Source organism: Gorilla gorilla, chromosome 1, assembly GCF_029281585.2.
Source record: "Gorilla gorilla gorilla isolate KB3781 chromosome 1, NHGRI_mGorGor1-v2.1_pri, whole genome shotgun sequence".
Lineage (NCBI taxonomy): Eukaryota > Metazoa > Chordata > Mammalia > Primates > Hominidae > Gorilla > Gorilla gorilla.
This window is the reverse complement of record NC_073224.2, coordinates 96,900,980-97,004,450: the sequence shown is the minus strand read 5'-3', so window position 1 is coordinate 97,004,450 and position 103,471 is coordinate 96,900,980. Positions and strand designations below refer to the sequence as shown.

At 49.3% G+C, this 103,471-nt stretch overlaps 4 protein-coding genes, 1 long non-coding RNA gene and 1 other non-coding gene across 13 annotated transcripts; 2 read left to right on the top strand and 4 right to left on the bottom strand.

Annotated features, from left to right (window-relative positions):
* Positions 1-4,027: 4,027 nt before the first annotated feature.
* Positions 4,028-14,807, top strand: SLAMF8 (SLAM family member 8). 2 transcript variants are annotated; one of them, XM_055363348.2, is made up of 5 exons: positions 4,028-4,245; positions 7,175-7,501; positions 10,202-10,507; positions 10,588-10,695; positions 14,401-14,807. In XM_055363348.2, exons 1-5 carry the CDS (start codon positions 4,206-4,208, stop codon positions 14,586-14,588), a joined length of 969 nt encoding a protein of 322 aa, XP_055219323.1. In that variant the 5' UTR covers positions 4,028-4,205; the 3' UTR covers positions 14,589-14,807. The 2 variants fall into 2 exon arrangements, with proteins under 2 accessions (XP_055219323.1, XP_018875690.3); XM_019020145.4 differs by having other exon boundaries at positions 12,500-14,807.
* A 13,481-nt stretch (positions 14,808-28,288) lies between these two features.
* VSIG8 (V-set and immunoglobulin domain containing 8) lies at positions 28,289-39,897 on the bottom strand. Its single transcript, XM_031011334.3, has 7 exons — positions 39,818-39,897; positions 36,060-36,238; positions 35,416-35,617; positions 35,071-35,292; positions 33,855-33,974; positions 33,215-33,413; positions 28,289-32,338 (listed from the first exon to the last, which is right to left on the bottom strand). Exons 1-7 carry the CDS (start codon positions 39,864-39,866, stop codon positions 32,065-32,067), a joined length of 1,245 nt encoding a protein of 414 aa, XP_030867194.1. The 5' UTR covers positions 39,867-39,897; the 3' UTR covers positions 28,289-32,064.
* Positions 29,226-29,292, bottom strand: LOC115932378 (small nucleolar RNA SNORD64). Its single transcript, XR_004068661.1, has one exon. It is a non-coding gene; the product is annotated as a small nucleolar RNA SNORD64 (small nucleolar RNA).
* On the top strand, positions 33,326-45,027 carry LOC129527090 (uncharacterized). Its single transcript, XR_008671992.2, has 3 exons — positions 33,326-33,435; positions 37,990-38,188; positions 38,423-45,027. It is a non-coding gene; the product is annotated as an uncharacterized lncRNA (long non-coding RNA).
* Positions 45,028-49,705: 4,678 nt separating this feature from the next.
* Positions 49,706-77,194, bottom strand: CFAP45 (cilia and flagella associated protein 45). 3 transcript variants are annotated; one of them, XM_019020181.3, is made up of 12 exons: positions 77,095-77,194; positions 70,496-70,621; positions 67,788-67,930; positions 65,661-65,805; positions 65,150-65,320; positions 63,819-63,997; positions 61,742-61,871; positions 57,874-58,020; positions 54,681-54,794; positions 53,888-54,081; positions 50,285-50,509; positions 49,706-49,905 (listed from the first exon to the last, which is right to left on the bottom strand). In XM_019020181.3, exons 1-12 carry the CDS (start codon positions 77,095-77,097, stop codon positions 49,827-49,829), a joined length of 1,656 nt encoding a protein of 551 aa, XP_018875726.3. In that variant the 5' UTR covers positions 77,098-77,194; the 3' UTR covers positions 49,706-49,826. The 3 variants fall into 3 exon arrangements, with proteins under 3 accessions (XP_018875726.3, XP_055219316.2, XP_055219309.2); XM_055363341.2 differs by lacking the exon at positions 67,788-67,930 and having other exon boundaries at positions 77,095-77,176; XM_055363334.2 differs by lacking the exons at positions 67,788-67,930; positions 77,095-77,194 and adding an exon at positions 75,382-75,463.
* Positions 77,195-95,199: 18,005 nt separating this feature from the next.
* Positions 95,200-102,715, bottom strand: TAGLN2 (transgelin 2). 5 transcript variants are annotated; one of them, XM_031011349.3, is made up of 5 exons: positions 102,536-102,715; positions 97,419-97,626; positions 96,750-96,924; positions 96,363-96,465; positions 95,200-96,030 (listed from the first exon to the last, which is right to left on the bottom strand). In XM_031011349.3, the coding sequence occupies exons 2-5, from the start codon at positions 97,596-97,598 to the stop codon at positions 95,889-95,891; spliced, it is 600 nt and encodes a 199-aa protein (XP_030867209.1). In that variant the 5' UTR covers positions 97,599-97,626; positions 102,536-102,715; the 3' UTR covers positions 95,200-95,888. The 5 variants fall into 5 exon arrangements, with proteins under 5 accessions (XP_030867209.1, XP_063549802.1, XP_063549801.1 ...); XM_063693732.1 differs by lacking the exon at positions 102,536-102,715 and adding an exon at positions 101,569-101,702; XM_063693731.1 differs by lacking the exon at positions 102,536-102,715 and adding an exon at positions 101,580-101,697.
* Positions 102,716-103,471: the final 756 nt, after the last annotated feature.

Below are 103,471 nucleotides of genomic sequence, written 5' to 3'. Positions count from 1 at the left end.
CACCGCCAGGACCAGGGTGAGACTAGAGAGGCACCTCAGGCACAAAAGTTAAGGAGGCACTCAGGCTCACAGCGGTGCCAGTGTCATCTCATGAGAAGTAAGGCCATTTCGCATCCATTTCCCATCTGCAGAGGCTAAGCAACAGTGGGCGTTTCTAAGAAATGACAGAGACAGGCTCCTTCCAGGGTCTTCTCCCTCTAGGCCAGTCTTCCTGCCATGTCATGGCACTGCTGCCTAAGCTGACTAGCCAGGGAGGGGTGCACACCGGCTTCCCTGCCCCAGGCAGCCTCTTGGTCTGTGGCTCCTCGTGGCATGGTGCCTGCTGACAGATTAAATGAAAGCAGACACAAAGACAGGGCTTAGGTGGGGTCCTACCTTCCCCTTTCAGTCCCCATCCCACACCACGCCCTCAAAGCAGTGCCCAGAGGCCTCCCCACTCCCTAGTAACACCTTCCTCTTTGGCTCCCACCTTTGGCTCCCGAAAAGCCTGCTGAATGCCCGCTCCTTCTGCCGGTTGCTTTGCCTCTGCCTCCTTTCCTGCCTGGCTCCCCTTCTCTCCCAGCTCCTCAGGCACCCCACCTTTCTTTCCCTTCTCCATCTCTCCTCCTGGGAGAAGTGTGGCCCCATTCTGCCCCCAGGCACAAAGCTTCACCCAAATTCCACCCCACCCTGGATCTCCACACCAAGCGGCTCAGGGTTAATGGTCGAGTTCAGGAAGCTTATGTGGCCTTGGTCAACACCTGCTCCCTCACCCCCAGCCCGAAGTGAAGGTGGGCTAATGGTGAGTGCAGGCTGTTCCACATGGCAGATGGAGCTACTATGCCTGCCTCGGTGACCAACGCAGCAGATGCAGCCGAGAAGGGCCCCAGGGAGTGGAGTCGCAGCACCGGCTGCCAGCTGCTCTCTTAATTAAGGAATGTGGGGAGTGGCCCCTTTGAACTCACCAGCTAATTTACTTCTGTGCACTCCCCTCTGTGGCTGGGTAATTAATATGGTGTGAACCAGTGATTAGCAAGTAGAGAGAACCTGCCTGCCGCAGACTTAACCCTTCCCTGCATCTGGGAAGAATCGCTGCCTTCTTAGTTCGTCTTTCTCCAGTGGTCACATGGGCAGAGAGTTTTTCCCTTTGGGGAGGTGGGATATTTTTCAGTCTCCACTCAACCTCCTCCTACCCCCTTTCTCAGCTTCCCCAAAACTCCCCTCGAGGAAAAGGGCTTCGGGTGGGGGAAGGGCTGCAATTCATTCCTTTGCTTGGATGGACCACTGTGGGTGACCAGCTCTGAGGAGTGGGAATGTAACTGCCCGCTGTCTTCTCCAAAGGAATTCAGGATCTGGTTCCACGTTGACCCCATACCTGCATCCCACAGCCCTCCCACTCCTAGGCTTTGACATTTTAGAATCATTCAATTCAATCCAACAGATGCGTGGAGGGCTTTGCCTCATCGAAAGCCTGTCCTTGGCAATATACAGGGTGCAGAAATGAAGGAGATCCCTCCCCTCATGGAGCTCCCAGTCTGGGAGCAGAGAGTCAGAACAGGGGACTGCCCAGCCTGAAACATGCCTTTATCTGATTTACCCAGGTTTCCCCACTTCCCTCTCCCTGGCCATTTAGTAGCAATAGTTAGTATTTGAGTGCTAACTGCACCCGACCCCAAGTTAAACCTTCACATGTGTTCATTGGCAGTACTAAGAGGTAGGTATTGTTATTGATCCCCATTTCACAGATGAGGATACTGAAGCACAGGGAAGTTACTTGGCTCAAGGTTTCACAGCCAAGATTTGAACTCAAGAAGTCCGAATCATGCTTGAGTTCTGAACTCCTACCTTCATCTGATTGTATTCTTAAGTCTCACCTCAAACACCACCCCCTCCACAGAGCCCTCCCCAGACCCCCACCTGCCCTGGCAGGGTCAAAGGTGTCCTCCGGCTCTCACAGCCTCCAGGGCACACATCTGACATTGTTCTTGCTACACTGGTTATAATTATTGGTTTATATATCCCATCTTCTGTGAACTCCTTAAGGTCAGGGGCTAAGCCTTTCATCTCTGTGTCCCTAGGTCCTGGCACCTAAGTAGATGCTCAATAAATGCCTGATGAATGAATGACGGAATTGGCAATGGAGTCGTAAATGAGTTCCCTCCCTTGCCCTCTCCACCCCCATGACAGGCAGCTTCCCAGTTCTGCCCTTTTCTCGGTACTCTAGACATTTCCTTCATATGCAGTCCCTTCTCCTTCTCACAGGACCATCACAACAGACAACAGCTGTTGTTCAGTTCCCTGGCCCCTTTGTTCTCTCCAACCTGCCCTTCCTGCTGTCCTCCCACTCCTACTTAAAACATGCAACAGCCCCTCTCTTCAAGCAACACTTCCGGAGCGGTCCCCCCGTCCACCAGCCACAGACTCACGCTGAGTGGGGTGCTTGTTACAACCACAGATTCCTGGGCCCTAGCTCACCCTGATGGCATCCTGAGAATCCAAGTGCTGAACACAGTTGAGAGCCACTAGTCTCCAGAAGAACTTAACCCAGTTTTCAAGGCCTCCACAATCTGCCCCCAACCTCCTTTTCCATTCTTCCCACCCAGCCCTAAAGAACTCCTGTCTGCTGTCCCTTGTCCTCTGTGGAGCCTACTTCGTATTTTCCCACAGCCACATCCCTGCATGCTCTGCTCTCCCCTCCTGCCCAGAGCCCACCCCCAACCTCTGGCTCTCTCCTTTCCTCATATTATCTAAACCATGCCCATCTTCAAGGCACAGCTCAAATTCCACCTTCTCAAGAAGCATCCCCTGCCCAGATCCATGAAACCCTCTTTCCCACCCACTTCTGAGGGCTGACTACCTGTTTGCACAAAGTGGTGTCTGTCTGCAGATAAGCCTTCACTTTCCTTGGTGTACCTATCTCTACATTTTGGTTGTGAGTACCTGGAGGGCAAACACCTTATCCCAAAATCCTCCTGCTCACCACCCACCCCCACCCCATCCTGTATGCCTAGTTCTTGGCTGAGTCCAAAGCTCAGTGTCCAGTTTGATTGACAGGTGAGAGGCTGTGAAGGACCAGATACGATGAGCCACACTCCAGACTAGCAGGAATTTTCCTCAGGGGCAACACGTCCTCTAAAAACCTTCACTGGCAAGAAACCAAGAAACTTGAAGTGAGAAGAGAAACAGGATGAGGAGGGGGTAACTGTGGCAAAATAGACCAGACTTCAAAGGTTGAGGTTCAAGTTCCAGCTCTGCCTCTCTGTGAGCTCTGCAAGGGGCCTAACCTCACTCTGCTTTTCACATTTTCCCATTTCTAACCAGGTAACAAGATGATCCTCTCAGAGGAGAGTTGCAAGGCTTACATAAAGCCAGATGTGTAGCCATGTCTAGAATGTACTCACTCACTTAACAAATACTCATGAAACATCTGTAATGTGCCAAGCACTGAGGGCAACACAGAAAGGAACAAAAGACGGGCTAAACAGCCTGTGAAGACCAGAAAACTGTCATCAACAACACAGCAAGAGTAAAGAGGGAGGAGTGGGCATCCACAGGGCACAAGGAGAGGGCCTCTCACCTGCCTGTGGTCAGGAAGCCTGGAAGGATGTCCTCGCCGACTGCACAGCCATGTTCTGTTTGCAAGGATAGAGGGAGCAGCATGCCTAGTCGGGGTGGTGGGGAAAGTACAACACAGGCAAGTGTGAAATCAGTAGTTCTGAGAAGGAGGCCTTCTGGTTTGGGATGGCTGGAGGGCAGAATGACTGTGGGCGACCAGCCTGGAGAAGAAGGCCTGACTCAGGAGGGCCTGAATGCAGAGCAGATTTAGTCCTCATCCTCAGGTCCACGGGAGGCCACAGAAGGATTTTAAGCTAGAATGAGGAGGACAGATAGCAGTGAGGCAGGCTGAGATGCAGGAAGGCCAGCGAGATCCAGCAAGGAGGATGTGGCTTGTGTGGGGGCTGTTGTCGCCATGTGTTAGCCAACCATGTGCATGTGAAAGAGGCTGACTTACAGGAATCTGCTCCTGTAAGCCCAGAGAGGCCCAGGGACAACTTCCACTTTATTCTGGATGTTTTCACTTTTGGGACATCCTGTTCTGAGTCAAGATTCCTCCTTCTGAACATGGGACTTTCCAGAAGGACCACAGCTCCTCCTGTGCATCCACTCGGCCTGGGAGGTTCTGGATTTTGGTTGTCGAGGGAGTTTGCCTGCCTCTCCAGAGAAAGATGGTCATGAGGCCCCTGTGGAGTCTGCTTCTCTGGGAAGGTAAGTGGGGCAGGCAGATAGCCTGTCCTCGGAGAGCTGAAGGCCCCTCCCCAGCTGCCTATGCCAGACGTCTGGGCAGGGCTCCCTCGACCCGGGTGAGAACCCAGAAGCTGAGGGTGGGTAGGAAAGACTAGAACAAGCTCTTGGGCAACATTTTAAGCTAGGCAGATATAAAGAGATGCAGGGTCCTGGGAGGGAGGAGGCAGCTTGAGGGGTATTCTTATCTGTGAGACATGAGCTGTTTTGTGGCCCAGGGCAGTAAAAACGGAGCAAGTGGGTGATACTGCTGGTTTGGAGAGAAAGTCGGCTGTGAGAATGGTGAGGACCCGGCAGTGTTAGCACGCAGAAACTCTACAGAGTTTGAGGAGAGTAGCAGAGGGCAGGGTAGAGCAGGGTTCCCCACAATCAGCAGAGTGTGTTTTCAACAGCCTGTGGGGGAGCTGAGGTCCCTCCCTACAGGCCTTTATAAGGGGAGGCAAGTACTAAGTAGGGATGAGAGAGGCTAAATATGGCCCACGTGGACTTGGGGGTGGCCGATGGTGGTGTGATGTTGGGATGGCTGATACACGGGGTCTCCTCCACACCGGGCGATCCCTCTATCCATCTGATGCCTGAGTTCCCTTCCTTGGTCAACAAGCAGCCAACATGACATGGGTCAGCACTGCCGGGCCATGGATGAGGGTTTATGGGGTGCAGCAAAGATTAAGATGACATTGTTTACATCAGAGGCTCATAGGGACTTTAGGTTGCTTTGTCTCATCTCCTTGCCTGGGTTCCTGGCCCTGAGAGCTCCAAAGCCTGCAGATTTCTTCAACATTTCTAAACATGTGCAGGAAATCACACCTTAACCTCAAAAAAGGCCTTGGTCTGTTTGGTGAGACAAAAATAATTTGCTTTTTTTTTTTTTTTTTTTTTTTTTTTGAGACGGAGTCTTGCTCTGTCACCCAGGCTGGAATGTAATGGCGCATCTCAGCTCACTGTAACCTCTGCCTCCTGGGTTCAAGCGATTCTCCTGTCTCAGCCTCCCGAGTAGCTGGGATTACAGGTCCCTGCCACTAAACCCGGCTAATGTTTGTATTTTTAGTAGAGACAGGGTTTCATCATGTTGACCAGGCTGGTCTCAAACTCCTGACCTCAAGTGATCCGCCCTCCTCAGCCTCCCAAAGTGCTGGAATTACAGGCGTGAGCCACCACACCCAGCCCAAAAATAATTTTTCAAACAGCCCTTAATGATAAAAGATCTGTGTGACTGACCTGGTACAGACCCCTTATTTTTCAGTGGTACTGAAGCCTGGGCGGGGTGATGTGTGGAAGGGCACACAGCTGATCTGTGGCAGCACCAGGAGGAGCAGGTAGAAGCTAGGTCTTGGCTGACATCCAGTGCAATTCTCTTTGTGTGTTACATTCCTGTTCTGCATTAACACTGAAGTCATCTCCAGTGTGAGAGGAGGCTGTTGGGCCTGGAGGACAGTGAGGCAGAGGAGGGACTGGAATTATCATGGCCGACTGAGCAACTATCCAGATCATGTCTCATTGAACAAACCTTCATCACCTCTTATTCTTCCCTACACCCTGTGCCAATGACAGGCACAGGGTCAGTCCTCAGCAGGGTAGGTCGTTTATTCAATACCATTTACTAGGCTTCTCCCACAGTCTGTTCCTAAACAGTGGTGGGCACTGGAAGCAAACGATGGGGAGAAAGAGCTCACGGTCTAGTGGGAGATGCTGACTCATAAACAGGCAATAATAATAGAGGGATAAGGGTAGTCAGCATGGTGACCCCAGGCCACTGTGAGAACACAAGAGAGAATATGTAACCTCTCTTGGTTACATTACCTATGAGGCATAGGGGAGGTCAGAGGAGGCAGTGATGCTACAAGAGTGGGCAGAAATTAGTCAGCAAAGGAGTCAGGGGGGCACTTCAAGGAGAAGTGTCTCCCATACATGTCTGACTCAAATACAGTCCCCCAAAACAGCATCTTGCTTTCTCACCTCCTGTCTGTTTCTCCTCCTGTTCTGGATCACAGAGAATAACATCCAGTGGATCCCAAGGACCTGGGAGCCGTCCTCGACTCCTTTTTCTCCTTCACTCCCCAGAGTTAATCTGTTACCAAATCCTACTGATTACACACCATCTTCATGTTTCTCAATTCCTCCCACTTCTTCCCATCCCGGTTGCTCCCTTCCTCAATTCAAGTTGCCATCGCTTCTCCACTGGACTAACGTGAACAGCCTAAGTCCTGCCCACCTCCAGTGCATTCTCCACATCCCTGCTGGAGTGATCTTTCCAACCATGCATCTAATCCTGTTATGCTCCTGCTTAAAACCTACCTGAGACCCCCCATTGCTCTACAGATAAAGCCCAAACTCCAGTATTGCTTTCAGGTCTCTGCATGATCTGACTCCCACCAACTCTGCAGTGTAATTTCCTACTCCTCACACAGAGAACTACTCTCAGTTCCCCTGGGCACCAACTCTCCCCCTCCAGGCCTTTGTCAGTACTGTGCCCTCTGCCGGTGACACTTCCCTATCCTGCTCCAGGCCGCCCTCGGCTTGGCCTGGCTGATTCCCATTCCTCTTCAAGGCTAAGCTTAACAATTTGTTTTCTGAGCCCGTCAAGGCTGGGTGAGGTCCCTTGTCACCCTACCTGTGTTCTCCCAGGGCATCTCATTTTTCCCTTCATGGTACTTAACAGAATTCATTTTTGATTTCTTGAATGTCTGGCTTCCTCTGTAAGCTCCATGAATGCAGAGACTGGGGTTATCTTCTATATGTTTTATCCCCGGTGCCTGGCACAGTGCACCCTCAACTTGAGTGGAGGGAATGTCAGTGGAGGGGCCCCAATTCACCCCATAGCAGCTCAGATGCATGCAAAAGAAGGATGAGGAGTGTGGGGCAGGCAGAGTGACCAGGGGCTCTGTTCTTTCAGCCCTACTTCCAATTACAGTTACTGGTGCCCAAGTGCTGAGCAAAGTCGGGGGCTCGGTGCTGCTGGTGGCAGCGCGTCCCCCTGGCTTCCAAGTCCGTGAGGCTATCTGGCGATCTCTCTGGCCTTCAGAAGAGCTCCTGGCCACGTTTTTCCGAGGCTCCCTGGAGACTCTGTACCACTCCCGCTTCCTGGGCCGAGCCCAGCTACACAGCAACCTCAGCCTGGAGCTCGGGCCACTGGAGTCTGGAGACAGCGGCAACTTCTCCGTGTTGATGGTGGACACAAGGGGCCAGCCCTGGACCCAGACCCTCCAGCTCAAGGTGTACGGTGAGTGTGTCTGACACTGGCTGCCTGGCCCTCTTCCCCCGCAAAGCACCAGACGAGCATCCTGAGTCATAGCAGCCAGGGAGAGCTGGGTTCCAGAAAGCTCTGGTCTCTGACCATGTTGCTGACTCAGGGAACAGCTGCTCCCTGGCAGTCACGTCTAAGAAAATTCCTCCTGGCTGCAGCAGCCAGGCTTTGCCATTTCACAGTGCTTGCCTGAACTCTAGCTCAGTCTTTTCTTGGCTCAGTGGCCTTGGACACAATGCTTAGCCTCCCTGGCCTTCACCTTTCTCCTTTGTAAATGGGCATTGTAATATTACCATGTAGAGTACCCACAGGATGAAATGCAGTGGCATTTGCAGTGGCATCCAGGACAGAGCCTGGCCTGTGCTTCCTCAGTTCTAAAGGATCATCATAGACTATAAGATGTGCCACTAGTCTATGTGGTCTATGTAGTCTATGTAGACACATAGTCTATGTAGACTATGTGCCATTAGTCTAAAGGGAAAAAAATGATGTACCATACTAAACTATGACATAATGGGTTTATTTAAAAATCAAATTATAATGAAACTGTAATTAAAAGTATAGAATTTACACATTTCTTAAAAGGGCTTCTTAGATCTTAACTATATATGATTCATGGGTTCTCTCAGTCATTCATCATTGCAAAACAAACCATCCCAAAACTTACTGACTGAAAACAACAACGATGTTTACTTCTCATAATTCCGTGGGTTGGCAGGCCCAGCTGGGTGCGACTTCTGCTTCACATGGGTCTGCAGAGCCATTCGCACAGCTACATTCAGCACCTCAGTTGGCTGCATGGACTGGGGGCTGCGTGGGCCTTGTTTCCCAACAACTCCACCTCCACCTCCACCACAGCCACCTCCACCACCTTCATCATTTGTCTTCTGGTCAAGAAAGAGTGGCTTTCAGCTCTCATTTATCTACCTAATGGGTTAGAAAAGCGGCATGGGTGACCCTAAATCACTGCTTCAGTAAAACCTTAGAAATTTAGATACAGTGGAAGAGGGGGGAGTCCAGATTTAAGAATGGAAAGCAGAGGTAGCAGCTGGGAAGAGGGTAGCCATGAGGGAGATAAAGGTTGTAAGCAAATTGGGGAGATGTCTTGAATCCCCCCGAGACAGCTAACTGGCTGTCCTTGGGCGAGCCACTCAGGGTGCCGATGCAATTGCAAGGTGCCTTTCTGGATGCATGCAGCCCTGAGCCTCGTCTTGGCAAGCAGAGTGCTGGCTGGATTTCAGCACTCCCCACCCCCTGCCACCTGTTACCCTGTGACCCCCTTAGCCCAATGTCCTTGTGTAGTGAATAACCTACCCCACCATACAGGCAGCCCTGGAGCCCCTCCTCTGATCTGAGTCTCAGCTGCCGCACATGTGAAATGAGGACATTGAATGTGATAATACATGCAGCACCCACACCACTAAGCTCTAAAATGCCTTGTTCTCAGCAGCTGAATTACAGATTTTAAGGAAATTGCTGTTTTATTGCTTCCAAATACATAGCGTGATTAGAACTAATTGCACGAAGCTGCCAAGCAGCCATCCTTAGGAGTTCTGCTTTGACAATAGATAAGAACAATTTGAATTAGCAGATCAGTTACTAGAAATGTCAATGGGTGTTTCTACTGTGCTTGATCGTGTTTGGAAGCAGCTTGTCCTCTTAAGTGATGTAAATATCCCCCCTGTAATCTTTGTTTATACTATTAGTGTGCCCAGCAAATCATTTCTCTTTCATATCACAAATCCCACCAGACTGAACTGGCATTAACGAGGTTTTTCTCTGCTTGACTTTGGAATGCTGTCAGAGACTGAGCCCTCCTGTTGTCACCAGAATGCTCTCCCACTGGCCTCATTTCCACTGAGACTCAGGATTTACTCATCAACCTGTATGGAAAGGGGAATCCGTGGAATAGGACACCAGGATATCAGTTTGTTCAGTGACCAGATATCGAGCACCCACTATTTGCCAGCACTAGAGAGCTAAGGTTACTAAGCTAACAAGACAGAGCCCCCACCTCTGGGCCCCTCCTTCACAGCATTTTGCACCCTCATAATTATTTAATTAATTATTCATAATCATTTTGTCAGTATTTGTCTTTCTCACCAAACTGTAAGCTCCAGAAGGCTAGGAATGTGTTTGTTTTCTTGCCTGACTTAATAAATGCTTGTCATCTCTTGTTGACTGACTGACATATTGTGAGAGAAATACTACAAAAAGAGATAGAGTGCTTGGAGAGCTCAGAGCCATGCCTGGGAAGGCTTCACAGTCAAGGCATTAAGCAATGTGTTCAAGCTGGGCCTTGAAGGATGGGTAGAAGTTTTCCAGGAGGACAAGAAGGGAAAGGCATCTGTGTGCGCAGATGAATTATGTGAAAGCATGAAAGATATTCAAGAGCATGACATGTTTGGGAAAACTGCAAATTAATTAGGATGAGCAGGGAGAAGCAACAGGAGGTACAGCTGGAGAGATGGGCATGAATCATTTCCTGAAAGGTTTTGAATATCAAGCTAAGGAATTCAGCTTCTGTCCTGTGGGCAGTGGAAAGGCAGACAAGATTTTGGAACAAGAGAGGCCTAGTCAGAGGTGGCATCTAACCCTGGGTAGATCCCAGAGCCAGAGATGTGGGCCCTGCCCAGCATCCCTGAGACCCATACCAACTGTACTTTTCTTTCCCAGATGCAGTGCCCAGGCCCGTGGTACAAGTGTTCATTGCTGTAGGAGGGGATTCTCAGCCCTCCAAGACCTGCCAGGTTTTCTTGTCCTGTTGGGCCCCCAACGTCAGCGAAATAACCTATAGCTGGCGACGGGAGACAACCATGGACTTTGGTATGGAACTACACAGCCTCTTCACAGACGGACAGGTGCTGAGCATTTCCCTGGGACCAGGAGACAGAGATGTGGCCTATTCCTGCATTGTCTCCAACCCTGTCAGCTGGGACTTGGCCACAGTCACGCCCTGGGATAGCTGTCATCATGAGGCAGGTATGCTAAGGGCCAGCAGTCAATGGTTGAGAGCTTATGAAACATCAAGTCCACCTCTAACCCCACCCCTCCATGTTCAGCACCAGGGAAGGCCTCCTACAAAGATGTGCTGCTGGTGGTGGTGCCTGTCTCGCTGCTCCTGATGCTGGTTACTTTCTTCTCTGCCTGGCACTGGTGCCCCTGCTCAGGTAGGAGTCCTGTAGGTGCAGGAGGTAGGTGGAGGAGGTGGAGTTCCTGGGGAGAAGGGGGTCTTGGACCTCCTCCTATTTAGGCTTCAGATGGTCTGCCCCTTCTTACCTCTCCCACCTCATCTCTTGGCCTTCTCTAGCTCATATCTTGGTTTACAACCAGACTCAACTACTTGAAGTTTCTTATGTGGTTCTCCAAATGAACTGTTCTCTCACATCCATCTGCAGACCTTTGTACATTGTATTCCCTCTGCCTGGAACACACTTTCCATGATTTCCCACCCAGCCTCCCCCCTTCATGTGGCTATCTCATACTCAGTCGTCAAGGTGTGCTTGCTCCAGAAAGCCTTCCCTGATCGCCCCAGTACTCAGGCTGATTAACGTCATTTCTTCAATCTCCATTGCTTACCCCAATCAGAGAACTACTTACATTTACTTCCCCACTGAATTCTGAGCCCTTAAAAGGAGGATGCTGGGTCAACACTGGGCATGTCAGTGGTTCCCAGAACACAACTGTTCCTGAAACATAGCTGGTATCGACAAACATTGTTGAGTGGGAGTCTAAATGACTCCCAACCCCTTCTTGCCTGAGATTTCTACAAAATGGCTCCCTAAGATAAGCTACTCCCTGGCCAGTGGCTGATAGGGTTGCCTTCTTGAGAAGAGGAAGGAAGGGGAAACTCCGAGATCAGACCAGGTTCTAAGCTCTACATACAGCTCAGTCCCTTCCTCTGCCGCAGGATGCCCTGCCCCTGAAAGAACTACCCGACTGACCAGGGCTCCGTGGTCATTTCCATGCCAGGCTGTCGGAGCTGGCTTGTCCCAAGGTGGAGAAAGGGAGTCAGCAAGGAGGAGGCACGGAGCCCTCATTATGGTGGGTGTGTCCCAGAAGGCAGGGTCTGGGTCCAGCCTCTAAGCATGGGGACAGGCAGTGCTGATTCCTGTTCATTCTCTCCAGAAGAGAGAAGGGCAAGAGGGATCAGCTGAGGCTGTACTCCACCTGAAGGCCCCATCTGCTGTGGGAGGGTATGGCCCTGGCCCCTGGCCCCTGCCCCAAGAGTCCCCAGGATTTGTGATAAGAAAGTGGAAGTCAGGAAAAGAGCAGGGAAAAAATAGCTTTGAGATATAATTCACATAGCATACAATTCACCTATTTAAAATATACAATCCAATGCCTTTTAGTGTATTCGCAGAGTTGTGCATCCACCTCCACAACCAATTTTAAAACATTTCCATTACCTCCCCCAAAACCCCATAACCCCTTAGCCATCACCTCCCAAATCCCCCATTCCTCCCACAGCACTAGTCTGCTTTCTGCCTCTATGCTTTTGTCTTTCCTGGACATTTCATATAAATAGAACTATACACTATGTGGCCCTTTGGCCAGGCTTTTTTCACTTAGTGTCATGTCCTCAAGGCTCATAAAATGGCATCTTTGGCCACTGAGAAGGGACCCAACAACCTGGGATAGTAGAAAGCTCCACGCAGGGAGTCCAGAAGCTGGTTCTGGCTCTGCCTCATGGCTTCTGTCCAGTGATTTAACTGGGTCCACCACAGTCCTAACTTTCCATACCTTCTACAATTAAATGTATGGCATAGTTGCAGGCCAAGGTTAGATACTAGGAAGAATTTCCTATTCTTGAAGAGCCTCCCTTTCCAGGGTATTGGAAGACCAGGAGAAATGTTCCTTTACCTAAGGCGACCTTGGGCTAACACACTGAGGATTCAGAGGCCTGCGGGCAGGCCAAGGATTCCAAGACTCCAAACACTGGAGGGGTAACTTTCTTTCTGATGTCCTTACCAGGGAAAAAGAAAAAGGATGTCCGTGCTGACAGAGTGGGTCCAGAGACAGAGAACCCCCTTGTGCAGGATCTGCCATAAAGGACAATATGAACTGATGCCTGGACTATCAGTAACCCCACTGCACAGGCACACGATGCTCTGGGACATAACTGGTGCCTGGAAATCACCATGGTCCTCATATCTCCCATGGGAATCCTGTCCTGCCTCGAAGGAGCAGCCTGGGCAGCCATCACACCACGAGGACAGGAAGCACCAGCACGTTTCACACCTCCCCCTTCCCTCTCCCATCTTCTCATATCCTGGCTCTTCTCTGGGCAAGATGAGCCAAGCAGAACATTCCATCCAGGACACTGGAAGTTCTCCAGGATCCAGATCCATGGGGACATTAATAGTCCAAGGCATTCCCTCCCCCACCACTATTCATAAAGTATTAACCAACTGGCACCAAGGAATTGCCTCCAGCCTGAGTCCTAGGCTCTAAAAGATATTACATATTTGAACTAATAGAGGAACTCTGAGTCACCCATGCCAGCATCAGCTTCAGCCCCAGACCCTGCAGTTTGAGATCTGATGCTTCCTGAGGGCCAAGGCATTGCTGTAAGAAAAGGTCTAGAAATAGGTGAAAGTGAGAGGTGGGGGACAGGGGTTTCTCTTTCTGGCTTAAGGACTTTCAGGTAATCAGAGTGCATGGGCCCTCAAAGGTAAATTGCAGTTGTAGATACCGAGGATGGTTGACAACCCATGGTTGAGATGGGCACCGTTTTGCAGGAAACACCATATTAATAGACATCCTCACCATCTCCATCCGCTCTCACGCCTCCTGCAGGATCTGGGAGTGAGGGTGGAGAGTCTTTCCTCATGCTCCAGCACAGTGGCTGGGAAAAGAAATACTGAATTTGCCCCAGCCAACAGGACGTTCTTGCACAACTTCAAGAAAAGCAGCTCAGCTCAGGATGAGTCTTCCTGCCTGAAACTGAGAGAGTGAAGAACCATAAAACGCTATGCAGAAGGAACATTATGGAGAGAAAGGGTACTGAGGCACTCTAGAATCTGCCACATTCATTTTCAAATGCAAATGCAGAAGACTTACCTTAGTTCAAGGGGAGGGGACAAAGACCCCACAGCCCAACAGCAGGACTGTAGAGGTCACTCTGACTCCGTCAAACTTTTTATTGTGGCCATCTTAGGAAAATACATCCTGCCCCTGAATGATTCTGTCTAGAAAAGCTCTGGAGTATTGATCACTACTGGAAAAACACTTAAGGAGCTAAACTTACCTTCGGGGATTATTAGCTGATAAGGTTCACAGTTTCTCTCACCCAAGTGTAACTGGATTTTTTCTGGGGCCTCACTCCAGTCTTGATAACAGCGAGGAAAGAGGTATTGAAGAAACAGCGGTGGGTTTGAAGTACTATTTTCCCAGGGTGGCTTCAATCTCCCCACCTAGGATGTCAGCCCTGTCCAAGGACCTTCCCTCTTCTCCCCAGTTCCTGGGCAATCACTTCACCTTGGACAAAGGATCAGCACAGCTGGCCTCCAGATCCACATCACCACTCTTCCACTCGATTGTTCCCAGATCCTCCCTGCCTGGCCTGCTCAGAGGTTCCCTGTTGGTAACCTGGCTTTATCAAATTCTCATCTCTTTCCCACACCCACTTCTCTCCTATCACCTTCCCCCAAGATTACCTGAACAGGGTCCATGGCTACTCAACCTGTCAGCTTGCACCATCCCCACCTGCCACCTACAGTCAGGCCACATGCCTGGTCACTGAATCATGCAAAACTGGCCTCAGTCCCTAAAAATGATGTGGAAAGGAAAGCCCAGGATCTGGCAATGAGCCCTGGTGGGTTTGTGGGGAAAAAATACACAGCACTCCCCACCTTTCTTCTGTTCATCTCCAGGGCCCCACCTCAGATCAAAGCAGCTCTGGATGAGATGGGACCTGCAGCTCTCCCTCCACAAGGTGACTCTTAGCAACCTCATTTCGACAGTGGTTTGTAGTGTGGTGCACCAGGGCCTTGTTGAACAGATCCACACTGCTCTAATAAAGTTCCCATCCTTAACGACTCACTGTCAACTAGTGGACTAATTAACCCTCCACCAAAAAAACACAAAGTGCTTCTGTGAGACCAATTTTGTGCTAATAAGCATTGAGACTGATGCTTTATAAGTCACACCACAACAAATATTGATTGAGGGCGCTGCATGTGCTGGGTACATTTCTTGGCACTTGGGAATCAGTAGTCAAGTAAAACCCTTGCCTTTGAGAGTTTATGGTCTGGATAATATAAATAAACAAGTAAGCATATGTCAGATGTTGTTAGTTTCTGTTAAAGATAAGGCAGAGTAAAGGGCTAGAGAACAATCTGTTGGGGAGACAGGGTGTGTCTTAGATAAAGCAATCAGATGACACCCTCAATGGGGTGACATTTGAACAGAGGCCCAGTGAAGTGGAGGAGTGAGCGTGCAGTGACAGAGTGTTCCAGACAAAGAGACCAGAAAATGCAACGGCCCTAAAATGGCAGCATGGTTGGTGTTTGCAAAGAAGAGAGTGGAGGCCAGAGGGGCTGGATCCAAACAGGGGAGAGAGAGGGGAAGGACAAGAGTACAGAGAGAAGGCCTGGGGCCACATCATATGGGACTTCGTCGGAATGCCCCTTTGTTGGAGTTACAATGACAGAAAGAACCCCTCGAGAGTCCAGATATCAGACTCCTCCCAGAACACCCTCTACCTCATTGCTCCAGGATGCTTGTGGTCAGGTGAGAGCCCTCTCCAGATCTTCTTTTGCTTTTCCTCGTTTTCACTTTATTTTCCTTGAGCAATAGTTTTTGCATCTGTTCTCCTGTACAAAAGACAAATACAAGAGCTGCTAGGGCAAAGGGCTCATGAAACATGATATCAGAGAGAATAGGAAAGGGGAATAGCAAAAGAAAAGGGTTAGAGGGGACATTTTTCTCATCAATGGAGACATGAACATTCAGTGCCTCATTTTTTAAAAAACTGCTGCATGAGCTGAGATTGTGCCACTGCACTTCAGCCTGGGCAACAGAGCGAGACTCCGTCTCAATTAAAAAAAAAAAAACTGCTGCAAACGTTAATGACACCTGTAGCAAATCTTTCTTCCATGTGTATTAAGAACTAGCACCTGTTCAGTTAATCACTCTTGGTTACTTACTGATCTTCAGAGGAAGCATCATCTCCTTCCAGATTTGGCTTCATGGCTACCTGCATCTGTTCTGCATGCAGCCTGAAGGAAGGGCCTCTAAAATGACAAAAAAATAACTATCCCTAGATCTAGGAAAGTTGTAGTGGCTGCCTCCCCTTGGGCTGTGCCTTAGTCAACATTATCTGCCAGGAGAGGCAGGCTGAGCACACGGGTAAGTAGTGGGGAGACTCCCACAGCATGACTAGTCCAGGTCCAGGTCTCGAAGCCACACTTCCAGGAAGACACTGAAAAACTGGAGTGTCTGGAAGAGAATGACCAGAATGGTGAAAAGTCTAAAAACCTTACCATATGAGAAATGATTACAGAAACTGGTTATGTTGGGCCTAGAACAAAACACTCGCAGGAGCATAGGTTCTCAAATATTTGAAGGGTTATCACATAAGCCCAGACCGTGTAACTGGGGCCAATGGAGCATATCACTAAAAGGCAGATATTGACTCATATGAATAATAGGATCTTAAAGCTGGAAGGAAATCTGTGGTTACTCAGTTCAAGTTTTTTTATTTCTCATGTGGAAACTGAAATCCAAAGAGAATGTTACTCCTCTGAAATTACATAATTAGTGGCACAGTCAGAATTACCTTTAGATTATCTAAATCAGTCCAGTCCCTTCTACTGCACCACACTACCAAGGAAGAATGTTCTGACAAATGGAAAAATCCAAATATGAAGTAAACTGTTTCAATGAATCTGCTTAAGCAGAAACCATCTCAGAGCACTACTTTAGAAGATTTAAAAATAACAGGAAAACACTTATATCAGTCAGGGTTCTTTGGAGGCAAGCAACAGAAACCAACTCTGGTTTTAACTAAAGTAAAAGAGGAAATGTATTAGAAAGATGTGAGTAACTCAGAGAACCAAGGAAAATGTTGACCGAGCCTCAGAAAAGACAAAGCCAGGTAGCCTTGAGGATGCAGGTCTCGGGGCCTCCGAGAATAGTTCTGTTCTGTTTTCTCTTCCCCAGTTGCTCACTGAAGATTCAACTCCCCACCAACAGAGCCTGATTGGCCTATTTGAGGCCAAGGGCCCTCCTCTTTGATGGGGTGGGGAGGAGCTGTAGAACATCTTGTCAGAAGCATTAACTGGGTTAACAAAATAAAGTACAAAGCAAAGTTTGAACAGGTATCTGTAGAACAGGAAATGCACCCATCCATTCATTCAGTAAGCACTTACTATGCACCTACTACGTGTCAGCACCAACTGGGATACAGGAATTACTAAATAGTAGCATCACAAGCCCTGCCCTCAAAGAGCTCACAGACTGGTAAGAAAGCAGTGTGTCAACAAAGGATTCCAGTGAGTTCACAGGCACACAGCCCCTAGCATGAGCTCAAAGGCACCTCCTGGCCTGTAAGACCTCGGTCCCCAAAGACAGCCAGTCAGGTCCCCACGGGAAATGGTAAAAGGAGAAAGCATTGCCTGGAAATAAAACTTCAGCTGGCAGGAACTGAAGACAGCATGGTATGGTGGTGTCCTGGGGCAGGCTTTCCCACAGCAGCATCACACTTTTGTTTAACTGTGTTCCCTGAACACCGGGACATCTCATGCTGGTAGCTTGTCTTCAGGTTTCCCTTGAGATGGTACAGAAAAGGGAGAGCCACTCACAAGGGCTAGGGACTGGTTCCATCCTCCTGGTGGTGGTTAGGGTGGTCCTGGCTGGGACGCCTGGACTGAGATGCTGATACTGTCTCATCTGCCAGCCCACCCTGTTGGTCTTCAAGCCTGTACCCACTGGCTGGACCTGCTTAGACTCCTCAGGAGTCTTCCAAAGTCAGGTAAAGCCATTTAAACTCTGTCTAACCAGAGAGAAAATGAAGAGGTCGGAGCTCTGTCTGCTGGCTGACCCACTCAACCATATGCCCACCTGCAGTTAACCACTCAACCATATGCCCACCTTCAGTTGGCTTAACTGCAGGAGCTCAGAGCTCCAGCATACTCACTGCAGTCCTGCTCCCAGACCAGGGAGCCACTACCCCCGCTCCCACCCCCCAGCAAAGCAGACACAACCAGTTGGTAGCCTGGACCTCTCTCTTCCCTGCTCAGAAATACCCTGGGATCCCTCCTGCCCCTCATTGATAACAACCTGACAGCCTAACAGTCCCAGAAAATCCCTAACAATCCACAGACACCCAGGGTGCTGGATGCCTCCTGAGCACTGAGCACAGATCCCCACACATAGGGATGCCTCCGCATGAGGACATGAGAGAGGCAGATGGCGGAAGGACTGACCACAGGCCTGGCCACTCCCAGCAGAAGGACAAGAAGTGCAGGGGAAGGCCTGAGCCTCTTGGCTTACCTGTTGTCCTGAGGCCTGGGCATTCAGGAGAAGGTAGAGCTCTCATCCATGCACTTACCTGAGGGAAGTCTACACCAGAGGCCAGAGTCACCAGCCAGAGCCTCAGCCAGCTCCAGCCAGCTGCTAATGGAGCATTTATTCTTCTGGAGGCTGCGTCTAGAAAGGACAAGCCTAACAGGATGCCTGTCGGTCTATTCCCTACCTGATTACCCCAGGAAGCCACGAGCACAGACAATATCACCCCTACACCAAGGCAAGAAGGTTGCTGCCCTGGTCTGTACTACAGAAAGGCAGCTCTGGCTCTCCTCCATAGGCAAGGAGACAATGGTGCATTCACCTGTAGCTCCCTCTCCCCCTTTTAGATCACACTTCAGAAATACAGATGGGAATTCTGAAGACGGACTAAAATGCCTACCTGTACCCTGGGTCTGAAGATAGCTGAGGGGCAGTTTATGGACAAGGTGTGGAGGAAGCCCAGGATGTGCACAGCTGTGGGCACAAGGCTCTTCACAGTGTGGGCTGGAGCTGCAGGTGAGAAGAGAAAGGATCTGATTTAAGGCCTGGGCAAGGGAGCCAGTTCTTCCTATTCTGGGAGTTCTGGTATGAAACCCCAAAGAGTCCAAGATTTCTGAATCCAAACCTGGCCTTCCAGGTCATTGTGAAGGTATATTTGTCAAGCTAGGAGAATAGAACATATTTTACGAAATAATGTGTTAGCTCAACTTATAATTACAAATGTTATGGGTGGGCCTCAATATGCGGACCCCTCCCCCTGGACTTTTTCCATCATAATTCCCTCCCACCCCCTGAAACTGACACCTCCCCCATGACTAAGAGCAAACCCCCAGCTCTCGCTGCAGCTCAGAAGGAGCACAGCAGTGTGGGTCTGGAGTCACACTCAGGACAGCGGGCTCTGATTTCCTGGAGAACTGATTCGCAGGTCCACAGCACTCATTCTCTCAGCACGTCTTTAGTGAGTACCCACTCCATGCCAGACACACTAGGAATAGAGCTGTGGGCATGACAGGCGAGTCTCTGCATTCATGAATCTTGCAGACTTGTCAGGCAGAGACAGACACTGTACAAGTATACACAAATGTTTAATTAAAACTGTGCTAATCTCTATAGAAGAAAATAGCTGAAAACCAAGAGCCAGAATAACAAGGGATCAAAATATAGCTGGCGGGAGTACAGAGGGAAGGGCCTCCCTGAGGAAGGAGAGTCAAGCTGAGGCCAGTAGGGAGAGGAGGAGTCAGCAAAGCAGAGTGGAGGAGCTGCCATGCTGGGAATGAGCATCCATGAAAGCCCTTCCAGAAAGATCTCTGCCTGTGTAAGCATCTGAGGGAAGGTCCCCAGGGCCAGAGGGCAATGAGCAGGAGGGACTCTGGGAGGAGAGGACGGCAGAGGTCAGATCATGCAGGGTCTGATAGGACATGGAGAAATTTAAAAGTTAATTATAAATGTAAAAGCAGACCACTGAAGAGCTTTAAGACAGGAAATGACATGATCAGACTCACATTTTAAAAGATCACGCTGGCAGCTGCGTGGAGAATGGATTGAAGGTGCCGAGATTGAAGGCAGGAAAATGAAGTTATTGCAGGAATCCTAGGAAAAAACCATCATAGCTTGGAATGAAGGTGGGGAGAGAGACGGAGAGAAGTGGATGGCTTCAGTGCATATTTAGGAGCTAGAAGAGAATAGACAAGACTTAGTATCCTTGGTTGAGGGAGGGGTCAAGGATGACACCGAGGTCTCTGACATGAGTAACCAGGCAGATGGAGGTACCATTTACCAAACCTGGAAATACAGAAAGAGTTAGTTTTGGATGGGCGTGGTGGCTCACACCTGTAACCCCAGCACTTTGGGAGGCCGAGGCGGGTGGATAACCTGAGGTCAGGAGTTCAAGACCAGCCTGACCAACCTGGAGAAACCCCATCTCTACTAAAAATACAAAATTAGCCATGCATGGTGGCACACGCCTGTAATCCCAGCTACTTGGGAGGTTGAGGCAGGAGAATCACTTGAACCCAGGAGGCAGAGGTTGTGTTGAGCCAAGATCACGCCATTGCACTCCAGCCTGGGCAACAAGAGTGAAACTCCATCTCAAAAAAAAAAGAAAGAATTAGTTTTAGGGTGAAGTCAGAAGTTAATTGGTCCTTAATTATCAGGGAAGAGGGGCTTTAAAAGGAACAAATTCTTGGAGGCTGAGCAATATATTGGGTTGAATCATATGAAAATTTCATTTTTTAAGTGTAAAAATAGTCAAATACAGGTAATTTCATATGATTCAATCTAACAATTTAAATGTAAGATGACTTGAGGAAGAAAAGTCATCTCTTCTGCTGCCCTGACTCCACCTCCTATAAGGACAACTGGGACATGCCTGTAACCTAGTAAATGTCGGCAGAGCTCCTTCAACATGAACCTGGGCATGGAGGGACTGCAAGACAAGAGGGCCTCCCACAGCACTCTCAGCCCACACTGGTCGGGGGCCGTGGTGTCCTGGTCAGCTTCTCTACCACCTGGACTGAATCCTGCCTGCCCAGCTCCAGAAAGTCCTGAAACATTCAGGAGCCAAGGTTCAGAATGGCAGGGAGTGATGGAACTGCCTCAGCAACCATGGAGAACTGTCCTTGACCCCAACCCCTCTGAATCCAACCCACCTCATGCCTAGTCCTGCAGCATTCAGAGCCCCATATAGATTGTGGAGGTGAGGCCCCTGATGCTGTCTGAGGAGCCTTTCCAAGCAACAGGGGCAGTGACTTGGCCAGGCAGGCATGGTCAGACACAGAAGGGCAGTGCATCAGTCATTCCAAAGTTGCTGGCTTCATAGATACCGTGATTGTCCCTATGCCCACCCCTGCAGGGGAGCATAGCAGCTAGAAGACTTCTTTCCCTCTCAGCCAACCTGGGCCCTCAGAGGCCTTAAGATGGAGATGACTCAGCTATTGGCAGCCCCAGCTCAGCACCCTCGATTCCAGACAGACTCGGCTCTTCTCTGTCCCTTGCACCTGACATATTCATGTAATCTGCCCCTTTAACCAGGCTTCCCCCTCTGCCTCCCAGCTGTGAATATCCTTCTTTATCCATCTTGGTCTCCAGCCAACACTTCCAGGCTCAGCCCCAGGCACTCCTCCTCTCAGAAGCCTTTCCCTCAAGTGGTCTCATAGCATCAACTCTCCCAGCTTTTCATGAGCCTGAATCAACAGTTGTGTGCATTGTTCTTTAATTTTTCTAAATGAGATTAATCATCTCACTTGGAAGGCTCCATGTTCCTAGAAGGATCAGGTTTAACACACAGTCCTACTGGTGACACTCAGTAAGCACATCGCCAAAACACACTTTTTAACGAAGTGGTTAACTCAGAGGGTGGGGAACATGCAGCTAGACAAAATGGGCATTCTCTAGATATCTCCTCCACTGAGGAAGGCAAAACTCTCAGGCCAAGAGATTCCACGTCTGCATCTCCTCTTCCAGGCAGTATAATCAGTCGGCTGGGTTCAGACAAACTTCTGCACCTCTTAGGGACCTCTTAGCCACCCGGGAGGAGATAGGCAGCTCCTTACTAAAGTCTCACCTCCTGGAGATGGGGGTTAGCTCTTCCTGCTGCAGTTTGCCTGTCTCCTCCATCCCCTTTCTTTCTTGGAAACAATATTTATTGAGTGTGTGCCATATGCCTGGCACTTTTTAGGAGCTTAAGTACATTAGTGAATAAAGCAGACAAAGACCCTTGCCTTGTGCCCCTCCTTGTGGAGCTTGCAGTGTGGGGAAAGGCAAGGACAAGTCAATTAGCAATCGTCGTAACAAATAAATGTTATAGCATGTTGGAAGAGGATAAGTGCTACAGATTAAAGGGAAAAAAGCAGTGTAGGAGGGGGGGATAAGGGCGATGAGGAGCGCAGGCAGGTGGGTGCTGCAATCTTAAACGAGGTGGTCATGGTAGACATCACTAAGAGGGAGAAAACTGAGCAAAGATTTGAAGGACGTGAGAATTAAGTCATTGGGAAATCCAGAGGAGAGCCATTCTGGGCAAAGAGAACAGCCAGAACAAGAACCCTAAGGTGTTCAAGAAACAATGAAGAGCCAGTGATGCTCAGGGGAGACAGCCAGGAAGAAGAGTGATCAATTAGGTCAGAGAGGTGACATGGATGGCCTGGGGCACTAGTGTAAGGAACTCGATCTTGGGAAGCCATTTCAGGGGTTTGAGCAGAAGAATGATTTAACTATTCCTCTGGCTTCTCTGCTGAGAATGAACTGAAGGTGGGAGAGAGGAAGCAGGGAAATCAGTCAGGACACTGCTGCCGTAACCCAGGCAAGAGATGAAGGTGGCTGTGAGCTGGAAGGTAACAGGAAAGAAGGGTTTGCTTCTGGATTTGCACTGAAGACAAAGCCAACAGATACAATCACGGTATCTATGAAGCCAGCAACTTTGGAATGACTGATGCACTGCCCTTCTATGTCTGACCATGCCTGCCTGGCCAAGTCACTGCCCCTGTTGCTTGGAAAGGCTCCTCAGACAGCATCAGGGGCCTCACCTCCACAATCTATATGGGGCTCTGAATGCTGCAGGACTAGGCATGAGGTGGGTTGGATTCAGAGGGGTTGGGGTCAAGGACAGTTCTCCATGGTTGCTGAGGCAGTTCCATCACTCCCTGCCATTCTGAACCTTGGCTCCTGAATGTTTCAGGACTTTCTGGAGCTGGGCAGGCAGGATTCAGTCCAGGTGGTAGAGAAGCTGACCAGGACACCACGGCCCCCGACCAGTGTGGGCTGAGAGTGCTGTGGGAGGCCCTCTTGTCTTGCAGTCCCTCCATGCCCAGGTTCATGTTGAAGGAGCTCTGCCGACATTTACTAGGTTACAGGCATGTCCCAGTTGTCCTTATAGGAGGTGGAGTCAGGGCAGCAGAAGAGATGACTTTTCTTCCTCAAGTCATCTTACATTTAAATTGTTAGATTGAATCATATGAAATTACCTGTATTTGACTATTTTTACACTTAAAAAATGAAATGTTCATATGATTCAACCCAATATATTGCTCAGCCTCGTGACCCAGTGGATGTGGTGGGGGAGTGGTGAGAGAGAAAAAGGAGTTAAACAAGGACGGAGTCTCCATCAGCTGAGACAGGGAAGACAATAGGTGGGGTAGAGGCAGTATGTGGGACATGCTACATTTGAGACATCTGTTAAACATCTAAGCAGGTATGTGAGTGTGGAATGCAGCAGAGAGGGCTGGCCTGGCTGTATAAATTTTGGGTATTATTGGCATGCAGGTCTTAGGTGAACAGGTAGAGAGGTGGTGGGGGACTGGGGAGGAGATTATTCCCATCCTCATTCCTCACTTTCTCAGACTGTGTGCTACAGTCTCGGAACGGCTAATGTTTATTGAAAAGACAGAAGCAGATTTCCCCACAGGAACAACGTTGTAATAGCAGGTTAGGCTCCTGACCGAGGATCTGTTGCTCAATGTTTTCATGGCAGTGATCACAAACATGGCCTACCTTTAAGTCCTTAGTAAACTGTGAGTGAGAAGCCTGCATGCAGGAAAGGAAAGAGATTTCAACAGAGTCTGTTAAACCGTGACCTATCCTGCAGAGCTGAGCCTGACATGGCCCACGCCCTATGCCTGGGAGGCCCAGAGCACCTGTGAGGCTGTTCCCCAGGCCCTGGCTGACTCCGCTCACCAGGTGATGAGCGCGCTTGGGGAGGGCAATGTTCACATGCACCTCTGAGAAGGATCTGGGAGAACACACGTGGCATTTTCCACCTCATGTCCTGGAGGTAACCACAGGCATTAGCTGTTGTCATTAGACTCCTCCCTAAGCTGAGGGAGCAGTCTCTAATACAAACTTTGTCCGCCACATTAATTTTAAGACAGGTCAGCGCAGAGAGGCATTCTGAGTTCTCAAGAAAGTAGATGTCGAGAAGGGAAGAGACACAGCCCCGGCCCTCAGGGGAAACCTAGTCTGATGGAGATGGGAGGATAACAGGATACTCCCAAGTCAGGGTGAGGATAACAAACACTGTCTGGGAGCAGGCAAGAGACTGGGATAAGAGGACAGGGTAAGGCCAGTCTGCCTTTCTGAAGAAAGAGGACAAGGAGAGAGAGGTAGGGGAGTTTCACAGACCAGCCTTGGCAAAGGGCTGAGGTGAGGTGGGGACGGGGCTGGGACAGGGACTTGGAGCCACAACCCCAGCGTTTGGGGAGGCACAGGAGCCAGTTCAGGTGAATGACTGCAGGGAAGAGCCACAAGGCTGCAGATGGCATCTGGGCAGAAGAAGGGGGCAGACCAGGGGGCATCTGAAGGGACTGACAGGAGGACGCTTCCCAGGCCATAGGCAAGCCAGATGTGGGGCCTGGATTGGGCTAAAGGAGTTCACTTCCAAGGCTGAATGAATTCTCCCAAAAATGGTGAAGAAAATCTATGTGCCCTCCCACCCACACACCTGCCAGGAAGGTCCCTCCTCAGCTCTGGGAAAGCTGTGTGGCAACCCTTCAGGAGGGACCCTCCACCTGGGAGGGATTGTCAAAGTCAGGGCTACAGAGGGCACCACAGTGAGCCCTGGGCCCAGAGGGAGACCATCAGGGGCCTGAGTGCCAGGAACTGAGGTCAGGCAGATGGGAAAGGGCACGGGAGAGCACACCCTGGCCCAGGTGGGCCACCCTGAGGATTCTGGCAGCTTATCCCCAGACTGACTCTGGGACCCTGTCGAGCTTGTGTTTCAGGTGCTTCCTGTTATCATTAGGATTATTATTACTAGTGAGGATTCTTGTCAATATTCACACCTGCATGTGGATTCCAGGACTCAGAGGCAAGTCCTGGTTCTCCTCCTTCTCTACTGGTGGCTTTCTGGACTCCTTGCCTCTTCCCCCAGACAGTGAGCCATCTCCAAATTCAATCCCAAGGCTTCATTCTTTGTACTCCGTCCCCCTCCCTGTGGACCTCCCACTCCCCCAGCCTCTGCCGTTGACCTCTGTGTGGTTAGATCCGTGCCTCCAGGCCTGTCCTCTTGTGAGAGATGAAATTACTTTCTAGGGGTGTGGAGGGTTGAGGATCAACCATTTGCTGAGCCGTATGTTCCAGGCTCTGTAATATACCTGTCACACAAAACAGCCCTATTACTATTCCATTTTACAGACAAAGAAATTGAGGCTTTAGAAGCTTATTAAATAACTATAAACCCACATCTGTCTGGCTCCAAAACTGAAGCTTTTTTTCTTTGCAGATGGGAACATGGTTAACTCACAAACATGTATTACAAGTTTTCTTCCTCTTCCCTTCTTTAATTCCTCAAGAAACCTACACAGGAGTCCACTATCACCTCAAACTCAGCCTCTGTGACAATGTGATCAGCAGTTTCACCCCATCCTTCTCTGCTCAATTTCCTGCCTTTGTCAAGGCTTCAGTCTCCTCCTTGGTGCTCAGTGTCCCATCCTGCCCATCCTGCTGAAATGCATCTAAGAAGACTGGGGAGGGCAATGGCCACAGAGGGGTGGCAGAAGGCCATCCATCCACTCCCCACCGGCAGGCATAATGACCACACCCAGCTCCTCCAGATTCCCCAAAGTAGCCACTATCCCCACCTTGTCTGCAAGTTCCCATGTCCTCCACACACCCCTCTGCTGCACATTCTTCCCAACCTAACTACAAAGAACTGAATGGAATCAGTTTTTGTTTCCATACACCAGGAATAAATAAAATGGTTACTCCAGATGGGCTGAATGAACGTTGAGTTAACTCCAGAATGTTAACTGTTAACTCCAGAGCAGGGGTTTCCCAGGTTCCCACCAAATCAGGGAAACGAGCCATGAGGAGACTCCCTGGGCAGCTTAGTCGACAGGGCTACAGATTCAGTCCCCTGCCTCCAGGCAGGCCCCAACCTAAACCCATAGGAATGAAGTAGTTTTTGTAACTCTGGAAGGATCATGATTGGGTAATTCCCAAAACTTCCTTGTTCCCAGAGAGGCAAAATAATAATAATTATTATTATTAACCCCTCCCCAGAGTCACCACAGTCTGACTGGGCCTTGAGTAGCTGAAATGTAATTGAGCAGCATACATGGTAATAGTTACTCAAAGAGGAGCACACAGGCCGGGTGCGGTGCCTCACACCTGTAATCCCAGCACTTTGGGAGGCCGAGGCGGGCAGATCACAAGGTCAGGAGATCGAGACCACCCTGGCTAACACGGTGAAACCCTGTCTCTACTAAAAATACTAAAAATTAGCCGGGTGTGGTGGCGGGCGCCTGTAGCCCCAGCTACTCGGAAGGCTGAGGCAGGAGAATGGCGTGAACCCAGAAGGCGGAGCTTGCAGTGAGTCGAGATTGCGCCACTGCACTCCAGCCTGGGCGACAGAGCGAGACTCCGTCTCAAAAAAAAGAAAAAAAAAGAGGAGCACACAGAAGAAAATTCCTTGGGACTCCATATGACTCATGGTCTTGGGAATTAGGGGCTTAAGAGAAGATGACTAGAGGATGACTTCCTAGAGCCTGGGGAGAGAGTCAGAGAAGGAACTGAAACAATGAGGACTCACAGGCATCTCTTGAATAGATTTCCCATGGCTAGATGCCCTGGGAGACAAATGTATGCAAATTCTGTGGACGCCAACGCAGGTTTCTGATGGCTATCGAAAGAGTAACCTGGAACCAAGGGGATATAAATTCTCTCAATAATTCTTCGGTGACCTGAGGAACCAGAATTCAGCTCCAGCAAGGCGGGGGAGAGATGGAAAAGGTGGAACTAGGAAGTAGGATGAAGACAGTTTATGTAGTATTTAATAGAAGTAGCATAACTTTGTGCTGTTTGCATCTCTCTAGAAAAATAGAGAAAAATCAAGATGTACTTGAGATTTCCATTCTTGAGGCAACACTTGTGTGCCCAGCGTTCTGCTTGCCTGGGGTGACATGGTCCACCTAACTTTCCCAAGCCAGTTGTTAAATGCAGCCATTATTAAAAAGTAAATTACATACATTTATAATTAAATGATATTAAAACAAAGGTGATAAGTACTCAAAACTCACCACTTCCTGATGACTGTACTACAGTTCACTATTACCTAAGCTCTTAAAGTTATTTACTTCCTCCATGGTATCTGTATCATGGAAATACTATACAATCATGTGCTACTAAACATTTCTCCCAATTCCATGCCAGTCACATCATGTTGGTAGCTTGAATTCAGCCATAGTGAAAGCATTGACATCACGGAAATCAGCAAAGGCTACAAATCAGGGCTTCCCAGTCCCTACCCCACCCTACACCTTACTCCCAAAGCCACTGTTGAACATATGTCACCACAAGTGTTCTCCTCCAGCACTGAAAAAGGTTTCATGCAGGAGAAATGAACAAAAAACACCAAGGCATCCCTGAAGCAAAATTGTTCAAACAGAAACTTCCTTCCCTCGTTCTCCTGGGGTGGTAAGTACAGTGACGACTGTGATCTCAGCATTGGATTTAGGAAATCTCTACCTTCCCTGTTGACTCACCCTAACAGGAAGCTGTTCTCAGAGTCTCTCTAAAATCTCTCTTGCTGCTTTTTAGTGAGCCTTTCTTGCCAGAGCCTCACTGGTCCCACCCCCCAAATAGAGGCCAAGTCTGATCATGGCTCCCTTGTTCCTAGAATAGGGAAGATTATATCATTCAACAACCTGCACAGCCAACTGGCTGCCTCTGTCCCTCAGCACCTTTCAGGAAGCTAAGCTGGAGGCTCCTCAGACAGGGAGCACCCTCCCCAAGTCATCCTATACCATCCCCTGCCTTAGGGGATATTTTGCCTTAGGGCAAAAATATGCCAGGCACAGTGCCCTGCTGAAGATCTCCTCATCTATGATAAGTCGTCTTATAGGTGCTCATAAATATGACCAAATAAATGAAGGGATGGATGGTTCCTGGAGTTCTCTGCTCTTCTCCTTATTTAACGTCCTTTCCCTATACCCCTTCCCATTCCCAAGAACTCCCCACCTTCCCACCTCCAAGACAGTGGTCTCTGGTTCCTTTTGCCTCATTACTATCTCTCATGTCTCTCAGCACGCTCTATAAAAGCAGAGCTGGCAATGCCATCACCCCTTTGCAAATACCCAAGTCATCTTGAGGGTTTCCTAGTTATGTGTTACTAAGAAGTGTTTAGGGGCTTCCTAAGACACTTTGAGGCCCATGCACACCCCACACCTCCTGTGGCCCTAGAATAGGAGCAGGAAAAATGAGGAAGACTAGCTTCTCCTCAAGAGAAAAGAGACAAAGAGAGAAGAAAGAGGCTGGGCTCTCAACAAGCAGGCAGCTGGGGAAAGGAAAGTAGAACGAAGTGACCTTGAAGTACTGTGCTCTTCTGAACACCTCCTACCAACTAGACCAGACAAGTGTCCAGTTGTGTCCCTGTTACAGCCATCCTGTATGGCGTGCAACCACTTTGTCCACTAGAGGCAGCTGAATTAGAAATACAATGCTCTGGGGTCCCTAAGAGTAGAACTTGGATCAAGGGATAAAAGCTATATGGGGACAAAAACCGGGTTCAGAGAAATGTTCTGTTGAATATTGACAGTCAGAGGCCAAGTGGCCTGCCTTGGAAGGTAGTGAGCTGCCATTGGAGGTTGTCAAGAAGACGTTACATACCCATTGTCGGGAATGCTATAGAAGGAATTCAAATGCCAGAGAAACAGCCTGCTGTCCTGGAATCAAACATGCCTAGATCAAATCCTGAATTATCTTTATTATCTTTGTTGCCTTGGTCAAGATACCTAATCCCTCTGAGCCTCAGTTTATTCATCTGTATAATGGGGATAATACACAACCTCATAGGACTAAAGTAAGGAATAAATAAGACAAAAAATCAAAAAGCACCTAACACTTAATAGGTGCTCAATAAATGCCAATCCCCTTCCCACCAAAAGGGGGAGCTGGGTTAGTTGGCCTTGAAGGTGTTTCTACACCAGAGAGTATGACTCTGAAACACTTCCTGGCTATTAAGAAAGAAGGCATACATCTGAAAGAGATAAAAGAATTCAGGATTAGGTCAATGAGGGGAAGAGAAAGAAGGATGCTAAGAATGGTCAGGGATCATTTAGAGGTCATCCATGACAGAGCCGTGTTTCCTCTCATCTGACCTTCTAGAATAAAATGGAAAAGTAGGATTGGGGATTTAAAGTCCAGCCTGAGGGGCCTCAGTTTCCCTATCTGTATAGTGAAGGAGTAGGATTTTTTTTAGGTCAGACTTCAGAGTAATCATATTGAACTTTACTTCATAATGCTCAGTAAACACAGCTCATTATAAATCCAGCCAAGGCCTTTCCCAGCAACTCATGCAGCTACATAAAATCACTAATACCTGCAGAGTGCACATCCCTTCCCAAGGACAGGGGGCCTGGGAGAATGAGATGACTACTTTTATGTGACAATGGATGTGAAACAGCAACAGTACTGACTGACACCGAATTAAGGGGAAAATAGGAAGGAAAAAAATCAAAGACAGACAGACACACACACACACACACACACACACACACACACACACACAGAGCAACCTGCCAAAAGAATAATATTGAGATCCTGGTTTTGATAGAACTAAATATAACATCTTATATTTCCACAAGCAAATTGCCCAACAAATTGAAATGGAAATATTCTAATGTTACTACAGACAGATATAATGTCAACAACTTGCTATTCTCCTCAATAATTCATTATAAACCAATTCAAAGACCTACAGTACATTGAAAACAACCACCAAAATATTCCAGAGTTAAGTGTAAACAAATAGTATGAAAGAATCAAGAAGGATGACCAAATAAAATCAAGGCAGGCCAAACAAATGAAACACAAAGTCCAAAAGGATTCTGAGGAAGGTCTAAGCTAAGTTCTAACATCCCTGAAACAAGGGACCAAAGTGGTAAGGTAACACCATCCAAGTTGTAGCATGGAAATAATAGAACCCACACTACTTTTCCTGATACATGTCTCCTAGCAGACATGAAACTGCTGATTTCAGGAACTTACCCTTTCAAATATATTTTTGCTACCAAAGCACAAATAATCTAACATAAAATGAACTCTTTAAATACAAATAAATTACGTATAAAATGAGAAACAGACAGCCCAAACAATTCAGATGTACAAGCACCTACCCTCTGCATCACTATGTTGTCCTCATCAGCTCATCAAATACAAAATCATTCACATTCATCAAATACCCAGTTGAACTATGAGGTTCCTTCTTAAATCTTGGGCATTTAGGATGGACCTAACTGTTTTTTTTTTAAGTTTAATCTTGCTCAGCACAGGAAATTAATCCAGCCAAGCTTCTCCTATTAATCATTTCTATTCCATATTAGAAATTCTTAAATTATAGGCAAGCAGGCATTGCATTAGCAAAGTAGATTCCAATGCCCAACAGAGATGATGTCGAACAAAGAAGGATTAGTAGAGCTTGTCTACTTGTCTGCATCCCCCTCCTTGCTGTGTGACCAACTGGTCCCTTTATCAACAAAGGAACATCTATAACACTGCCCACTTTACTTACTGTTTGCTTAGCAAATATATCCTTGGAACTTTATCTCAAACATTACTCTTCAATTAAGCATTCCCCATCTCACTAAACAAGAGAGGACGTCTTGCACCTATTAACAAAAACAGTGCTTATTGATTTCCACTTTTGAACCAAAAATGACTAAAACATCCCCCAAAATACATTGTAAATATCATGACAAGGTGTTTAACAAAACAAGTGCTGGTAAATACTAAATAGCTCAATTAATCCCTATCTAGGAGTGGCTGACTACTTCAGGGTGTAAGAACGTGGAGCTGGATCTCAGAAAGGCCTAGATTCTCACCACAGAATATTCCATCATAAGGCAGTAACTGTAAAATATCTAAAAACTGTTTTTTCTAGCATAAAGTAATGCTGCCACACTCATTCACTTGGTATTTCTCAAACATCTCCTGCCGAATGGGCTCTGCACAAGTTGACAAATGAAGACAAATGAAAAAAAAAGAATCACAAAAATAATTGATCTAAAACACCAGCAGCATCTAGGTGAAGGGATTTACCATACTCTCCGAGTTCCATAATATATGCTACATAAATATTATTCCCCCTCCTTCCTGCACTTCACCCAGCACCCTAGAACTGTGGCACTTAGTTTTTTAATATAAGAGGTGGTAGTCTTATTTTCACATGTCCTTGTTTCTGTCTCACCGGATGCCTGTGCCTTCTGTGCTCCAAGGATTAGTTTCCTTTTAGCTTTCAACAACATACAAAGACTCCCTAGACCTTCAGAGCACATTATTCTCAATAGAAAATCTTGACATGTGAAAACTTTGAATATTTAGAAATGGCAAGTGTATTGCACTTTGTCGGTTCCTCAGTTTATTTTACGGTCGTAGATATTCTGAGCTAATTCTTTTTGTCTTTGTTTTCGTTTTATCTGCACTTTGTATGTTGTTCAAAGGAGTTGCCCTGGATGGCCCCTTCCAGCTCTGACTGCCAGGGATCTAAGCAGGAGGGAGGAGAGGGGGCGTGGTCGAGGCGAGCGACAGAAGCAACCCTCCCCGGCCCTGGCCAGGGCTCGCCACCCCGTGCCCAACCTCCGTGGAATGCGGACAGCCACTTCGGACTCACGTCTCAATGTTTCTTTATTGTGCTAACACTGCTGCCTCAGAGCTCAGACCTCACACACAGAACAATTCGTCCAGACAGACCCCCACCCACCCGGCCCCCGGGGCCCTCTGCTTAGGCTGGGGACACCAGGCCTCCGGCCTCAGCCGCTCTAAGACACTCAGCCTCCTCCTCCCTCCCTCTCCCCCAAGCCTTCGGTCCCGGGGGTGCGGAGAAGGCTCAGGATCGCCTTCCTCCGCCCTCGCCCGCCCCTTCCCACTTTTGGGGAGGAGGCTCTGCCTCCCTACGCATTTCCTTAGGGAAATGCCTTCACCCCCAGCCGCCTGGCAGCCTGGGGCGAGCGAGGTCGTCCCCAGCCCCGACGTGTCCCCAGCTGCGGACAGAGAGCCCCGCGCCCTCCTCCTGGCTGGGGCGCAGCCCGGCCCGGCGCGCGCGCTCACACCAACAGGCCGTTCTTGCACTGCACCGGCCCCTCGGCGCAGTCAGCCGGCTCCGCGCTCTTGACCTTGACGTAGACCGGCGAGGGGCCCGCTTCGCAGGCGGCGGCGGCGGTGCAGGGCGCCAGGGCCACGTCCTCGGGGCCGCCGCAGGGGGGAGGCGCGTACTTGCGGCGCAGGGAGCGGCTGACGTTCTGCGTCGGGTACCCCAGGAGGTGGGTGACGCGGCTGCCGCGCCCGCTGGCCTTGCACCCGGGCGCCACGGCGTCCTCTCTGTGGAAAACAACAGGCGGGCGGGTGAGCGGGCTGCTCCGCAGCGCGGCGTGGGCACGGCCTGGGCAGAGCCGGGGGCTCTTGGCAACCTCTTGTCTCCCGCGCCTCCCTCCACCTGCCCTCGTCTCTCTCCCTCGGCCTCGACCTACTCTCCTTTGTGACCCTTCCTGGGCCGGCGACCCTGCAGCGGTCCTGGAGCCAGCATCCCCATCCTCCAGACAGGGCTTGTCCACGCGTATCTGGACAGCCCTGCAGGCAGCCCCCTCCAGGCCCCTGCAATCCTTTTCTGATGTTTCGCAGGCCGACCGCCTCTAATAGAGATCCAGAAGAAGGTGCTTTTCCTCTTCTTCTTTCCTTAGCTAACCCTGACCTTGCTCGAGCAATCTCTCTCTTTCTCACCTCCTGCCCCTCAGTCTTCTCCATCTTTCCCTCCATCCCCGAGGCATTGCAATCATTAGCACTACTAGACTTGTTCTATTTTTATTTCTAGTTTGCTTCTAATATAAGTTATTAGCACTATTCTTATTATTAGCTCTTCTTAAATAATAATGTCAGAGTTCTCACCGGCGCAGTACAGGGGAAACGTGAAAAAACATAGGCCCTGCCCTCCAGGAGCTTACAGTCTAGACAAGAAAGACAGGTGCGTAGGCAGGAGGGAAATGGAAGGCAGGGAGCAGAGGTGAAGACTGGGGTGGCAGGGGGAGGGGAAAGCCATGCGTTGGGTGGCAGGTCGACATGCCGCAGTCCCAGCACTCCGTGGCGATGGCGGGCAGGGTTGGGGTGGGGGGCCCAGCCGGCCGGTGGCAGGCAGGAGTGAGGTGGGCAGGGCGCCGGTTCCCTGCCGCACAGCAGCATGCAGCATGCATCAGGTTTTACCTGATCTCACTAGCCAAGTCGCCGCATGCCCCTCCGCCGACCCCGCCGCCGTTGCCGTAGCCGAAGGCACCGCGGGCGCCGCCAGCCCCGGAGCCCCCGCAGCAGCAGCAGACGAGCCCCCAGATGCCTACGGCCAGGCAGCCCAGCGCGAGCAGAAAGCCCAGGACGATGCCGATGATCACGCCTATACGCCGGGAGTCTGTGGAGAGAAGTGGAGGCAGGTCAGGCTTTCTCACAGCTTGGCAGGTGCCTGAGGGAACAGCACCAGGAGGTGCCAGGTCAGGGGTTAATGGGAAAGAGGGAGAGGGACCCAGGGTCTCTTAGCCCTGGAACACCCAGTGGGGAAGATATGGGGAGATGCAAGTTAATCCCTTGTGTCAGCATGCTTCTCCCAGGGCTTCCAGCTGCTCTGGGCTCTAGAGCTCAGAGTGGAAGCTGTGCTGGGCGAGGTAAGACCCAGCTCAATAGGGTCAAGATCGTACCCACTGATCTTGGCCCACTTGTAGGAAAGGGGCTGGGAGCCCCCACTGGCAAATGGATGGCAGTGGAAAGGCAGAAGCAGCTGAGGCTCCAAACCAGAGCCCAGCCTCCTCCAGTTCAACCCTCCCAATTACCCAGCCCTCAAGACTGCTGCACCTACCTGAGACCTTCACCTCCACCACACAAACACTGTAGCCCACGTTGTTGGCCACTGTGCACTGATACAGGCCATCATCTGCTCTGGAGATATCCTTCAACACCAGGTCCCCATTGTTCAGGCCTGAAAGTGAAGTGGAGAGAGGCCTGGTCTCTGAGAGCTCCCACCCCAACCTCAGTCCCTGTGGGGTGGGGGATGGGACACCCACTCTAGAAGAAGGGAAGGCTTATGCATGTGTGTACACCCACCCACACACACACACACACACACACACTCCACTCTCCAGGTGAGTCACCTTCCCCCTGCTGTGAAAGAGATGCAAGAAAGGACCTCTCTCCCAGCAGCAAGACAGAGACACCATTAATTCACTCTGACCTTAGGGAAATATGTACACTCTCTGAGCCTTGGTCTCCTCCTTTGTACAGTGAGGACAGGAGAAGCCAGGGGAAGAGGAACTCTAAGGTCCCTCCTAGCTCTATTATTCTTTGTTTGACTGAATATTTTCAGCTTCTCTATGTACTAGGAGCTTTACACACCTCCCCCATTTAATCCTCGCATGCCCATGAAAGGTATGTTAGTATTCCCTTTCCATATATGAAGAAATTAAGGCACAGGGAGGGTAAGCCACTTGCCTTAAACTTGGAGCCAGTCAGTGTCCCAGCCAGGATTCAAGCCCAGCTCTGTCTGAGACCAGGCTCCCTCCAGATTCGCCATAGTACTTTTGACTGACTCTCCACATTTGCCTTATCATCTGCTCTCAATAGCAGCTGCTGGGCCAGGCACGGTGGCTCACGCCTGTAATCCTAGCGCTTTGGGAGGCCAAGGTGGGTGGATCGCCTGAGGTCAGGAGTTTGAGACCAGCCTGGCTAACACGGTGAAACCCCGTTTCTACTAAAAATACAAAAAATTAGCTGGGTGTGGTGCTGCATGCCTGTAATCCCAGCTACTCGGGAGGCAGAGGCAGGAGAATCGCTTGAACCCGGGAGGCAGAGGTTGCAGTGAGCCGAGATCATGCCATTGCCCTCCAGCTTGGGCAACAAGAGCAAAACTCTGTCTCAAAAAAAAAAAAAAAAATAGCAGCTGCTGGGGCAGGGGAGGGTCTCCCACAGGGATTCCAGGTTTGATTTGATGGCACTGATAACCCAAGGAAACCCCAACAGGTACCAGAGTCCCTGATCTTCCACTCACCCCCCACTGCCCTCACCCAGGGCCCTCTCACCTTGGTTTATGGCGCTGTGGAAGGACTCCTGGTAGGACAGCTCTGAGTGGTAGCTGTGCTGGGAGGTGTAAGACCCAGCTCGATAGGGGTAATGGTGCCCACTGATCTTGGCCCACTTGTAGGAGAGGGGCTGGGAGCCCCCACTGGCATAGCACTTCAGCACCACATCGTTGCCAGATGTCATGTGGCCCTCTGTCCAGCACATGGGCACTGCAGGTCGTGCTGCAAGGAGGCAGACAGTTGTAAGCCAGGGCCCAGCCAAGAGACAGAGCCAGGCTCAAAGTGGCCAAGCTGCCCTTGGCTCTTAAGCCAGGGGGAGAGGAGCTTAGAGGAGTCTGGCCATACCTTGGACAGTGACAATGACCTTCCGGGTGGCCATGGTGGTCTTCTTCACTCGGCACTCATAAGTGGCTGTATCAGATACCTGCAGGTTCATGAGGTTGATGGAGGCATCGTACTGGCTTGGGTCTGAGGCTGCAAAGCGGACCCTCTGCTGCAGATGGGGAAGGTTGCCATGGTTGATCCTCTTGTCCTGGTAACTAAGGAACTGTGAAGAGGAGAGGAAAACAGGTGCTGAAACAGGCAGAGCCAAGGAGGGCCATGTGGATTGGCTGCTTTGGGCAATTCACTGAACTTCTCTGAGACTCTTTTCTCAGCTAAAAAAATGAGAATAATGATGCCTGAGCCACTGACCTCTTACAGAACTGGTGAGATCAGGTGAGATCAAGCACTTGGAAAAATATATGGTCAGACTGGGAACTTTTTGAAGGCAAAGACTACAACTTATCTTCCTTTTAGAATGGGATGGGAGGAGGTAGACTGACTGGCTAGCTTAATTCACCATTGCAGAGCTCTCATCCCCATTGCCTCATTCCCTGAAAGGCCTTGCGGGAGGTTCAAGGTCAGTCTTCTCCCTTTGGGATGTTGGCTGTCCAACAGGTAGACATCATGAAGCCTAGAGGAAGGAGACCCCTGTGCCCAGCACTCACCACGTTCTCTCGGTGGTGGGCGGGGTCTGAGTTGACCTGCATCCACTCGATGTCCAGCCCATTGGGACCATAGTCCTCAGGGTCCAGGACGTAGGGGCAGCCCAGCCTCACATTATCACCTTCTGCCAGGTACAGGACCTCCTGTCCATCCCCGTTGATCCGCACAGCAGACAGCAGTGCTAGGGGGAGGGCAGAGAAGATGGGGTGGTAGGAGCAGAAGCAGGGCTTCAGGAGGAGTCAGTGTCAGCCCTTCCCTTCATATTCTCTGTCCACGGCACCCAGAGGTCAGCAGTGCTTTCATAAAAAGGAGGGCTGCTCTTAGTGGGTGTGTATGTGTGTGTGCATGAATTGTCACAGGCATATAACAGCTATACATATAGCTGTTATATATGTAGCTGTTATGTATGCTTGTATGTATATATGATTATGTGTATGCATGTATGAATATGTACACGTATGTACATTGTATGCTTATGAGTATTTGTGGCTGCTTATGTGTATTGTGAGGATATTCATGTACATCACCATGTAGCGTGTCTGCTTATATATTTATATGATAGTGTGGATGTGTTTGTGTGTGTGTGTGTGTCTGTGTGTGTGAAGGCATGTGGTACACACAGAGTTGTTCAATGCTCTGATAGAAGAGCCTGGCTGATTAAATGTCACCTATCTGGGCTCTGTCTGGGCTGAGTGAAGTCCTCCTGTCCAGAGGCAGCAGGGTGGTTACAATGGCTTCTGGGACTCCTCTCCAGCCTGAGAAGCCGAAGACTAAGTGTGTCTATGTGTGTCTGTGTATGACAGTGTGTGTCTGTGCCTGTATGCCTCTGTGTGGTTTTGTATAGTGATGTGTGACCATGTGAGCTATGTAAGTGCTTAAAAGTGACAGTGTGTGCTTGTGCATGACAGTGGACAGCTGTGACCAGGAGCCTGGCTGTGTTTGTGTGTGATAGTGAGTGATGGTGTGTGCCTGGGACTATGGCCACAGGTATCTGTAGGACATTGTGAGTCTTTCTTGACTACACAGCATTGTGTACTGTGTGTGCTTCCTCTTATGTGATTGTGTGGCTCGCATGCAGCTGCCCCCACAAGCTGGCTTCCAGTGAGGCCCCTCCTGCCACTGAGTCAGTGGCAGGCAATCCTGGGTGAGGAGCCAGGATCCCAGGACCCAGGAGCTCAGGACTGAGCTCTTGTCCCTCCCTACCCTGAAGCCCCAGGCAGGCCTATCCCCAACCGGTTGGACCTAGAGAGGGATAAGACCGGGGGGTGTAGCCAGGGCCCCACCCTGGACACTCTGCCCTCCACCTCCCAGTCTCCAGCAACCCTGCCTCTGCAGGCCCCTCACCAGGCCTCACACACTCTCCGTCTGCATTCTTTTTTGAGTCAACATGTCTTCCGGAGTCACAGCCCCAGGTCTCAGCAATCATTCTGTTCTATCATGTGGCTCAGGACCATGTTTACACGTAGAGATCTCACACATGCACACACACAATTACACCATCACAGGCAAACAAATCGGCACGTGGCCCACTCTTACAAGGCTTCAAAATGCAGATACATACCTATGTAACCCCACCTTCCTACAAACACAGACACTATATAGATTCATTCAGACACAGACACAATCTGCACACAAACACAAAGCATACTAATTCAAAAGACACACCCACCGTGTGTTCATATAGTCCCTGTGTGTGTTCATTCAAGACCAGACATATCTATGGAAGCCCTGCCAGGAAGGCTTAGCCTGGCTCCAGAGAGGCCAGCAAGGGCCCTTTCAACACCCTCAACAGCTCAGGGATCCCTGAACATCCCCCCTAGGAACGCTGGCTGGGCCATGAGCTCTGTCATAACCCAGCTAGACTCCAAGGTGACCCAGAGCAGGCAGGCTGACTGCTGGGGCTCTAACGGGACCTAGTGATGCCTCTTCCAGCTCCAGGCCAAGAGAACAACAGCTCATTCCTGAGATAAGGATCCTGCTGCCATCTGCCACATCCTGAGGCTGCTCAAGGCAAGCCAGGGATGAGCCAGAACTCGGCTGAGAGCAGAGGCTCCACCCTGGGGAAGCACCGCTGGAAGCACCCACACAGGAAGGACTCTCTCCATGCCATAGGAGCCTGCCAGGCAGGACGGTAAGCATTCAGGGAGAGGGGCTTGGGAAGGAGCGACAGGCTGGAAGAAAAGCACCTCCACCCTGCACCAGGCTGAGAGATTCTTCAATTGTCCCAGACCAGGGAGCCTCACCCAGCTTTTCTATCTCCTTAGAAGTCTTCTCAACCTCCTCCCAAGGGTTCCAGCCTTTCCGCACCCCTCCCTCTCCTTGGGAAGTTGTTCCTAATGTCTCACCTTGATTCCTCTTGCTGTAGCACTAAGGAAGTACTACAGGGAATGCGAGAGGAGAGGCTGGAGAGAGGGAAGAAAGGCAAAGTGGAAGAGAGAGCTGGATGGGAGACTTGAGGAGAGACAGGAATGGAGGAATCACATGGGCTCTCCAAGGAAGAGGACAGTGGTGATTCTTTGCCCCCCAAAAGCACCAGAAACTGGCCATGCTTTACGGGGTGTCATCTCAATAGTGGTGCCTACTCTCTGCTTGCAAATTCTTTCTGAATCTTCACGGTGCTTCCAGAACTCCTGATCTTCCCTCTGGAGGTAAGGGAGGGGATAAAAGGCGGCTCCAGCTGAGGGTATTGATGCGTTAATGCAGCCAGTGCTGAGTTGTCCTCACACACCCATTGACACACCACACAGGGGGAAGTCCAGGTCCCCACAGCACAGGTGGAGCCTCCCGAGTGGACTCTGCCAGCCCTGTTCTCATCAGACAGAGAGGGGCTGCAGCTATCCTGCCGGAAATGTCATCCTTCCCACGCAGGCGCACGCACCCACACACTCACATACACATTCACGCTCACACAAAGGCTGAAAATGTCACCCCGCCTTCCCAAATTCCTCCTTCATGCCCCTTCATCCCAAATCCAGACTGCAAGAGGGACTCGGAGCCCTTTCCAGTGATGTTGGCATAGAATGCCCCTTGGTGGAACTTGCCCCAACCTGGGCAGGAAGCCACAATGTCCAAACTTGAGCCCTGCCCTGTGGACCTGTCCTGGTGGGGTGAGAAGTCTCTGGAGTTGCCATCCCCACCACCCTCAGGCCTCATCCTAGAGTGGAGCACTGCCCTGTCATAGCACAGGGGGCCCAAGGCTGAGGTCTCAGGCCTGAGCTGTCACTGGCCATGATGGAAGAAACCACTCAGACTTACACCAGACTTAGTCTCTTGCCCTTTCAAGGCAAGTGACTTCCCTGCCCCTTGGCCCTGGCCTTGGGAGAGAAGGAGTAGCGTTGGGAATAGCGCACAGTCTGATGAAAATTGATCCTTCCCAAGCTCCTCCTGAGCCCTCACCCAATGCCCGTGTTTACCTCTCTCCTACCCCACCTCCAGCTCCTGCAGAGCAATCAATCCCTCTCCTCCTAGTCACAGCATGAGCTTGCAGGGCACCTGCACACATGTGTGAGCCCGACAGGGGACATATAAAGATCCACTCAAAGACCTCTGCACTACAGACACACACCCTGAACATCAGGCACAGGGTCTCCTGGGGAAAGGTCCCCTAGTAATACCCACACCCGGCTGCAGCAGGGCAAGGGTGGGCAGCACCCTGCCAGGCAACTCAGGCAGCCCCAGGCTCCGCTGTGAGCCCTTGCTGCCCCTTTCCTTCCCACCTAGCCTCATGCTGGCTATCCCTGCCCCCTGCCCAGCCCCGTACCTGGGCTCAGGCACACGAGTAGAAGGTGGAATGCTCCTCCAACTCTCATGTCTCTAGGCTCGGTGTTTCCTCCGTCTGGGCTGGGTATCCCGTGGGGTCGTAGTGGTGGGTGTGAGGGGGTGGGTGGAGGGAGGGGGAGCTGAGGGCCCAGACACTGCCTGGGGTGGCAGGAAGGTGCAATGAGTGCCCAGCTGGGGAGCAGCTGGAGTTATTTCTATGGGAGGGAGGGGGCCTGGTCCCCGCCTTGGGGAGGAGTCCCAGGAACCCTAATTAGCAGGGTGACAGGGTGGCCTACCTGGGCATTACCCAGCCCTCACCCAAGCTCTTCCCTGTCCTAAGAGTGGCACAGGACAGCCAGCGGGACTTGTAATTAGGCACCTGTTAAACTTCACTTCCTCCTGGCCACATCCTCAGGGTGACAACAGTCACCTCATTTACAGCTTCCAAGGGCTCCCCCCACCACTCATTTGCTGCCTCCTTCCCTGGGGGAAGTGGGGAAGAGGAAGGAGAAGCCAGGCTTGGGAGAAAGAGTGGCCAGGCCCTGAAGAGTTAATCCTGATCCCAGGGCATAGGGTTCCCCAGGAGTGTCCAGCCCACCTTCCCCCAGGCTTCAGGCCTTTCAAAGGGACTCAGACCTCCTGAGCTGAAAGAGGAGAGAAGGGGTGTGTGCAGGAACAGAGTCTCCTCCTGGCTGTCCCCTCTGGAACAGTCCTCCACACCCATACCTGACTCAAGGCCATCCCTAAGTGTAGGGGACCCCTGGGAGCAGGGGTGCTATGGGGGGTCCAGGGTGTGTGCTAGGAGTAAGGTGACTGATGGGCTGGTGAGGGAATGTTGGAGAGAACAGCGCCAAGAGGACCAGGGAAGGGGGTGCCTGTGTAAGCGTGTGCACCCCTCAGCAATGTCTGTGGGAGGGAGGCAGGATGTCTGTGTCAGGGTGTCTGTGAGGATGGCTAAGCCCCTCTGAGTGAACTTCTTGAGGGATCGCTTGGTGTCCTGGCTTCTCTGCCCAGAAAGAGTAGCCAGGTCTTGAGGGTTAATGCAGTCCCAGTATTAACTGGGTCCTTGAGACCAAGGACCCTCATAACCTGGACTGGTCATCGGGCTGACTAAACTAGCACAGTTCTGGGTAAGTTGGTGCTGGGGTGGGGAGGGTCCTGGTAGGCATGGGGAGCAAGTGAAGGGCCCCCCCTTGTTGGCTTGTCTAAGGGGGACAGAATGGGCATGTGCCTCGTTGGACTCCATGGTGGGAGTCAGGACATGAGTGACCCCATTCAATAGCTCGACTCCCTCAAAGGAGTCAGGGACTGCCCCCATCCCTACCATGGGGCACAGAAAGGGCAGAGGAGGAAGAGTGTTAGGGAGAGTTATGGGACTCAGGGATGCTGCCAGGGCCCACCCCTCTGGGGAAAAATAAGTCAGAACATTAAGGAAACACAAGGAGTCCACGCATCTCTGCATTCCAAGCCGTTGCACCTGAACTCCCAACAATAACAGGGCGCTCTGAGACCTACCAGATGTACACAATGAATATCTTTATTTCCTTATTTATTTTTAGGTTTATGGGATTGTCCTGCTCCCTTTGAAGAGCAGGGATCATTATCCCCATTTTACAGATGGGGAAACAGAGACCTGGAGAAACATGGGGATTCAGCCAATGCAGCTGGTACCTAAGCTGGGATACCCAGGTACCCAGGGTGTCAGTCCAGAGAGGTCCAAAAAATGGTCTTGGTGAGCCTGTGGATTACTAGACCCACTCATGAACAAGAACCATGGAAGGTCAGGGTGAGTGCGAGGGAAAACAGGTCAGACCACGAACAGAGAGATTGAGGAGAAAGCAGTAACGTTGTGGTTCCACTAAACTACAGTGCAGGCTTCAGATTTAATTGGGTTCTGGATGTGGGCTAATGTTAGAGCTGGGGTTAAGTTTGGGGTTAGTTGAATTATGAATGAGGTTGAGGTCAATTTGAGGTTGGGATTAGAGTTAAGGTTGGGATTAGGGTTAGAAATACAGCTAGAATTGAGGCTCAGGTTTATGGCTGGGATTTGTGTTACGATAAGGAATAGAGTTTTAGTTTCATTTACAGCTCTGCCTGGGAATACAGTTAGGGCTAAATCAAAGGCTGGGTTTAGATTGATTTAGCATTGGGTTAGAACTAAGTTTGAGATTCACGTTGAAATAGGCTGTGGTTAGGGTTGGAACATGGCTTAAAGACACGTAAGCAGCGGGAGTTGATGGGGATCAAAGATGAGGTTTTATTTCTAATATAGAAAGACTTCAGCCTCCATCTGCTAAATCCAGGTTTGGCTAGAATTTTCAATCCTTAGTGTGGGGAGACTACTAATGGCACATGCTGATTGGGGTCCCAAGACTTGGAGGAGGAAGCCAAATGTACACGAGCCCATCTAAGGGGTATGAGGCAACTAAATCCCATAGAGAATGGACCCTCTGAAGTCCTGCTCCACTACTAAAGCTCACCACCTGGCCAAGCTCCAGGAAAAACATCTGGGGAGGAGACGCAGGAAGCTACTGACAATGAGTTGGGCTCTGACACCAAACCGAACTAGAAGATGGGGTCCATCAGAGGGAGTCTTACTGAGTGGGGAGGAGGGGTGGTCTGGATTTAGAGTCCTTAGGAGATGGGAGTTGGGAGAAACTGAGGGCCTACATGCTCCTAGAACAGCCGCTTTATGGGGCACCACATGGGGGTCTTTCAAAGCCTGAAAGGGCAGAGTGCCATTGTTGTTTCCCCTTGACCCTCTGAGGCTTAATTGCTACCTTCTTGCAATTTGAGTCCTATAAAAGAAGCTGTCAGCCTTCCAGCCCTATACCCTGAGCCCTGCAGGGTTTTCGGGGAGGGCAGCAGTGGGGAGGCTGTGGATGGGGTGAAGGCACTGGGGCGTCAGCATAGTTTCCAAAGCATATGTCACAGTCCTACAGTCCCCTCCCTCTGGGCCCAGCTCACAGTCCGTGTAAGTCTCTGGGCCTTATCCTCAGCGGTGGAAGAGGGCCCTACTCCTAGGAAGACCCCTGTCCCAATTCCTCCCTCTCATTTTTCCCCAACCAGTCTCCAGCCCAAACATCTCATTTCCCCACCCACTTCCTTTTCAGGTTTTATAAAGGTCTGGTCCAGGAGACTACCGGGGTTCCCCCTGTGACCCCAGAGAGAGAGAAGAAAGAGATTGGGAGAGATAGTGATGAGTTAAGGGGCAAAGACAGAGACAGGGACAGAGGCAGACAGAAAGACACATGGTCTAAATGGCCCCTCCAGAGACTCAGAGGGATACAGAGGAGGCAGAGGGCCCAGGCCACGAGCTGGGAACCAATACAAATTTCCGAAAGGGCCCCTTGCTTTTTCCTAAGAAATCCATGACTCTCCAGGGAAGAATGGCCCTGGTTTGACTGGTATTTGTTTCTATTCTAAGACAGTAACAGAAAATCAAAGACAGGCTTAGAAAGGAGTAAACAGGGAGATACAGGAGGTAGGAAGAGGCTGGACAAAAACTCAGAGAAGGCCACAGATTGCTTACCAGATGAAGTGCAGCCCAGCCCCAGAACCTTTCTGGGAAGGACAGACAGAGGGCTTGGGCTGCCTACTCTTCCTCCAAAGCCTATTCTTCCTCCAAAGTCCCTTTCATGGCAACTCCACCCCACTCCTCTAAGCCCTGCCCTCCCCTGCCTGTACTTGCCCACCCCAACCCCTCTCAGTGGCCTCCAGACTCCCTGGGCTCAGGCTCAATCAAGCTCCCCACAACCCCTGCCTTGGCTGGCACTGCAATTTGACTCATTCTAAACTCCTCCCCACACAGTCAGCAAGCTCCTCAGCCCCCTCTCCCAAGTCCCCATGTAGCCCAGGTCTCACCCTGCAGCACCCAGGGAGGAGCTGTCCTGCAGAGGAAACCTCTGAGGTAAGACTCTGGGAGCAGAAGCTGTGAGTGACAATGGATAGGCAAAGAGTCACAGAGAAGCCAAGGAGCCTTGCAGCTGCTGTCTGTCCACCCAGCTTTCAGTGATGATTTGGAGGTGGAGGTCAGCCAGGTGAGGCCATGGTTGCATGAGAAGGGCAGGGGGCTCAGAGGTTGCATGGGTGGTGATGGGACAACATCGGGTTCTGGTTACAGAGAGGGATGAGATCGACATGTGGGGCTAAGTTTGAGGGTGTGGGTTGGGTTCGAAACTAAGGCTCAAATCAAAGCTGGCAGGGAAGAGCCGTGAACACAGGTGACACAGGGACTCCCCAAGCCCCTGCTTAGGTTTCCCAAACCTCAGTGGTTCTGACTGGTACACTTCAGAAGAAGTGGGATTCTAGGAGGAGCCTGGATATGCCCACATCTCTCCCATCAAGCAATGTCCTGAAGCTGACAGACTCAGAAGAGCAAGCAGCACACACATAGTCCCCATCAATTAAAGGAGTGGCTGGAGTTGTCACTACATCAACAAAGCACAAGAGCAAAGGGAGGCGATTGAATGCCACCAACTGAATTGTTAGCAAGAGAATGAGTGGAGGCGAGAAGAAATCGCTTGTAAAGGGTATGTGATTCCCTGATGACAGATCTGAGGAAGAATGAAGAGGCTTTGAAGATAAAGGTATCTTCACCTCGCCAAGATCAACCACATCCTGCAGAACCTTCATTCATTCAGCAAACAGCCGGGCTTTATGCTAGGCCCTGGGGAAATGGCAATTAAGGAGACTCAGTCCCTATCCTTACAGAACACCCCATCTGACATGGAAATAGCTCCTGGCCCGCAATGTGGTAAGCTGCAGTAATACATGCAAGGCCCCTGACTTAGTGGCAATGATGTTTAAGCCGAGATCTGAAGGACAACTAACAACGGCGTGCCAGAGAAAAGAGTAGGGGGTGGAGAGAGGGGGCCAGGGGAATATTTCTGGGCTTGGTAAGTAAGCCAGGTCCCTGCCAGACATGGACTGAGAAGAGCAAAGCCAGGAGTGACAGCTGATGATTATTTTTAACTGAGGAAGGAAGATCCTTGAGAATGGAACCTCTTGGGACCTTCTACCCAGAACACCAGAGCACCTCACTGGGATCAGAGCCAGGCCATCGGGTGGATTAAGCAACTAAAATTGATCGTCCTAAACCATGAGTCTGTCTGTTTATGGGGAGAGAAACTTTGAGATGAATTAATCCAGAGGTCCAATGGGACTTTGACATTTTAATTTGTAGAAATAAAACTTGCCTTTGATTTTGCCATCTGGATTCCTCAAACATGTATCTACAGAGTGGAACTGTGGTGCCCCTTGACCTGCAGGGTGGCCCCAGGCCTGCCTTGCCCCGCTGCCAGTTGCCCAGGAAGGTGTGTAGGAGCTGGCAGGCGTCAGTACGAAGCTGCAGCTGGTGTGTGTCTCGTTCAGAGCCTTTCTCACTAAGCCCGTCCTGATCAATCCTTGCTCTGCCCTCTGTATTTGTTTCCTGTTGCCTGCACACTGGGATAGAAGGAGTCAAGGGGAAGGTGGTGCCACAGGGGTGGGGCTCAGAGGCAACAGAGCGCTGCTAGGGCTGCAGCAACAGCAGAAGTATTACCTGGCAGGAGAGCAGCAGGCCCAGCCCAAGGGATAAAGTTGAAGATTCTCCACTTCTCCCACTTTCCTTCCCTCCCTGAAATGCTCAGGAGAGCCCTGTGTTTCTAGAATGACAGGCACTTCCCCTCAGAGTCAGGCTGCACAGCAGCCAGGGTAGGAGATATCTGAAGAAATATCATGTAAAAGGAGCCTGGCCCTGCCTTGTGTGGTCACAAAGAGCAGAACTCGGTCCACACATTGGATACACAGGAAGACATATTGACTCAATATTAAGAAAATTCTGGGCATCAGGGCGAATCTGAGATGGTTTGGGTTGCCTTTTGAGGAAGTGAGCGCCCTGTCTCTCAGGATGTACAAGCTCAGATTGTCCAACCATTTGACTAGAGTTTAGAAAGGATATTCAAGCATCAGAGGGTCTTTGGGGTCCCTCTCTGCTTTGAGATTCTAAGATTTGGTGTCCATCCCCACTACCCAGGGAAGTCTTTCCCAGGGACCATGCAGAAAATTCATTGGCTCTGGACAGGTTCTTCCAGGCCCAGCCCTTCTGCTCCTCACTTCCATTCACCCACTTCTGACTCTTCTTTCTGGGAGTCTTCTGAGAAAGCCCTCTAAAATCTCAACCCTACTCCTGTCCAGCCTCAAAGTTGTCAAAAGGTATTGAGATGATGACTAGCCCTTTCTTAAGAGGACATGGGTGAGAATGCAAAAAGAAACACGGAGCTTGCGCCTCAAGGAGAATGTCCCAACTGGGAGGGATGTGAGGTTTGGGGCCAGGACAGAGGGAAGGTCTGAGCTATTTAAAGCCAGACAAATCAAGAATAACTCAGGAATAACTCAGCAGTGTCGGAAATGAGGACCTTCCAGGTAACCTGGGCATGATTTCCCCTGACATATCTCAGAGTCTGGTAGGGGAGGCAGGTTGCCATAGGCAGCAGCCCAGGAGGGGAAGAGACCTATGGTCTGCAGTGAGCCATCTGCTTCTTTCACAGTTCTCTGCCAGGCTCCCACTCTTTGCAGAAGCAGCAGTTAGGAGGAGAGAGAGTGAGAGATAGAGTGAGGAGCTCACTGTCCCTGAGTCTCCACAGCCCACAAATCCAGACTTCTTGTCTGAGGTTCCAGCGTCTCCTTCCACCATCACCTAAACCACGGCCACTTGTCCTCACCCTGAAAGCCCTGTCTGTCTTTGAACTCTCTCAGCCCCTTTCATCTGAGCCTAATCCAAATGCTTTTACTGAGACCAAGTAATGTCCAGCTGTGACTCGAGTCACAGGTGGGGGTGCTGAGGCTTTCAGGGGTAGTAAAGGACATCCCAGCACCCCACTGAGTCAGGGACAGCATGGCTTAGCTACCAGGGCAGCTGCTGAGTCACATCCAGCTGGAGCTGCTTCTGCCGCAGATGCAAAAGTACCGAGACCGCCTCCAACCCACAATAGGCACATGTGGGCAGGTAGGACATAGGGCCCAGCCAGGAGCCAGGAGGCCCATGCCTGGGAGGCAACTGCCTGCTGATCTGACTCAGTGCCCCGGCAGGGAGCCCAACCCCTGGATTCCCTAGAGTGGACTAGTTCAGTCTGATATTATAAGGGCTGGAAGACCCCCAAGGCAGAAGACAGGGGGCTGGGAAGTCCACGGGAAGCTAATATGTACCTTTATACATAAAATAATGTAAAAAGTAGATATGAAAAGATCAGATACCCATATAACAATGTCAATAATAGTGTTGGCAATTAAGAAAAAAGGCTTTATATTAACAAAGATGATGCAGCAAACTGCACTTCCTACTTATCTCTTACAGCCTCTCACACAGCCCTGTGTTGATTCAGTGGCTTAGAGGAGTACACAGAGCTCACCATCTCTGCCTTTGAGCATGAGAAGGGGAAAGCTTAAACCTCCTCAGCAGAAAGCACCTCCACTAAAGGTCCAACCTCTAGCAGCAAGACTGAGCCTAGGAACCCACTGGAGTCCTCAGAAGAATGCCCATTTTCTCTTTGTCTCCAGGCCCTAGCCTTACTCTGCAGGCTCAGCTCACACAGTGTCCTGCTGAGTCTGCCACTACTATCATGCAGCCTAACCCCACCAATCCCCACTTAACACTAGGAGATTTCTCTGTAATTATCCCCACTGCCATTTCTGAGTGAGATTGGTAGAGGGTTTACAAAAGGTTGCCGAGATGTAGTTGACTGGCCTCAGATCCCAACTGCCTGCCTGGCTCTCAAGAGTGTCAGGCATCTTAGAACTAGATTCTTACTGGTTCAGACTAGTTCTGGAGCCCATGAAAGCCTGGGTGTGACTTCTTAGGAATCCCAAGAGAAGAAATTGAAACTCTCTTCCACTTCATGGGCCAATTCCAAGATGGAGAACTCCTGATGAGAGTAAAAGGGTCAACCCTGAGGCAGAGCCCTGAGATTCTCTCCCAAACCATCTTCACTTGCTCAGAAGTGGCTATATTCTCTCTTCTCCAAAGCCAGACCTTTATTCATGTAACCTATAACTGCCCCTGTGTCCAGGCCCAGTCAACAGTCTCACTCACTTTTAGTAAGGCTTTGGGATCTTCCTGGACCCAAAGACCTACATTTTCACCAGCAGCAGCTCTGGTCAAATGCTGGCCTTACTTTCAACCTGTGATGTTGGCCCATTTTTGTCTAAGTGGGCTCAGAAGTTAGCAGTGGGTGTGGAACCCCCTTTCTCCTCAATCCTTTCTCCATAGTGGCCCATTTTTTCCAGCCCTGAGATGGATGACTTAGGTGTGAGCCTAGGCAAACTCTTAAGCACCCAGGCTCTTTCTAGCTTTCCTGGGAAAGAGTGTCTCCTGAACTAGGCAAAGCCTTGTTCCCTGGTCCCTGCAGGCATCAGCTAAGCAACAGGTGATGCTCAGAGAGAACCTTTGCCAGTGCCCCAACTGCAGATGAGTCCCAGAATCCTCAGCGGCATTGCCATGTCTTCTCTCCCATCCGAGGCTGGGTACCACATCTTCCCAAGACCCCTAGGGAGGAAGGCATCAGCTTCCCTAGGAAGGAGGGTTGCAGTTAAAGGTGCTGAGCAGGGACGGTGAGAAAGCCTCTTTCCCAAACAGTTGGTCGGGCGGGGCAACAATCTTTCCTGGTGGAAAAGGTGGAGAAGGCACCTGGGGAAGCTGTGGCTGTCCTGAGGAAAAGGAAGCACAGGAAACAGCTTACTGACTCTCCCTGGGCCCTGTGAAAAGAGGACTCTTGCCTGAGGCCCTTGTAACCTGGAGTTGTAAACATCCAGGACATACCCAGCAGATTCCTCACCTCCTCTAGTGCAGGGCCCATCAGGGAAGGCAAGACTGGGCTCTGGATTTGAGAGATGAATCCATCCCCAGGGGTAGAGAGGGACCTCATTGTCACAGCAGCTGGAGGAAAGCCCTTTCCCCTAGGCATACAAAAACAGGGTACATGGCTCCATCCCTAGAAGCTAGCAGTCCAGCCCCAAAGGGGCACCTGACAACCAGGTGAGAGGCCAAAAAGGCAGAGATGATTCCAAAGGTACAAGAAATTTGGTGGCAGCAGCTCAGGGGAGAAAACAGGAGCAGACTGGCATAAATGAGCAGCTTCTGAGGGGGCAGCAAGGTCTGTTGTGCTCAATGAGTGCCTGAAATGTACCTGGCATGTGGTAGGCACTCAGTCAGTATCTGAATAAGTGAATGAATGATTAAAGTATAGTTTGGGGCAAAGTGAGACAAGTTAAAAACAGATGAAAATGGTTTGGGAGCCCCACCTATGGGAGTGAGGTGGACTGAGGAGACCCCAGCCACAGGAGGGGCTGAGTTCAGGTGAGGGGACTGGACTGGCAGGGTGGGGAGTGCAGGGCTCTTGGTGTGCCCTAGTGGGGCATGGGCCTGTGTCTGTGTTGCAGCATTGCCTGGAATTGAAAGGGTTCTGGTGGGAGAGAGCTGAGATAGGCAGAGTGAGCCCAGGTTCAAACTTCACTCCCTCCACAGATGTGATCTGAGTCATGGGTGTGATCCCAGTAAGAGCCTTGCCTCACCTGGCCCTGGTGCCTCCTTCACCAGCTCCGCCTGACCAAGCCTTGCCCCAGCCCCCACTGAGAGGCAACTGTAGCTCTGCCTCAATGCCCTGAAATGCTTCTGAACTGGGCGTCAGGGTGGAGCTGAGACAAGATTGTGATCCCAGGGAATCACAAAAAGGCCAGGAGACACCAGGACAAAGGGACCTCCTGGCTTAGGAGAAACCATCATAAAAGAGCATCTTCCCATTCCCTTACCCTCAGCACCACACCACCCACACTCGGGTCCCCCACAACCTATTTTACTCCACCTTCAGTACCCTGTAGCAGCCACATTCCCACAAGAAAGCCAAGCTGTTCCTTAAAGTCAAGTAGATTTAATCTGTAACTATGAAATGTCTAGGTTAGCAGCAATTATGGACACCCAGAGACTGGGCAGAATCTGTCCCCCGAAGGCATCCTGAGGGCCACGAAGGCTCCCCTCAGTTCACAGAGGTAGCTGGCAGGATGTTAGCTTTGCGCTCAGCTTCAATGCAGTACTTCTCAGGAAGGCCAGTGGCTCTGCCGGGGAAACGCAGGCAGGTATAAGGAAAGGTATTGGACCAGACAGGAGGTGGGAGGAAGCAGGCTCTGGGTGGGGTTTACAGAACCTGGGGGCCTGCACCCCCCAACCCTGCTCTCACAATCCACCCCCCAAACACACATTCATGCCAAGGCTCCAGCATCCTGCCAAGGAGCTCCCAGAGAGCCAGCAAGACCCCATCCCAGGACTTTCTGCTGGAGCCCCCTTCGGAGGGATGAGCCCTGGGTGGGGAGAAGAGCCTCTCCCTGAGCATCTCTGCCATGGCCCTTCACCCCAAATCCCCATGCTTTCCAGCCTGTGGTGCCATCTCTTTGGGGGAGGGAAGAGGATTTGGGAAAGGAGGAGATTCCAGTGCACCTCAGCTCTTCAAGCTTTTTCCTCTTGATCTCATCGATGCGCTCACGGCGTTTCTGGGCCTCCTCTTTGAGGCGCCGGCCCTCCTCAAAGGTGGCAATCCGGTTCTGCACTTCCTTCTGCTGGTTCTCGCGCACCTGGCGCCGGAGCTCATTGGCATGCTGTAAGCGCCCTGTGGCCTTTTTCTCCTCCTCCAGCCGCTCCTTCTCAATCTGTTCTCTCTGAGCCCTGGGGGAGGGAAACAGGAATGGAATGAACTCAGCTGAGCTGGCCCAGGCCAGGAAAGGTGGTGGGGGAGCCTCCTGGGTGGGCTCCTTCAGTAGACATGCCTCAGAGACCACAGCCCTCTGGGCTCCAGCCCCATTTTGTAACTCAAGGATCAGCCCCAAAAGCTGCTGCCCATGCATGCCCCCTTCTCCTACCCAGCCAGGACTAGCTCCAGGGTCGCATGACTGTATGTCATGGGCATGCTTAGAAGGGCCCCCAGCTTGGTTTGATGCTCTGCTTTCACTGTTTTGAAATTCTTAATAATTTTTGAACAAGGGAGTCCACACTCTCTTGCTCTGTCACCCAGGCTGGAATGCAGTGGTGCTATCATAGCTCACCGCAGCCTCAACCACCTGGGCTCAAGTGATTCTCCCACCTCAGCCTCCCGAGTAGCTGGGACCACAAGAGAGTGCCACCACACCCAGCTAATTTTTTGTTTATTATTTGTAGAGATGAAGTCTCATTATGTTGCCCAAGCTACACATTCTCAATTTTCACTGGGCCCTGAAAATTACGCAACCAGTCTTACACCCAGGGTTTCACCCACTGGGAACTATTGTTCCTACTTCTCCCTGATAACAATGTATAACTCCTCTCCTGCTTATCCTGAGATTTCTTCTCCTTCCTTCCTTCCTTCCTTCTTCCCTGCTTCCTTCCTTCCTTTCCTGCTTCCCTCCCTCCCTCCCTCGATGCTTGGAAATGTAAAAGATGCGGTAAAGTGTCGTGCTAGCTCCACCCTGGTTACTGGAAGAAGGAAGGAGCTCAGCCTGATATCGCTCAGTTCTCTTCCTGATCCACCTCTCCAAATTTCCCTTAGAAACCTCTTCCACAAAAATACCTGATGGACCCTGACATCAGGGAGAAAATCACTAATGGCAACAGGAAAGGCTCAGAAAACACTCAAATGAAATGCATTCGCATCTCAGAAAAAAATGCATTTATAGGCCTTCTTAAGCTAACATCTAATTTTGTTCTCAACATAATTTAAAAAATGAGATGTAAAATCATCTTAGGCAGGAATTTCTCACCTGCTCTCCTCCCCTAGAGCCACTGATACCCCAACAAAAGGTACCTACAACACTGCTTCATTTCCTCATTTCCCTCTAGCTTTCTTCCAAGATCCACCATACATGCGGCATCCTCCCCACTCCCAGAAACTCTTTCCATCATGCAAACATCTCCTAAAATTATGTGCCTTCTACAGAGACTTCCCAGTTTACCCGAAGAATACTGTTGGCTTCCTCAGCCCTCTGTATTTAGACACCAAATCCTGACTTCCCAGACACATCTCTGATAGCAGGGGGACTCTCCTCTTTGCCTTGCCATTGTTTTCCTATATTTAGAACAGTTTTCTATTGTTTCACCCTCTTCTGAGTGAAGGGGTAAGTGTGGAAAAGGGGGACTTGTATGTGTCACTAGAGAGCCCCGGTGGTGCCAGGCAGTTGAAAATCCAAATGAGGATGAACCTGGTCGTTCCATCGGGTTAGGGCAGTGATCACAGAGCCTAGCTACATTTTAGAATCACCTGGGAGCTTTTGAAACAGACTCACGCATGGGCCTAATCCCAGACCATTTAAATCACAATCCAGGAAGTAAAGCCTGGTCATCGTATTTTTCAAAAGCTCCAAGACATTTCTAAAAACCACTTGGTAGAAGAAGACAGCTATCTCTGCTTAGTCAACAGGCTGAGAAGTATGGACATCCCTCTGTCCAGAAACAAAAGTCCACATATAGGCCATACAGGAGGCTGTGCTTTTGAGGCAGAGAAAGTTGGATTTGGGCGGTGGCAGAGATGCTTCTGAGTAAAGACACCAACCATGGTGGTCACATGCCCCTGGAGACACTAGGCCTAGATACTAACCTACAACAATAGGTGAAGTTGAACTTCTCCAAAAAGGCTGGTCTAGCTTTAATAACTGGCTAGTGCATATGCTTCAGGCAAATGATGCAAAGGAAAGACAAATGGGTCGGCAGCAAAAGTAGGACTTAAATTTCATTTCATTAATATTTATTAGTGCCTGTTAACAGCAACACAGATGTCCAAGGGCATAGAGGCCAGGGAGGAGAGAGGAGACATCTGGAAGGCAGTCTGTAGCCCAAGGGCAGAATCTTGGGGGGCATTTAGGAAGCTACTTTCTTCACTAGGTGTCCAGTGACCATGGCACTACCCTGGGGGCAGAGAAAGTTACAGAGCCAAAGGGTATCATGGCAGGGGGGACATGCTGGGGCCTGCAGTCCAATAAAAGGCCAAAAATCTGGCTCTGGTAAGGACAGAGGCTCCCGAAGACCTGCTCTGCCTCTAACTAGGGGTCTGGGTAGCCTGGTCTGGCATGCCACTAACTACCCATTGCCAAGAGGAAGGACTTAGAGCATATGAACCAAGAAAGTGATGCTATAGTGTTTAATCTCTACTTATCTGAGCATAATGTCTATAATTTCGTATCCCTTCAATTCAAATTTTGCTTGGCTTGTTTCCTTTTGAAAAATTCTAATGTTGTAGGGTCTGAACCAGAGCAAAAAGAGAGTCATTCCCAGTTAGACCAGGAGAACACCCCCAGGGACCAGGTCTGACTGGTGGAAAATAGAGCAGAGAGGGAAACCAATGGGAGCTGTGACTGTTGACTGCTTTTGGGGAGGGAGCAGAACAGTGAGAGATGTGAACATTTAGCTTCCACTTATGTGTTGAAATTATCATTGAGCCAAAAGGGAAAACAAAAGTAAAAGGATAAAGAGCTACCAAGGAAGAAAGATGGATTGATGTAGGTGCAGTCCATCCAAACACAAATCTCTAATACCTTTCCTGTGGAATGGGCAAGAGCAGTGTTTTGTTAATTGCTAATGTCCTCCATGGCATCCAGCACAGAGCCCTGCATTTCTGTGCTTAATATATATTTGTCAAATGAACGGCAAACAGCTCCCTTAAAGTCCTGCTCCAGTGACTCACAACCCTTAGTGTCTGAAGTTCTTTTCTCTACCTTTCCTAAACCACTCCTCTTGCAGTTTCATCCCCAATTTGCAGGGGCACATGGGTCAGAGGGCAGCAGAATGGACCAGATTTTTACCTTTATTTATACTTTTACTGCTCCAGGGTAAATAATCCCAGTCATCACCAATTCCTTAAGCAATTCCAGGTGCTATCTCCCAATTCTCTAATGACAAAATTCTTGGCTCAAGTGATTTTTAAAAGTTTCAATCATCCATCTAGTTATAATGATCCCACCAACCCAGACAAGATCGACGAGCATCTGTTAACACGCCAGAAAACTTCTCTCTATCCAATATGGACCATCCCTGCTACAGTACAAGGAAAGGAATCCAAGGTTCCCAGTCCCCTCCTACCGAAGAATCCTCTCGAACTCATCCCGGTCCCGTTGCACCTGAACAGCCAGAGCGTGCTCCTTGAAAGCCACCTGTTCGAGCCGACTTTTTCGCAGCTCAGCCTCTGTTTCCATCTTCTTCCGCGCATTTTCCTTTTCCTTTCTGCGCCACTCTCTGTCTGCAACCTCCTGGTTGCGCTTGGCCCGCAAGGCATCCTGGGAATGTTGGCAGGGGACCAGTGAGGGCACAAAATAGCTGGAAGTACAGACCAAGTGGCTTTAAGAAGATACCTACTTACAGACTCTGACAGTCTGCTTTGAAAAGCATCATGAATTTCTCTGGCAGCTAGTTATTCTAGGAAAGGATAAATGGAATCCTGTCATCAAACCTTTGGGTTAGAAGATAACCTGAGGGGTCATCTTGTCCTTCCAACCCACTCATCCCAGTTCTTTCCCTGTACCTCAGACATCTCCAGGCAGTCTTGAAATTGCTTCTAATTTTAAAAACTGCTAATGATGGAGATACCACAGTTTCCCCTGGTGACACATTTCATTGGTTGGTTAAGGTTGAAAGTTCTTCTTTATGGAGCAGCGAAAAACTTTCTCTTGAACCTTAAGCACAGGCTGCACTGCCCAATCCCTGCTGACACACGCCCTGGGAGCAGGCCACCCCTTCCTTCTCAGACTACTGAAGTCTAGGTAACTTGCATCCTTTCCTCCGCATCTCCACCCTCAAGGCCATTCTACAGGCTGTCAAAGGGATGGATAGGCAAGGGAGTGGGAAAAGTAGAGGGAAGTCGAGACTAAGCAGGTACCTGTTCTGCCTGGTAATCCTGGGCCTTCTCCTGCATGGCCCTCAAGCGTGCGATCTCCTTCTCTTTCTCCCTCCGGATTCTCTCCTGCTCAGCCTCAAACTCTGCTTCTCGAGCCTGCCGGAAGGAAAGGCCTTGTAGAATAGTTGCCATTGCCCCAGCCTTGCAGAGAGAAACAAAACCCCTACAACAGACTTTCCAATATCTCCCCTACCACTTCCTGACTCCTTTTAAAATAGGACAAAATAAGGCCAGGTGCCGTGGCTCATGCCTATAATCCTAGCACTTTGGGAGGTTGAGGCAGGAGGACCGCTTGAGCCCAGGAGTTCATGACCAGCCTAGGCCACAGAGAAAGACTCTGTCTCTACTAGAAATCTAAAAATTAGCCAGGCATGGTGGCATGTGCCTATAGTCCCAGCTACTCGGGAAGCTGAGCTAGGAGGACTGCTTGAACCTGGGAAGTCGAGGATGCAGTGAATCATGATTGCATTACTGCATTCCCCTGGGCAACAGAGTAAGACCTTGTCTCAAAATAAATAAATAAATAAATAAATAAGGTAAAATGAATTTAGCAATGCATGAATATAAAACAATTAGCATTTATAAAATGCTTTATTGTTTACAAAACACTTTCCTATGTGTTATCCTGGAGAGCCCTCACAACATTTCCTGAGACAGATATTATAGATGAGGAAACGGATGGTCAGAAAGATCAAGGGTCTTGCCCAAGATTGCACAGGAAGTAAACTACCTAACAGGATTTGAACACAGGTACCCTGACCCTGGCTTTCACACTCTTTCCACTATGTCATAGACAATTTTCAAGTTGCAAGGCTACTGGGCCAAGAAACAACTGGTCCTGTGCCTGTCTTGTAAAGTACAGCAGGTGGAGGTTATCTCATTAGTCCCTGGGCAAAGAGCCAACCATGCTTTGGGCAGTCCCACAGTGGTTACCAGATACTTAAAGAATGAACCACCAAAATTAGCTCCCTTTCCACCTCTCTGAAAAAACAGGTATATCCTTAAAAGCTTCCCAAGCCCAGCTTCCCAACGCCATTCTTGAGCAATCGTAAGATGAATGGTGCAGGTTGGAGGCAAATGTGACATTTATAAAGAATCTTCCTGGCCAGGCATGGTGGCTCATGCCTGTAATCCCAGCACTTTGGGAGGCTGAGGCAGGCAGATCATGACGTAAAGAGATCAAACCAATCCAGGCCAACATGGTGAAACAGCGTCTCTACTAAAAATACAAAAATTAGCTGAGCATGGTGGCGCATGCCTGTAGTCCCAGCTACTCGGGAGGCTGAGGCAGGAGAATCTCTTGAACCCGGGAGGCAGAGGTTGCTGCAGTGAGCTGAGATCGCGCCACTGCACTCCAGCCTAGTGACAGAGCAAGACTACATCTAAAAAAAAAAAAAACAAAAAAACTTCCTTGCCCTCATTCTACCTGCCCAGACTTCTGTGAAGCCCGGTGAGTTGTCCCTGTAAGTTGTACAGGGCTGTTGTCAAGCTGCTTCCTTTGTCCACCCCGCCCTAGATAGCAGGACAGGGAACTCTGGGTGTTTCTACAACCAATTTCTGCTTTTAGCTCTGCAGGGGCAGCCCTGGCTGCAAGAATAGATACCACCGTGAGGTTGGTAAGGGCTTGTGATATACGTAGATACTTACGGTGGACTGTGGACATGCCCAAGTGCCTGATTTCGTGGCCAGTCTCCAGCCTCTCTCAGCTACACCTTGACAATGTCCTTTCCATGATAAAGACAAGATATACTCCTCTCTTGCTTAGAAATTCATGGCGACTCCTTATCATTCCACTCTTCCAGCTCACTCAATGTCCAAGACACCCCAACAACTGCTCTTAGCTCTCTGTCATCTCACCACCCTCATTTCTTATTATATCCACTACCAACCCTCTGCTGCAGCCAGAAAATATGTGCACTAACTCCTACACAGAATTAGCTCATCATCCCCACCTTCATTCACTTGGGAAAATAGTGGTTGAGTTCCAATGGTACAGCATTATCCTAGGTGTTTTCAGGCTAGTCTGACTGGACACATATTGAAGCATCCAGTATATTTTGAATCATCAGTGACCATTTCACAGGATTATTGTAAAGATTAAAAGAGATAACACGTGTAAAACACTTAGCACGGAGCCTATGCACAGACTAGGTGCTCACTAAATGATAGTTATGTGATTGTTATTATGTAGGAATCATCTATGTCCCCAAACCTGCATTCTCACTCTATTGCTTGCATAGAGTGTCCCCAGCATCCAATAAGAATACTAAAGCCAATAAGTGAGCTTCGCTGAGCTTCATTTTCTGTGGTTTGTATTCAGAACATATAGGTGTACCAAATATGCCATTCAAATTATACTCACACCCTCCCCCTGGCCTTCTTTAAAAATCACTACTATAGAGGAGCATAGAGAAGTACAATGTGTTTCTGTCATCATGGAATTTCAAAACTAGCAGGGCAGACAAGATCAACACATGAAGAATTTAATAACTTTCCTGCCACCTTGAGTACTTCCTCCTCTTTTTACATAAATCCATGTTCACTTTATCTATACCACTCTTAAAAGCCTTCTTCTACTCTCCAATCCCCATAGATCCCAATCATTTTATTACTCAATTTTGCCCCAGAATGAGCTGACACATTCATGAGCTACATCCATCTGCAACTGTCTGCAGGTATGGCTCTCTCCTCCACTGTGCATTTGCTCTGTCATATAGGTTCTTTGGTGGGAGATGGGGGAAGACTATTTTCTGAGTCTAGCACCCAATACAGGATGTCCAATATAGGCATCTGCACAAGAAATTTATGTAACTGCTGACTCATGATTACCGGGGGTATAATTACGCAAGTCATGACAAATCCACAAAAAAACTCACTTTCACCAATAGTTTCAGTTTTCTTTTCTGCCTGCATATGGCCCTCATCCCAACTTCTAATCAAAGGTGTTAATGAGGTTAAAGCTAATTTGGTTGTCCTTTCTAGGCTATCTCTGTTAATGAACAAGTGGACTGGCTAAGATGAAGAGACAAAGAAGCCAGGCCCTTGAACTAAGGATGTGCATCTTAGAATGAAGGTGCAGCTGCCTTCCACTGGAGTTCCCTTAGTTCTCAGGCCCTCCTCTCCCTGTGACAGACATTCCATTCCTAACCAAAGGTCCCAGAAACCAAGTCCCTACCATCTTCTTCTTGGTAAACTCCATCACCATCTGGTCTGCCAGCTTCTCCTGAGCCAGCAGTTCTGCTTTCTGTTTCTGGTTTTCATCATTGAGGCGCTTAATCTCAGCTTGCATCTTCAGTTTTTGTTGCTGCCTTCGTTCCATGTCCTGCCAGCAAAAGAAAGAGAGCCTCAGAGTACAAAGAGGTAAGACAAGAAGCCACTGGCATCCAGGGATAGAGAGATGCAGACAGAGGAGGGGGCAAATGCATTGCCTGCAGTCTAGTGTCCACAACTATCCTTTGTTAAAGCTGTTTTTTCAAGGGTCATAAATACCCTCTTCAACCAAATGGCCTCTTTACAGTCTTCATCCAACTTGACTTTGTGGCAGCCCCTGATGCTATTGATCTCTATATTTTCAGGAAGCAGAAGCTCTTAAAGTTCCACACAATTGCCTCTCACATGTTTTGCTAAATCCTACCCCTGTGGCTTTGCTCGTGGTGCTTCTCCTGCCTTCAATGTTCCTCTCCCATTTAAACCCAACTTTCACTCTCCAGTCAATAGTGACGACTGAAATAATACATATTGCCTTAACTGAGTGCTTTCTATTTCTTGAGCACTGTACACAGACTATCTCTAATACCTAAATATGTCCAAAAATCCTAAAAGGTAGGTAGGCCTCGTTATCTCTCTTGCTCCAATAAAGAAACTAAGGCCCAGCATTGAAGTGACTTCCCCACCGGCCACACAGCTTATAATCTCCAGAGCTAAACTTTTGAAACCTGTTCTGTCTAAATTAAAGTATCAACCTTCTCTGGAAATCTTGCTTGATTGCCTCAACTTTCAGTTCTCGCTCCATTTCTAAATTCTCTCTGCACTTAAGGTGGCGACACACCTCTTGCAAGGTGATCATACACTGCCTTGCAGGTCCCCACTCATTTCATATGTGTTCGCTCTGCCCCAGTTACAGGACAAGGGACCTTGTGTCACACATCCTCTCTTCCCCAACAACATGTAGCCCAATGCAAGGAAAATAGCAAATATTCGATAAACCATTGATAAATGAGGCAGGAAAGGTAGGACCAAAGTGAGAGGCATGTGAGAAAGGAAAGAAAAAAAGTTCTTAGACACAGAGAAACATTTGACGGAGATCAGAGTACCAATGTGAACAAGGTCGTTTTTAAGGAAGGATCCCCCTGCCTTTCCCAGACCTGAGCCTTCAACAGCTGTCGATGATCAGACCACTTCTGAGCCAAGCACATTCTCAGGTGCAGAGGGGCATCGGAATTAGGGGAACAGCTGGCCCCCCAATCACCTCCAATCAATCTCAGACTCCTTAAGTTCTTCTATTGATTAACTCACCCCACCTCCCACACTGTTTCCAGCTCCCTCCATTTCTCCAAAGACTAAATCCCTCCCTGGCCTTCCAGCTCTTCCTCTGCCCAGCTGCTGCCCTGATTCATCTAACCAAGGTAACTCTCCCTGTGTGTCTTCCTGTAGTGCTGGCTCTCTGCCAGCTTGGCTCACTGCCCAGTTCAAGGCTTCTTCCTTCAGGAAGGCTTCTGAACCAGAGCGTTATGGCAACTCTCTGCCTCTGAGGTCCATGTGGTGCGTGAGTCACAGACATTCCCTCTCTCTCACCATACTCATTTCTTTGCTCACTCCACTTTTCCCTTTCTGTCCCTCCAACTCTCTCGCTCCTTTTCCCCCTTCTCCCTTTCTTCATTTCCTTCCTAACTGCTTCTCACTGATTTTAGGCCTGCCATTTGTATCCCAGACATCATTTAATCTCACTGGCCCTCAAAGCTAAAGATGCTGTTGATTTCTGATATATGACATACATACAATCATGTATTTATTTACTTCTTTCCCTATTTATTTACTTTTTGGATTGTTGTTTTTGTTGGTTCATTTCATTTCCAAGACACCAAAGGACTTTCCCTGTTTCTTTTGAAGCCCTTCCAAAGCAACCCCAGATAAATTCCCTTCACTCTTTTCCCCTTTGTTAGCAAGGTGGGAAACGCTGCCCTTCGTACCACCATGAGATGATACAGTAGGTCTAAAGCTGGGAAGGCCCAGGTTTCCTTGCTAAAATTGCCCAATAATACTTCCTGGAGACTCAGGGAGTGCCTGTTAGAAGGACATTAAAAGGATAATGACACAACATCAACATAATGGTGCTGACTCATGGACTCCTAGAACTTCCTCAGTGAGCCCACTAATTCCCACTCCCCACATCTAGTTGGATTTTCCCGCCCTCACTTCTCACCCACTACCCTGCATATTTGCCCCATAACTTTCCTTCTTGGCCCTTTCCCACTGTCTCTCCCCTGAGCCAGGAAATGGAGTAACTTGGCCAGGTCTCTCATTGCCTTCACCCTGCTATTCTCCTTCTCATGCAGTTCACAGAGCTGTGTGCCCCTTCAGTTTCCCACCTACACAGGTGATCTTCATTGCACTTCTCTAGCAGCTCCTCACACTGCAGATGTGATGAGAAGGCTTCATAATTACAAGTCTGCCCACCTGCAGCACTCTTCACGTCCCCCTGTCACTCACCACCATCAAATGCACTAGCTGATGACAACTTGACAATTCATAAACACAGGGGAGGGAGAGAATCGTAAAAGAATACGTGTTCCACAAGTTAAATGGCACCATGAGGAGGCAATCATACAAATTCAGAATGTGAGATATTCTTAAAGGCAACTGGCCTAGATGCTTCAGAATATCAGTGTTGTAAAAATGAATGAAGAACTGAATGAATGAACGAATGAATGAATGAGGGAACTCTTCTAGATCAAAACAAATTAAAGAGACTCAACGGAATGCAATGTGCAAACCTTGATTAACGTCTAGCTTGGAAACAAGAGAGCCAGAAATACATATTTGGAACAATTGGGGAATGTGAATGTGGATTAACTATTAGATGATATTATGGAATCACTGAATCAAAGTTTTTGATGGAGGAGGTGATAATGGTATTGTTGACATGTAAGAGAGTGTCCATGTTCTTCAGAGCTGCAGGCTGAAGCATTTAGTGGCAGAGTGTCAAGATATCTGCAACTTACTTTCAAATAGTTTAACAATAAAAAAATATATATATATATATATACACACACCTAGAAAGAAACAAACAACTAAGGTAAATGATTAACAATCATTAAATCTAGGTGAAGAGTTTATGGGTGTGATACAATTTTTTCAACTTTTCTGTGTGTGCAAAATTTTTCAAAATAAAAAATTGAGGAAAAAAATAAATTATCCAAGTCCCTGCCATGTCCCTCACTGTGCTAAAGGGTTTTATACATTGTTACAGCCCAGAGAAGGCACACAGAAGATGACTTTTTAAGTCTTCTTAGTTTGGGCAGGTATGTCGTCATTTCTTTTGCAATAAATATGCTTACTAATTTTATTTGGACTAACAGGAAGAAAAGGTTTGGCTTCACAACACAGTCAATGACAATGGGATGCTAGTACTTTGAGTGAAGTAACAGCAGGGAGTCTGGAACTAAGATATTGCTACTGTTCATCTACAAAGTATATAGTATCCCTAGGTGATTGAGGGAAGACTATAAAACATCCCTATGTTTACTTGTGCAAAGCATGCAGCCATATATTTCCTTTATGTGTCTATTCACAGTGATATGTCAGTCTTGGACCTCAAGTCCTTGGAAGGAAGGGACAATATCTATCCAAATCACTGCTCATCCCCCAGCGTGATACCATGGTGAAATAAATATTTAACATGGCAATAAAAAGTTGACAGTGATGATGTTGTGAAATGAGCATGTGCCTGGCAGAAAATCAGTCAACACCCTGAAACCCCAGAGTCTTGAAGGGTTTTGATGCTGCTGGTGGTGAAACGTGGCATTGTCTGTCTGGCCTGTTACCTTTAGATCTTCCTCTTGGAGCTGTTCCATATATTCCAGCATCTGCTCCTTCTCCTGCTCCCGCTGCTCAGCAAGGAGCGATCGCTCCTCCTGGTTCTTTTCCATCTGTTCCACAATTTGCCGCCTTCCTCTTGGAGAGAACAGTGCCACAGTGTCTTAGAAACCCAGGGTCCACATCTCCCAGAGTCCAACCTCCACCTAAACAACCCCCAAGATGGGTGGTGTCACCAAAACAATTTGACAAGTGCCCCCTAAACATGAATATGCTTCACGAGCCCAGACCAAAGTCCCTCCCCCAGGAAGGACCTCAAGCGTTGGCCTCCTTTCTCCTGAGCTCCTGGTTCCAGGGCTCACTCTTCCTGAGATTCTCCTTCTTTATTTGTTTGTCCAAGAGGGGTACCCCACTTGATAAAACACCTTCTACCTTCCAGTATATAAAGAGTTTCTGAAATCCTACCACCTCCCAATTCTTCCCAGAGTAATCATAGGAAGCTAGCTGAATAGTAAAAAGCCAAAAAAACAAACAAACAAACCCAGGGTGTACAAGCAATGTTGTCAGTGATTCCCTATGTGTTAGTGGGATGTCAATAAACTTGGAAGCATAGACCCCATGACATATGAGTAAAGGCTGGAAGAACGGGAGAAGACACATATTAGGATCAGAATTGAGGGGAAAGAGTATGAGAGCCACATTCAGACGGAGTGCTCGAATGGCTTCATGACTCCGGATGAAGTAAACAGGAGTAAAGAGTAAAAGGGTTACATGAAAACAAGTTTGGGCTCAATATAAGGACCAGCTCAAATCATTACAGTTGCCTAACAAGACACACAGTTTTCCTTTGCTGGAGCTGTTTATGCAGAAGATGGACAGCCAGTTAGCCACTCAGTAACCTTTCACTGGGAACCTACTATAGTATACCAGGTACCTACCAGAAGTACAGAGGTGAATGTACCAGGTATAGTATACGAGGCACAGAGATGAATGGTTCCAGAGAACAGGATACAGTTGGGGAGATAAAACTGCCATTCAGTGTGGTATAAAGATTATTTATAAAGGTAATTCATGTATTGTATGGTTGGCGTTCTAAATCTAGGACACTATTATTCTATAATTTACTTGCTCTGGGACTTGTCCTTTTCTGCACAAAATGAAGGGGAGACTGAATTTATTCATCCCAACATGAATTAAGCACCTATTACAGGCCAAACACTCTGCTAGGCTCAGAAGCTACAGAACTGGATACGAAAGGACCTGTCCGCAATGAGCGTAGCATCTAGGAGGGTCAGAAAGCCACAGCACAAGAGTGGGATGCTGGAGCATAAACACAGAGTGATGGGTGCAGAGAAGGGAGCCACTAAGTCTGCCTAGTGACATGAGGGAGGTGACAGCAAAGCTATATATAAAGGGAAGGAGACAGCATTTTCCAGGAGGAAAAGGAAAGAAAAGGGTATTCAAAAAAGAGAAAACAAAAAAAAATTAAGAACTTGTCACAAGGCCTGGCATGTTGGGGGCCTGGGAAAAAGCACAGGGTAGATGGCAGGTAGGGGTGAGAAACGAGATTGATTGCAGCCAGACTGTGAAGTGCCTCCTAGGATTTGGGAAATAAGCTTCTAAAAGTTCTGTGATTCTGGCCGGGCTCACGCCTGTAATCCCAGCACCTTGGGAGGCTGAGGCCCGGGGATCACTTGAGGTCAGGAGTTTGAGACCAGCCTGGCCAACATGGTGAAACCCCATCTCTTCTAAATACAAAAATTAGCCGGGTGTGTATGTGCATGCCTGTAATCCCAGTTACTTGGGAGGCTGAAGCAGGAGAATCACTTGAACCCGGGAGGTGGAGGTTACAGTGAGCCGAGATTATGCCACTGCACTCCAGAGCCTGGGAGACAGAGTGAGACTCCCTCTAAAAAAAAAAAAAAAAAAGTTCTGTGATTCTATGTATCACTTCGTAAAGTTTTGAGATAATAAGTAGATGACAGTAATGACCATTTCTCATCTCTTCCCTCTTTGCTAGGCTACATGGACCTAAAGATACATGGAAATAGCTTAGAGAGGGAGATGCCAAAACCACATCTTTACCTAATTCTTTCCTCCCTCCTCTTCCTCTCCAGTTCCTCCTGCCTTTGAATGGATTTCTGCCGCTCCACTTCCATCATCTGATCCAACCGCTTCTCCTCTGTGTCCAGTTCTTTTAGGATCTGCTGCTTCTCCAGGATTTGGGCATCCCGGATGGCATGGCACTTAGCATTGAGGATAATCTGGAGAGTGGAGATTAAACTGTAGCACTAGGCCTAGGGATGTGTAAGTTTAAGGGGAAGAAATGGAAACAGAATGCTATACTGCTGAGCATGCTGGAGGTGTGCATGACTGCTCACAAGTCCGGGGAAATAAGAATGTTCTTATATTTACCTTCCCCCTTAATATAGTTTAGCTCAAAGATTTACTGGTCTCCTGCTAGGTGCCAGGGTCTGTGCAAGGAGGGGCCTGGAATAGCATCTTTCAGGGAGCTACATCTTAGGGTTTTGGTGGTAATGGGTCACCCTTTGGAAATATGATGAAAGCAACAGGCCCTCTCCTCCATAAAACTCACTTATACATGTACACACAAAATTTCTATAAAACTTCAGAGGTCCATTGTTCCACTTAGAGACCCATGAACTCCAGGTTGGACCCCTTGTTCTCCTCAGGGGAGCTAAGACACTCTTGTAGAGGCCAGGCCACAAGATTTTTAAGCTGGAAGAGCCCAACATGACACAAAAGGGATGAAAAACCACAGGCCCATCAATAAGAACCCAAAAGTAAAACCTTTAGAAAATTAAAGGAGGCATACATAGAGAAGATCTACCTGAGAGACAGAAATCAGAGGTGCAGGGATTGGGGAATCAGCACTTTTCATTTGGTGAGGAAGTGAACCACATGCAAATGAGTTACAAGAGAATTCAAATGAGCCTCTGGTCTTTAGGCTCTCAGCCAAAGGAAAAGCTTTGGGTACTCCAAAAGCATCCAATTGCCTCGACCACCATACGTGGCCAGAACTGAACTAACAGGATGAAAATAAAAGTAACACTTCACATTTAATTTACCAATCCTCAGCCCACAAAGCCTCTCCCGTCTACTACCTTATTTCATCCTGCCAATGATTCCACAAGGTAGTTTAACCACCCTCAAGTTACAAATGAAGAAAGTGAGGCTCAGGGAGGGCAAGTGACTTGCCCATGGTCACACAGTGAACAGGTGGCAGAGCCAGTCCTCACTGTGATCACTGCAACTACCACAGCAGGTGCAGCTCTCCCCCGCCCCGCCCCTGCCCACACCCCCACCAGTCCCTGGCCTTGTCCAGTGCGGGAATAAGGGGAGGGCAGAGGGATGGCAGTGAATGCTCAGAGGGAAGGGAGAGACGAAGAGCCCACCTTGCTCATGTCCTTGAGCTCCTCCTCCTGCTCCATCCGCAGCTTGTTGGCTCTCTGCAGGAGGTTCTGGGCCCGTTCCTTGGCCACCTCCTCCAGGTCACTGAGCTTCTTGTTGTTGTTCCACACCATCTCCTTCTGTTTCATGATCTTCTTTCGTGTCATCACTGCATCCTAAGGGAGACCAGTCTGGCTCAGTGGGAGATTATTTCATGCGCTCTGTGCCCTGGGCGCTAGCCTGGCTACCACAGGTGACCCAGTACAATTTTGCCTTGGCCAGTGATGATGTCAGAACCAAGAAGTTCCACAGCCTGGCTTCATTCTCAGCCCTCCCCTTGGCCCCGGCTGCTCCCACCTCTCATCTCAGGTATTGCTCTTTGGTCTCCTTTCTGTAATATTTCTTCAGTAAGTACATAATTTGTGCCTCATTTCAGGGTCCCCTAATGAGAGTTCCCCAGTGCATTTTGATTCTGCCACCCATCTGCAGAGGTGAAGGCTTAGGGAGGTTAACTACCATGGTGGCTTCCTTCTCCTTCTTGAAGGCCTGGTCCCTGGCCTCAAGTTCTTCTCTGGTCAGGACATGGGATGCCCATTTGATTCTCTCAAACTCCTCAGGGCTGATGATTAGGGACTCCCCGGAGGGATCCTCTGTGGGAACACTGACACAAGAATAAACAGAGTTAGGGAGGGGAGAGGGAAAGCTCTCAGCACCACACTTCAGGCTTCTCTGCTCTCTTCCCCTCTTCCCATCATGCCAGTGGACTCCCCCAATGGCAGAAGAGACGGCAAGTGTGCCATGGGTCCACTGGGGAGTAGACGTTCCAAGTGGGGGGTCAGGTAGCATTGAAGGCTAAAAAGAGACATTTTAAGTCCTTTTTCTATTAGGTCCTGCTCATATGTTACCTTCTCTGTGCAGCTGAGACCCCCCATCATGTCCACATGTGCCCACTCTGCCCCCCCACCAAGGACCAATAGATCACCTCCTCCTCTGAGCCCCCACTGCACTCTGTTCTTACTGCCTGTATCACAGCCAATTGGGCAGCTCTGTTTCCTTTATGAGCTCCTTCGGGACACAAACCCTGTCTTAACCACATTGGTAGCCTAGTCTCTGGCATAGCGCTTGGTACAGAGTGAAAATTCAAAACAAAGCTGTTGAATTAAATTTTAAAAACAGATTATTCCTCAAGGATGACATAAAAAAGGCAAGGGGACGCCAGACAAGATTGATACAGATGCTAGTTAGAAACCTAAGCTTCCCTGCCCATCCAGCCTAGAGAGAAGCTTTGAACTGTAAATATTAATTAAAATCTATGATCAACAATAGCCAGAGACATGTCTATAGACCTCTCCTTTCTAGCTATCCAACGCATTCAACAAACCAATCGCTAATTATAATGATTACAACAAATGACATATATTAAAGATGGGGGAGGGAGTAGTTAGGGGGGTGGGAAGAAAGCTGCTTCTGGGTGAGGCAGGTACATGCCAATTTGACAGGTACATGCCAATAAGACACAGACATCTGAGACAGGAAGTGAAACCTCATCTAATAAAACTAATGTGTGTGTGTTGGGGGAGGGTGGTCCAGGAGATGGACAGAATGAGTGAGTAGATTTGCAGCTTAGCCAAGATATTGTGTTTCACAAAGCAGCGCGGCCCTAAACAGCCTAGGATCTGGAGTGACCAGCAGTGATCCGAATCTAAGACAGCAGTTTATACTACTTTCAGCATCCCTGAAAAATAATCAGCCACTTGTCCTCCAATGTGTTTTCAGGACTAGATGGCTCCAAGAAGGAACCCTTCCTCCCTTCCTCTGGCTCCAGGAGTGGCTGCAGGGCTCTAGCCACATCTGGCCACTTGATGTCAGGGCTGACCAGACATGCTCAGTAAGGGGCCGCAGTCCGACACAGCTCCCGGGGTGTGTGCCAGATGTGCCTCTCCAGCTTGTGACACAGGTAGGATTTTCTGGGAATTAGGGTTTTTAGTGGGTGGAGCCAGGGCAGGGAGAACGGTTGTAGAGGGTGAAGCACTAACACAAGAGCTAAACCACTGAGCACAGTGTTGGCTCATGGCACATGGTTGAGCTAGGCCTAAGTCCCACAGGATGGGCTCAAGCCTGGGGGCAGCTCTAGTCAGGAAGTGGGGTTGAGCTAATCCCAAAGGAACCCAGGGAGCCCCTGTGAATTTCTTCCTATGGCCTTAGAGTCTGGGAGGAAGCCATGGGGCTAATTAGGCATCTGGTCAGTTTCCCTTTGCTTCAGATTCTTAATGCAGCCGAAAGGAAGTGACTCATCTGGATCACTTCCCTTTAGGGAGGGTACTAATGGGGACTTAGAGAGGACTCACTAAGCACCTCCTCTCTACCAGTCCCTTAGCTCACACAGCCAGCTAGAAGTTTGGAAGGACAATGAAGCTGAGAATAAAGGACAGTGGCAATAATAGATACAACAATGGGAGAAACAAGAGAGGCCAGGATGGAGAAGAAAGAAAGAACTATCAAACAAAAAGGGGAAAATGCATAGGAAAGAAGTGGGGATTGGGCTGACAGAATGAAACCAGGTGGGTTTACCCATCTCCCTGCAAAGGTCCTTAGCAAAAGGATGAGGACTGGACAAAGAAGGGCAGGGGACGGTGTACTCACATGAGTTCTCGGACCATGTCCCGGGTGATGAGCTGGATGGTCTCTGGCTTGCGATCCAAGCCCAAAGCAGTGAGAGTTTTTTGAAGGGTATGCTTATCTCGGAGCAGCACAATGGGGCTGTCGCTCTGGCCCTGGGCTGGGGACTATGAGTTCAGAAAGAATAGCTTAGAAGCTTGTCACCCCCACTTCCTGCTGGTCAGTCCTAACTTCAAGGATAGAGCAGCGTGATGCCCTGTATCTGAGCATGGGTGGATGTGTACTGACCAGCTTTTCTTTTCTTTTTTTTTTCTTTTTTTTTTTTTTTTTGAGACAGAGTCTTGCTCTGTCACCCAGGCTGGAGTGCAGTGGCACGATCTTGGCTCACTACAACCGCCACCTCCCGGGTTCAAGCAATTCTCCTCCCTCAGCCTCCTGAGTAGCTGGGATTACAGGCGACCACCACCATGCCTGGCTAATTTTTGTATTTTTAGTAGAGTCGGGGTTTCTCCATGTTGGCCAGGCTGGTCTCAATCTCCCGACCTCAGGTGATCCGCCCGCCTGGGCCTCCCAAAGTGCTGGGATTACAGGCGTGAGCCACCATGCCCGGCCCTGACCAGCTTTTCTGAAAACAAGTCTCTTGTTCTTATACAGATATTCCTCGCAGAATGGTAGGGATAGCAAGGAGTGGGGGTCACTAGTGTGTGTCTATACTTAGTCTAAAATCATCAGGAATTAAAGTAAATTTCTGTTCTCTAGGTTTTCCTCTCTCCATGAAAGATTTTCCTTTATGAAAGAAGAAATAATTATCTCTCTAGGACCACACAGTGGGTTTGAAGCAATATAATTTGTTACAGACTCTTACAATCTTTGATATTGGTAATTTTAAATTCTTTCTTACGATTAAATTACTTAACCCCCACAAAAAGCCATATTGAGGGAGTTAGAAATCGCTAAATGACCTGCAGAGGCCTACCCTTAAGATCTAAGGGTAGCTCTCTGCCAGCTCATTGAGCTGGTGGTGAGGAGGTCAGTGAGTTAGAATTCAGCAAGAACACAGACTAACTGTGTGATTTTTTCTTTTTTTCAAAATTCTCCGACCCTGAAGGAGTTAGATAACAAGAAAATGAAATCACCTGTTTCAGAAAATGTCTAAACACAGGAAAGGATATGTCATTAATGCAGCCACTGTGCTCCTGACCAGAGGCAGGGGGATGGCCCCGCTTGTCCTACCTCACTTTGCACCCACAGTCCCCTGTGTGCTGCTGCCACCTGGTGCCCATCTCTGCTTTCACGTGGGCACAACTCAGTCGTGCCACAGGCCACTTCTGCCCTCTACTGCCCATTGAGAGACTTCCTGAACTCTTACCCATCAATGAGGCCAAAGAAACTGGACAAGAGACAAGCATTTTTCTGATAGCCCCCTTTTGCCAGCCAGCATGACTACTCCTGGAGAACTCAGCCAATTCCAAATCTCTCTTTGCTTTGACTAGAAAACTCCACATGTACCCAAAACAACAACAACAATACAAATGTCTGTAAGTGAAATTGCATTTTGGCCAGGTGGGGAGACTTACACCTGTAATCCCAGCATTTTAGGAGGTCGAGGTGGGCAGATTGCTTGAGCTTAGGAGTTCAAGACCAGCGTGGGGAACATGATGAAACCCTGTCTTTACAAAAAATACAAAAATTAGCCAGGTGCAGTGGTGTGCACCTGTAGTCCCAGCTACTTGGGAGGCTGAGGCAGGAGAATCACTTGAGCCTGGGAATTGGAGGTGGCAGTGAGCCGAGATTGTACCATTGCACTCCAGCTCCAGCCTGGGTGACAGGAGTGAAACCCTGTCTTTAAAAAAATAATAAAAAATAAATGCATCTGTTGATCCTTTCCCTTACCAACAGGAAAACTGCTGCAGAGTGAGAGTCTTCTAAATGGATTAAGAAGCCTATCTCAATCCCTCTGGAGAGTCCTCTTCAATTCACAATGAAGATGTTGAAGAGCAGGGACAGACATCAACACTCCTCTCCCCACCTTCCCCACTGGCAGAGGGATTCAGGTCACTACTAGTGTCTCTCTTTCTCTTTTCCCCTTCTCTTAATCTCTCACTGCCCTTCTCTCCATGTCTCACTCTCTTTTTCTCCTTCCCTCTCTTCCTTCTTACCTACTAAACTCCATATGTACCAAAATCAGTCAAAGCTCTATTATCTAGCTCTCTTTATCTAGACTAAAGGAGTTGTCCACCTCTTGGTCTAGATAACACTTGCAAATAAAGACCTGCTCGTTTCCCAAAGCTAAGTAATTGTTTTAGTTGAGCAACTGGGAAAGGAGGATGGTTTTGTGTTGTACTCTGATGCTATTATCCTTGGATGGAGCGGGGAAGATGTTGCTATTGTCTGCAAGCTTAGCCCATCAGCCCTGCAATGTTTCCATCATGGAGCTCAACTGAGCAACTATTGCACTCTCTGCAGCTGAGCCTCCCTTTTGACATTATAACAGATTTTAAACACTGTGAAGACATGAGAGATTCTAGGGTAGAAGAAGCTAGGTGTCCCTGTTTACATAGGCCCCACTAGATCCCAAAGCTCTGCAGCTCAGGTCTCAGAATTCCTCTTTGTCTTCAGTCTGAGAGTTACCTACGAGAGCAAGGTTACTCAGCAGAAGCTTTGCCCTGAGCTACATTTCTGGGCCTCTGCCTGCAGGTGGCATCAACTTGAAAGGACTTGTTGAGGATTACCTTGATATCTCCAAAGAGGCTCTCATCCACCTCAGAGCTCACGGCTTTGGTCCGATAGCGAGCCTTATTCCTTGACCTGTTGGAAGCAGCAGAAGAGGAGCTCAGGATGCCAGCTGTGCTTAGTGGCTGCAGGAAGAGGCAGAAAGTTTGGGTCATCAGTACTGAGTGGCATCCAGACCCTGGGAAGTCAACAATTCACCAGCCCATGCTGGGGGAGTGGGTGGGCATGTGAAAAAGAAACAGTTAGGGAAAGCGGCTCTGTAAACTCTGAACCACAGGGGACAAGGAGCAACAGATGGAGGGCATCCCCACAGAGCAGGGAAGGGTCTCTGCAAAAAAAAGAGCTCTGCACAAAGGAGCATTTCTGTAAAACAGTTGATCTCATAGAAGTACAGAGTAGAATGGTGGTTACCAGAGGCTGAAGAGAGGAAGGGGAGGGGCATGGGGAGAGGTTGGTCAGTGAGTGCGCAGTTACAGTTAGATAGGAGGAATAAGTTCTGGTGCTATATTGCACAGAAAGGCCACTATAGTTGATAGTAATGTACTGTATATCTCAAAAGAGATACACAATATCTAGAAGAGAGGATTTTGAGAAATATAAATGTTATAAGATTAAATGAGATGGCAAGGTCTAGTATTTGATAGTGCAATAGAATGACTAGAGTTAACAATAATGTATATTACTATATATAAATGTATATTAATATACATGTATACAATAATATATATAAATATACATGTATACAATGTATATTAATTTATATTGTATATTTCAAACTAGCTAGAAGAGAGAATTTTGAATGTTCTCACTGCAAAGAAATGACAAGTGTTTGAGGTAATGGATATGCTAATTACCCTGATTCGGTCATTACACAATGTATATACATGTATCAAAACATCACACTATACCCCATAAATGTGTACAATCATTATGTGTCAATTAAAAACAAAACTGTTTTGTTTTTTGTGGGGTTTTTTTAAGAGCATTTCTGTAGTCCCTGAAGCTGAAGGCCAAGTCGGCCACATAGTATGGAAGTAAGGATAAAGGAAGCAGGAATGGCAGGAGGAGAGAAGCAACAGTTTCTCATTATCTGCCTAGTACCAGTTTCCCAAGAGGACAACCTCTTGTGGGGCAATTTGGGCTTGCCCCCTGAGACACGCACAGTGTCCCCTTTGCCTCCAATCTTTTCAGCTTGTGCTTCAAGTCTTTCTCACAAATGACGCTACTGTTTGACCTCCTTCGTGTCTCCACAATCTTACAAGGTTATGGTGGGACCACAGGATATAAAGGATGGAAAAGTGCCTCACCCACTGCTTGGCATGTGGTTGATGCCCAATAAACTTGAGGCAGTGGGTGAATGATAAATGATTACTAGCTATAATCAAGCAAACCAATTCATAATACCCACTATTTGGCTGTTTCTCTCCCAAGACCCTTTTAGTGTGCCTTAGTCATTTTTTAACCCCCTACTAACTTCCTATTTTGGCAAATTCCCCATCTAATGAGTTGTGGGAGATAGTGCTCTTCTCCAACTACAGAAGCTGAAAACATCAAATATTCACCTCAGCCTGGCCAAGGGACCTAGGCTTAGCCAATGAGATGGCCCTGGACTGACAATGACTACGGAACTAGTGGACCAAAAGGCAGAACAAGGAAAACCTTTCTGACCCAAACAGAACTGGCAGCCAGACCCAGTGTCTGGGCAACACTGATAACGATACCAGCAGCGGCACCCTATGTAAGGAGTTGGCAGTTTTGGGGGTGCAACAGTGCATCAGGGTCCTTGCCAGACCAGTTCTAGGTTTTGATTTTGGTCTTGGTTCCAGCTGCAGAACCTTCTTTTGTTCCTATTTGTGAGCTCTCCAAAACCCTCTTAACACATTCTCTTTTACTTAAATTGGAATTCTGGCTCTGTTGCTTGTAACTAAGAATCTGATGAACACAACCTCCATTCCCAAAGGACAGGCAGCTTCATCTCAGTCCCAAGAGTAGACGTCTATCTCTAAAAGGTAGTGTCTACAAGGACTACTGGATGACTCCAGGTTTATGATAAAGCTGATTCAAACCTCACTTTGGAGGAGCCCACATGCCCCACACCTCTCTAAACTGGGCTGCCTTGAAGGAATAGGCCAGGCACATTGGGTCTCCCCAAGCCTGGGAATCAGCAGCTGATAAAGGAACAGGGTAGACAGGGAAATATGCCATGCTTTCCAGGTCCCTAAGCCCTGGACAGTGTTCTGAAAGCTCTCTCTGATCTGCCATTACCAACCAGACACCCCAGCACCTGTTACACCTGTATCAGGTTTTCACACTCGATTGGACAATTATTTTCCAGCTGTCTCTGTGCTGTACATTGAACAATGCTATATGTGCATTTCCCTCACTGCCCGGCACAGCCAGCAAAAGGCTTACACAGGGAGTCTCCCTCTACAGCCTCAGCCAGCCCCAATACTGTAGAGCAGAAAAGCTTGGATTTATTAAAAGGTAAATATAGCAGCCCCAAGGATGCCTAATAACAGCCTCTGAAGGGTTATTATATGGTAAGTGGTGAGCTACGGCTCCCCTTTCCACCAAAAATAGAATAAGAGGAAATGAATAGAAACTTCAGTAGGTGGGATTGAGGCTAAGCATTGGGAATAACTGGAAAAGGTGGATTGGCTTTGGATCATGAGTTTTGTATGTAATTAAGGGAAAAGGTGCAGTGCCTGGCACATGTAGTAGGAACAATATAGCAACGTGCATTTGATGAAGAATGAATGAATAAAACCGAACAAGGTGACCTCTCAAGGACAGGACTGCAGACCAGATTGAGATGGATACTTTTCCGGAATACAACTGCCTGACTCCAAGTCACTCCACCATTCCATGTTTTCCAGATCACGTATGTGGTCTCCACTGTGGATAATAACGTATATGAAAGGGCTTTGGAATACAGATGGAAAGTATTATTGTTTTCCATTTGTTTTCCTGTCTGTTTTCAAGGACTCCAACAGGTTTTCCCTTGTGCTGAAGTGTCCGCCAGACTGCAGGTTCCTCCAGGGCTGAGCCTGCATCTCCTGTTTCCTATGCCCTTGGTACCCAGGTCAAGAGGAAGTCACAGCAAGGACTGCCTGAGCCAGAACAGAGGAAGAAAAACAGATGACCACAGAAAAGTGGCCACTGAGCAGGACAGAGGGAAGCTCTGAACTCTAGGGTTGGGTGGTTGAGAAAACCTCATTGGGGAAATGCTGACTTTGAAGCCGCAGCCTTACACCAGGGTTAGAATAAACAGTTTTGCCAAGAGTAACAAGGATTAGAGAGGTCACTGTGTAAACATACTAGAAAAAAATGAAGAACCAAGCACAAATGTAAAGCTGGATCCCTCTGGGCCAGAGGCAATAGCGAAGAAGTTCTTTAAGGAGGTGACAGGCTGGTTTTCTTCTTTGCATGACCAAATAAATATTGCCAAGAAGCTGAACAGTGCCTAAGGAGAAGCACATCCAGTCCTGCTTGCAGGGAGATAACTCTTGAAGGGAAGGCAGCTGAGAAGGCAGGGGGTCTGGGGAAGATGAGGACTGGGGACAGATAAAGATGCCAGCCCTGCTTTGATATTTTCATCTTGGTGACTCAGCTGACTCCCCCTCTCTTCATAAGCCATCCAACTCCTGGAGCACAAGAATTCAGCCACAGCTAGGAGCTCTATGAGAGACTCTGATGCAGAAAGATTTGCTGATCAAACAAATGATAATTTTGACTTACAGTCATTGATATAGGATGATCTCCATAACTTGTTAAGTTGTAAAGAAAACAGTCTGTAAGAAACGCATAAGGCTGGGCGCAGTAGCTCATGCCTGTAATCTCAGCACTTTGGGAGGCCAAGGTGGGTGGATCCATCGAACTCAGGAGTTCAAGACCAGCCTGGGCAACATGGCAAAACCCCATCTCTACAAAAAATATGAAAATTAGCCAGGCACGGTGGCGTACACCTATAGTCCCAGCTACTTGGGAGGCTGAGGCGGAAGGATTGCTTGATCCTGGGAGGCAGAGGTTGCAGTGAGCCAAGGTTGAGCCACTGCACTCCAGCCTGGGCGACAGAGCAAGACACTGTCTCAAAAAATAATAATAAAGAAATACATAAGTATTCTTGGCCAGGCATGGTGGCTCATGCCTGTAATCCCAGCACTTTGGGAGACCAAAGTGGGTGGATCACCTGAGGTCAGGAATTCGAGACCAGCCTGTCCAACATGGTGAAACTCGTCTCTACAAAAAATACAAAAATTAGCTGGGCATGGTGGCACACGCCTGTAGTCCCAGCTACTCAGGAGGCTGAGGCAGGAGAATCGCTTGAACCTGGGAGGCGGAGGTTGCAGTGAGCTGAGATCATGCCACTGCACTCCAGCCTAGGCGACAGAGCAAGACTCCATCTCAAAAAGAAAAAGAAATGTGGAAGTACTCTTGTAAAGATGTTAGTGTGGCAGGTATGTGCCCAGAATGTATTACTGAAAGCATGTTCAAAAAAATGTTCAACAGTATGTCAGGAACCTTTACCATCTTAAGATGTTTCTTTATTGAATAATTTCCTGCAATGAGTAGATACCTATTTTATGACCAGAAAAAAAAAACAATAAAACAATTTTTATTTGAAAACAAAGCATAGCAATGGGCCTGGTGCCGGAACTCTGAAAGCAAGAGAGTACAGACCTAAAACAGAAAACAAACAAACAAACAAAAAAACCATAGCGTTATATATTCTGGGATCCAGGATGTTTCACTCAAATTCAGCAAGACAAAGCTGGAATGGGGCTAGAATAGGTCAGTGTGAAGTTTCCCTGATGTAACTTCAACACCTGTCAACTAAACGGGTTGACATGTTCAGGAAAGATATGTCTTTTCCTAGATGTCTTACCCATTCTGAGATCTAGTTCTTCTTTTGCACAGTCTCCGCAGGCTGGCAAATTCAGGCTTCAAACTCTTGGCCTGGTTCTACTTCCCTTTCTGTAGACTTTGGTTACCAAGAAAGGGAGATTCCCATGCACGAGACCCCTTGCCTTTTACTCTGAGTGATCCACGCAATTATCCTCTTTCTTCAATTGGGACCAAGTTGGCCATCTGTAGGATGCCACCAGAAGATAACATCCTAGTCAGTACTGAGGTCCCCATCTCTCCTTCTGCAGGATTTTAATCATTATTTTTGTAAGAGTTCTGGAAGTCTGCCCAATTGTGACCCTCACCACCACTACTATCTCTTCTCACGCCTTTAAATATTCTCCAAACCTAGTGAGTAGCACCATACGTACACAAACACACACAGCTGGCCTGCCAGAGATCACTAACTTAGACCCACTGCTTCTCAAAGGTGTCTATATGCCCAGTCCTGTCCCAGGAATTTCAGAGGGGCTCAGTGAGTGAGTCAAACCCCTGCCCTGAGTGGCTCCTGGATGGGGAATCCCTGATCTGGGTGCTCTGAAGCCCACAGGTCTTGCCCAGGTGCAACTTATGCCCTATGAGAGCTTGGAAATAGGAAATTTTTAAAAGACGACAAAAGGGGAACTAACATTTACCATATGCCCTTAGACACCAGGCATGACAGTAGGTGCTCACATACATACATACATACGCCACTGTGTTTGTAAGGTGCTGAGAGAAGATGGGACAAATAGAATACATAAGTGAAAGGGGACGCTCCCCCACCCCAATTACAACACTGCAGGGAGTCCTCGAAAGTCAGGAACTGCTCTTTGTTGGAGAATTATTTAATAATTAACAAAATTCTTCTGAGGTCCACTGAGCCCCAGAAAAGCAATGCAGCCCCTGGGCCTGAAGTTTGTCCACAAGTACATCCAAGGAGCAACCTTTGCCACCTGTTGTGCCCCAGACATTCTAGGTCAGTTCCAATAACCCAAGACTCCAACACTTATCGTCTGCCCTTCCCCTCCCCTCTGGGACCAACACACTCAAGCCCAGGCATCCCCTTCATGGTTCCTCCCAGGCTTTGCTGGCCTTCTCAGCCCTCAGGACCCTGACAGTCCTCCCCATCCCAGCAAACCCCAGGCTGCCAGTCCTGTCCCAATCTCTCTCCCGGGCCTTGCAAACCTGAGACCCTCCTCACTCACTCACTCATTTATTCATTCATTCATTCACTGCCAAATATTTATTGACTAACTACTGAGGGATACAAAGCCCTGCTAACAGAAGAAAAACCTGAGGCTCGGGCACATTAGATGACTTACCCACAGTCACCTTGCTAGTTAGTGGCAAAACAGGTACCACGACCCATTATCTGGCCTCCTCACCAGTGCTTTTTCCAACACCACATCCACAATCTTTGGTCCAGGGAGGCCCCGCTGTAATGGCAACGGGGAGAGGGTTGGGGCATCCCTTTCTCCCCAACTCCTCCGCTCAGCGCGCTCCACATTTCCAATCGTTATCGATGCTATCCCTAATTCCTCTTCTGAACCCACCTCAGGATCTCCCTTGCTTCTTCTAGAGGTGTTCTCCTTACTCCTGGGCCCTCCTGACCCCTAGACCCAACTGTGACCTCCCCTAGGCCCCCGCTTTCCCCACTCAGAGCCCCCACCCAATTTAGGACACAAGGGGCCCATCTGAGGTTCTCCCTCACCATCTCCTCAGCCACACGCCCTGACTCCGGACCTCTGCCGCCGCCTCGGCGCCGCCAAGGCCCTGATGTTGACGCGTTACCTTGGCAACCACTAGCCCGCGTTCTTCGGCTCAGGCCCCGCCCCCGGCCCCGCCCCTCCCACCTCCAGCGGGCAATTGCCTTGTGCTGGTGGCTTAGGAACCGGAGCCCGTCGCTCCAACCGTTGCAGCTCCACGCTCCAGCCCAACCGCGGCTCTGAAGGATTGACCCGCCCTGGCGTGCCCTGCTCTCCACTTTGGCTTTGGCCAAACTTTTGGGTCAGAACCCGAACCTAAAGAGCTTACTATGGGCCGAGGGGGTTCTAACTGTCAGCGGCCCCAGGAGCCTGGCCCAGGGTCACAGTTTTCCCCTGGGACTTCACCTAGGTTGCTATGATTACTCTTGCCCCACTGCCCAGGAGGCGCCAAGCCAACCCCTGATGAGTGTAGTCTGCAAAGAAGCCAGCAGGATCAGGACAAACCAGTTTCACAGCAGGAGAGAATCTGGTCGGGTCAACAAAGAACTTCCAGCCCTGAGGATGTCTATGCAGTCTCAAGAGCAGTTTCTTAAATTGCGGGCCTCAAATCTGCAGCTAAGAATCACCTGGGAGAGATTATTAAAAATGGAGGCCCTACATTAGAGTAAGTCAAAAGCTAAGGAACTGACTTTGGGGAGCTTGTCTTTTAACACTTCCTAGCTGGTATGTATTGTTCTAGAAAGTACATAGGGGTTTTGTCATTTTTTCCAAGTTGGTTTGGCCTCTCTACCTTCCAACTTGCAGGGCTGGCACTGAGCTCACTTCGGTAGGCTGCATGCTCCAAGCCTCACGAAGCTGTCCCACCAGACCAAGGACATTTGTCTTCCTCCAGTGCTGATTAGCTGATTAGCTAAGCTCTTGGTGTGACTCTGTGAGTCTCTGAGCTGCTTTCTCAAACCTCTCTCCAAACCCTCACAGCCAGTCTTTCTGAAGCTCTTACTCCAACTTGGGCACTGAAGGCTATTCACAAGCCCCGGGGGAATGGAAAGAGGGAGACAAGGTCACTTCTTGCTGCTTTTAAAAGGACTTACTCCAACAGGCTTCACATTCCTTCCCTAGATTTCCCAGCCTTTATCTCCTTTGGGATCAAGAGTACAAAATTGTGTCCCCTGCCCAGTCTCACCAAGTGTTGAAGGCTTAATCAGAGGGAGAAGGGAAGGCCTGAAGAGGAGGAGCACAGTCCTTGGGAGGCTTGGGACTGAGAGAAGGGGCTGTTTTGTTCCTGGGAACCTTCCTTACTAAGCCTTGGCATTAGAACCCCGTTCCCTGCAGCTCAGAAAGAAGGGAAGACAAGTAACCGGCCCACTGTGAATAAGGTGCTTCCTGTATTCACCCCATTCTCCCAGGCACATCTGCATGACATAGTTACTATCCATGTAACCAAAGAGGAAACTGAGGCCAAGAAAAAAACTGTCCAAATTGAAAATCTATTCTTTTCTCAGCCCAGGGTAACTCTCTGAAGAAAAGGTGCAAAGTTGAGGCAGAAAGGGCTGGGCGCTGTGGCTCATGCCTGTAATCCCAGCACTTTGGGAGGCCAAGGTGGGCAGATCACGAGGTCAGGAGTTCGAGACCAGCCTGGCCCACATAGTGAAACCCCGTCTCTACTAAAAATACAAAAAATTAGCCGGAGGTGGTGGCAGGCACCTGTAATCCCAGCTACTCAGGAGGCTCAGGCAGGAGAATCACTTGAAGCCAGGAGGGGGAGATTGCAGTGAGCCAAGATCACTCCAGCCCAGGCAACAATGTAAGACTCTGTCTCAAAGAAAAATAAAAAAAGTTGAGGCAGGAAGGAGGGAATGACAGAGTGCAGTGTAAGGGACTTGCCTCCCAGCAGGCAATTACATGCCTGTAATCCCAGTACTTTGGGAGCCCAAGGCAGGAGGATTGCTTACATCCAGGAGTTTGAGACCAGCCTGGGCAACATAGGGAGATCCCATCTCTACAAAAAATCAAAAATTAGCCAGGCATAGTGGTACATGCCAGTGGTCCCAGCTACTTGGGAGGCTGCACTAGGAGGGTCACTTGAGCCTCGGAGGTTGAGGCTGCTCTGAGCCATGATCGTGCCAATGCACCCAGCCTGGGTGACAAGAGTGAGACCCTGTCTTGAAAAATAAAATAAATAAAATACAATAAAAATTTATCTCAAAGCTAACAATGCTTAAGCTTCAGGCCTCTCATTTACGTAAGCACATGTCAAGGCTCAGAGAAGAACCCTTGGCAATGTGTCTACAGGCATACCTTGGAGATATTGCAGATTAGGCTTCAGAGCACTGCAATAAAACTAATGTCACAATACAGTGTGAGCAACACAAATTATTTGGTTTCCCAGTGCATAGGAAAGTTACATTTGCACTATACTGTAGTCTATCAGGTTTGCAATGGCATTATGTCTAAAAAAAGTGCATACCTTAATTTAAATATACTTTATTGCTAAAAAGTGCTAACAATCATCTGAGTCTTCAGAGAGAGTCATCATCTTTTTGCTGGTGGAGGGTCTTGCCTCAGTGTTAATGGCTGCTAACTGATGAGGGTAGCACTTGCTGAAAGCAGAGGTGGCTGCAGCAGTTTCTTACAATATGACAACAGTGAAGGTTGCCACATCAGTTGACTCTTCCTTTCTTTTTTTTTTTTTTTCAGATGGAGTTTCACTCTTGTTGCCCAAGCTGAAGTGCAATGATGAGATCTCGGCTTACTGCAACCTCTGCCTCTCGGGTTCAAGATATTCTTCTGCCTCAGCCTCCAGAGTAGCTGGGATTACGTGCACCACCACACCAAGTTAGTTTTGTATTTGTTTGTTTGTTTGTTTGTTTTTGAGACGGAGTTTTGCTCTTGTTGCCCAGGCTGGAGTGCAATGGCGCGATCTCCGCTCACTACAACCTCTGCCTCCCGGGTTCAAGAGATTCTCCTGCCTCAGCCTCCCAAGTAGCTGGGATTACAGGCATGCAGCACCACGCCCAGCTAATTTTGTGTTTTTAGTAGAGATGGGGTTTCTCCATGTTGGTCAGGCTGGTCTCAAACTCCCAACCTCAGGTGATCCGCCCGCCTCCGCCTCCCAAAGTTCTGGGATTACAAGCGTGAGCCACCGCGCCCAGCCGACTCTTTCTTTCATGAAAGATTTCTCTGTAGGATGTAATGCTGTTTCATAGCATTTTACCCACAATAGAACTTCTTTCAAACTTGGCATCAGTCCTCTCAAGCCCTGCCGCTGCTGTATCCTCTAAGTTTATGGAATATTCTAGATTCTTTTTTGTCATTTCAATAATGATTACAGTGTCTTCACCATGAGTAAACTCTTTTCTGTTTGTTTGTTTGTTGTTTTAAAGCTCCATCGTCAATGGAATAGGAGTAGATTCTACCCCCTAAGAAACAACTCCTCACCATTCCAGTTTTATCATGAGATTGCAGCAATTTGATCACAACTTCAGGTTCCATTTCTGATTCTAGCTCTCTTGCTATTTCCACTATGTCTACAATTACTTCTTGCACTGACGTCCTGAACCCCTCAAAGTCATCCATGAGAGTTGGAATCACCTTCCTCCAGACTCGTGTTAATCTCAATGTTTTGATCTTTTCTCATGAATCATGAATGTTCTTAATGGCATCTGGAATAGCAAATCTTTTTCAGAAGGTTTTCAATTTACTTTGCCCAGATTCATCAGAAAAATCATTATCTATGGTAGTTATAGCCTTACAAAATGTATTTCTTAAATAATAAGACTTGAGATTGGAAATTACATCTTGATCCATGGGCTACAAAATGGATATTGTGTTAGCAGAAATGAAAACAATATTGCTCTTCTACTACATCTCCATCAGAGTCTTTGGGTGACTAGATGCATTGTCAATGAGCAGTAATATTCTGAAAGAAATCCTTTTTTCTGGGCAGTAGGTCTCAACAGTGGGCTTAAAATATCAGTAAACCATGCTATAAACAAATGTGCTGTCATCCCTGCTTTGTTGGGCCATTGATGGAGCACAGGCAGAACCAATTTAGTATAATTCTGAAGGGCCTTAGGATTTTTGGAATGATAAGTAAGCATTGCTTTCAACTTAAAGGAACCAGCTGGCTGGGTGCGGTGACTCACGCCTGTAATCCCAGCACTTTGGGAGGCCTAGGCGGGCAGATCATTTGAAGTCAGGAGCTTGAGACCAGCCTGGCCAACATGGTGAAACCCTATCTCTGCTAAAAATACAAAAAAAAAATGAGCTGGGCATGGTGACATGTGCCTGTAATCCCAGCTACTTGAGGCACGAGAATCACTTGAACCCATGAGGCGGAAGTTGCAGTGAGCTGAGATTGTGCCGCTGCACTCCAGCCTGCGTGACAGAGTGAGACCCTATCTCAAAAAAATAAAAAATAAAAAAATAAAGGAACCAGCTGTGTTAACCCCTAACAAGAAAGTCAGCCATCCCTTTGAAGTTTTGAAGCATTGACTTCTCTCTAGCCATGAAAGTCCTAGATGGCATATTCTTCTGTAGAAGGCTGTTTCATCTACATTCAAAATCTGTTAGTGTAGCCATCTCATCAATTGTCTTAGCTAGATCTTCTGGACAACTTGCTTCAGCTTCTGCATCAACACTTGCTGCTTCACCTTGCACTTTTATGTTATGGAGATAACCTCTTTCCTGAACCAACCTCGGCTCGCTTCAAACTTTTTTCTTCCTCACCTCTCTCACCCTTCATAGAACCTCACCTCTCTCACCCTTCATAGAATTGAAGAGAGTTAGGGCCTTGCTCTTGACCAGGTGGACTTTTTTTTTTTTTTTTTTTTTTGAGTTGTTGTCTCATCTGTCGCCCAGGCTGGAGTGCAGTGGCGCAATCTCAGCTCACTACAAGCTCCGCCTCCTGGGTTCACGCCATTCTCCTGCCTCAGCCTCTCGAGTACCTGGGACTACAGGCGTCCGCCACCACATCCGGCTAATTTTTTTGTATTTTTAGTAGAGACGGGGTTTCACCGTGTTAGCCAGGATGGTCTCAATCTCCTGACCTCGTGATCTGCCCGCCTCAGCCTCCCAAAGTGCTGGGATTACAGGCGTGAGTCACCGCGCCCGGCCCAACTAGGTGGACTTAAGGGAATGTTGTGGCTGGTGTGGTCTTCTATCCAGAGCACCAAAACTTTCTCCATATCAGAAATAAGGCTGGTTTTTTTTGCTTATCATTCATGTGTTCACTGTAATAGCACTTTTAATGTCCTTCAAGAACATTTCTTTTGTATTTGCGACTTGGCTAACTGGCATGAGAGGCCTAGCTTTCAGATTATCTTGGCTTTTGATGTGCTTTCCTTGCTGAGCTTAATCCTTTCCAGCTTTTGATTTTTTTTTCAAAGAGAGACAGGGTCTTGCTGCATAGCCCAGGCTGGACTCCAACTCCTTGGCTCAAGCTATCCTCCTGCCTCAGCTCTTGAGGAGCTGGTACTATAGGCATGCCTTCTCACCTGGATCAGCCTTGGATTTAAAGTGAGAGATGGCAACTCTTCCTTTCATTTAAATGCTTAGAAGACATTGTAGGGTTATTAACTAGCCTAATTTCAATATTGTTGGGTTGAATACACACAACATTTATTGATTCAGTTTGGTGTTTATACAGGTGCTGTTTGTGGTGCCCCAGGACAATTACAATAGTAGTATCAAAAATCACTGATCACAGATCACCGTAACAGATATAATAATAATGAAAAAGTTTGGAATATTGCAAGAATTACCAAAATGTGACACAGAGACATGAAGTGAGCACATGGTGTTGGAAAAATGGTGCCGATAGACTTGCTCAGTGTTGTCACAAACTTTTATTTTGTAAAAACCACAATATCTGTAAAGCGCAATAAAGCACAGTGCAATAAAATGAGATGTGCCTATCATTCAATAACAGGAATAGGTAGGCCAGGCACAGTGGCTCACACCTGTAATCCCAGCACTTTGGGAAGCTGAGGTGGGGGGATGGCTTGAGCACAGAAGCTCAAGAACAGCCTGGGCAATATAGCGAGTCTCCATCTCTATTTTTTCTTTTACTTTTTTTTCTTTATATTATGAGATGAAATTGAAGCCTATCCACCCCCATTAAAAAAAAAATAGAGGATGGGAAGCTGAGGCAGGAGAATGGCGTGAACCCCAGGAGGCAGAGCTTGCAGTGAGCCAAGATGGTGCCAATGCACTCCAGCCTAGGCGACAGAGCGAGACTCCATCTCAAAAAAAAAAAAAAAAAAGGAATAGACAAATTTTTAATAGAATACATGGGCATTTGGATTGTTTGTAATCTAATAAGAAGAAGGAAATTCCATGAATACGTTGGGAAAATACTAAATGTCTTGTTGATTTGACATAAACATTGACATTGGTGGAGATTGTGTAAAATTCACATTAGCACACTAAAGTGAGGGCCTATGATGAACTGGTTAATGAGTGCCATCAATTCAAAGAACATTTAGGAGCCGGGCATGGTGGCGCATGGCTATAGTCCCAGCTACTTGGGGGCTGAGGCAGGAGGATCCCTTGAACCCATGAGGTCGGGGCTGCAGTGAGCCGAGATCATGCCACTGCACTCGAGCCTGGGTGACCAAGTGTGACCATATTTCAAAAAAAAGAGAACATTTAGGATTAATTACTGAACAATGGTCTGAAATCATACAACTCATTTAAAAATTTTAATACAGATTTTCCCAAATTGACAGCTATCATAAAAATTGACATGATTTACAAAGAACTGTGAAGTGAAACATTCTAATCTGTAATAGAAGTGTTGATCAATCCATGCCTGTGATATTTATCTATCATTTATCTATCAATCATCTATATAAATAATTTTTTTATCCACCATTCCTGGCTCATAACTCCCATAGATAGTCTTTTGTTATAATGTTGGGGTGCTCTAGGCCTCAGAAGCAGGCCTCAGGAAACAGAATCTCTCTCTCTCTTTGATCTTCTTCTGCTCTCCTTTCATCTGCCCAAGGTAAGACTCTAATCTGGTTGTGGGCCACAAGACCCTCATCCCAGAGAGTCCTGCCCCATACCTAAATGAAGGAATGCTGCACAGAGAGGCCAAGAAAAATCTGAGCAGACAGGTCCTGCCAGGTTTTCCCCAGTCAGTCTGTTATTCCCTTTTGTTCCAATCATATTTCTACACAATGTCCATGCTTCAATCATGCCTATCCAACGAAGTCTCCATAAAAGGCCCAAGAGGACAGGGTTCGGGAGCTTCCAGATAGCTGAAGACCTGGAGGCTCAGGTGTTCAGCTGAACCTGAACACCTGGTTGGAGAGGGGTGGAGAGGGCATGGAAACTCCACACTCCTTCCTCCATATCTCACCCTACACATCTCTTTATCTGTATCCTTCACAATATAGTTTATAATAAACCAGTGAACGTAAATGTCACCCTGAGTTCTCTAAGCTGCTCCAGCAAATGAATCGAACCCAAAGGGGGATTGTGGGAACCCCAACTTAAGCCGGTCAGTCAGAAGTTCCGGATACCCAGACTTGTGACTGCTGTCTGAAGCAAGGAGCAGTTTTGGAGGCTGAGTACCCAACCTTTGGGATCTGACACTATCTCCAGGTAGGTAGCATGAATTGCATTCGAGCTGGTATCTGCTGCAGAATCAACTGCTTGTTTGTTGGTGGGGAGAAGACCCCCACATTTGATCACAGAAGTCTTCTGTCTGCCTTGATTGTTGTTGAGTGAGAAAATAAGGAAAAGAACTTTGAGTGTTTTTCCCGCACTTACAATGCCAGAGAAAAGACTGAATTGTCTTTCTATGCTCTCTGTAGCAAATAATATGATAACATCGTTGTCATATGAAGAGACAAAGTGTATGCAGGCAAAAATGTAAGGATAAAACTATTATATTTTAGAGTTGCTTCAAGCAATTAATTCACACAAATCCTGTGTTACTTTTCTAAATCTTATGATGTTTACAGTATTTGCCAGGTTTTTTTTAAATTTGTAATTTGTTTTGAATTTATTATTCAAAACAAATGTTTACTTCTGTAGTTAATCTTAATAATTTTTTGTTGTTTTTCACAAATGGAGCTTTCGAAATTGTATAAGCTTCATACCTCACAAAACCAAGGTCCACCCTGATAAGTAGGGAGGCAACCTTCCCCTTCTCAGCAAAACTTGGCTCAAAACTGCAGCCATATCTGGTGCTGCTGGGGGTGAGGAGCGGGGGTGTCCTCACTCTCACCTCCCAACCTAGGCCGAGCTCCACTCACTCTTCTCCTCACTGTTGTTTTCCAGCTTTTCTTTCCCCCTTTTCTATTTGTGCATCTTTAGAGTCCCTTTCCTTCCCCCAAGCTCTCATTTCACTCTCCTCCTAGTTCTTAATCCCATTTTCAACCCATTCTCACTGCCCAGCAAGCCAAGGACTGAGAACAAGGGGAAAAGTTTAGAGACTAAAGATGCCTGAGAAAGAGAGTAGGTCCAGATTCTCTGCCCAACCCTAACCCCACCTCGGGCTCCCTGACCCTTCCTACTCCCAGAGAAGTCTCAGAATAAAGCCTGATTGTCAGCCAGGGGCCAGGAGCTCAGATCCAAGACAGTAGCTGGGTGCGGAGGAGCCAGGAGCAGAGCCCAGCAATCTTGGGCTGGACTTGGTCCTGGCACCTCTACCTCACAGCCACTGGACCTGGGTGCTGGTCACCCCGCTGGTCCCGAGGTGCTCCCTGCATGGTGGAGGTGGGAGGGATAGGAATTTTGACCCTCTGATGAATAAGCACATTTAAATGAGAGGAGTCTGGGAGACAAGGTCCAGCACAGCCGTATGATTACAATGAAAAGTCTAGCCTGTTACTTGAGCATGTCTCCTGTCTAAGAACAATGAGAAAGGAGACTGGTTCCCTGATTCTTGCTCTGTCCTTCCCGTCCCCTTCCCTCCCTCCCATCCCCTGCCTTCCCCTCCTCTCTTCCCTGTCCCCTTTCTCTGAACCGCATTTAGGAAACTGCACCTCCCAGTGCAGGGATCAGAGATGCTGAGGCTGGATGTGAAAGAAGAAGGCAAAGAAACTGGGATGGGGATAGCAGGACCATAGAGTTGGAATGAGATATGGGGTTTCCACATTCCTGTGGAAGAGTCTTTGCAAGTGCATATAACTTGTGTTAATGTTGGTCTATTTCTCTCGTTTCCTCTGAACTCCTTTGCTAACTACTGGGAATTCTCCAGGATAGGGGTCCCCCCTTCCTTTGGAACTGTCCGCATTGCCCTATATAGCCTCTGCTCCCATATTAGGGGTGCCCACCCCCACAATAAAGGAATTCTGCAATGCCCATTCAGTCCTCAGTACAGCATCATTTCTTCTAGGCCTGGTTCCTAGTCAATAATTCCGTCTAGGATATCCTAGAAGAAGTCTCCCTGATTTGTGTTCCCTGGGGGAGCAAAGTGAAGAAGAGAAGTGGTGACTAATTTTGGAGACAGATTAGCAGGTTTTGAACCCTGGCTCAGCCACTTAGAGCTGAGAGGCCTTGGGTAACTTGCTGAACCACCTGGGCCTTGTTTCTTAATCTGTGAGATAGGGTAATAGCCCCAAAGAGAGATACCATGAAGATAAGACCAGGCTGGAAAAATCAATTTGCACAGTGTCTGGCTATTTTCTTTGCACTTCTTTCCCCCAGAGAATGGGAATGTGGTGGGGCAGGGGGGGTGGGGGTTATTTGTTCTTAATGTAATATAAACACCATCAGGAATCAGATCATAAATCCTCCAAGTTGCATAGAGGCCTGAGAGGCTATTTCACTATTTTCATTATTCTCTTTCTTCCTGGAACACTTGAATTCTCAAAACTGCTTCAAAGTATGGCTTAGAACATAAACAAATACTTAAATGCACTAATTATTTTATTCAACTATTTCCTGCCTTCCCTCTTTCTTCAAAACTTTTTCTCTTTTCCATCCTTGAAGACTGTCAGGGCTTCCTGCTACCTTGTGAGAGACCCGTGCGTGGGGCACGGAGAGGGGAGAGAGTCTGAAGAACAGGAAAAAATTTGGAACCAAGGAGAATGAGTAGGGGTGAATAAAGCTGGGGCAGAGATGTTAGGGTGAGGGTGGTAGTGAGGAGTACTGAGGGGCGCTTGTGGCTAGAGGCCCTAAGTCTAGAGAGCAGAGGGAGGAAGGAGGAGAAAAGGGGACACAGGCCAGGCCACAGTATTATTTGTGCCCCTACTCCCAGGGAGGGGGAATTAGGCCATGAATGAGGAGTTGAAATGCCAGAGTAATGACAGACAGATCCCCAGGCTCTGACCAACCCCCTTCCCCACATTCCCATAGTGTGATATCTCCTAGACCAAAGAGAAAGACATTAACAAATCTGCAGCCTCCCTGCCTTCTTGAAAACCACATCTCCACCCTCTTGCCCACCCCAGGTCCTTGGGCCAGCCTTGCCCTGGTATCCTAGACACGCCTCTGCACGCCTGGCACCAGCTTCCCCTCCTACGTGACCAGCACAGGCCCTGGACTGGGTGGCGGATGCTGAGATAAGGCCAAGGAGGGGGAAACCGCCAAAGCCAGGAAGTTACACAGCCTGGTTCCCCTGGCAACCTAGCCACAGTCACCAAACAGTGCAGGGTGGGGGGTAGGGCCAACTCTTGTTCAAGGCCTCAAGGCCAGGGCCTCTCAGACCTCAATTTTCTTGCTGGCTGGAGAGACTTCTCCCCCGAATATCCTAGGTCACTGCTGCCTAAGGATTATGGGGGGAGTCTGTTTAAATGCAAATTCAAGATACCACCTCCACTACCTCTGCCACAGATTCTCAGTCCATAGGTTTCATAGGTCTAACTGGAATCTGCATTTCTTTTTTTTTTTTTCTTTTTCCATTCATTTAACACATTTATTTGTGGAAAGCCTACTCTAGCAGGCAGCATGGGGAGGCCCAGCAGGGTATTAAGATAGTCACAGTCTTGCCCATGCAGAGACCACATCCCTCAGTGACCACTGGGCCTTGTGTCTCTATGACCAGACCACATCATGGAATCTGCATTTCTAACCAGCAAGCCAGGAGAGTCCAATGCTGTCAGTCTGAGGACGTCACTCAGAGAACAGAACAAGTTTTAAGAAGTTGAGATTCCTTGTAGCAGGGTTAGGAGAAAACATACGATAGGGGCTGGGGTATCCCACCACCCTGTGTCCACTGTAGTCTACAGCCAAACTCATCTCTAGGGGTACACTTGACTTTGGGTATTTTAAACATCAAGTGAGTGACCAGGAGTCCAGAGACCCAGAATCTAGTGCATACAGAACCAATTCAATACAATGAACTTGGACTGAGCTCCTTCTGGGCCTGACACTGTCTGTTCTGAGACTTGTGAGCCACACAAAGATACATAAGGCATGCTTTCTACTCCCAAGAACACTGGGACCCTGGGCAAATCACTTACAGTCTCTAGGCTTAGCTCTTCTCTTCTCTCTAAAGGGTATAAAACTACTAAAGCCCTACCAAGAGGCTACAAGCCTCTCTGGAATTAACAGATATGCTAATGCCTTGAAAGTGCAACTCTCGGGTATCGTCCTGAGAGTTGTGATAGCTTTTGCTGGAGATAAATGTTGGCTGTCTGAGGAGGGTCCAGAGAGATCAGGGAGACTTGGGGATGGAAACCTCAAGTTGTAGGATCCAGGGGCTGGATCTCAGGTACTCTCCATTAGTTCCCACCTAAAGCTGCCAGATCCTCGCTTGCCTCAGAGGAGTGGCAGCTGCAGAACTGAACTTCCTGCACCTCTTCCCAAACCTGACCTCTTCCTTCCTCCACTGTGGCCCTGGGCCTCCACTCACAGAGAAACCGTAGCTCAAGTCCGTTGCAGGCTGAACCCTTCCCCAGGGTCAGCCACCTCACAGGGGAGCCCCATGACAGGGTGAGCAATAGCTTGGGCTTCAGTGGTAAGAAGTTTAAATCTGTTTTTCCACTAGCTGGGTTCAGCAAGTTACTTTCATTCTCTTAGCTTCAGTTTCCTCATCTATAAAATGGGAGAGAGGCCATGGGCGGCGGCTCATGCCTGTAATCCCAGCACTTTGGGAGGCTGAGGCGGGTGGATCACCTGAGGTCAGGAGTTCGAGACCAGCCTGGCCAACATGGTGAAACCCCATCTCTGCTAAAAATACAAAAATTAGCCAGGCGTGGTGGCAGGCACCTGTACTCCCAGCTACCCGAGAGGCTGAGGCAGGGAGAATTGCTTGAACCTGGGAGGCAGAGGTTGCAGTGAGCCGAGATCATACCACTGAACTCCAGCCTAGGCAACAGAGCAAGACTCCATCTCAAGAAAAAGAAAAAAAAAAAATTCAGGTCCTGCCAGCAATGATGTGAAACAGTTGACAGTCCCAGTGTCTGAGGAGGTATTTATATAACCCCTTCAGACCTACCCCCAGCTCCAGTGATGTTGATCTGTCCTTACCTGATCCCTGGTTCTCACCCTGACTCAGTCCTTTTTGCCCTTCCCCACCCCAGGCAGGAAAGAAATAGCCCCTCACTCCACACTGAAACTTGACTTCTGACCACAAAGCCAGGGACTGCTCCTTTTTCCAGAGCAGTCCCCCCAGCTGGCTCTCCCACTCCCCTGGGCTGATCAGGGGAGATGATCCCTGAGGTACGCGGCCTCAGCTCCCCATGACATCACCACCAGTCACCATCCAGGAATTCATCCAGAGCATTGAGAGGGAGGCAGTAGTCTTCCCACAAAGCCCTATTTGCATTTCTCCAAAGGCAAATGTCACAGGTTTCCTAAATTATTGTGGCTTCTGGCCTGCGTGGTGGCTCACACCTGTAATCCCAGCACTTTGAGAGGCCGAGTTGGGTGGATCACCTGAGGTCAGGAGTTTGAGACCAGCCTGGCCAACATAGTGAAATCCCGTCTCTACTAAAAATACAAAAATTAGCTGGGCGTGGTGGCACACGCCTGTAATCCCAGCCACTGGGGAGGCTGAAGCAGAAGAATTGCTAGAGCCCGGGAGACAGAGGTTGCAGTGAGCCAAGATCGCACCACTGTACTCCAGCCTGGCCAACAGAGAGAGACTCTGTCTCAAAAAATAAATAAATATTATGGCTTCTATCTGTGTTGTATCTCCCCTACAGAACTATGCACTCTTTGAGCAAAGAGATCATGTATTAATAATCCACATCCTCCATAAAGCCTGACATAAAGTAGGATCTCAATAATTGTTAAATGAATGAATATATGAATGAAAAAAATGAGTGTGTATATGACGATTCCCAGGCAGAACTGCCCATTTTCCTCTGCAAGAAGATGCATTTTGTCCTATTATTGAAGACATTCCTCCTGACCCTTAAGAGATTCCAAAGGCTAATAACCTTCAGAGTCAAGAGGATCATTTTTCCTAGTCTAATCTAAATTTCTCTAGATGCAACTTTGGTGCATTTTCTTCTAATCTACCTCCCTGGCCACTGGGACTAAAATCCATTTCTTTGCAAGAAGACAGTTATTAATTCACCCTTTTAGCCTTTTCTTCAACAAATTTAATCCCAGGCCCTTTATTGTTCCCTCCCTGGGGTCCTATCATCCAGCACTTTCCCCATTCCACTGCTCCTTGGGCCTTCTGCCAAGCTCTCAAAGGCCTCCTTCAGCTGTGGAGGCAGGAATGGGACATATTGTTCTCCACAGAACCATGTACAAACACACAGATGCCTACACACGCAGGACAAACACCTCTCTGCACCCATTATCCCCAATCCTTGGTAAACACATACTCATAGGCAGCCTCCACACACAGTCACAGATTTATCTCCTCCCACCTGCACCGCACCCCACCCCCTGGCCCCCAGCCCTAGCCCTGAGAATTCTCACACACCTGGATGCACACTCACACGCATATGGATAGGCTGCAGAGAGCTATGCTTGTTACCCACAGGTGAGCCAAACTGGGTGGAGCATCTGAAACCTTCTTCCTTCTCCCCCTCTTCCTCCTCCTCTCTGCCTCCCTTCCCCAACTCTCCTTTCCATTGGCCATCATGGGCCAAGCCTACTTTCCCTCCACCTCCACAGTGATTTTCCACTTCCAGGCTGAAGGCAAGGAGCAAATGAACCCAAACTGGCTCCTATCTCTTCCTCCTGCCCTCCTCCCATTTTTTTTTCCCCACATCCTCAAATCACCTTCCATTTGTCCAGAGCATGCAATCCACCCTCCACCCTCCTCTCCTCTATCTGTAGGAAATGCAGCTTCTTGGGTTTTTATTTTTTGGAAATGAATAATCTGGAAGCATTGGAAGCGGAGAGATGAGCTGGGCTGTATCTCAGATATGATGACAGGCTGGGTTGCTAGGCCCTTGGGCTGGCTGGGCACTGTGTTGCCAAGCCAGGGGGCTGCAGAGCATGAGGGTGGTGTCATGCTCACTCATTCATTCAACAAATATTTATCCAGCACCTACAACATGCCAACCACTACTCTACATGAGCAAAACCAACAAAAGCCTGCCTTTGTGTAGTTTACATTCTACGGGTGGGGACAGAAAATAAATAAGTAAAATATATTGGGTGTCAGGTGGTGATAAAAGAAAGCAGGAATGGAGCACGGGGTCCAGGCTGAGGGTGAAGTGTGCGGTTTTAAATGAGGTGATCAGGGAAGATGACGTCTAAACAAAAACCTGAAGGAGATAAAGGAGCAAGTGAGGGCGGGACCTGGAAGAAGATTGTTCCAGGAGGCACCTGGAAGGAGATTGTTCCAGGCGGCAGGAGAAGCCCTGCAAGTGCAGAGTGTTAGGAGACACCTCTGTAGCGAGTTGAACAATGAGAACACGTAGACAGAGAGGGGAACAAGACACACCAGGGTCTGTGGTCGGGGAAGGGGTGTGGCGAGGGGAGGGTGAGCATCAGGACAAATAGTTAATGTATGCGGGGCTTAAAACCTAGGTGATGGGTTGATAGGTGGAGCAAACCACCAGGGCACACGTATACCCATGCAACAAACCTGCATGTTCAGCACCTGTATCCCAGAGCTTAAAGTTAAAAAAAAAAAAAAAAGAAAGAAAGAAAGAAAGAGTTGAACAATGAGAACACATGGACACAGGGAGGGAAACATCACATACCGGGGCCTGTTGTGGAGGTGGGAGGCTGGGGGAGAGACAGCGTTAGGAGAAATGCCTAATGTAAATGACGAGCTGATAGGTGCAGCAAACCAACATGGCCCATGTATACCTATGTAACAAACCTGCACGTTATGCACATGTACACTAGAACTTTAAGTATAATAATAATAATAATAAAGAAAAATGTAAGAAAAAAGAGAGAGAGAGACACCACTGTAGACAGCCACACAGAATAAGGTGTTGGGAGATGGCAAGAAAAGGCAGAACCATACACAGGCTGGTGCCTAGTCTGGGCCCCAGGGCCTGAAGTGGGGTCAGAGATGAGAGAAGCCAAGTTAAGGATGAAATTGTAACCTCAGGTGAGACAAAATGCTAAAAAGCAGACAAACAGAAAGCTGGAAAATGTTGAGATGCCACTGGAGGCCGGCTCCAGAAGGAAGCAGCTGAGTCTGCAGTTAGATGAATTAAGGGAACATTGAGATTCCTCACAAGGCTTGGGTGGTGGTGAGTGCAGCCAGAAGAAGGTGAGCCCAATGGCTGAGCCCCTCTCAAATACAGCTGGTGTCTCCCTTGAAAATAAGCTGTTCCTGGTAGAGGGGATAGGGCCACTGAAAGCATCTTTGCCCGTGTTCAGCAGGACAGTGGTGAAGGGCATGAAACTGCTGGGCATCAGCTCCCTCTCAGCCCAGGGTCCATACACAAATGTTCTACCTTTTATTCCCCACACTTCCATGTCCTGAGCACTATGTGCTAGCATTCCCCATGCAAAGTGCTTTCCAGGGCTCATCTAATCCTCACGGCAACTTCACGAGGAAGGAATTATCATCTTCAGCTTACAGATGAGGAGCATCGCCCTGCCACCCACCACCACCTCTGTCCCCTAGTCCCTTGACAGCTTCACTTCTTGCTGAGCCTAGAACTGCACAGGCTCAGCCGGGTTCAGAGCCAGCTTGATTGGATGCAAATCCCTGCTTCTCCCTTAATTGCTTTGTGGCCCTGGGCACATTCCTTGGCCCTTCTGAGACCAGTATCCCCATCTAAAGACAAAATGGGGAACACATTACAGTAATATCCACCTCCTGGGCGTTTGTGAGAATCTTCTGGGAGAAGGCAGTGGTTCTCAGCGCTGGCACTGTAACAAATGGCATTTCTCAGAGTTGTGAGACGTGTGGCCAATAATTTATAGCTATAAATAGTTAAACCAGGGAAGGTGGCAAACGGCTTGTTGTTTTAGTATAAATAGCGAATTCAATGTTTTCTCTGCAATGACATCACTCTCCCTCACTAGCATTCCACAAAGCCTTCCTGAATGAGAGATAAAGGATCTAATCCCCTGGGAATTTGCCCATAGGCTGCAGCCTATCTTATCTGTGCCACAGCCTGTGGGAGTGCAGCAAGCAAGCAAATACAGTCTCTCCCGAGGTGTGGTGTGGCAAGGCTAAGCGTGGTGTGGGGATAAGGCTGACAGCCATGGCTATGAAGAATTGGCATTGGGCCTCGCCTCTAGTGGGTGCTTTTTGGAAGAGGGAGCCTCAGAGAAGCAGGGGAACAAAAGGGGAGAGAACAAAAGCTCTGGGTACAAACCTGTTTCCCTCAGGCACAGTGTTGTGGCTTTCTCCTCCTAGGAGACAGAGATACCCTCAGGTAGAAAAGGGGAAAGGGGCAAGGAAGGCCAGGCCTCTGGGTGAGGCTGATGGGGCTGGAACTTAATGTCAGACTGGCCCAGCATCCCTCAAATTCCCCCTGGGGAGACACAGAGTCTGATTGGGAAGCCTTGGGGTAAAGGTAACACCTAGTGGTTAGAAACTATGGGTGGGGCTCCCAGCACTTTGGGAGCCTGAGGCTGGGGTGTTGGGAGATGGCAAGAAAAGGCAGAGCCATGAGGTCAGGCAGATCGCTTGAGCTCAGGGGTTCGAGACCAGCCTGGCCAACATGGTGAAACCCCATCTCTATTAAAAATACAAAAAATAGCCAGGCACGGTGGCTCACACCTGTAATCCCAGCACTTTGGGAGGCCGAGGCTGGCAGATCACCTGAGGTCGGGAGTTCAAGACCAGCCTGACCAACATGGAAAAACCCTGTCTCTACTAAAAATACAAAAAAATTAGCCAGGCGTGGTGGCACATGCCTGTAATCCCAGCTACTCAGGAGGCTGAGGCAGGAGAATCACTTGAACCTGGGAGGCGGAGGTCGCAGTGAGCCGAGATCACGCCAGTGCACTCCAGCCTGGAGAACAAGAGCGATCATGCTACTGCACTCCAGCCTGGGTGACAAAGCCAGACTCTGTCTCAAAAAAAAAAAAAAAAAAAGAAAGAAAGAAAAGAAAAAAAAGAAACTGTGGGTGGAACACTCATGCCTCGGTCAAGGATAGGTGCTAGAGACAACCTGACCCAAAACTGATGATCATGGCCCAAGGCCACACCCTAGAAAGGAAGTTCTGCGGTTAGTCTCTCCCAGGCGCTTAGTTCACAGGTGCTCAGGATCAATCAACACGGCTTCTTCCCTCCAGCGACCACCACCAACTCACTCCTGCTCATTCCCCAGCTTTCCACCTTTCCTCACCACTGCAACCCCCCTCAGCCCCTACACGGGTCTGGCCAACTCCAACGCAGACCACCTCACCCCAAGCCCGCCTGAGGGACCTCTCACCTGGAGACAGCTTCACTTGCCAGGACTGATGGCTGTGCCAGCAGCCAGCCCACCCTCCCAGTGACTGAGAAGCTGTTCCAACTGTAGAGGCAGACCCAGCCAAAGGCAGCAGGCAGGATTACCCAATTCCATTGACTAGAAAGGGCCTTACTTCCCTGTGGACACTGCCTACATAGTCTGCATTCAGCTGTGAGGTCCTGTCCCCTTTCAATTCCAACCTACACCACCCCCCAAAGCAAGTGAGAATGAGGATGGGGAGGAAACTCAAGACAGGGGTTAGCACTGCAACCTCTCATCTCTGCCCTCCTTCCTGTATCACTCACTGCACTTTGCCCAGTATTCCTCCCTTCCCCACAGTAGCACAGTGGCCCCAGACACAGCCAGAGTCCATTCAAAAATGACAAATTCTTTATTTAAATCAACAAACTCATCTTCCTCAAGCCCCAGACCATGGTAGGCAGCCCTCCCTCTCCATCCCCTCACCCCACCCCTTAGCCACAGTGAAAGGAATGGAAAATGAGAAGCCACGAGGGCCCCTGCCAGGGAAGGCTGCCCCAGATGTGTGGTGAGCACAGTCAGTGCAGCTGTGGCTGGGGCAGCAGCTGCCACAGGCTCCTCCCTATAAATTAAGTTCCTGCAGCCACAGCTGTGGGAGAAGCATACTTGTAGAAGCAAGGCCAGTCCAGCATCAGAAGGCAGAGGCAGCATCACTGACTCCCAGCCATGGAATGAACGGAGGACACAGAGCTCAGAGACAGAACAGGCCAGGGGGAAGAAGGAGAGACAGAATAGGCCAGGGCATGGTGGTGAGGGACTGAGGCCCCTAAATTTTGGTCCCAGGGGAAAGGAAGAGGCCAGTTGGTCCAGTTTTGATGGCTATGGGGAAGGGAATGTATTAGTAAGCATGGGGGAGAGGCTGCCAGCAGGCACCTCAGAGGTGACAGGACAGGCTGAACCCCCCACCCTGACAGAAGGGAGCTTGAGAGCTCTGGGGCTCTCTGGGAATGTCACTGCTAAAATATATATCTACATATATATTAACCATTCGTGGGAGGGCAGGGGCAAGGCCTGGGGTGGGATCAGAGGATCTGGCGTGGCATCCCGTAGCCAGTCATGCCTGCCTGAGACGCCCCGCGGTTGGTGCCCATCTGTAACCCGATCACGTTCTTGCCCTCTTGCAGCTGGTTATCCGAGAAGTTCCGAGGATTCTCCTTGGATTTCCTGGGTGACAAGGGAGTGGTGGTTAGAGGAGATCACAGGCTGCCCTAGTAAATCCCTTCGTTGGACAGAGCACAGGCTTTGCTGTTGGCTCAAGGGCTGGTGCCAGCTCTGCCCTCGAGAGCCATAAGCTCTCTGAAGCCACCTCCTCATCTGTCCAAAGGGACAGTCATTTGCCATCCCAGAGGGTGTTGTGAGGATTAAGTGAGATGAGGAATTTTCTGAAAGTGCTTTGTAAAGGGCCAGCTGCTACTGAGATAAGTTATTTCCTAGGGACAGGACTAGGCAAAAACAATGCACCTGCTGGACCCTGCGGCTGTCCCAGCAATACTTACTTAGGGAACCAGTTGGGATCCCCAGAGAAGAGCCCATCATCCCGGGCTACTGCCAGCCCACCCAGATTCATCAGCGTCCGCTGCACACAGGCCATGTTCTTTCCTGGGAAGGAGAATGGGAATGTGTCAGCCTCCGCAGTGTCCTAGATGCCAGGGTTCCGCCTCTATCGCTAAGTCAGCAGGCCTGGCTTCCTAATTATTTTTACTCTTCATTTCCATACCCTTCTCCATTCCAGCCTCCAATATGACCAAGTGCTCCATGGAACACAAACACACCCCTCTTTCTCTTCAGGGAGCCAGAAAACAGCCCCTTCTGCCTGGTCAAGAGGGCCCAGCCCAATCTCTGGCCTCCTGGATGACAGGACCCAGCCCCTGGCCCTGTCCCACCTTCCCAGAGGTCCACAGTTTGGAAGATGTCAGTGGTGTTAATGCCATAGCGCTCAGCTGCTTGCAGGAACTGAGAGATCTGCTCCATTTGCTTGAAGGCCATGGTGGAGGCCTGGATCTTCTTTACTGGGGCCTGCCCCTCGGGGTACAGTGCATTAATGAGCTCACATAGCACCTGGATGAGGACAGCAGCAGTGGAAAGGTGAGAATATGCCTACCTATCGCAGCTCAGCGTGCGCCACCCTCAGAACCAGAGACAATGAACCAGAGAGGCTCCTGTCTTGCCTGAAGACAGCTTGGACTCTTTCACTAGAGTAAGCCTCACAGTCCTTCTTGCCAGCCTCCTGCCTCCGAGCCCAGAGTGAAAAGCCAGTGTTTAGTCTTTCCTTGCTAACATACCCTCCCACAGTTCTTTCCTTAGAGACATTCTTCCTCAGTGTCACCTCAGTCTTCCACTGCCTGGGAGGCACATTCACCCTTACCCTCCACTCCACGGGAAGGGAGGAAAGCATGGGCCCTCTCACATCCTTGACAAAGACCTTCAAGCTGAGGAAGAGGCTGGGGCATGTGTGCCCTCAGTCTTCTCCTCTTCAGGTTAAACAATCCCCAGTCCACTGGACCCAGTCCTGCTCTCCCTGCACTTCCAAGCCAGTGGGGCCCGGCTCTCACCGTGCCATCCTTGAGCCAGTTCTGGAAGTTCTCGCGTCCAGGCTGGGGCCGGCCCACATCCTTTCGGCACTGGGTGGTGATCCACTGGATCAGGATCTGCTCCAGATCTGCATCATATTGTTTCTCAATCTTCTGCTGCACCTCCCGGCTCAGGCCATATGCAGGTCCCCTGTTGGCCATTCCAATGGGTGGCGGTGGCTGCGGGGAGCTAGGGAGAGGACACACCCGGGCTTTTGGTCAACACCTTGCAGCCTGGGGAGTGGGGAATTCAGGAATTCTGCCCGCAGGGATATACACCATTTCCCCCAGGGTAAGCCCCAAGGATGAGGACCAGAACTATTACCAAATGCAACCCTGCTCTTTATAGCCCTGGGAAAGAGAATGATTTGGGGAGAGGAGGAGGAATGTGGAACAGCTTAGGAAACTGGTTGGATCTACCCTCCCTCAACCTCTGGGTTTTCTTTGCTTTTTTTTTAACCATCTAGGTTGGTGCAAACCACTGGATTTTAATTGAGCACCTACTATCTGTGCTAGGGATTGTGAAAGAGATAGAAGTCCTTGGTCCTCAAGTGCCCACAGTGCCATCAGGGAGACAAAGTGAGTACATATGAACAGGTAAGGATTGCACACAAAGAATACTAAAGTGCACAGTTCAGATCACATGTTGTAGGAGTTAAAAGAAGCAGACGGGCAGAAGCAGCTTGGGAAGGCTTTCTGGAAGAGGTAGGCTTGAATAGTCCTTGAGGGATTTCAGCAAACAAATCGAATTTCCTACGAGAAACCAGGCAATAAAAACAAATTCTACTTTCCCCTCTAGGAGCTATGACAGGCAGAATCATGCCCCCCCAAAAGGTGTCCATGTCCTAATTCCCAGAACCTGTGGATATTGTTATCTTATATGACAAAAAGGGACTTCGTAGATGTGATTAAGATCTCGAAATGGGGAGATTATCCTGCATCATCTAAATGAGCCCAGTGTAATCACAAGGGCCTTACTAACTGAAAGTGGGAGATAGGTGAGTCAGAGTGGGAGAAGTAACAACAACAACAAAAAAATGGAAGTAGAAGTCAGAGTCACACAGGGCCATGAACCAAGCAATGCAGGTGGCCTCCAGAAGCCAGAAAAGGGAAGGAAATAGATTCACCCCAAAACCCCCAGAAGGAACACAGCTCTGCCAACACCTGTATTTTAGCCAGTGAGACCCCTGTTGAAGTCTGTAGAACTGTAAGATGCTGTATTTGTGTTGCTTTAAATCACTAAGCTTGTAGCAATTTGTTACAGCAGAAATAGGAAACTAATACAGGAGCCCTGGGTGATATTTTTAGGGAAACCTGGGGAAGAGAAGGCAAGATGGGGAAATACACAGGAGGGTTTCTTTAACTTCGTTGGAGGAGCTTGATTAGCAAGAACTGGGTGGTTTCCCGACCAATGGCCTGAGTTGGCGGACCTCACTGTGGCAGTGTGTTCCCACCACACTCACCACCTGGGTCTGACACTCAGGGGCTGAGCAAGACCTGGGCATGCTATGGATGCCAAGGGGAGCCAAGAACCAAGAATGGGCCACAGTCCCCATTTTCTGTCCCATCCCCACCCTGGTTTGGCTTTTCTCTCTTCTCCAAAACAGAGCTAGCTATCAGGCTGCTCACGAAAGGGGACCCCCAGGACAGGCATCTGCGTTCAAGGGGAGGAAAGAGAGCCACCCCTTCTAACCACATCTGGCTCCAGGCCAGGTTGGCCTTCAGGGATGAAGTCACTCCAGCTCCCCCTCTCCCACACACCCAGGTTAAACAATCCCGTCACCCCCTCTCAATGGACCTTGGGGCTCTGCGAAATACAAGGGGACCAGCCTGCCTCAAACCCTCAACACCTCTCGGCCGCAGAGGCTGTGTCTTGGGCCAGTCCCTCCCGTCCCGACTCCAACATGGCTGCTCCTTTTTACCCCAGCTTATCAAGCTGCACATTTCCGGCAGATCCTCCCCTAAATCAGTTATTTTTAAACCTCATTAAGAGCAACCCGCCCCCTCCACTTCCCCCAGCCTGAAAGCTGGACCAGATAAATGTCAGTCTGGGCCCCGACCCACAGCGCCAGGCACACACACCATCAGCTTGGGGAAGGCAGGCGGGGTGGGGTGGCTGAGTTCTGAGGAGAAACCAAGAGAAGCATCCCTGCCCTCCCCAGAGGCCACTCCGCCATAGAAACCTCTAACCTCTGATGCACAGGGGAATGGCTGGAAGACAGGTAGGAAGAGGAAGGGGCTAAGAGCTACTACCACCAGTAAGCCCCCTTTCCGCAGCCCAGTTCCAGACCTCTCTCCTGGGACTGGCTGTGCTCAGGGCTGTTTCCAGGGACCAAGTGGCCTGAGGCTCGGGGATCACCATGGCACAGGTAAAGAAAGGGCAGGAGAATGATTAACCTAGACACTGGGGTTAAGAGCAGAGAGAAAGGCCTGAAGCCAGACACTTCCAGTGCCCCCCAACCCCCAAGGCAGGACAAACTTGCCCTCCCAGACCCATCACTGGGTGGAAAGTGGATGCCGAGGAACCCCCTCCACCGCCCAACGCTGGGGCCTGGACACAGCTGGCAGGGTCGCGGCCTCCAGCTGCAGTGTATCTGCTCCACTCTGGGGCCATTGCCCTCAAGCTCTGAGGTGCCAGAGCCATTGGGCGGAGTCCTGAGAAGGGGCAGTTCCAACCAGGCCAGGCCTGGTCAGCAGCTGTTTCTCCTCCCCACCCCCACGGGCAGGCAGAAGCTGATGGGCTGCGGCTGCTGGAGCTGGGAAGGCCCACCCTAGGGACACCCAGGGGACCTGCCCCTGCCTTCCCTCAAACATAAAGAAAACAGTAAGCAAGTTGCCTACCAGGGTGAGAAGAGATATGCCCAGCTGGAAGACAGGTGTGGGGGACCCCCAGAGCTGGGGACCCCAAAGGAAGGTGACAGCTGAACAACCTGGGGGATGGACTGGCAGGGAGCAACCTAAACCCTAGCGCTACTGCAGCTGTGAGAACAACCCTCACCCTCACCCTGGAGTTACAATAGGCGGGAAACGGGGAGGGGCCACGCAAGGCACTCGGCCCCACCCAGACCCTGGGCTGGAAGCTTACCTCACCAAAGCCAAAGCCAAAGAAAAGGCGGACATGGGTGGGGGCAGGGAGGACTTCAGGGTTCTTGGCTAGGGTGTTTAATTGGGAAGACAAAGGGACTCTCCATCCACCGTGCAGATGGAACACAGGAGAACTTCCCAACTCAGATTTGGGGCAGGGACTGTTCTCAAAGAGCAGCACAATGAGGGCACCAGCCCACAGAGCGAGGTGCCACAGCCAGCAGCAAGGATGGGGGGCGGCCCACAATTAAGGGAACCACCGTAGGGCAGCCCCTCACCACCGAGAGTCAGGAGCAGAAGAGAAAGCTGAGGCTACACAAACAGGAAGCTCCAAAGCTTGCGTGGGAGGAGGGGATGAGGTGGGGGCCGTTGCCATGGCTTCTGTGTACCAAACAGTGTTGGAGGCTGGGTGGGGGCTCCGGGCAGAAGCACTCTCTCAACACAGACGTTGTGGTGAGCAGGCTGTGAGCACGGGAGCAGAAGTGGGATCGTCCCAGCAGTGCTCCGGTGTAGCCAGGTGCAAGAGATTCTTCCAGGAGACAGCTATAGTGGGGATGGACAGCGTGTGGGGGAAGATAGGAAATGACCCGTGTTGGGGTGAAGAAGCGGACTCAGGAAGTAGTCGTTCAGGAGAAGAAATCCCCTGGGAAGGGAAAGTGTTCTGAGCTAGAGAACCCACAGCTGAAAATTCTGGAGGGAGAAGGGATGGAATGAAGAAAGGATTAAGGGCCAATCCCGGGGTGGGGGACAGGGGCAGAGGCCTTGGGGTGAGGGAGGGAGTTGCGGTTGGACAAAACCTATTTGTTGGTTCTGGAATGGTAGGGCCCTACTGGGCCCGCCCTGCCTTGGCCTCCTCTGCAGTTGTAGGTCTGCCCCTTGTAGTGGGGAGGAGAAACTGGGAGGGGGCTGGAGATAGAGAGCTATTGCTGTCTGGTGCTTTGAAGTCAAAGAGAACACTGGGGGAGCCCCGTCCCAGCCGCAGGTCTTCTACATCGAATCCCACACTCCATCCCCACTCTCACCCCGTTTCTCTCTGCCCCACAGATACCAACTGCTCACAGATCTCCCAGGACACCGGCTCCAGGTAGCCCCAGGAGGCACAGGGCGCGGGGGGAGGCGGCAGCCCACCTCCGGTCCTGCAGGTCCGGCCTCCCAGCCGCCGCCCCCCACCCCCACGACCACACCCTGGGCCGTTACAGCAGATGAGTCACCCACCGCCCTCCCGCCGCTGGGGTGACGCAGTGGTCTGGGCAGCCCGCCCGTCCGCCCGCGGCCACCACCGGCTTTCCCAGCAGCAGGGGGCACCCGGTGGGGGCAGCGGCGCTCGGGCAGGGTAAAAGCAGCCACCACCACCCCCACAACCTCACACAGGGCACCCCGGGGCGCAGTCAGGGCTGCAGCACCCAGACCCCCGAGGTCAGGGGACCGTCATAGAGATGACTGGAGCTTCACAGAAGGTCACCGTGCGACCCATGCAGAGCCCCCTAGCCCCAGCCCCTGACCTCAAGTCCCCAGAATAGCAAGCTAGCAGGAACAGGAATGAAAAGGGCGGCTTCGGGGACTCAGAGGGCACGCAGTGCTCACACGTGCTCCTGGAACCAGGAAGTGAAGGGTCGCGCGGGAAAGCCCAGGAGCACGAGCTGGCCCAGGGCCGGCGCCACGACCCGGGGTCACTCCGGGCCAGCCAGCTAAAGTCCGACGCCCTTTTTTCCCCTCGCCCCAGTGAGGACTCAGCGATGGAGCCCGCGGGTGGGGCTCAGTCCCTGAGTCCCTGCTCCGGACGGACGCCCTGTCTATGCATGGGCTAACCTCGCCTGACCTCATCGTCCAACAATGTCGGGTCAGGGCTTGGGGACAGGACCTGACAGCACGGGGCGGGGTAAAGTAGTCACCGGACCCTTGCCTGGTGCCAGCCCTTGATCCCCGAGCTCGCTGGAGCAAGTCCAAAGCGCTGGCTTCTTGCTTTCCACACACCACGCACATGTCCCCGACCCCCGTCCCCCCGACCTGCTCACCGTTCAAGCGGGCTGGAGAGCGGCGCACTGACTCAAGGCAAGGGCTGCAGCTGCAAGTGGTGCGCCCTGCCCAGCCGGGGGTTTTCAGGAGGGTCCCGCCTCAGACGGGGCGGACCCGGGGCGGGGCAAGGGCCAAGAAGGTTTAAAGGCGCCGCAGCGCAGAAGGAGGGAGGACTGCTTGAGAGGGAGGGACAGTAGACCAGAGCAAGGGTTAAAGGTTCGGGGAGTCTGAACCTACAAAGGCGGCTGCAGTGGTCTCCACCCGTGAGTACCTCAGCCTCCACCGAGAGCCCATAGACTTGTGCCCCAGTAGGAAACTTTCTGCCTAGAAAGTTAGCTAAAGACTGTTGGCGTGTTTATGTGGGAAGAAGCCTCCTAGTTTAGAGGCTGGCAAGGTAAAAGGAGGCACAGGAAGGCCTTCCCCCGACCCCAACTGACTAGTGTGTGACAGGACTGGAACTTGCAGGCCGGGACAGCACCCCCGCGTGATCTTGCTCACCTCTTACTTCAAGCCTGGGCAGGGACTAACAGTGAGGTCACTCTGCCCAGGGCCCTAGGGGTGTTTTCGGTGTTGGGACCCAGGGTTCAGACCTGACTTCTCCCTGCCTTTAATCTCCTTTTCTATGACCTGGTATCTCTTTCTAAATCCTGGAGGGATCAGAGGGGGAGACCTCAGCGCGAGGAGGCTGGCCGGGGTTCTTTTGTCTCTGAGGGTGGAGGACGGCACAGTTCAGGGGTGGAGAAAGAGCCCCCGATCCTTTCAGGCTTCAGTTGAACAGAGTCCCCCAGGGTGGAGTTCTGCACACATGATAGAGTCCTCCCTTGAACCTGAGATTCCACGATGTCAATATCCAGTCCTGTCCAACCTTTCTATTATTCTCTGTTCCCTCCCCGAGTCCTACACAGCCCTATATTCCAGTCCCACTGATTGTCAAG

Bases quoted from the DNA above. Each gene is read 5' to 3' on its own strand.
- SLAMF8 (XM_055363348.2), top strand. From the start codon at position 4,206: ATGGTCATGAGGCCCCTGTGGAGTCTGCTTCTCTGGGAAG. The intron at 7,502-10,201 runs GTGAGTGTGTCT...TTTCTTTCCCAG, and splicing joins CCTCCAGCTCAAGGTGTACG to ATGCAGTGCCCAGGCCCGTG. The intron at 10,696-14,400 runs GTAGGAGTCCTG...GTTCATCTCCAG, and splicing joins GCACTGGTGCCCCTGCTCAG to GGCCCCACCTCAGATCAAAG.
- VSIG8 (XM_031011334.3), bottom strand. From the start codon at position 39,866: ATGAGAGTTGGAGGAGCATTCCACCTTCTACTCGTGTGCCTGAGCCCA. The intron at 35,293-35,415 runs GTATGGCCAGAC...GCCTCCTTGCAG, and splicing joins GGTCATTGTCACTGTCCAAG to CACGACCTGCAGTGCCCATG. The intron at 33,975-35,070 runs GTGAGAGGGCCC...CTTCACTTTCAG, and splicing joins CCACAGCGCCATAAACCAAG to GCCTGAACAATGGGGACCTG.
- CFAP45 (XM_019020181.3), bottom strand. The intron at 63,998-65,149 runs GTGGGCTCTTCG...TCCACTCTCCAG, and splicing joins AGCTCAAGGACATGAGCAAG to ATTATCCTCAATGCTAAGTG. The intron at 49,906-50,284 runs GTGCACTGGAAT...TTTCCCCGGCAG, and splicing joins AAAAAGCTTGAAGAGCTGAG to AGCCACTGGCCTTCCTGAGA.
- TAGLN2 (XM_031011349.3), bottom strand. From the start codon at position 97,598: ATGGCCAACAGGGGACCTGCATATGGCCTGAGCCGGGAGGTGCAGCAG. The intron at 96,925-97,418 runs GTGAGAGCCGGG...GTCCTCATCCAG, and splicing joins ACTGGCTCAAGGATGGCACG to GTGCTATGTGAGCTCATTAA. The intron at 96,031-96,362 runs GTAAGTATTGCT...CTTGTCACCCAG, and splicing joins GATCCCAACTGGTTCCCTAA to GAAATCCAAGGAGAATCCTC.